This window comes from Pleurodeles waltl, chromosome 10 (genome assembly GCF_031143425.1).
Source record: "Pleurodeles waltl isolate 20211129_DDA chromosome 10, aPleWal1.hap1.20221129, whole genome shotgun sequence".
Classification (NCBI taxonomy): Eukaryota; Metazoa; Chordata; class Amphibia; order Caudata; family Salamandridae; genus Pleurodeles; species Pleurodeles waltl.
This window is the reverse complement of record NC_090449.1, coordinates 55,725,636-55,861,301: the sequence shown is the minus strand read 5'-3', so window position 1 is coordinate 55,861,301 and position 135,666 is coordinate 55,725,636. Positions and strand designations below refer to the sequence as shown.

General features: G+C 44.3%; 1 protein-coding gene across 2 annotated transcripts; it reads left to right on the top strand.

Annotated features, from left to right (window-relative positions):
• Positions 1-52,738: 52,738 nt before the first annotated feature.
• LOC138261028 (metalloproteinase inhibitor 1-like) lies at positions 52,739-129,230 on the top strand. 2 transcript variants are annotated; one of them, XM_069209643.1, is made up of 5 exons: positions 52,739-52,908; positions 55,021-55,118; positions 56,523-56,637; positions 65,185-65,300; positions 129,010-129,230. In XM_069209643.1, exons 1-5 carry the CDS (start codon positions 52,785-52,787, stop codon positions 129,115-129,117), a joined length of 561 nt encoding a protein of 186 aa, XP_069065744.1. In that variant the 5' UTR covers positions 52,739-52,784; the 3' UTR covers positions 129,118-129,230. The 2 variants fall into 2 exon arrangements, with proteins under 2 accessions (XP_069065744.1, XP_069065743.1); XM_069209642.1 differs by lacking the exon at positions 129,010-129,230 and adding an exon at positions 96,158-105,274.
• The last annotated feature ends 6,436 nt before the right edge of the window (positions 129,231-135,666 follow it).

The window sequence follows — 135,666 nt, the reverse complement described above, 5'->3', positions numbered from 1 at the left end:
AGTCGCAAATTGCGATCTACCTCATGAATATTGATGAGGTAGGTCATTTGCGATCCCATTGGAAATTGCAAACAGTGTGAGTTACACTGTTGCACATTGGGTTTTGCGACTCACAAATGAGTTGCAAATTGTGAGTTGTAAAACTCATGGCCATACATCTGGCCCAAAGTTTTTAATATAGATACCTTGTGTTTTTTACCTATTTTGAAATATCATAAAGTTTCCTACATATTGTATGCTTTTTTAATACTTAAGAGGTAGTGAAATGTGTAATGCTTATATTTGTAAGTGCTGATAATAAACAATACAAAAGGACTCAATTTGAGTAGAATTTGAAATGGCTCTAAACATATACTTTAGAAAATAAAGTATTTCAGATAGAAGGAAGAGAGATAAGTCATCACTCATTACTAGTATGATATTAAGCAGCAATGTCTAGAGTGAGATGCCTTGTTGTAAAAGACTCCCAATGTATTTGTAGTGCGCAACTGGTGGATACTGTAATGTTATTTTCGGTGCAGGTCAGTTCAGTACATGTCCAGTAGCAACAATGTCATCTTAAGGATTTTGGGGGTCCCGGGCAAAAAATGTTTTGGGGGCCTATGTTTGGTACAACATTGAATTTTATTACGCATTTTCTGCTATCTTAAGCCCTTTGTTGCCTATTAATATTGGATTATATGTTGACAATCATGATACATAAATACACAGAAGCGAGCTAGAGGAAAATTTCACTTTCCCAAGGGGCCTTTTGAAAGGTTGAACCCCCTCAGCAGATTCATCTCTTTTCCGAGCCTTAAAATGTTTATGAGAAGCAAGATTGCACTAAGTTATAGTTCCAGACGATGCAGAGTTGTCCACAACCAGAAATGTGTAGGACTTATATTTTTGCTGCATTCTATCAGAGCCAACCCACTGGTCCCTGGGAAACCAAAATCTCTTGCGCAGCGGCTGCAGCTGGCTCTTGATCCTCCTGCACATACACAGCAAGTGTGAGAAGCTGGGAATCCAGTGGTGTGTTCATGGGAGCTCATAGTTGCATTAACAGATCACAATGGGGCCAGGACAGCATTATGAACAGATATACTTAAGACACTGCACTGCCTAATGTGCATATGCTTAACTAGGTAATTTGGTTAGGTGCATGAGCTGCAGACAGCACAGCTCAGAAATGGAGGATTGCTTTGAAGGGTGTACTCAGGGTTGCTGTTGATGTGCAACAATTGGTGGAGCATTTCGAGAGTGATGTAAACTAGGTCAACAGATCTTCTCACCATAGCAAAGAGAAATTAAACATCACAAATCAATCGACATTTAAATTTACAGTATGACCAATTTGGCCACACCAGGAAGACCCAAGTCGGTAATAAAGTCAAAGGGTTTTATTACAAACATATACTCAGATTATTATAGATGATTCTCAACACCAAACCATAAAGATACAGTCTCACAGTAGGATTCCCAAATGACGAAAGACGTTTAGGCGCACTAACATCAAGATACAGAATAACAAAAGAAGAACTTGATGTTCAGAAAACAAACGCTGACCAATTAGCCCAAGCATAAGGACAAGCTAAAGTATCCTCTAAACTAGCTAGTCAAATAAGGGAAAATCTCTATAAATAACAAGTCACTAATCAACATGTGTTGGACTACAAAACATGGGGACAAAAGCTTAAAAGGAAACAAAGGACAAAAAGACTTCGGAAAAATGACATCTGGGGCAAAATGAAACTAAATAAGATTGGCAAAAAATAGGTAAAAAGAGAAGGTGCCAGCATTTCAGAAGCTTGGTCAAGAGTCTTCTCATGGGTCAGGGTGAATCTAGGTCTTCTCTCAGCAAGCATTGGGAAAGTGTAGGGCAAGGACAAAGAGGTCTATATTTCTTGAAGTCCAAGGGATCTCTCCTACAACAAATCTATCCCATCCTCTGACTGGAACTGCCTAGGAAATGGTAAATTAAAGGCCAAAGTGAATGATGATTTGTCCATTGGTAACACCATATGGCATGAATATTGTCATTGTCCAATCATAGGGCATCATGTGACATGCATCTGCAACATCTGGAAAAGTTCCTAAGTCCACCATGGGGAGAAAACCATCTTTCCTCTCCTGCACAACTTTTGAAAAAAATAACAAATTGTGTTTGTTCTCACAGTCTCTGTTTCTCGATGTACGTCCTCAAGGTTACTTTCTCAGGGTCTCTTAGAATAAAACAATAGTACAGCTATTTCCAAACTAATGCGAATGACATTTGGAAAGAAATGACACGTTAACAAAAAGAAAACAGCTTTCTCACATTCTGTGAAGTCTGAGGCCTAGCAAATCAATGTAGCTAACTTAATCAGAATAGAATTAAAATGGTACACTTTATTCGTGTCAAGCAAAACACATTTAACATTGAAATTGTAAAGTTATCATTAATAAATCGTGTCAAAATTCAAATTACAGTAAATTGCAAAAGTAAAGTAACTTGTTAATATATGTCAGTAGATCTGATGAGGAACTACAATTTTTCATCATTGGCAAACAACATGTGAAAACTATTCTTTAATATCATTAATAAATATGTGAAATCAAGATAAATGATTATACTTAGCCTACAATGACTATACTGCATACATTGAATCACTAGTCTACAGTGAATGCACTTTAATAAGGGTTTCAGTGCACTACTTTACAAATACCTTGTTAACAATTCACACAATATAATGTCAATATGGCCATGTATAGATCAAAATTGTGACGTCAAAAGTAGCAGCCAAATCTCAGCTGGAACACAATTGGAGAACAACTTTGGGCCTAATTCCTTGACATTAAGGGCTAAACTTCGAGAATTTTCAGGAAGGGGCATGTTTGCAGTAATCATGCGAAAGAGATTTTTAACAGTACACTATATGACTGTCGTAGAATGTCAAAAATTGGGGAAAAAAACTTTCACCTGTAACATGCTTTTTTCAGTTTTTTTCTTCCTTATCTTTTACAATTTCTTCTCTACATTAACTTAGTTTGCTTTTCAATTGTTATCTTTTCCTCTTTATTTTTCAGTTGCTATTTCATTATGGTGGTTGGGAAGGTTTTAATTCTGCTTTTGGAACTGAGTGGAGATTATGATTTTGCACTTCAAACAACGTTGATGTTTTTTTAACCCCTTCGCCAGTTGTGCCTCTGGCCCTGTTTTGCCCTCAGAATTTTGAATCCCAGGTTTTATTTTCAAAAAAATAATTTAAGGGAATTTTCTTTTTGCTGATGAATATGTAAGAAAAATTGTGATTTGCTGTGTCTTTCTCTCAGAATGTTTCCTAAAGCATTTCAATTTTAAATTTGCAATCTTCACAAACTTTTAAAGTTCATCACATAGCTCAAGGTAGTGTGTGAAAGTGAAGTCACTCAGTTTCGTACAGCCCTGGGGTATTATCATTTGTTTCCCCTTTTCTGCTCTATCCACACTCATTTTCTCTCAGTTTTGCCTTTTGTGCATTTATCTTGGTTGTTGCCCAAATCCCGCCCAGCCCTGTCCTCTTATCTATGATGCATGGCTATGGTGTGACTTGCTCTTGTGTGATCACTCTTGCATGGCGCCTTTAGTAAGGGCACAAATGCATCTGCCTGCCCAACATTGTGGCTTGAGAGAAGGAGGGAAGCCAAAAAGACTCAGAAGCTGCTGGTCGCCCAAAGAGAGGATTGTGTCCTAACAGGCAACCCTTTTCCAGAGAAGGTGCGTACGTATCTATCTATCTATCTATCTATCTATCTATCTATCTATCTATCTATCTATCTATCTATCTATCTATCTATCTAACAGAACACACCCATCAACTTGCAGTTAGGATGGAATGACAGAATGTTTCATGAATAAACAGTACTAGTTCAAGAAACAGTGTTTAAGCATTTGAACTCTCATTCCCTGATCCCTTGTTCTGACATTTGCGCATAGATTACCAGGAGGAGATGTCATCTAGTGGCTTAACTGCAGTCTTTAGACAATAGAGCACCTGGGCTAGAATACCAGTCTTTGCACCTGGTTTGTTTAGGGTTATATGTTATTGTACTCCTGAGCCAAACCTCTAGACACTAGGGCAGTGGTTCCCAACCTGTGGTCCGGGGACCCGTTGGGGTGCGCACAGCCTCCTCATGGGGTCCACAACTGCTTAGAAAAGGAATATTAACAGATTATTTAAAGTGTATAGAAGTCAAGAGGCTAAATGTATAATTGAAAATTTTAAAACGTACTGTAAATATCAAGAAATTTGAAATTGGAGCATAAAAATTAATTTAGTATCCTCTGACTAGTTTGTGGGAGCAGTGTAGGTGCATCAAACAGAGTATAGTACTGAATGATGCGTGGCTTCATTTGAATTTAGAAAAGCTTCAACCTTCATATTACATTTTTTTTATTTGTGTATTTGTTTGGTGAATGTTTGTTTCTGTATTTTGGTTGTGTATTGTTTTGCGGTTCAAATCAACCTCATTGTTTAGGCCAGGGCCCCCAGCTTCCAGCAATGACTCAGTGGGGGGTCTCTGGATTCTAATAATGATTCAGTGGGAGTGCCCGGGTTCTTGTATTGATAAAGTGGGGGTCCACAGAAGTCAAAAGGTTGAGAACCACTGGACTAGGGTTTAGTACATCTATACAGGGAAGTCCCACGGAAGTATAAAATTTGGATGGGAGAGCCAAATTTATCACAAACCTACTTGTATAGGAAAGACAAGTGTATGCATGATGTCCTTTGCTTAAAATACTGAATTACATAAAAGCATAGGCCAGAGAGACCTGAGCGGGTAGTAATCGTATGCTAGACACACTTAAGTAGCAGTGATGTATAGCCAGTGTGTCATGGGTCCTAGTGCAGAGGAGGAAATGGGCTCTCTGGCTGATGTTTGAATTGTAAAATACAGCAATAATTAGGATTTGGCGGACTCCTCGAGCCTATGGGCCCCGGTGCCACTGCACCTGTTGCACTTGTGGAAGCTGTGTCTCTGTTGAGTGGGACTAATGATCCATTTCAAGACATAGGTGTTCTTTATCACTGATAGCCAAGTGCAATGGAACATTCCTGTAAGCAAATGGAGCCAACGTGAAACATCAGGTATTCAACATCAATGCTGGGCTAAACATTGTTTATCTTTGCCTGGCAGCACCCACCAAACCTCCTAGGGAGGATCAAGAGATTAGATGGGATGAGCAAACCGTACACCTTCTAGGACGACCTTCTTCGGATTTTATTAAATGTATGGACATACTCTGAGTCTTGCAGGAAAATCTGTATTTTCAGCCATAAATGAACTGTTAATAGTTATAGTAACAGGTTAATACCCCACGTTCTTATTAGTAGCGTAGCAAGGATGCAATGTGCCCTGGTGCAAGCAAGAAAAAAGGTCCCTTTGACTGCGGTTATGGTAGTAAAATAAAACAATTATCAGGGCTTAATGTGCCCCTCAGGGCTATGGACCACGGTGTACTGCACCTGCTGAACCAATGGTTGCTGTGCACCTGGTTCTTATGGATTATTGGGCATCCTAATAAACCGGTGGTGTGGCTGCGCTATAACACAAGAGCAGCTAACATAACTTAGATGCTCACTGGGATTTGCAACCTCCAACTGCATCGCTGTTTGATTAGGAGTTGCAGTACAGGTAGTGAAATGTTTGGCGGCAAAATAAATGCCACACAAAATAAACGCTAACATCCCCTCCTACTATTTTCAGCAATAGTTGTTGCCCATCTTTGTTGTTCAAATGCTGAACTGGGAGATAGATTTCTTGACTGGCCCTCTATGAACTTCAACCACACATAAGTTAAAAGTTTGTGCAATCTCAAATCACCCCAAAACCTGGAAATGTTAGGTTTTTACAGGTTTGATATGACACGGATTTTTTAAAAGAAACATACGTACCGTCTCTTTCAATCGATGGATGTTTCTGGCAAGTTCCAAGAAGCAACATAGATTGTCTACGAGCTCCCACCAAAATCATACAAGGCTACTGAAAAATAACATCTCTATACTCAACTTCTGCATGGGACTTGCTTGTGGTGTTAACATCTCATGAAGGAAGGGAGTAAGAGAATGTTTGTGACTGGCTTCTCAGAAAGGAATGGCTTTGTAAAGCTATGGAGCCACCTAAAATGTTTAAAGTGGTTCTAAGTAGTAAAAGGTTAATTTGGGGTAGATAGCATTTACCCAAAAGTAGGCTTTATTGCAGCCCCTTGTAGTCACCAAAGGCACCCTTTGGGGAACCTTGAGGATTGGTTGGTATGGCCGGAAGCAGAAGTGCAGAAAAGATCTACTTGTCTTAGATACAAGGACTTCAGAAATATACGTGTTCTGTAAAGATTCTACTTGTCCCATTGGATGAAAAGCAGTGAGAAGGCAAATTATGGTACAATTTTCACTCTAACAGGGCCTTGATAAGACCAACACATATTATGGCATTGTTTGGATTTTAGTAAAGCTATATATGTCCCCTCTCTAAATATATCAGAATCTGAATATATGAGGGTCTACTTATGCCAGTTCCATGATTCTTTGCACTCTCTGCTTATACATACCCTATGTTTATATTCGTTCTATTTAGGCCAGCTTTCATAACACAGAATGGGTTTAAGCATGCCAGCACTAAAAGGTCTTGGTGATCACAGATTATACAAACTATCACAAGAAGAACAAAAAAAAAGATGGGGACTGAGTTGCTGGAGCTCAGATGACATGGTTTTCTGCACTTCACAAGTTGAAATATGTGAAATTCGAGGAGCCCACAACACACAAACTTGTAATAGAGAAGTAATGCTGCAATGGGAACAACAACAGAACTCAATGTTGTATAGTTAGCAGTCAACACAATTTACAAAAATGGATGTTGGTATTTAGACACAGCACACACCATATGTGTTCATTATAAAGGAGCAATTCAGGCTTGGGAGCAAAGACAATGCTGAAGACAAAGAATTGAACATGGCCCACCATGATAAATCAGCGACATACACACACAGAGCATAGCGTGAAAGCTAAGGCTCTACAGCATGCATGCCAATTGGAGACAGAAGATCACACTAAGAGACCAAAGTCATACCTGAAAACAAATTACTGTCTAGGACCAGGCCTAGCAATATCTACCCAGCCTGGGGAGCTCAGGTGTTGCAGAGAGCAGTGAATATAGGAAGACAGTCATACCATGGCAGCAAAGCCAGGGCTGAAGACTTGAGTTAATGTTCCCTCATTAGAACTCAGTAGCAATACCACAAAGTAAGGCTTGAGATTTTGCAGAGAGCATGCTGTAAAACTCACTGCAGTGGAGTAAATACAACTTCAAAGCAAAAGAAGAGAACACAAGTCATGAAGCAGTGTGCATGTGTACTTTTATGAGTACAAATAGATGGACATAAGGGTATTATCCTTTAAGAGAAAGTCCATTTGCATCCTCATAATATCACCACAACAAAGTCAGACATGGGAGTAAATCCCCCTGAAGCTGTTGGTGCATGGAAAGGACAAGGCATGATGAGCCTTGACAGTTTGTGAACCCACACAAACACATAGGTCTGTTGACATATGCATATGTCTCACTACCTTTCCCACCCTACATGTGGTCAGGGAATTACCCCAGGTAATGGATATAGTGACCCCTTTCCAGGTAGAAACATTATTTTGTCCACAGGGAAAACATTTTTACTTTGGAGAGAACAATTGAGGGATTAATCATTTATATCCAGAAACACTTTAGCTACTTGCAAATAAGCAAAGAGCTTTCTGCCTAATGGAAAAATATCCAATAATGTTGATATTACTAATATGTGCATGTTTTCATTTTGGAAACACTATTGGCTAGCAAGATTAGCTTGCAGCCTACTGTGTTGTCCTATAGACTTCACCCTAACACTAAAATCTATGCTTTAATTCATTATATACACAACTTGGTAGATGATGTATGTCTTGTGTTAACAACATAGCACTGTTCTTTCTCTTAACAGTTATGTGACATTGTCATGTCTTTATTGTACAGAGGCACTTGGAATAAGCCTACTTGTCTGGCTTACAAAATAGAAATGAAGACCTCTTGTTCTTGATCCCAAACAATGTGTTCTGGGTTTGGGCTTCAGGAATTCAATACTCATGCAGAAGGTGTGGCCAAAGTTACTTCTTACACATCAGCAAATGTTCTCCTGGAGTACCTACAAAGTATGTGAGTGCCTGCACTGATGTGGGATATTGAGTACTTCTTAACCCTATCAGTGCGTGTATCGGCCAATAGCTGACACACGCAAACACTCCATGGTGCGGGTCATGACCAGTGGCCGACACCATGAAGGGATTATTTATTTTTTATTCCATTCCCGAGAGACGGGGCAGACCCTACGTGTCTCCCCCGCCCCCTCCCACCTATCAGTGACATCAACATGCCGCAAGGCTCACTGACGTAACAGTTTTCCCCATCTGAGGTTCAGAGGAGCAGGTAAGCTTCCTCTTCCTACTCCAGTGGGGAAAAAAGGCCAAAATGGTCTCTTCAGATGCCAGGAAGGCATTAATGGAAAGGGGAGACTCTCCCCTTTCCATCAATGCCTTCCTGGCACCGTCTTCTGGCTGTGGATCGTGGCTGTGTGAGAAATGGCACTAGGCCCCAGGTATTGCTTTGGGGGTGGTTCGGCCCTTGTTTTAATGGGTCAGCGCCCCGTGGGGACAATATTAAGAATAAGAAAGTAGGATTTTCCCTCTGGGGATATAATAAAAAAATTGATTTAAAAAAAATAATAATAAAAGTGGCGGGTGGGCCCTCCTGATACGGGCCGACCCCTATGGGGGAATAATTTTTTCTTTTTAATATGTGTGGTTTCCCTGGGGCGACGATCGGCCCACAGGGAGACAACACGTATTAAAAAAAAAGAGAGAGACAGGGACTGACACTCTCTCTCTCTCTCTCTCTCTATATATATATATATATATATATATATATATATATATATATATATAGAGAGAGAGAGAGAGAATATATATATCAGTTTGTTATATAAATGTTTGGTTTTCCGGGGGGAAACGATCGGCCCACAGGGGAACCACACATATACAAAACAAGCATTTGCTATGCAATAGGTCTTACATATTTCGAACAAGTTATTGTCCTCTTTTGACAACAGGGCCCACGAGCCAAAACAAAAGAAAACAAGTGGAATCTGAGAAAAGACGACTTGGCAAAATAAAAGAAAATTAGCCTTAAAAAATAAAAATTTGCAATTTTGTTTGCTCTGCTGGGCACATTTTGACAGTCACAAGCTTTCTGTTTGCAGGGCACTAGGAGTTAAAAAGAACAAATAGTACTTCGATCATGTCGGAAGCAGTGGATGGGCACTAATTAGAATGAATTAATCAGTGCTTGATCCCTGCTCCACACAGAGGACCAGAAATGATGCCAGGCATGCCTTGACAAATTACCACATTGTAAAGAAGAGTGCCACGCAAACCAGCAAATGCTGAGCGACAGGCGGGTTCAGAGCCCTTTACTGAACACGACAGAGTCTCACAAGCGAGACTAATGTGCTAGCGCATGCACTTGCAGACCCGGCCCTAAAAAAAAAAAAAATATATATATATATATATATATATAGAGAGAGAGAGAGAGAGAGAGAGAGAGAGAGAGAGAGAGAGAGAGTCTCTCTATATATGCATATAATATAGAGAGGAGTATTTTTATGATATATATAGTTATAGATATAGATATAGATATAGATATAGATATCAGGCATACATAGCTTTCAGGCAGCACTAAAAATGTCCAGATAACTCTTGTTATTATGTTCCTGCTAGAGAAAGAGATCTGACTTTTGTCTAGGGGCAGTTTTCATGCCATAAAGTAGTGCAGAAAGTTTATATGCCTGCTGCACAGAACAGATTTGTATTATATAGGAGTAATTTGGTAGATTAGTAAAGTTAGCCATTACCTGCACTTTAAAACTAATGAAATGTATGTGTAAGGGGGCTATGGGGGGATGAAGGGCACTTTTGCTGGGTGGTAGTGAGGGAATACAAGGAGGAAGGTCATGGGACAGGAGCTCCAAAAATGATTGTTGCACTGTACGCTACTAGGACTAAAGACTGTGATGATGGGTATGTAGCAAGGTGAAGCAATAGTGTGCCTTTTTTCTTTTTTTAAATGTCTTCAGAGAATCTGCTGATTCAGAGAAGAAACCAGGGTAAGGTAACTGACATTTACTGTTGCACACATCACAGACACACACACGATCAATTTTGTGACCCTATCTGCCTTCTCCTTCTAGTGCTTTAGAGGAACAGTTTAGCCAGTAGCAGAGATGACGTCTCGTCGGAGGACTGCTGCTGCAGCCATAACTCAGGTTATGGTGGACAGCTCTGAGTTAGGATCATAGACTGAGAGAGCAGATGCTGAGACAGCATCTGAGGGAAAGGACAATGGAGCAGACTCTAGGGATGATTTTTCAGTTGGAGAAGTCCCATCCGACAACTCCTCTTCCAGTGATTCTGAGGGAGACGATGAGGACAGTTGTGCTGTCTCTCCGCAAGCACAGTCTGTGAAGTAAGACAACAGTGGCTTAGCCCAACCGGAGAACAGGTGCATGTGGTGGCAAGCACAGACAGAGTGCTCTCCTGGCAGCTCCCTAAATTAGTTAAAGCCCCAAATTCCACTTTTTAATGGTGACGCTGGATGTAAAGTTGATACGACCAACATTTTGCCAGTCAACTACGTCTATCTCTTTTTGGATGTTGACTTCCTTCAGAAAATTGTGCAGTAAACAAACTTGCATACAGAACAATATCTGAGGGAGAATGGAGGCACTCAGGGCCCTGTTCTAGGACACGCCAGTGGACTCCGACTTCATTGGCGGAGATGAAGATATTTTTGGGCCTTACATTCAAAATGGGGTTAGTGCAGAAATTCACCTTGCAGTCCTACTGAATGACTCGCACGGTTTGGGTAATCCCCACAGGGCCGTGACAGGGAAGGGACCGAATTGTATTGTGGACACGTCAAAATTATCTATCACAATACAAGCTTGTTTTGTAAGGTGGGCACCTGCATTTTTGGTCTTGGACTCGGCAGCCATATAGGGAAACCTACCAAACCCAGACATTTCTAAAAAATAGACAACCGGGGAAGTGCATGGAGGTGTGGCTTGTGTGGATTCCCCTAAGTTTTCTTAACCAGAATACCCTGCAAAGGTGAAATGTTGAATAAAAACTCTATTTTTCCTTGCATTTCTGTCACACAAACTACAGGAATATGCAGGGATCCATAAAAATCCTAAAACCCAGCATTTCTCCACTTGTCCTGATAAAAACGCTACCCCACTTGTGTGCCTGTGCCTAGTGCCTGCGTCAGGAACGGATCACCCCAGGGCCAACAGTGGCCCTCATGTAAGGACTACCATTGACCGTTGTGTGAGCCATTCCTGTCAAGGGCACTAAGCCTACCCACACAAGTGAGGTACCATTTTTATCGGGAGATTTGGGGGAATACTGGGTGGAAGGAAGTTTGTGGCTCCCCTCAGATTCCAAAACGTTGCATCGCTGAAATGTGAGGAAAATGTGTTTTTTTAGACAAATTTTGAGGTTTGCAAAGGTTTCTGGGTGACAGAACCTGGTGAGAGCCCCTCAGGTCACCCCATTCTGGATTCCCCTAGGTGTCTAGTTTTCACAAATGTATAGGTTTGCTAGATTGCCCTGGGTGCCGGGTGAGGGAGAGGCAAAAACTTGCAGCTAGGCACTTTGCCAAAATCAAGTCAGTTTTCAGTGGAAAAATGTAATGTGTCCATGTTTCGTTTTGGGATGTTCCCTGTCCCGTGCTCTAGGCCTACCCGCACAAGTGAGGTACCATTTTTATCGTGAGACTTGGGGAAAGTTGGGTGGAAGGAAGTTTGTAGTTCCCCATAGATTCTAGAACATTGCATTGCTGAAATGTGAGGAAAATGTGTTTTTTTAGCCAAATTAAAAGGTTTGCAGAGGATTCTGGGTGACAGAACCTGGTGAGAGCCCCACAAGTCACCCCATTCTGAATTTCCCTAAGTGTCTATTTTCATAAAATGTATAGGTTTGCTAGGTTTCCCTAGGTGCCGGCTGAGCTAGAAGCCAAAACCTTCAGCTAGGCACTTTGCAAAAAATACACCCGTTTTCACTGGAAAAACATGATGTCTGCACGTTGTGTATTGTGACGTTTCCTGTCGCGGGCACTAGGTCTACCCACACAAGTGAGGTACCATTTTTATCAGCAGTCATGGGGGAAAGCTGGGTAGAAGGAAGTTGGTGACTGCCCTCAGATTCCAGAACTTTGCATCACGGAAATGTGAGAAAAATGTGTTTTTTAAACAGAGATTGAGGTTTGCAAAGGATTGTGGGTGACAGAACATGGTGAAAGCCCCCCAAGTTACCCCATTCTGGATTTCTCTGGGTGTCAACTTAAAAAAAATATATATCTATAGGTTTGCTAGGTTGCCCTATGTGCCGGCCGAGCGAGCGGCCAAAATTCACAGCTGTGCACTTTGACAAAACCGAATCAGGTTTCAGTGGAAAAATTGAATGTGTCCATGTTGCGTTTTGGGGCGTTTCCTGTCATGGGCACTAGTCCTACCAACACAAGTGAGGTGCAATTTTTATCGAGACACTTGGATGAATACAGAATAGAAGAACATGTGTTATTGCCAATTGTCTTTCTCTACATTTGTGCCTTCCAAATGTAAGAAAGTGTGTAAGAAAGAAGTCATTTTGAGAAATGTCCTGTATTTCACCAGCTAGTATGGCGACCCCTTCTAAACTCCATCTCTTGTGCCTATTTCGGAAATACATAGGTTTCCTTGATATCTGTTTTTCACTCTTTATATTTTACTAAATGAATTGCTGCATACGCAGTATACAATGAAAACCTATTTCAAGGCACAGCTCTTTTATTGGCTCTGGGTACCTTGGGTTCTTGATGATCCTACAAGCCTTATACATCCCCACAACTAAAGGGTCCAGCAGATGTAATGGTATATTGATTTAAAAAATCTGCCATAGCTGGAAAAAGTTACAGAAGAAAACATAGACAGCAATGGTTGTTTTTTTCAACTCAATTTCAATATATTTTCATTTGAACTGTTGCTTTCTATAGGAAAACCTTGAAGGATCTACACAAGTGACCCCTTGCTGAATTCAGAATTAAGTCTACCTTTCAGAAATGCTTAGCTGTCTGGGATCCACCATTGGTTTCACACCCATTTCTGTAACTAACTGGAAGGAGGCTGAAAGCAGACAAAAATGTAAAAATGGGGTATGTTGTGGTAAAATGCCAAAACTGTGTTGAAATATTTGGTTTTCTGATTCAAGCCGGCCTATTCCTGAAAGCTGGGAAGGTAGTGATGCTTTCTGCTTCAGCACATTTTTGCCATTTTTCCCCAAAAACCAAAACACATTTTAGCTGTATTTTGTCTAATTTCTCAGTCTCCTCCAGGGGAACCCAACAACTCTGGGTACCTTTAGAATCCCAGGATGTTGGAAAAAAGGATGAAAATTAAGGTGGTCATTACAACCTCAGCGGTCTTTTTACAAGACCGCTGAGGGACCGCCGTGCTGAAGACCGCCAGTGCAGGCGGTTTTCCGCTCGGCGCATTATGACCTCTGGCAGCCCTCCTTCCTTTTCCAGACGGAGAGCTGCCAGCAGCCATACTGGCAGACGGTGGGGAAGTGGAGGTAGCTCCACCTCCACTGCCCCGTCAACAGAACAGAACGTCCTGTGATTCGGCATGGCGGTGTTCTGTTGACGAGGTGCTGGCGGCGGAGCTGCCCCCATGGATCCCGTCCCCTCCCGGAGGATCAACGGACCAGGTAAGTTGATCGTCCGTTAGGGGAGGGGGGTGGGGGGGTGTTGTGTGATGTGTGGGTGCATGGGGGTGTGCGTGTGTGTATGTGGAGGGGGTATGTGAGTGCGTGTATGCATGCGGGGGTGCTGTGTGTTTGGAAATGAGTGTGTGTCTGTATGGATGTTTGTATGGATGTGTGCGTGTATGTCTGAATGTGTGTGTGGCTGTTGGCATGTATGTTGGTGTGTGTGCGGGTATGTGTGTTGGTGGTGCCTGCGTGCGTGTTGGGTGTGAATGTGTAATGTAATGTTGGGGGTAGGGTTGGGGAGGGGGGTCCTGCCACCTTTGGGGGTGGCAGGGGTTGTGGGGGTGTAGGGGAAGGACTCGGGGTGGGCGAGTCCCCTATCAGTGCCAGGGAAGGAATTCCCTGGCACTGATAGTGCTCACCACCGTGGATTCATGGCGGTTCCAAACCCCATGAAATCCATGGCGGTCAGCCGGGTCATGATACGGCCGGCGGTATTGTGACGACTGCCGGGCTGGAGACCCAGGTCTCCAGCCCAGCCGTCGTCTCCGCCCTGGCGGTCGGTTCGGAGAAGTGGCAGATGACCATGGCGGTAAACGCCATGGTCACAATTCCAAAATCTTTACCGCCAGCCTGTTGGCGGTAAGACCGCCGCTTCTCCGCCGACCGCCAGGGTTGTAATGAGGGCCTAAGTGGACAAAAAGTTATGGGGGAGTAAGCGCGAACTACCCCAAATAGCCAAAAAAGGGCTCACCAGCTAAGGAGTTAAGTGTCAATGATGTGCATCTGCTTGTGTTTGCTAGGTAACTCACAGGTTTTGGCTAGACCTGAGAGATTGCTCTGCATGGGCAGGACATAGCTGCTAAATTGCCTGATGACAATGCAAGACTGGGAAGGGAAGAGAAGGGATAAGCCCTTCATTTGCCCAGTTTTCCTTTCCCTTTTCCGAGAGTTGTGATGTTGTGTAATGTGGTGTCGTACAGTAAAAGACAGATTTGCAACAGAGTACTTGCTCAGTTTCATATCTCTTTCCCCATTAGCTTTAAAGTCATAGGGACAATCTAGCATAAGGCAATCTGAAATTGAGTCTGGTCTCGACTGACCATGTTGTTGGATATTTGATCTCTGATGGAAAGTTGCTTTCTGAAATTTCATTGACTTTACAGAATAGCTGTGGTGTGAGGGTTGAGAAAAGATAACCATTAACATAATTGCTGCAGTATCAGTAAAGATAAGAATGGAGAGTCCAGCTAGTATTACTTGATAAATATGCACTCCTCCAATAACACCTTGAAGCATATACTCAGTGAAAGGGGAAGAGCCAGTGTAAATCATAGTGCAATAACACCAAGTCTCATGGAATACAAATAATTATCTCTGTGTACCCAAATTGCAATTAATGATGCAGTCTGTAATCATGAACTGATTACACTCACTGCAATATCTGTAAAAAGAAAATTGTTCAAAACAATAATGATTTGGTTCCTTTATTATAGGGAACAAAGCCCAATAATTTGAAAAATGACATCACCACTCATGCTTCTGCTAAAACTGACTTCCATTAGCTATTTGATGTCACCCAAGAGAAAATTTAAAAAAACGTTTACAAAACATGCACTGCAGTCCTTTTTCATAGCAACCAGTACTCTGAAGTTACCCCATGGAAGGGGTCTGAGCACATGGCCAGCCCTCCAGAACCTGGAGACCCTTCCTTTATTGTTTGTGGTCATTTGTATAATTATATTAAACATCATACAAACAAACTTTAGAAAACACTGACATGGCACTACCTTTGTGTAAATGAAGGTCTTCAGGGTCGGAATTTAAGAATTATTGCTTGTGATATCTGCCTTGTCAGATATCTTGTGGCTCCAACGGGCTGGTGACTCTAGGTCAATGAGTCCCCATACAGGAAAGATAGATCTTGTTGAACAAGGAGGTCCAATTGGCTTCTGACCATAGTGGGAAATTGGTATGTGAACCCACAAAGCAGATGGGCAAAACATGCATGTCTCAGTTACTATTCACATCAGTTGCACTTGTAGAGATGCTTTTTGGTCATCCATCCTCCCGTCTCTGGTGTGTGGTAGTTCAGGCTGGACTGGTCCCATGGCAAACAGGGTCAAGGCAGACTTGCATATGGCTGGGTCCAAACTGGGGTGGCATAACAAGCAAAATAACAATGGATTCAACCCAGGTCTGTGACTGGGGGTGAGTGTTTGAAAAGTTTCACCACCATCTTGTTGTGTTGCTATGTCTACAAGGGTATGCCCAGATGTGGGTCCCTTGCTCACTGCCACTGGATTCAAGCTAGCCTGGCTGAGGAGGGGTGATACCCCAAAACCCTTCCCCAGATGCTTTTTTCTGGTCCAGGGAGGACCTGGCCTGGCTGTTCGGGCTGGACTGTTGCCATAGGGAACAGGTTCAAGACTGATTTGCATATGGCTGGGTCCAAACTGGGTTGATGTGGTGAGCAAAAGAATGATGGATTCAATCCAGATCTGTGACTGGGGGTGAGTGTTTGAAAAGTTTCAGCACTCCATTCGTCATCATGTTGTCTTGATATGTCTGCCCTAAGTGGCTAAGGTATGCCCAGACGTGGGTTCCTTGCTCACTGTGCCACTGGATTCAAGCTAGCCTGACTGATGAGGGGTGATATCCCGAACCCGGTCCCAGGATGCTTGTTTCCAGTGCAGTGAGGACCTGGCCTGGCAGTTCCGATTGAACTGTTCCCATGGGGAAAGGGTCAAGACTGCTTTGCATGTGGCTGGGGTGACATGGTGAGCAAAAGAATGATGGATTCAACCCAGATCTGTGACTGGGGGGTGAGTGTTTGAAAAGTTTCAGCACTCTGTCCATCATCTTTTTGGTTTACCATGTGGCAGAAATGTGGTGCTTTGAAACAATGGCTTTGTTCTCTGTTGCAGGTACATAACTTCCATTCAGGAATGGACATCAGCAGTATCAGACCTTCAGTATAATGTCAAGCGTAATACCAGCCTAAAAGAAACATTAACCACTCAGCACCATGTTGTGAAATGCTCAATGGCGGAGTACATGCAGGTCAGAATGACATGAGTCATCAATGATTGGTTCGCCAACTCAGGCTTTTATGTTCCATGCTTGTTGGTTTTGCAGCAGTTCTCTGCTAATCACTGGAAGTGCACTCTTAAAACTCTAAACACTCTGAAAGTTTGAACTCCAAACACTCTGGTTCGACCAGGTTTTACCCTCATAGTGACAGAAGCATAATTGTTCTGCCTCCAGAATGTATTGCAATTTTTGTGCCCCAGTAAGAAACATTGCATTAAGGAGTTAATACAAAGGGTGCATGGGAAAGCCCCTTTGCACTAGGGGGTGGAGATGGCATTTTAGTATCTCAGCTTTTTTAAGGGTCAATAATGGTGACTTTGAGGATAACCAGATTTCGGTTTAGATAGGGTACCTTGTGCTAGGGGCAAGTAAAGGAAACGATTCTAAGGGAAAAGGGGAAACTTTGCGATTTTAGCACCTGGTTCTAGATAATTACATTAATGCATAACGTAAGCTTATTTTCATGTACATTTGTTTTTTTTAACTCCTATTCAAAACAATGTATTGTGTATCAGGATTCTCTATCAGTGCAAGAAAGGATACACATTTAGATTTTGGTTCCAAGAGGCCCGTATCGCATTTCACCCACTTTCCTGAACATGGACGTCAATTCACTGAAATAGCAGGGACATTGAAAATGACATCACACACCTTTTGATCCTTGCTGACATCATAGTTATGGCCACAAAACACCAAGGTGATGGAAGGGATGCTTGAATTAATTTCAGCCACTGTAAATTGTTCAGGCTGTATTCCACACCATTGTTTTTCACCCAATGTGCCATTCTATTCAGAGACCAGCCTTGTGTATGTCAGCCTTGGTCTTGCACTAGTAGGAATCGTCCAGCCACAAGTAGCTGTCCGGATCGCCGCAAGATCTGACCATAAACAACACCAGACTGGTTTTGACATCCTTGGTTCTTGTGAGTGAGGTCTAGCTTGAGTCCTATAACACAGTGTCATGGAAGTGGCCCCCTTTCCCACCCTTAATGTAAGAAAACTGGGCTCTTTGCAGATGTCCCCCCCCACTTTTTGGCCCATTTGAACCCCTTGATGCTGGTTATTCAACTCTGATTGCACTGGAACCTGCTAAGCAGGCCCCAGTGTATGTGTTCTCTCCCTATATCATTTGCCAAAATGGTCATTCTCTGATTGGCAAGACTTTAACACCTTGTAAGCCCCTAGTTAATGGTACAGAGGGTACCCAGGGCATAGGTGGTAAAGGGGTCCCCAGGGCTGCAGCATGAGATTATGCCACCCTAGGTGACCCATGCAAACTACAGATGGCAGGCCTGCCGCTGCAGACTGCCAGAGTGGTGCAAACTGCTCAAGTTCAACTGTGCCCTCACCATGAATGGCAGAGTCCCATTCACTGTCTTACATATATGTCAGATACCCCTAAGGAAGGCCTCTGCAGCCCAGGAGGCAGGGTGCATTATACTTAAGGTGTCAGCATATAAGCACAAGCTTATATGTCTCCATAGCATCCTTTCCATTAAGGTACACTATAAGTACAGGCCAGTTCATAGGATAACATGGGACTTGAGCCCAGGCAGACCTGGGCTACTAGCTCCATTATGATACCACCTAGATATCAACAAATCACCTGTGAGGTAGATGCTGGAGTTGTATGCTTCTGCATGGAGGTATGATCGTTCGAACATCCAGGTCTTTAGTTCTCTTCAGAATCACTGGAGTTATGATGCGGTCCTGAGGTGCTTTAGGAGGTGTGCAGTGATTCCTGCGTAAAGTGTGTTTCCGTAGTCCAGTCTAGTAGTGATGAGGGTCTGCATGATGGTCCTTCTGGTGTTTGCTGGAAGCCACCTGAAGATCTTGCAGAGCATGCAAAGGCTGTGGAAGTAGGCGGATGAGACTGCTTTGACTTATTTCTTCCTGGATAGCTTGCTATCCAGGATGATGGCAAGGTTGTAGGTGTGGTCTGTTGGGGCAGAGGGGTGCCGAGATAGATATGTCAAGTTTGGTGTCAAACAATGGTGGTCATTACAACCCTGGCGGACGGTGTTAAAGCGGCGGTAAGACCGCCAACAGGCCGGCAGTAAAATTTTTGCAATTACAACCGTGGCGGAAACCGCCAACAAAGACAGCCACTTTAACACTCAGACCGCCACGGCGGTACAAACAAGCAGCGCGGCGGTCACCGCCAACAGACAGGCGGGAGACAAGGTACCGCCCACACCATTATGACAGGCCAATCCACCACCTTTTCCAGGGCGGATTCACCGCGGATAAAAACACGGCGGAAACAGGCATTTCGAAGGGAAAATGCTCACCTCTACACGGAACTCCATATTCTTCCTGCACTAGTCTTCCTGCTCCTGTACCAGGAGCACCAACACCAGCGGCGAAGACCACAGTGAGTACTGCACCTATGACATAGAGGAGGGGGGAGGCAAAAAACAGAGGCACACACACGCAACACCCCCACCCTCACACACTACAACACACACACCAATGCATATCCAAACATTACAGTAACACCCCCCAACCCCCGTGGAAGAATGCAAAGACAAAAGGAAATGAGTGTAACCATTGTAATATATCAAAATAGAGTAAGCAAATATATACATATACAGTATTAACAAAATATATACCACAAATAGTAGTCCAGCTATTGCACCATCCATAGTCCGTGGACCACTGGGCCCAAAATGCATGGGCGAGGCCCACACAAGATACCCGAACATGAAGGGAAGGGGGGGCACCTCAGCCGGATGAGTGCACAACGCCAGATCCACGAGGGGGCTCCATGCCCATTGATGTATCCTGGGAAGTGCAAAGCCACAGTCTCTCAAGTCTCTACAGTGGGTGTTTTGCCCACTGCTGTATCCTGGGGAGTGCAAAGCCACAGTCTCTCAAGTCTCTACAGTGGGTGGTTTGCCCACTGCTGTATCCTGGGGTGTGCAAAGCCACAGTCTCTCAAGTCTCTCCAGTGGGTGGTTTGCCCACTGTACCATCCTGGGGAATGCGCAGCCACAGTCTCTCAAGTCTCTCCAGTGGGTGGTTTGCCCACTGTACCATCCTGGGGAGTGCAAAGCCACAGTCTCTCAAGTCTCTACAGTGGGTGGTTTGCCCACTGCTGTATCCTGGGGAGTGCAAAGCCACAGACTCTCAAGTCTCTCCAGTGGGTGGTTTGCCCACTGCTGCATCCTGGGGAGTGCAAAGCCACAGTCTCTCAAGTCTCTCCAGTGGGTGGTTTGCCCACTGCTGTATCCTGGGGAGTGCAAAGCCACAGTCTCTCAACTCTCTCCAGTGGGTGGTTTGCCCACTGTACCATCCTGGGGAGTGCAAAGCCACAGTCTCTCAAGTGGATAACAGTCTCCACTGGTTCTGGAGGGGGACTGGTGCCCAGAGTGCTTCATCCTGCCAAGGACAGATGGAGTGGATGCAGGTCTCCACTGGTTCTGGAGGGGGACTGGTGCCCATAGTGCTTCATCTTGTGCAGGACAGACGGAGTGGATGCAGGTCTCCACTGGTTCTGGAGGGGGACTGGTGCCCAGAGTGCTTCATCCTGTGAAGGACAGAGGTAGTGGATGCATGCCTCCACTGGTTCTGGAGGGGGACTGGTGCCCAGAGTGCTTCATCCTGTGCAGGACAGACAGAGTGGATGCAGGTCTCCACTGGTTCTGGAGGGGGACTGGTGCCCAGAGTGCATCACTCACCCCGTGACGGTCCATGTTGCGTCACTGCCCCTGCCGCTCATGGGCTAGCGGTGCTTGAGTTGGCGGTCCGTGCCCTGTTCAGCGGTGCTTGCCTTGGCGGTCCTTGCCCTGTTCAGCGGTGCTTGCCTTGGCAGTCCTTGCCCTGTTCAGCGATCCTTGCCCTGTTCAGCGGTGCTTGCCTTGGCGGTCCTTGCCCTGTTCAGCGATCCTTGCCCTGTTCAGCGGTGCTTGCCTTGGCGGTCCTTGCCCTGTTCAGCGGTGCATGCCTTGGCGGTCCTTGCCCTGTTCAGCGGTGCTTGCCTTAGCGGTCCTTGCCCTGTTCAGCGGTCCTTGCCCTGTTCAGCGGTGCTTGCCCTCTTCAGCGGTGCTTGCCTTGGCGGTCCTTGCCCTGTTCAGCGGTGCTTGCCCTGTTCAGTTGTGCTTGCCTTGGCGGTCCTTGCCCTGTTCAGCGGTGCTTGCCTTGGCGGTCCTTCATTGCCCAGCTTGGCTGGGGCTGGCGGTCCTTCATTGCCCAGCTGGGCTGTGGCTGGCGGGACCCTCCTGGGCAGCTGGGCTGTGGCTGGCGGGGCCCTCCTGGGTAGCGACGATGGGGCTGGCGGGGCCCTCCTGGGCTGCTGGGCTGTGGCTTGCGGGGCCCTCCTGGGCAGCGACGATGGGGCTAGCGGGGCCCTCCTGCCCAGTGGGGATGATGGCGGTCTTCTCCGCTGTGCTGCTCCTCCCAGACTTTGCAGGTTTCTTCTGCCCCTTACCCACCTTGGGAGGAGTCACAGCAGAGTCCACACTCCCCCCCGGGACCCCTGTGAGTGGCTTGAGTCTTCCTCCTCTCCCGCCGGGCACTGGTCAACTTCTGGTGCTTCACAGAGGGGGGACTGGCTGTGCTCTGGCTCTGTGATACACTGGCTGGCCTGGTGGCCGGTGCACTCCACATACGTGTGACAACAGGCACCACTGGTCCCGGTGATTTTGTGGCTGAGGTGCTAGTACGGGACCTATGAGTTGGACGGGGGGGTGGTGGGGTGAAGGGTGGACAGGAAAAGTTGTTTGGAGACACTGGGATGGGTAGCTGGAGGGGTTTTGGGAGTGGAGGAAGAAGAGGTGGTTGTAGAAGGTGCAACTTTTGTGGCTTTGGGTGCAGGTGCATGCGCTGGAGGCTGTCGTGAGGTGGATGGCTGTTGGGTGGGTGTGTGCCTGCGTTTGTATATCTTGGGAGGGGGCGTCACAGACACACTGGGAGAGGACACAGGCGACGTGTGGATGGTAGTGGGGGTGGTGACTGCACGTGAGCGGGGTGTGCTGGTGGGTGTGCTGGTGCGGGACGTAGTGGCTGTAGAGATAGTGCATGCAGGTGTGAGTGTAGACGAGACTGGGAGGGAGGAGGGAGATGAGGAGGAGGGTGACACAGTGGAGGCAGTGGATGTTTGTGTGTCTGTATGTGTGTGATGCTTGCATGAGTGCCTGTGGTATGTGTGGTGCTTATGTTTGCCAGAGTTTCCCTTGTGTGTTGAGGTGCGTGCAGGCTGGTCTGATGGTGTGCTTGGGATAGGCAGAGGTACAGGGGATTGGGTCTGGGTGGAGGAAGTTGGAGAGGGGAGGCTAGACACAGGGACAATGGCTGCCATCAGTGCTGAGGCCAGAGTTTGAACGGTTCGATGAAGGGCAGCCTGACCAGAATGAATGCCCTTCAGGAATGCATTTGTGTGTTGCAACTCCCTTTCTACACCCTGGATGGCATTCAAAATGGTAGACTGCCCAACAGTGAGGGACCTGAGGAGGTCAATGGCCTCCTCACTGAGGGCAGCAGAGGTGACAGGGGCAGGGGCTGAGGTGCCTGGGGCGAAGGTGATGCCCACCCTCCTGGGTGAGCGGGCACGGGGCGAAGGCTGAGGGGCTACTGGGAGGGCAGTGCTGGTAGGGGGGGGTGGTGGCTGTACCTTTTGAAGTGGGGGGCACAGATGTTGCCGCCACCACAAGGGAGCTCCCATCGGAGGACGAGTCCGTGTCGCTGGTTGTAGATCCTGTGACTGCCCTGGTGCTCCCTTCGCCCTCCGTCCCACTGGTGTATTCAGAGTCCGTAATGTGGGCCTCCATGCCCATGTGGGATGCAGCTCCCTCGTGCTCCGGTGCCACTGCACCGCCGCCTGATGATGCTAATGCACACAAGAACAGGGAGACTGCAAAAAAAGGGGGGGGAACAGAAGAAAGACATGTTGAGTGCATGCATTACCGCTACCGTTGGCGGACAAGACAGACACAGCAGCCCCCTGCACTACGTCGCGCTGTTGGGCTCTACAGTGCAATTCCTGGGAAATGGCCTACAAGGCTATGGACGACAACTGCACACATAGATGACACAGGTGCATGAATAGCTGTACTTGGCACTCTACAGAGGTGGGTTGGGGGGGCCATGCCTTACGAAGGGGCCTAGCCTATGGAACTCAACCTGGCCTAGGGAAACCCACAGCCCTCCTCCCCCACCCAGACCCCTCCACTGCGTGCAAAGTCAGCAGAATGAGAGTGTACTCACCCCCTTGTGTCTGCTGTGATGCCCTCAAGCACCCATCCAACTCAGGGTAGGCCACCGCCAGGATCTAGAACATCAGGGGGGTCATGGTTCGATGGGCACCCCTCCCACGTTGGGAGGCCATCCCCAGCTGAGCCTCCGCCGTCTTCTTGCTCCAGCGGCGAATGTCCTCCCATCTCTTCTGGCAGTGGGTGCTCCGTCTGTGGTGGACCCCCAGGGTCCGGACGTCCTTGGCGACGGCACGCCAAATATCCTTCTTCTGGTGGGCGCTGACCTACATGAAATGTACAGGGGAAGAAGAGAAGTCATTACCAACTGCACCGTCAAAGTGAGTGGCCCCCATCCCTACCCTTGCCATGTGGCACATGCACCCACCGTCTTTTCATGCACGCAGAACTCTGCCCCCTTCCTTCTTACAACCAGCCCTCTCCACACAGGCATAGCCCATACAGCATGCTCCCTGTGTACTTACCTGTTGGTCTGGAGGACAGTAGAGTAGCGTGTTCTGGGGGAGGACCCCGTCGATGAGCTTCTCCAACTCCTCCAATGTGAAGGCAGGGGCCCTTTCCCCAGACGCACGAGCCATTGTCTCTTCCAGACCGAGGTCACAGCAGCACTTGCAGTGTAGGTCCTCCCCTGTCGAAGATCAGGTATCGAGTGATTCAACAGCTAGAAAATGGCGGTCACGTCCGCGGCGGTGCGTACCATCACCACCAGCGTACTTCGTCAATGGCTCCTGGGACCCATAGGGTCCAATGTTAACCAATGCAGCATTGCGCCGCGGTCTTCGACCGCCTACCGCAACGGTGTACAACGCCAGCGATGTTACCTCACATCCCATTGTCTCGCTTTAGAGGTCAGGCAGCCGCCATTTCAGTGGCCCACATGGCCTAATTACCAACTGTGTCACACATACCTAGGCCTACTCTCAACACACATACAGGCCAGATTTTGTGTATGAATCATGTTCTGTCTAGACTGTGGGTACATACCTCTGAGTTGTTTGGCTCTGTGCTCGCTGTTGTCCTTCATAGGCACCGTCCGCTGGGACATGTGAGGAGATGGCAGAATCCTCCGGTGTACTGACCGCTGGTGGACCTGTCAACAATGGAGGAAAGAAATTTGATCATCACCTACAGGTTTGAACGTGCCACAATCCAGGAACTGTGTAGCCAGACCTGATGTCAGCAATCCGCCATCCCACAGGAATCCCCCCTCAAGTGCAGGTGCTATCAGTGCTCCATTTCCTTGCAAGTGGGTCTTTTCACACAACTGTGGCCATGGCATCCGAGATGTCCCAGCCAATGTTTTCCAACGTGTTGTCCAGAGTGTTATCTGCCCTGCTGAAACACATGCAGAGCTACATCGTTTTCCCTCAGGTAGAGGACTTGCCTACAGTGAAAGGTGACTTCTATGCCCTTGGACATATCCCCAACATCATAGGTGCCATTTATGGGACCCATGTGGCTTTGGTCCCCCCCCACAGGAGTGAACAGGTGTACAGGAACCGAAAGAGTTAGCATTCTATGAATGTACAGATGGTATGTTTGGCAGACCAGTACATCTCCCATGTGAATGCCATGTTCCCTGGCTCAGTGCATGACGCCTACATCATGCGGAATAGCAGCATCCCTTATGTGATGGGTCAACTACAGAGGCACCGGGTGTGGCTATTAGGTGACTCTGGTTACCCCAACCTGTCATGGCTACTGACCCCAGTGAGGAATCCCAGGACCAAGGCAGAGGAACGCTACAATGAGGCCCATGGGCGGGCTAGGAGGGTTATTGAATGCACCTTCGGCCTCCTGAAGGTCAGGTTTAGGTGCCTCGATATGACAGGTGGATCCCTATTCTACTCACCAAAGAAGGTGTGCCAGATCATCGTGTCCTGCTGTATGCTTCATAACTTGGCTTTGCGACGCCAGGTGCCTTTTCTGAGGAGGATGGTCCAGATGGCGGTGTTGTGGCAGCTGTGGAGCCTGTGGACAGTGATGAGGAAGAAGCAGAGGAAGAAGACATTGACAACAGGGACTCAGTCATCCAGCAATATTTCCAGTGAAACACAGGTGAGAATACATTCCTGCCTACTAAAAGTACTTTTACACTTCTACCTCTCTCCTGTCTGTCGATTTTACCCAGTGTATGGTCACTGAGTTGTCACTTTCCCTTACTGTTTCACAGGTGTGGGTCCCAACATGTGCTTAGATTCCTCATGGACTAGAGCTGTGTGACATCGGTATGTTGACATTACTATTTACTGGAAATTTTGTCACTATAATTGCAAATACACTATTTCGAAATCACAGACAGACTCCAGATCTTTTGGTGTTTTAGGTGTGTTTATTTACATAAAAAATATTGGAGGGGGAAGTTAAATGGTGAGGGGTGATGGCGGAGGAGTGTCCATGGCAGAGTCCAGTCTATTTGTCTCATAGGTGCATTTCCCATATGGGCATAGGAAGTGGAGCTGGGGCAGTTCCAATATGGACAGGGTGACAAAGTGGGACAGTGGGTTGACAATCAGGGTGGTCTCATTTCTTGGCAGGGGACTTGGCATCGTGCTCTGTCTTGTTCCTGGATCTCAGGGACCGCTTGCGGGGTGGTTCTCCATCTGCAGGGTGTGGGGTGCTGGTGTGGTGGTCCTGTGGCGGTGCCTCCTGTCCACTAGCACCGGCGGAGGTGGTGGGCAGTTCATCGTCCATGCTAGTGTCAGGGGCCCCTTGGAGTGCCACAGTGTCCCTCCTGGTGTTGAGTATTTCCTTCAGCACCCCTACAATGGTGCCCAGGGCGGAGCTGATGGTTCTGAGTTCCTCCCTGAACCCCAAATACTGTTCCTCCTGCATGCGCTGAGTCTCCTGAAACTTGGCCAGGACCGTTGCCATCGTCTCCTGGGAGTGGTCGTATGCTCCCATGATGGAGGAGAGGGCCTCGTGGAGAGTGGGTTCCCTTGGCCTGTCCGCCCCCTGTCACACAGCAGCCCTCCCAGTTCCCCTGTGTTCCTGGGCCTCCGTCCCCTGGACCGTGTGCCCATTACCACTGCCCCCAGGTCCCTACTGTTGTTGGGGTGGTGGGTTATCCTGGGTTCCCTGTAGTGGTGGACACACAGCTGATTGACGTGTCCTGGGGACGGAGGTATGGGCCCGCTGGGTGTGTGCTGTGCTGGTGTTACCAGAGGGTGGAAGGTCTGTGGTAGCCTGTGCCTGTGTGAGGGGAACCGACTGTCCCGAGGCCCACGATGGTCCGGGCTGGTCATCTAGATCCAGGTGGACAGAGCTGCTGTCATCACTGTGGGCCTCTTCTGTGGGTGGGGTGGAGATTGTAGGAGGCTGGACTGGCTTGTAGTGAGTACCTAGGGGTACTTACACCTTGCACCAGGCCCAGTTATCCCTTATTAGTGTATAGGGTGTCTAGCAGCTTAGGCTGATAGATAATGGTAGCTTAGCAGAGCAGCTTAGGCTGAACTAGGAGACGAGTGAAGCTCCTACAGTACCACTAGTGTCATATGCACAATATCATAAGAAAACACAATACACAGATATACTAAAAATAAAGGTACTTTATTTTTATGACAATATGCCAAAAGTATCTCAGTGAGTACCCTCAGTATGAGGATAGCAAATATACATAAGATATATGTACACAATACCAAAAATATGCAGTATAGTATTAGAAAACAGTGCAAACAATGTATAGTTACAATAGGATGCAATGGGGACACATAGGGATAGGGGCAACACAAACCATATACTCCAAAAGTGGAATGCGAACCACAAATGGACCCCAAACCTATGTGACCTTGTAGAGGGTCGCTGGGACTGTTAGAAAACAGTGAGAGTTAGAAAAATAGCCCACCCCAAGACCCAGAAAAGTGAGTGCAAAGTGCACTAAAGTGCCCCAAAGGACATAGAAGTCGTGCTAGGGGAATTCTGCAGGAAAGACACAAACCAGCAATGCAACAACGATGAATTTCCAGTCGAGGGTACCTGTGGAACAAGGGGACCAAGTCCAAAAGTCACAAGCAAGTCGGAGATGGGCAGATGCCCAGGAAATGCCAGCTGTGGGTGCAAAGAAGCTGCTACTGGACAGTAGAAGCTGTGGATTCTGCAAGAACGACAAAGGCTAGGAACTTCCCCTTTGGAGTACATATCTCTCACGCCGTGGAGAGTTGTGCAGAAGTGCTTTCCTGAAGAAAGACCGCAAACAAGCCTTGCTAGCTGCAAGTCGTGCGGTTAAGGTTTTTGGATGCTGCTGTGGCCCAGGAGGGACCAGGATGTTGCCAATTGCGTCTGGGGACAGAGGGGGCGTCGAGCAAGACAAGGAGCCCTCTCAGAAGCAGGCAGCACCTACAGAAGTGCCAGAACAGGCACTACAAAGAGGAGTGAAACGGTGCTCACCCGAAGTTGCACAAAGGAGTCCCACGCCGCCAGAGGACAACTTAGGAGGTCGTGCAATGCAGGTTAGAGTGCCGTGGACCCAGGCTTGGCTGTGCACAAAGGATTTCCGCCGGAAGTGCACAGAGGCCGGAGTAGCTGCAAAAGTCGCGGTTCCCAGCAATGCAGTCTGGCGTGGGGAGGCAAGGACTTACCTCCACCAAACTTGGACTGAAGAGTCACTGGACTGTGGGAGTCACTTGGACAGAGTTGCTGGATTCAAGGGACCTCGCTCGTCATGCTGAGAGGAGACCCAGGGTACCGGTGATGCAGTTCTTTGGTGCCTGCGGTAGCAGGGGGACGATTCCGTCGTCCCACGGGAGATTTCTTTGGAGATTCTAGTGCAGAGAGGAGGCAGACTACCCCCACAGCATGCACCACCAGGAAAACAGTCGAGAAGGCGGCAGGATCAGCGTTACAGAGTTGCAGTAGTCGTCTTCGCTACTTTGTTGTAGTTTTGCAGGCTTCCAGCGCGGTCAGCAGTCGATTCCTTGGCAGAAGGTGAAGAGAGAGATGCAGAGGAACTCGGATGAGCTCTTGCATTCGTTATCTAAGGAAATCCCCAAAGCAGAGACCCTAAATAGCCGGAAAAGAGGGTTTGGCTACTTAGGAGAGAAGATAGGCTAGCAACACCTGAAGGAGCCTATCAGAAGGAGTCTCTGACGTCACCTGCTGGCCCTGGCCACTCAGAGCAGTCCAGTGTGCCAGCAGCACCTCTGTTTCCAAGATGGCAGAGGTCTGGAGCACACTGGCGGAGCTCTGGGCACCTCCCAGGGGAGGTGCAGGTAAGGGGAGTGGTCACTCCCCTTCCCTTTGTCCAGTATCGCGCCAGAGCAGGGCTGAGGGGTCCCTGAACCGGTGTAGACTGGCTTATGCAGAAATGGACACCATGTGTGCCCATGAAAGCATTTCCAGAGGCTGGGGGAGGCTACTCCTCCCCTGCCTTCACACCATTTTCCAAAGGGAGAGGGTGTAACACCCTCTCTCTGAGGAAGTCCTTTGTTCTGCCATCCTGGGCCAAGCCTGGCTGGACCCCAGGAGGGCAGAAACCTGTCTGAGGGGTTGGCAGCAGCAGCAGCTGCAGTGAAACCCTGGGAAAGGCAGTTTGGCAGTACCAGGGTCTGTGCTAGAGACCCGTGGGATCATGGGATTGTGCCAACTATGCCAGGATGGCATAGAGGGGGCAATTCCATGATCATAGACATGTTACATGGCCATATTCGGAGTTACCATTGTGAAGCTACACATAGGTAGTGACCTATATGTAGTGCACGCGTGTAATGGTGTCCCCGCACTCACAAAGTCCGGGGAATTGGCCCTGAACAATGTGGGGGCACCTTGGCTAGTGCCAGGGTGCCCACACACTAAGTAACTTAGCACCCAACCTTTACCAGGTAAAGGTTAGACATATAGGTGACTTATAAGTTACTTAAGTGCAGTGTAAAATGGCTGTGAAATAACGTGGATGTTATTTCACTCAGGCTGCAGTGGCAGGCCTGTGTAAGAATTGTCAGAGTTCCCTATGGGTGGCAAAAGAAATGCTGCAGCCCATAGGGATCTCCTGGAAACCCAATACCCTGGGTACCTCAGTACCATATACTAGGGAATTATAAGGGTGTTCCAGTATGCCAATGTAAATTGGTAAAATTGGTCACTAGCCTGTTAGTGACAATTTGAAAGAAATGAGAGAGCATAACCACTGAGGTTCTGGATAGCAGAGCCTCAGTGAGACAGTTAGTCATAACACAGGTAACACATTCAGGCACACTTATGAGCACTGGGGCCCTGGCTGGCAGGGTCCCAGTGACACATACAACTAAAACAACATATATACAGTGAAAAATGGGGGTAACATGCCAGGCAAGATGGTACTTTCCTACACAACCCCCCCCCCCCAAACGAAGGACAATAAGACTAGCCATGACCTGATGAGTTTTCATTGTCTAAGTGGAAATATCTGGAGAGTCCATCTGCATTGGAGTGGGTACTCCCAGGTCCATGTTCCACTGTATAGTCCATTCCCTGTAGGGATATAGACCACCTCAACAATTTAAGATTTTCACCTTTCATTTGTTTTAGCCAAAGTAGAGGTTTGTGGTCTGTCTGAACAATGAAGTGAGTGCCAAACAGGTGTGGCCTCAACTTCTTCAGTGCCCAGACCACAGCAAAGGCCTCCCTCTCTATGGCAGACCAACACTTTTCTCTAGGGGTCAACCTCCTGCTAATAAAAGCAACAGGTTGATCCTGGCCCTCAGAATTAAGTTGTGAAAGGACTGCCCCTACCCCTAATTCAGATGCATCAGTTTGGACAATGAATTTCTTGGAGTAACAGGGGCTTTTCAGGACAGGTGCAGAGCACATGGCCTGCTTCAGCTCCTCAAAAGCTTTCTGACAGCTAGCTGTCCATAATACCTTCTTAGGCATTTTCTTTGAAGTGAGGTCATTAAGAGGGGCTGCAATGGAGCCATAGTTCTTTATGAACCTCCTATAGTACCCAGTGAGGCCTAAAAAGGTTCTCACCTGAGTCTGAGTAGTAGGGGGAACCCAATCTATAATAGTTTGGATTTTCCCCTGAAGTGGTGCACTCTGTTCCCCACCAACCAGGTGTCCCAGATAAACCACCTTCCCCTGTCCTATCTGGCACTTTAAAGCCTTGATAGTGAGGCCTGCCTTTTGCAGGGCCTCCAAAACTTTCCATAGGTGGACCAGGTGATCATCCCAACTGGAGCTAAAGACAGCTATATCGTCCAGATATGCTGCACTAAAAGCTTCCAGCCCTTGCAGGACTGTATTCACCAACCTCTGAAAAGTGGCAGGTGCATTTTTCAATCCAAAAGGCATTACTGTGAATTGGTAATGGCCTCCAATGGTTGAAAATGCAGTTTTTGCTTTTGCATCTTCTGATAATTTGATCTGCCAATACCCTGCAGTCAAGTCAAAAGTGCTTAGATACTTGGCAGATGCCAGTGTATCTATGAGCTCATCTGCCCTGGGTATAGGGTGAGCATCAGTTTTGGTTACCTGGTTGAGACCTCTGTAGTCTACACAAAACCGCATTTCCTTCTTTCCATCCTTGGAATGAGGTTTTGGTACAAGTACCACAGGAGAGGCCCATGGACTTTCAGAGTGCTCAACCACTCCCAGTTCTAACATTTTCTGCATCTCTTGCTTTATGCAGTCTCTCACATGGTCAGGCTGCCTATAGATTTTACTTTTGACAGGCAAGCTGTCTCCAGTATCTATAGTGTGCTCACACCAAGAAGTGGTACCTGGCACAGTAGAGAAGAGTTCAGAAAACTGACCCAGGAGATTTATGCAATGGTCTTTCTGCTCAGCAGTAAGACAATCAGCCAAAACGACACCTTCCACTAGAGCATCTTGTTCTGTGGAAGAGAAGAGATCAGGGAGAGGGTCACTCTCTTCTTCCTGTCCCTCATCAGTTGCCATGAGCAGGGTGAGATCAGCCCTGTCATAGTAGGGTTTCAGGCGATTGACATGGAGCACCCTAAGGGGACTCCTGGCAGTGCCTAAGTCAACTAAGTAGGTGACTTCACCCTTCTTTTCAACAATTATGTGGGGTCCACTCCATTTATCTTGGAGTGCTCTTGGGGCCACAGGCTTCAAGACCCACACTATCTGCCCTGGTTGGTACTGAACCAAAACAGCCTTCTGGTCATGCCATTGCTTTTGGAGCTCTTGGCTGGCCTGAAGGTTTTTACTGGCCTTTTTCATGTACTCAGCCATCCTTGATCTGAGGCCAAGTACATAGTCCACTATGTCTTGCTTTGGAGCTTTTAAAGGTTGTTCCCAACTCTCCTAACAAGTGTTAGAGGACCTCTCACAGGGTGTCCAAAGAGGAGTTCAAAGGGGCTGAAGCCCACTCCCTTCTGGGGTACCTCCCTGTAAGCAAAAAGGAGGCATGGTAAAAGGATATCCCATCTCCTGCGGAGTTTTTCAGGGAGTCCCATAATCATGCCTTTGAGAGTTTTGTTAAATCTCTCCACCAGTCCATTTGTTGGTGGATGATAGGGTGTAGTGAACTTGTATGTCACACCACACTCCTTCCACATGGCCTTTACGTAAGCAGACATGAAATTGCTTCCCCTGTCTGATACTACCTCTTTTGGGAAGCCCACCCTGGAAAAGATTCCCAGGAGGGCCTTTGCCACTGCAGGAGCTGTAGTGGTCCTTAGAGGAATTGCTTCAGGATATCTGGTGGCATGGGCCACTACCACCAAGATAAACCTATTGCCTGAAGCAGTAGGAGGGTCAAGGGGGCCAACTATGTCAACCTCTACCCTTTCAAAGGGAACCCCAACCACAGGCAGTGGAATAAGGGGTGCCTTTGGAGTGCCACCTGTCTTGCCACTGGCTTGACAGGTTTCACAGGACTTACAAAATTCCTTTGTGTCCTCTGACATTCTAGGCCAATGAAACAAGGGAACAAGCCTGTCCCAAGTTTTCATTTGCCCCAAATGTCCAGCTAAGGGAATGTCGTGGGCTAGAGTTAGGAGGAACTTTCTGTACTCCTGAGGAATCACTAACCTCCTGGCAGTTCCAGGTTTAGGATCCCTTGCTTCAGTGTACAAGAGGTTGTCCTCCCAGTAAACTCTGTGTGAGTCACTGACATCCCCATTTGCTTGTTTGACAGCTTGCTGTCTTAGACCCTCTAGTGTGGGACAGGTATGCTGTGCCACACTCAGCTCCTCCCTGGCAGGCCCCCCTTCACCCAAAAGCTCAGCAGTGTCTGCTTCCAGCTCCTCTGGTGTAGGTTCTGCACAGGGTGGAAATTCTTCTTCCTCAGAAGTAGAATCCACTGTAGAGGGAGGGATAGTAGGTAGTGCTTTACTTCTACTAGCCCTAGCTTTAGGGAGCACTTGGTCCATTGCTTTTTGGCCTGAGCCCTGGTTAAAGCAAAAATATGCCCTGGGATGCCCAGCATTGCTGCATGGGCCTCCAACTCTACATCTGACCAAGCTGATGTCTCTAAATCATTTCCAAGTAGACAGTCTACAGGTAAATCTGAGGCAACCACAACTTTCTTTGGACCAGTAACCCCCCCCCCAGTTGAGATTTACAACAGCCATGGGGTGGCTAAGTGTGTTGTTGTGAGCATCGGTTACTTGGTACTGGTTACCAAGTAGGTGTTGTTCAGGGTGGACCAGTTTCTCTATTACCATTGTAACAGTGGCACCTGTGTCCCTGTAGGCCTGAACCTCAACACCATTTATTAGGGGTAGTTGCTTGTACTTATCCATGTTAAGGGGACAAGCAACTAAGGTGGCTAAATCAATAGCCCCCTCAGAGACTAACACAGCCTCTGTGGTCTCCCTAACAAGACCAACCCCAACTAAGTTACCAAAAGTGAGCCTAGCTACTCCCTTGGATTGGCTATTAGTAGGTTTGCTCCCACCATCACTGCTATTACTAGGGGCACTAGGTGTAGCAGCAGGGGTTGTAGTGGTAGGAGGCTTGGTGCTTTTCTTTGGACAACTGGGATCTGTTGTCCAATGGCCTTTTATTTTACATAAATAGCACCATGGTTTCTTTTCTTTGTTTTGATTTGAAGAGGATTTGGGCCCACCACCCCCACCAGAGTGTTTTTGTGGGCCTGATGAAGACTCATTTTTAGATTTGTCCCCACCCTTGTCAGAAGACTTACCATCCTTCTTCTTCTTGCCATCTTTGTCACCCCCTGTATGAACTTTTCTGTTCACCCTTGTTCTGACCCATTTGTCTGCCTTCTTTCCCAATTCTTGGGGAGAGGTCAGATCAGAGTCCACCAAGTACTGGTGCAACAAATCAGACACACAATTATTAAGAATATGCTCTCTCAGGATCAAGTTATACAGGCTTTCATAATCAGTAACTTTACTGCCATGTAACCACCCCTCCAAGGCCTTCACTGAATGGTCAACAAAATCAACCCAGTCTTGTGAAGACTCCTTTTTGGTCTCTCTGAACTTCATCCTGTACTGTTCAGTGGTTAAGCCATAACCATCCAGGAGTGCATTCTTAAGAACTGTAAAATTCTTGGCATCACTTCCTTTCACAGTAAGGAGCCTATCCCTACCCTTTCCACTAAATGATAGCCATAGGATAGCAGCCCACTGCCTTTGAGGGACATCCTGTACAACACACGCCCTCTCAAGTGCAGCAAACCACTTGTTAATGTCATCCCCCTCCTTATAAGGGGGAACTATCTTGTGCAGATTCCTAGAATCATGCTCTTTTGCAGGATGACTATGGGGAATACTCCTGCTGCCACCATGGGTTTCTAAACCCAATTTCTGTCTTTCCCTTTCCACTTCTAAGGACTGTCTATCCAAATCCAGCTTTTGCTTCTTGAGCTTCAGTCTGGTTTGTTCCACTCTCAATCTATTGAGCTCCCTTTCTAACACTCTGTCATCAGGGTGGGTGGGTGGGACATTCCTAGAAACAGAAGTATGGTGAGAATGAACAGAAGGAGACCCATCCCTTACAGAAGGCATCCTAACAGCTTGGTTAACAGAAACATCACTTCTACTATGATGAGAAGGAATACTCTTGCTATGATGTGAGACAACACTATCAGTATGGTGTGACTCTACATCAGTACCAACTATGCTAGGCTGTCTGGTAATGGGCAGGCTAGGAAGTTTATTTCCTGAATCTTTTTCTAGGGGTGTCCCTGGATCAGATTGGGAACCATTAGCTACTTTTTCAACAGAAGGGGCACCTCTGGCCTTATCCTGTTCTATAAGCATGTTAACCAACAGTTCTCTGGGGGGATTCTTCCCTACACTTAAACCTCTTTCTATGCAGAGACTCCTTGCTCCTTTCCAGCTAAGGTGAGCATAAGCAAGTTTGGACAGATCAACAGTTTGGCCTGTGCCAGACATTTTAGAAAGTGTTTAAGTGATAGAAAAAGGAACCAAAAGTTTTTCAGAACTTTTAGAAAGACAGAAAAAAAACCTTTTAAACTTTTAAAGAACTTTTTGAAAGTTTAGAAGTACTTTTCAGCACTTTAGAAAAGAAATGAGAAAAGGAATGCAAAACTTTTTGGTTAGGTGTACATACACTGAACTTGTTTTGTATATTTTTCTCTTATGAAAAGTACAATGACAAAAGTGGTAAGTAGTTACAAAGCACTTATCCCACCACTGCACAACCAATGTAGGAGGCTGGACTGGCTTGTAGTGAGTACCTAGGGGTACTTACACCTTGCACCAGGCCCAGTTATCCCTTATTAGTGTATAGGGTGTCTAGCAGCTTAGGCTGATAGATAATGGTAGCTTAGCAGAGCAGCTTAGGCTGAACTAGGAGACGAGTGAAGCTCCTACAGTACCACTAGTGTCATATGCACAATATCATAAGAAAACACAATACACAGATATACTAAAAATAAAGGTACTTTATTTTTATGACAATATGCCAAAAGTATCTCAGTGAGTACCCTTAGTATGAGGATAGCAAATATACACAAGATATATGTACACAATACCAAAAATATGCAGTATAGTATTAGAAAACAGTGCAAACAATGTATAGTTACAATTGGATGCAATGGGGACACATAGGGATAGGGGCAACACAAACCATATACTCCAAAAGTGGAATGCGAACCACGAATGGACCCCAAACCTATGTGACCTTGTAGAGGGTCGCTGGGACTGTAAGAAAACAGTGAGGGTTAGAAAAATAGCCCACCCCAAGACCCTGAAAAGTGAGTGCAAAGTGCACTAAAGTTCCCCAAAGGACATAGAAGTCATGCTCGGGGAATTCTGCAGGAAAGACACAAACCAGCAATGCAACAATGATGGATTTCCAGTTGAGGGTACCTGTGGAACAAGGGGACCAAGTCCAAAAGTCACAAGCAAGTCGGAGATGGGCAGATGCCCAGGAAATGCCAGCTGTGGGTGCAAAGAAGCTGCTACTGGACAGTAGATGCTGAGGATTCTGCAAGAACGACAAGTGCTAGGAACTTCCCCTTTGGAGGACGGTTTCCTCACGCCGTGGAGAGTCGTGCAGAAGTGTTTTCCTGAAAAAAGACCGCAAACAAGCCTTGCTAGCTGCAAGTCGTGCGGATAATGTTTTTGGATTCTGCTGTGGCCCAGGAGGGACCAGGATGTCGCCAATTGCGTCTGGGGACAGAGGGGGCGTCGAGCAAGACAAGAAGCCCTCTCAGAAGCAGGCAGCACCCGCAGAAGTGCCAGAACAGGCACTACAAAGAGGAGTGAAACAGTGCTCACCCGAAGTTGCACAAAGGAGTCCCACGCCGCCGGAGGACAACTTAGGAGGTCGTGCAATGCAGGTTAGAGTGCCATGGACCCAGGCTTGGCTGTGCACAAAGGATTTCCGCCGGAAGTGCACAGAGGCCGGAGTAGCTGCAAAAGTCACGGTTCCCAGCAATGCAGTCTGGCGTGGGGAGGCAAGGACTTACCTCCACCAAACGTGGACTGAAGAGTCACTGGACTGTGGGAGTCACTTGGACAGAGTTGCTGGATTCAAGGGACCTCGCTCGTCATGCTGAGAGGAGACCCAGGGTACCGGTGATGCAGTTCTTTGGTGCCTGCGGTAGCAGGGGGATGATTCCGTCGACCCACGGGAGATTTCTTCGGAGCTTCTAGTGCAGAGAGGAGGCAGACTACCCCCACAGCATGCACCACCAGGAAAACAGTCGAGAAGGCGGCAGGACCAGCGTTACAGAGTTGCAGTAGTCATCTTCGCTACTTTGTTGCAGTTTTGCAGGCTTCCAGCGCGGTCAGCAGTCGATTCCTTGGCAGAAGGTGAAGAGAGAGATGCAGAGGAACTCGGATGAGCTCTTGCATTCGTTATCTAAGGAAATCCCCAAAGCAAAGACCCTAAATAGCCAGAAAAGAGGGTTTGGCTACTTAGGAGAGAAGATAGGCTAGCAACACCTGAAGGAGCCTATCAGAAGGAGTCTCTGATGTCACCTGCTGGCCCTGGCCACTCAGAGCAGTCCAGTGTGCCAGCAGCACCTCTGTTTCCAAGATGGCAGAGGTCTGGAGCACACTGGCGGAGCTCTGGGCACCTCCCAGGGGAGGTGCAGGTAAGGGGAGTGGTCACTCCCCTTCCCTTTGTCCAGTATCGCGCCAGAGCAGGGCTGAGGGGTCCCTGAACCGGTGTAGACTGGCTTATGCAGAAATGGGCACCATGTGTGCCCATGAAAGCATTTCCAGAGGCTGGGGGAGGCTACTCCTCCCCTGCCTTCACACCATTTTCCAAAGGGAGAGGGTGTAACACCCTCTCTCTGAGGAAGTCCTTTGTTCTGCCATCCTGGGCCAAGCCTGTCTGGACCCCAGGAGGGCAGAAACCTGTCTGAGGGGTTGGCAGCAGCAGCAGCTGCAGTGAAACCCTGGGAAAGGCAGTTTGGCAGTACCAGGGTCTGTGCTAGAGACCCGTGGGATCATGGGATTGTGCCAACTATGCCAGGATGGCATAGAGGGGGCAATTCCATGATCATAGACATGTTACATGGCCATATTCGGAGTTACCATTGTGAAGCTACACATAGGTAGTGACCTATATGTAGTGCACGCGTGTAATGGTGTCCCCGCACTCACAAAGTCCGGGGAATTGGCCCTGAACAATGTGGGGGCACCTTGGCTAGTGCCAGGGTGCCCACACACTAAGTAACTTAGCACCCAACCTTTACCAGGTAAAGGTTAGACATATAGGTGACTTATAAGTTACTTAAGTGCAGTGTAAAATGGCTGTGAAATAACGTGGATGGTTTTTCACTCAGGCTGCAGTGGCAGGCCTGTGTAAGAATTGTCAGAGTTCCCTATGGGTGGCAAAATAAATGCTGCAGCCCATAGGGATCTCCTGGAACCCCAATACCCTGGGTACCTCAGTACCATATACTAGGGAATTAGAAGGGTGTTCCAGTATGCCAATGTAAATTGGTAAAATTGGTCACTAGCCTGTTAGTGACAATTTGAAAGAAATGAGAGAGCATAACCACTGAGGTTCTGGATAGCAGAGCCTCAGTGAGACAGTCATAACACAGGTAACACATTCAGGCACACTTATGAGCACTGGGGCCCTGGCTGGCAGGGTCCCAGTGACACATACAACTAAAACAACATATATACAGTGAAAAATGGGGGTAATATGCCAGGCAAGATGGTACTTTCCTACAGAGATGCCTGGACCCTCCTGTCTGGTGACGTTGGGTAGTGGTCCTGCAGGGGTGGAAAAGCATGATTATTACTTCTGTGTGTGTCATGTTGTGCAATGGGTGGGTGACCGTGTACCCCAGTGATGGCATTCCTGTGTGGGGGCTTGTGTGATTATGGTTTATGGGGGTGTTATGGGTATGTGCAGTGGGCATGCTTTAGTGATGAGTGTCCATGCTTTGGTGTTGCATGCAGGGCTTGGTGTTGGGATGGGTGGTTTGTGATATTTGAACCTTTGTGAGGAGTTGGAGTGATGGGGGTGAGGGTGGGGGTATGTGATGGCATGCAGGTAGGGTGGGGGATGTAATAGTTAAGATTTGTCTTACCAGAGTCCATTCCTCCACCGACTCCTGCGAGGCCCTCAGGATGCAGAATCTCCAAGACCTGCTCCTCCCATGTTGTTAGTTGTGGGGGAGGAGGTGGGGGTCCGCCGCCAGTCTGCTGAACCGCCTGGTGGTGTCTTGAGACCACGGAACGCACCTTCCCCCGTAGGTCGTTCCACCTCTTCCTGATGTCGTCCCGATTTCTTGGGTGTTGTCCCACTGCGTTCACCCTGTCGACTATTCTTTGCCATAGCTCCATCTTCCTTGCAATGGAGGTGTGCTGCACCTGTGCTCCAAATAGCTGTGGCTCTACCCGGACGATTTCCTCCTCCATGACCCTGAGCTCCTCCTCAAGAACCTGGGGTGTCTTTACCGTGCCATGGGGTGGTGTAGGTGATGTGTGGGGTGGTGTGTGTGGTGATAAGTGTGGTGATATGTAGTGGTGTGTGGTGTTTGGTGCGTGGAAGTTGTGTGGGTGATGGTGTTGAGTGCCTGTGAATGCTAGTTTGTGGATGGTGGTGTCTCTCTCTGGTCTTCTCTCTGTAATAGTGGTCGTAAGGGTTTGTGGGTGATGTGGGTGTGTGTTTTATATTGTATTGGGTGTGTGGGAGTGGTGTGTGTATGTGTATCAGGCGTGTGTATTTCGAATTGTCCAATGTGGCGGTGTTTTGTAGAAATGTGTGTATTTTGAGCGCGGCGGTGTGTACCGCCAATGGAATACCGCGGTTGAAAGACCGCTGTGTGGATTCGTGTGTCGTGATAGTGTGGGCGTATTTCTGTTGGCGTGACGGTGGAGGTTTTGTTTTCGCCAGTTTATCACTGACCTTTGGTGTGGCTGACTTGTGTGGGTGTCTGAATTTTGTCAGATTTCAAGATGTGGGTCATAATAGCTGTGGCGGAATTCCGTGGTCACGGCGGTGTGTTGGCAGTCTTCTGCACGGCCGTAAGCGGCTTTTACCACCAATGTTGTAATGACCCCCAATGTGCTTTCTCTCCTGCCTACACATATCTGGTGTTGACGAACGGCTGGCACGCACCCAGGTTGCCCACCTGTTTGCTACCCATCTTTGTGCTCAAGCCGGTTGGCCTGTGCTTTTTCCCACACTTGCTGCCACCAAGACAGGTTTCTGACCTCCTGCTAGGCAGTGTGGGTGCTCCCAGTAATCAGGAACCAAGGCTAAGGCAGGAAGGAGGCCACATCTCCCGCTCCTCAGCTGGGGTAGAGAATAGAGCCATCAGGGCGAAGAGCTTCAAAGGCTACACCACTTCTGATAGCCATCTGTACTGTCCCCCAGTGAAGGAAACAGCCCTCCTCATGCCCCCATGTTCATTTGCTGAAGGACAAGGGGGTAATAGGTTTGGAGGACTGTGCACACCCCCAGCAGGCTGACCACACCTCTAGGGTGAGAAGCCCGGTCTGTGCACTAAATTATGATTTCTGCTATTTTAGGAGTGGCACAGTAGAGGGTTCTAGGTAGCTAATAGTGACCTGTTGCTCTGGATGTGGTCACCTCAGGGATGGATTAGCTGTAGTTGCTAGCTGCCCATTGGCCATCAGTCTCCACACCCCTAATTCTCCTAAATCCAGGATTTAAGGAACACCCATAGCACCAGAACCTCAGTTCTGATTGATTAACTTGAAAGAAGGACCAGGAGGAGCTCTGCATCACTGACAACCAGACTTTGCCCACTGCCCCAAGGCAAAAGAGGGATACTCTGCCCCTGATGCAATAGACTGGGAACTGCCTGAACAACCCTCATCCTTCGCTGAAACTCACCACTCCTGACCAGAGGGACCCCTGTGGAATCCAGACGCACCCTCGGATTCCCTTGGACTGGTGGCACCAGTCCCCAGCAAACTGCAGGTAAAAACACTTGCAGGATCCAAATTTTTGCCGGCCATTGTTTCTGCAATGGGATCATTAAAAAGACAGGTATTTGTAGTCGGGTCTGCCTCCACATTTCAGGCTGCTGCACCACTCCCTCATACCCCGGGAAGTTCCTAAAGGATTTCTGCACTTTACCGTTGCAAAGACTTGTTGGTTGCCAGTCGAGTAACTAACCCCCACACTCTATGCCTGCAGGTGCAGGGCACAGCGTGCAACCTGCATCTGACATCTGCAACCCAGCCCTGCTGAGGTTTTGCAATCCTTGGTCAGCACCATTATGTAAGCGGTAAAATCAGCACCAGTGTGATTCCCGTTCAGCACCATGGACAGCCAGGACAACTCGGCACCAGGACCCCACGGAGCAGGTAGAAGTGAATTGGCTGTGGTGGCATTGTCCAAGTACTCGCACAACCTTAACCCTGCAAGGGTTCCCCACAGCTCCACATCCAAGTGTCACCAGTGGCTCCCTGCAATTGACTTCAACACGAGTTTCGTTCAACACCGTGTACAGCCAGGACAACTTTGCACCTGGACACCATGGGCCAGGTAAAACTGCACTGACTGTCATGATCTGGTTAGGGACTGCACACCCTTAACCCCAAAAGGTTTCCACGCAACTCGCTTTTTAAATATGTTTTTGCAAACAGTGTTGTTTTCTCCATAGACTTCAATGCAACGTTTAAATGCTAGTTCTGCTGTGGTTCAATATTGCTTCTAAAATCTTTACCTTCAGTTATACTGACTCAATTCTGTTCATTTTGGTGTGTAATTTAAGATTAAAATAAGCTCTATTTTTATAAATTAATGTCGGATTTTTTTCAGGTTGTGTCAATTACTTATCATCCATGTTGGTGTGCTTAAATGCTTAACACATGTTCCTCTAAGTAAAGCCTGACTGCTCTTTGCCACACTACCAGAACTAAGCTAAGAATTTATTAGTGTGAAACCAAGGAACATCTCTGTGGTATTGTGAGAGTATTACATGGTGAGGACTAACCCCCACCCCACATAATACTCTACTATCATACACTTAGCCTCTCTGCAGCTATCTATTTGTGATAAGGAGCTGCAGTTACGATAAGGAAAGAAAACTATATAAAGATCTTGCCCCTTCCGTCAGAGTCCATGAGACAGGGAAAGCAAGCACAGCACCTGGGGGAAATAAAGAGCTTGCCAGAGGTAGAATCTATTGCCCCTGCTTACCCTTCATAAACATGTATGTGGCTGAAGTGTCTGCTTCCCAGGAGGTTGTACTCAAGAGGAATTAGGTGGGAGAAAAGTGTAAAAAGTTCGATAGATCATGTCTAATTTTTAGAGCTATCCAGTTTCTCAAAATACAGTCAATATGTACAAAATAGTACAAGGGCAAACCTCTGCGCTAAGCAGCAATAAACACACTGATTCCATGAGTTAGTCATTGGCAGCTGCCATCTGCCAATGGCCAGCAAATCATATGGTTCAGTCCTGTTGTGTCTGCCTCTGCCTCTCATCACTCTAAAGACGACAAATTAACCACCATGAAATCAGGGAATATTTATTATGAGGAGGGTGATAGCTCAGCAGCATGCAGAGGTTCACAGGCCATCCAAGTGAGTTGAGCTGTAGCTTAAGAGGATATAGGGACATATTCCTATCCGGACAGGGTGCAGCTGTTGAGCTGGAAGCAAAAATGTGTTTCGCCTAAGCAGCATGCAGAAAAAACAATGTAAAGTTCAATCATCTCCTGGATCTTTCCCAAGGTAAGCTTGGCAAAGTTCTGCGGGCATTGTCAGCAGGTGGTTATTCAAAGTAGTAGGGCGTGACACCTGCCCTGGATTTAAGTAAGTGAACCAAGAGTCTTACTTTTTGTAATAGAGAGTTCTCCATCCCAGTAATTCTGAAACGAAAATTGGCCAAATAGTGGATTTTATAGCACCTTTTCATATAAATATGATTTTAAAAAAATAGAGTCTCATTGGGCTCAATAAAGATTTTTTTACCCTAAGGGTGTGGCAGCTAAACTTGACCCTTCCCAGAAGTGCTTGCAAGAATTGTTTGGTATTGAATCATATTGTCGCAGGTGCACATGCCATTAGACAATGTTGAGTGAATGGTGGTGAAACGGTATATTGACAAGCTTCACAAGCACAAGACCTGTAAACAAATAGAAAATAAGTCTTAGCTGTCTGAGTTGGGTCACAAAATGCAGTTGCATGTAGCCTCCTATAAGATTAATCTACACTTCATTTCCTTTCCTTTTTCTATCTTAGCCTTTCGAAAAAGATTCTTATTTATGGAATGGATGTGAATCTCATTTAGAAGGCAGTGTTGAAAAAACGTACAAAATCTGGCAGTAAATAGTCAAGCTACACATATGCTTTATAGCTTTTGGTGGACCTGGCCCTCTTTGCATGGTTAACCCCAAACTGTTTGCCTTTCTCCTTCTATTTTTCTGACCTCTTTGTGTTGCCTCTAGGACTCTAGGCACTTTATCACTGCTGACCAGTGCTGAAGGGAACGTGCTCTCCCTTCTAAACTTGGTATGATTGGATTACACCTGATTAGCACGTTTAATTTACCTGTAAGTCCCTTGAACAGTGGTATCCCTAATACTCAGGGCTTGTAAATGAAATGCTACTAGTGGGCCTGCAGCGCAGTTGTGCCACCCACAGAAGTAGCCTCTTAAACCTGCCTCAGGCCTGCCACTGCATAGCCTGCATGCACAGTTTACTGCCACAGTGGGTTGACATCTAAATATACTTGCCAGGCCTGCAACTCCCCTTTTACTGCATGTAGGTCACCCCTAAGGTAGGCCCTAGGTAGACCTATGGGCAGGGTGCTCTGTAGGTAAGAGTTAGAACATCTGCCTTATTGTGTGGCCTGTCCTAGTGTTGACAAACATCCTATTTGGTTTCTCACTGCTGTGCGTGCTGTCTCTCACATTGGCTTGCATTGGGAATGCCCTTTCATATGTCTAAGTGTTATTTTCTGATCTATGAGGGATTGCGGGGGCATGTTTGGTAGAGTTGAAAGGGTAGTGAGAAATTCTGCTTATTCTACAAGTGTATTGGTTATTACCATTGCAGAAATACCACTTTTAGAAAGTGTGCTTATAACGTTGGTGCCTTTGCAGCTTGACTCCAATCCATATCTGGTGTAGAGTGACAGCTGGGCTTTGTGCATACTTTCCAGACAGCCATCACACAAGGAGGGTGTAGGTGTAAAGGAGTACATCTGCATACTGAGTGGTCTTACTGGGCTGGGAGAGGTAGAGGCGGGGTGCACTTACATTTGTATAGACTGTGTCCTGCCCTGACACAAAAGGCTTGTTTACCCCCTACAGATATCTGGAGCCAGTGTGGAGGGGAAGGGACATTCCTGGAACCTTCACACCACTTCTAGAAGCTGGGCAAAATGAGTATAACTATAGGTGCTGTTCCTCATTTTATTAGACAGACACTGGTGGACTGGTCACTAGATGCTGCTGGAAAGACTCAGGACTCTGTACTGCTCTGCCGTTGGACTAACTTGTGATCTGCTAGGTCACGAAGAGGGACTGCCACTGCTTTCTTTTGGACCCTTGTGCAGGCCTGCTTGCCTGGGCCCTCCAGCTATGTGCCCCCACAGCTGTCTCTCAGGGCTGGGTGGTGTGCCCCCCCTGCATTTCTATCCCTTTGGCGCTGCTCCCTTTGAGGGGCACAGGTGGAGTGCCCCCTTACCCTTGTAAGGGACATGAGGAGCACTTTATCTCCTTATAAGGGCACTTATTAGCAGCAGAGTGTGAAGAGTGCTTCATTCTTTAAACCGGTGCGTGAAGAGCACGTTATTTTGATTGTTGACCTACTCTGGTGCAAGAAAGTGCCCCCGTGTCACAGTGTATACTCCCCACTCCCTGACGTAGGAGAGATCATTGGGAGCCTTTTTGAGATGCAGCGCAGACAAGCATGCTCCCTCTAGTGCCCCCTGGGCACCGGCGGGCACTTCTTTGTGTGGTGTCACTGCTGCAGTCCAAGCCGCAAGGTAAAGGTAGCAAGGCCAAGGAAAGCTGAGATCCCTACCAGCCGGGCAGGTGAAGAGTCCTCCCGGCCCCAAGAGGACTTGAAGAGCTGGCTCCATGTTAGGCGAGGTCCCGAGCCAGGAGCTTGCCCACCAGGCTGCATTGTTAGTCCTGGAGACACGCGGTCTCCAGGGATGCGGGCAGCCAGGCATACCTCTCTGTCTTGCCAGGGAAACCTCAACGGAGGCCCTGTCCAGCTGAAGGTTGCTTGTTTGAGGCAGCCCCCATGTGAGGAGTGGGGTCACCTCCCACCCAGGTGAACTGTCTTCCTTGCTTGATTCCCCCAGCAGCAGAAGTACCGGAGCCCACAGGGGCCTTGTTTGTTGAACGTAAGCCCCTCGTTGTGTCTTTTGGCAGCATCATCATGTAGCTGGCAGAACAGGGAGGAAACCCTCGACAGAGGTCCCATGGCTGCGTAGCCTTCTTCTAAACCACTGCAAACCATATCAAAGAAGCACAGAGGTGTTGTAGCCTTCCTGTAGGAGATGATTTGTAGTTATTTCTGCCCTTTTGGTTACACAGTGGTTTCTCCAGGCTAGGACCTGTTTGTAGTTACATGTCATGCTAATCAGGTTGGAGGAACACGTATATTCCCACGGCTTATTTAGTGTGCATGGCAGAGTGTATTTAGGTTCTGCCATTTGGGGATGTTTCATTCTATGTGCATTTGTTTTAGTGACAATGATGACCTGACAACTGCTTGCTAAGCAGAGTACTAGTAACCTATGTAATGATCTGACAGCTGCTTATGAAGCATGGTTCTACCGATGTATGCCATTTTTGGTCTAATGATCTTTTGTGCAATACAGTTTATTTTTATATAACTTGTTGTGGAGTTTTCTTTGTGGTTTATTTATTGTGTCATTAGTGTTGTGTGTGTTGTGCAAACACTTTACACAGTCTCTGAGATAAGCCTGACTGTTCATGCCAAAGCTACCAAGGCGGTGAGCAGGTTTTTTTTGGGTGTGTAGCCCTCTTGCCCTGACTAGCCTGGTGGTTCCTGCCTGCACTAGGTGCCTCCCAGAAACCCCATTTCTAACAGCTTTATACAGCAGTGTTGTTTCTCAGGTTACAGAGACTTTACAAGTTTGGAAAGCAAACAGATTATGAATATTTTACAGATTAGGGATCATGGAGCTGTGCATCTAATGTGCATTTAGAAGTGCCACGATTTTGGCTGAAAGCATCGATGTGTCCCTTGACTACCCTGTAACAAAATATAATTTTACTGAGAACAAAAAGCATTTTTTGTCCTACCATATACGACCTTTGCATTTTTAGATAATATGGGGCTGGTTTTAGAATCTACAGGTTGGCAGCAACATTTTCGGCATCGGAGAAAAAGATTAACTTTTCTTCCACAGTGTGTGTGCCCATTATTTTTTTATTTCCCTTACCGCCATGTTTTGGCGATGATAGACAACAACAACAACAAATCCAACCATCCACTCTAAATAAGGGATTCCGTCGGGCCATCGAAGAAGTGTGTCAGACATGGAGCTGGAGTAAGCTTGTCATTGATACACTTTCAGTCTTTCCACCTCTAAGTGACGGGAAGAGAGCATTCATTCACTGATTCAACCGACTGTTCCCTCTGCAAAACTTTAAATCTTCCCCTACATCTTTTGTGGCCAAACATCAACTTATGATGTTCATGAATTACTTACATGTGCTACTGTCAAACATTGATAGGTTCTACAGTGCAGGTGCTGCCCTGGTAAACCTTCATCATCAATCCTGGGAATTGCTTGTTTGCCACATTTCGATATTTCAGTTGTACAGAATAGTGTCCACTTTGTTGCTCTGCAAATGCGGTAGCCCTGCCAAGATGGTAGTGTCCGACTTAAGTGATAGAACCAATTCTGTAAAGTAATGTTTATGTTCCATTCAACTGCCTGCGGCCTGCTAAGTAGTGTTGAAACCATCCCAGTAAAAGTATTGCAGCCCACCAGAGAAGAGCCTGTGGATGCCCTCCCATCTTAACAGGGAGAACTATAACGCAGTATTATAAGTAGCAGGGCTGGTATAACTTACATCATTTCTATCTCTTTCCATTGGGACTGTTATACTTCCATCATACTTTCAATGGTGCATTTCCCAGCTATAAGCAGCTGTACACTACAAAATCACTTCTGTGCTCTTAATAAGAAAATGCTGTGAATTTTGTGCATGGTTGCTACACTTCTAAAATGAATGTACCACAGCTTTCTGCAGAGGTCGAACATATGTTCACACACGACTCATAAATGTATGACATACATGTCCTAAAGTTTCAAAGACCAAGAAAATCATAGGGGAACTCCAATTCATCCAACCCTAATAATCTTCATCAACGATATTCCCAGCAAACATGTTTCTTCATTGGGTCCGACATTCCTACAACTTATTTTTATTGTTATTCCTAATACTAGCTGGACTTGAGCTCCTGTTTCAACATTGTTGTCCTCGATTGATGAGAATGTTTTTTAATAGGTGAGGTAGTGGCCATAGATACAGAGAATATATATATTCACAATTAAGCAACATTTCTATATTTTTAATAGCCCAGAGGAAGTCATGGGATTATCCAACCCAATGAGGAAACACAAGTTTGCTGAGAATGTCTTTTATTGAAATTTATTAAAGTTTGATTAATTATTAAGCCATACACATAAAGGAGGTGTGTGAAAATTTTATTTGATATTAGTTGGGTGTCTCCAACCCTGTTTGGCGTATCACTGACACAATACTGAGCTAAAAATATTGTTGACAAAAATATCATCACCACAATATTGTGCATATATATATATATTTTTACATATATATATATACATATATATATATATATATAAATTAATATAATATAAAGAACATATTTTTAATAGCTATGTTACACTATAAATATATATTATACTTCCATTTCTCCCATCCACGCCAAGAAAGGAAAACACCAACTTCAGTGTATATTTCTTAGTGCTTTATTCCATCAAATTCCAACTAGCATGGCAACTGCCATGAACTGACACGTTTCGGCTCATACAAACTGAGTCTTGCTCATGGATGGGCATGGCCAGACTTTCCACCATTTTAATGTAATAATGTGCAATATTTCAACAACAATAAACACAAGGCTCATTTCATATCCCATGGTCTTTCTTCATCCCTTGCTGAAGTTAATTCCATATCAATCTTACTTCTCATTCCACAGTTCAAATTCTGGAAAATTTCATGTCATATAATTAGAATTTGGAGAGTGCATAAAACCAAAAAGGCATCAAATCACTATCACCGACAAGAGCAAATGGGGAAGCATTGGTGTTGAGAAATTAACCAAGCTTTCACATGCATCCGAAACACCGAATAGGAATTGAGGCTCGCAATATGAGCAGGAAGCCTATTCCAAAACCTAGCCGCTGCATCTGAAAACACTCGTTCACCCCCCTCCAGCTTTCTGAAACCTAGGAACAATCAACTTCCTCTGTACAGCAGATCTTAACTGCCTATTTGGTAAGTGCCAGTTGAAGGCGTTTCTCAGGTAGCTGGAGCTATCAAAAATCAAACCCAGATTTCTTATGGAGGCCACCAGAACGAGTAACAGCCCATATGTCTCAGGCCACCAAAAGTAGGTCCAAACAGAATTGTCTGACTCAAAGACCACAATTTCCATCATCTCAGTGTTAATTTTAAGCCAGTTCACCCTAATCCAAGAGCTGACTTCAGCCATGTAGGACGTGAAGTTGTCACCACCCCTGCCAGTCATCGGATATGGAAAAAATAATTTGGGTGTCGTCTGTGTAGAACATCACCTAAAACCCATAGGATCACACCAGTTTGATTAAACATAGAGATTGAACAAGGTGGACTGAGGGAGGATCCTTGTGGAACTACACAAGGAAGCTGGAAAGATTTAGCCTTTAAGTCTCTTAAGCTCACCGTTTGGGTCCTATTCATCAAAAAGGATTCACAAAGGTTTAATGCCAAATCCCTCAGCCAAACTTGTTGAAATCTTTGCACTAGTGAAGATGGAGATATTGTGTCAAAGGCTGAGGATAAATCTAGCATAACCAGAATAGCCATGACACTCTGATCCACTTGGAGTTGAATAGTCTGCTGCCACAATCATTGCTGGTTCGGTGCTGTGGCATTTTCCTAAAGCCATTCTGAGAAAGTTCCAAAAGCTCATGATCAGTAAGAGACTGAGCTAATTCCTGATTGATGTGTTTCTCAATAATGTTTGCTGGGGTGGGCAACAGGGAAATAGGGAGAAGTTTTTTAAATCTCCAGGTTCCTCATTCAGCTTCTTTTAAGGAGGTTAGTAATAGCCTCTTTCCAGCGCTGGTGGAACACTCCTGACTCCAGGACCTTTTCCAAAAATGCAGCAATTAAATCTGCAGCAAGTTGCAACATCCTGGGCAGACACAGATCATCTGGGGAGCCAGATGTAGTTTGAGCCAGAAGAGTTTTAATTTTTGCAAAGGAAAGGGAAAGAACATGGACAATGTGTGTGGCAACCCTATTGCAAGAATCTTGGGAGTTTTCCAGCGAGTGTTAAACTGGCAGAGACATGAGATCTCTTACAACCTTGAACAATTACTTTGGAACACTAATAGAGGATCTTATTTTGTGGGACAAATACGTCGATTTAGCCTCCTTTACAACACTTTTCTATTTTCAAATTGCCTCTTTACGTTTATTCTTTTCTTCTAAACTACGCATCATTTTCCTCCTCCGTTCTTGCCTCCGAATTTGCCGTTGGGGGTTTTTAAGTCCCTCTGAGAACCATGGGTGTGAGGCTTTCTACCTAAAATTGGTTTTGCTTTTATTGGGAGCTACCAAATCAATAGCTGACAGCATCGATTTCTTGATGTCTTCTGCTGTCGGTCCCTGACAGCTTCAGCCTATTACCTGGTACTTAATATTGGCTCCTATCAGCTCATTGCTGTAGATTTTGCTCCAATTTCTGTAGATGGTGTAATTGTCCTGTATAGTCTTCTCCACCTTCTCCCTCTAAACTCTAAACACCACCACACGGTGATCAGTCCAGCTTCGAGAAAGATAGTTTTCCACTGATAGAGCCACATGATTGGTAAAAATATCATCCAGCATGTGCCCAGGTATGTGGGTCGTAGAGTTGATCCGTTGACAAAAGCCAAAGCTGTTCATCAAGTCTGAGAAGGCATAGCGTTGCTGCTGCCTTCCTCTTCTCAATTGAAATTAAAATCCCTTAAAACAGTAAAATTGGAATAGGAGATGAAAGGTTCCATCACCTGGATCCAGTTCTTAATGAACTGCATTCTTGGACCAGGAGGGCGGTTGACAGGGGGAGGCAATAGGAGACACCTCTTGGATGATAAGGGTTATTACAACCTACAATAGTGACTCTAGGAAGATCAGGGCTGTCCTTATGCACCATTGGAATATGGTGAAAAATGAAGCAACAATCATAGAGCACATAGGCCAAACACCTAAGATGACTTATAGGAAAGGTAGGAATCGCAGAGACATGCTGGTGCACAGTCATTATCAACAGTCCAGAGGGAAGACGTGGTTAAGTACAGAACCCATGGTTTTGTTCCCTACAAAGCCTGTAAGTCGTGCAAGTGAAGTCCACAGAGTACAACTTTCGAAGTCTGCTTCCAGAAAGAACCTTATAAGATGCATAAGTATAGAATTTGTAAGACTGAGTATGTAGTACTCTGTAGTATACTGCATAGAACGCCTCTCTGCCTGAAGATTTATAGAGGGTACCATATTTTCCATTCAGAATCATGTCTTGAAACACATAAGAGCCAATTTTATTCAAGATCAGCAGTATCCAGTGGCACATCATTTCCAGACAACCTATAAAAGTGATTGGTCTCAAATAAGGTTTTTCGGTCTTGAAATGGTAAGAAAACAGCAGAGAAGGGGAGACAGATGTATAATTTTGAGAAAATTGGAAACAAGGAATATCATCAGTTTGGAGACAAGGGAACCAAATGGGTTGAATATCAATGAAGAATTAGCTGTACATTTGAATACATAGCCAATGGGGGTCTAGAATATCTGTCTTCTGGATGTTATGTCTTGAGTTTCCTGTTTTCTTGCCCTTTGAGTGAACCATGCGGTATGTGTGGTTTAAAAAGAGGGGTTCATGTACGATTAGCTGGTTTTTACTCTTACTTCATTTATACTTATGAGAATGATGTGGAAGACGATTTATGCCACATAAACATTTATGGAAGGCACATGAATTATGAAGGGATAACATTCTGTCACCACGGATTGGAAAGATAGGTGGAAGCTTTCGTAAAGAACAACCTTCGTAAATAGGAAGCCCTGGCCTATTGAAGGCTCAATTGTTGAAACAAAAATCACCCTGTGGCTCCATTTTAGGAAGCCTTTGCCCACTGGGGATTCATTGTTGGGAGTGGAGCTGCCCCATGGGTCCGTTCTCCATAACAAGAGTAATGAAAATCTAAGAATATTAGAATATAAATGTATTATTTCTGTTTTGTTTGTTTTATGACATGAGATATGCAATTATCTTCAGCAAGGGTTGAAGAAAGATTATAGGACATGAAATGAGTCTTTTGTTTATTATTGTTGAAATATTGCACTTTATCACTTGAACTTGGTGGTGAAGCTGGCCACACCCATCCGTGAGCAAGGCTTGGTTTGTGTAAGCTGAAATACATTGGTTCATGACAGTGTGCCATGCTCGTTGGAATTTATTGGAATAAAGCACCAAGAAATACACACTCAAGTTGTGCGTAAGGCATTTCCTTTTTTTTGGCCTTGAAGGGAGAAATGGAAGTATTGTGTGGTGGGTGTCTGTTACCGTGCACCAAAGCTCTGCCCTGTGAGGGCCAGACATCTCCCATAATGGTCATGGAGTGTTTGTATATATATATATATATATATATATATATATATATATTCACTGAAGAAAACAAAGGTCACAGTGACGTTTTAGTTAGGAAATAGAATTAAAATACCCTTAGAAATTCATTGAAAAAAACAAATGTTACAGGAACGTTATAGTTAGGTTCTGCATTTACTCCTACAAAACCAGAGAAATTCAGCAGTTATAGTTAGAATTATTTCAAGTTACTATAACTTGCTCCCTAAGGTAACTATAACTCACACTCCCACCATGCACATTTTTTTCTTTTTTTAACTTGACTGCTAATGTTTCCTTTATATTTTTAATAATGTTGTAGAAGTTGTCATAAGTGCTGTTACGTCTGAGGTAATTAGCAGTGAATGGCGAGGGCTCAAGTTATAGTTATGTTAGGGTGCGAGTTATAGCAGGAAGGGGGCCCTATGAGCCCTTCTCCTTCTTTATCACATGCCCCAAGACCTGTCCGACCTGGGGGCTTTAAAAAAACAGGCACTGGAGCCTGTGCTTATTTTTCAAATATTTGTTTTGCGAATTTGCAGCCAAGAAAATAAAAATAAAATGCTTTTTTGCCCTGGCGCGGTCCCTGTGGGACCTCTAACACCAGAACTAAGAGGTCAGGATGTCTCTACGCTAGCCCCGTTTCTTTTTTTAATATTTTCCTTTGAGGGACTAAGTTGAAGCTGAATCCCTTGATGGCGAAGGATTCACGACCAGAGATATACAAATTCAGATTTTCCTAAATTTCTCAAAAACTACTAAACAGATTTACACCAAATAATTAAAAGCGTAATCTGCATACCGAAAGCTAGCTTTCTACCACACTTGGTGTAATTCTGTCTGGTGGTTAAGGTTGTAGCCTTGTACAAAAGTCCTACGCAAAACACAACTTTTTTTCTGTGCCCCCGCTTGACGAGTTATGCCAAAACATTTTGTGTGCAACAATAATCACTGTGGCACTTTTTTGGGAAAATTTCATGAAGATTCCTCAAACAGTGCCAAAGATATAGGCAAGTCAAATGTCAAGTCAAGTCAAAAAATGCTCTTTTGACAGAAACATGGTCCTAACTATAACCTATAACTAATAACTACCTCGTTAACTATAACCTATAAGTACCTCGTGGTGACTGCCACTAGGTTTTGTGTGTATATATATATATATATATGGTCACTGAAAAAAACAAAAGTTACAGGGAAGTTATAGTAAGGTTCTGAATTTACTCTTACAAAACCACTGAAATTCAGCAGTTATATTTAGAATTCTTTCGCTCCCTGAGGTAACTAAAAACTGCGCGCTTGCCATGCACAGTTTTCTTTCTTATTAATAATTTTATTGCAAAGGTTGCAGAGATAATATCAAGGATGCCATACAAGATCTTATCAATTATATAATATGTGGAGCGGTTAGCTGTGCATGGAGAAGGCGCAAGTTATACTTACCTTAGGGCGCGAGTTATAGTTACTTGAAAGAACTCTAACTTGAAACAATTTAAGTGATATCACATATCTAGAAATGTTGAAACTTTTGCCATTTCCACTTTTTGTGGGGTGGTTAGTTCACTGATGCTTCGCTTGTACTTTGAGGAAGGTAAAATAAATAATACTTTTACTTGGTGTAGTAGATACCGTAGCGTAAGAGGTATAGGACGGTTGAGAATGAAGGAGGCGATGTGAGGAACTCTCCATCTGTACCTTTTCATCCCTGGGTTGCATTTGCACTGAGAGGCTATTCAGTGCCTGGTTTGCCTGTCTTGGGTTTTAAGGCGTATGTGCTCTAATTGTATTTGATGGTATAGAATAAGAAGAGAAATCAGTGCATGTGAAAGGCATAACAACCTGGATCCAACATTTCAATTTAACAGACTTGAAATATAAAACATCAGTCTTTTTCCTTTGATGTGACAGGTTGATAGACACCAAGAAGGTTCTGCTACCACCCCATTATCACTATGGATGCCAAGATTCGATTGTGGCTCTTGGTGGCTTTGATGTCAATTTCAGCTTACCCCTACACAGACTGCTGCAGCTGCATTCATTACCATGCACAGATGGCCTTCTGCGATTCAGATGTTGGTAGGTATTGCTCAATCTGAATCAGTTAAAATGTTTTGTCCTGTAATATTTGTTATACAACAACCTGAGGGATGCTATGGAACAAACACAGTGGGCATTTGTCAGGGGGTGGAGAATAGGAATGGGCTCACAAAGGTTTTACATCCACTCAAACATTCTGTGTTGTTCTAGACGACTGAGTGTCAAGTGAGCAGTACCCTTAAAAATTGCCACCTTAGGTTTATCAGTGGTCAAAGTTTGGTCATATCCAAATTTGTGGAATTGTGTCATAGACAGTAGACAAAAGTCTAACTTGACTGGAGCTTTTGAAATATACATCACACACTGCAACTTGGTACTGACCCACAGGGACAGTAAGTGGATGGAGAGATTGTATTTGGAGCAGTTAAGGGCATTTCTCCATGGCCATTTAATGCTGTAACAAAGAACATCAAAAGTGCATTAATAAACGGATATATCCTGAGCACTTCTGACTTTGAGATTATTGTACCCTGCCAGGGAGTGTTAGATGCAACAAAGGAGAATGGGGACCTTCAAAGGTCCTCATCTACTTCTGCCCTGACAGTGTTCTGGAGAATAGAGCGATCCTGTTCGCTGGTGTTTGTGGTAGAGAAGTAGAACTTGTATCGAGAGGGAAAGTGTTTTTAATTTTCATCAATATCGCCGCTAGAAGGAAATTTTGTTCTCCGTTTAGTAGGAGACACAATGATAAACCTCTCATATGGGCCCTCTGTCCTTAATCGTGCGTCATGATCGGAGAGACGAGCAACCATGAGACAGCCTGTTCCTCTACTTGGACCACATGTCACTCCTCTGAACAGCGAGGTGTTGGTACACACCTTACAGGGTGGTAATATGGCCCAGATGGCGCACCATAAAGGCAGATGGCCCATGTGAGAGAAAGACCAGTGAAGGGATTGGTCAAAATGTGGTGATTCTAAACTAACAGGAGTCCAGGCTGCACACTTGCCATAAAGCTCTTCATAGTCAAGGCCACAAACTCATTTGCAAATATTTTGTTCTATCAGCCCTATCTCCAGTAGGTTCTTCTTTTTTCTAGTGCCTGGCCACCATAAGCAGTATTTTCACACGCTACAAAAACATTAAATAAATAACATGCAGAGAGACAAGAGAAATCACAGAGTGACCTATGAAAGAGTACAGTTCTTTATTACTCATCAGTTCAAAAAGTCAATCACTCCGGTCCCCGGGCCCTGAGCTACTCCTTGGACTCTCTAAGCCAAGTTACCTATTCTAGCTCACGGTCTGTAATAAACTATGTAGGGGGAGCAAGGGTCGCATGTAGTATCATCAACACATTATCAGGCGTAATTTACAAACTATTACACCTATTTGAATAAAAGTGTTATATATCATAGATATCTCAATCTCTCTCTTGACAGTTGTATTGACAGTCGTCATCACAATATGCAATCACACATTTATCAATCACATTCAACATTCGTTTGAGTCTATTTGTCAACAGTCCACGTGCCAGCATGTCTTTGGACTGTGTTATTAATGAGAAAAAAGATACAATTGTCAATCCAAACTTACATTCGAAGCTTGTGTCTGGATCAAAGAAGCCCAAAATAAAGATGAGAATGATATAGCAGAAGAGAAAACCGGAAATGGTTTGATAGTCTGTGTAAGTTTCCATAAGCGACCCTTGCTCCCCCTGAATTGATTTTTGCTAATGACGTTTGGTTTTATCTAATTTGAACAACACGTGTGCCTTGTTATGATGCAGCAGGCTTGAGCATAGGGAATGCCTGAAAGAAGCTTTTTAGGACAACATTACTCCCATGCACGATTGTAACTGGAGTAAATGCAGGTTGGCATGCAGATGTGGACACAGCTGTTGCATTGTTATCTTAAAGTTGCAAGAACTCACGAAGACTTCCACTGATGAGTTTGTGAACACTGCCCACAATCTAAAGAGATTTGTCTGATGCCGTACAGCTTACCAATGTGAGGTTGGCTTAGTGCCCCAGTGCCCTTCCTACTATGCTAGACTCCTAGTCCAATCTTGATAATGCTGTTCACTAGCAATAGTTGATGTGATTGAGTTTGAAAATCATGTTTTTTTCTATTTCTCTGTGTTTCTTTCAGCAGTTCGTGCCAGGTTCCTCGGTGCCACCGTCACCGATAAGTACAGCGAATTTACTGGAAAGTACAGTGTAATTACGTATGAAATTGAGACACTCCAGGTAAGAGCACTAGTCTGTATGTCCCTTTCTGCATTGTGACAATGGGGTGAACCGGTTGACTTGTCAATAGGAGTGCACTACCTACCTTTTCAGATAGAAGACCACAATTTACCTCACATTTTAGACCATGCGGCCATTCCTCTGGGACTAAGGGCCTCATTTCTGAGGAAATGGCGCAGCTCGGTGCCGCAAGCAATTTTGCTGGTCCAAGCTGCATCATTTCCAAAATGCAGGGATGCACCGTATTTACCAGAATACAGCGCAACTCTGTGGTTTACCCTGTGCCGGCGCTAAATCAGCTGCCTAGTGCCAACGCAGGCACCGTTGCACCATGGTGGAAGGATGCCTGCATTGTGGGGGTGATTGTTTTTATGAAGGAAGAGACACCTTCCTGCACAAAAACAATCATTAATGGTGTTTTTCTCCTATGTGTGCTGCAGAATGCAGCCCACATAGAAAGAGAAAAAAACACGGAGAAATAAAAGTATTTTTCCTCGTTGCGCCACTCTAATGCCACCCTTGGGGAGGTGTTAGTTTTTGGCACTGCCTCAGATTTACGTTTCCTTGTAAATCTGGGACAGTGTCAAAAAGCAATGGGTGTTGCGTAAGTATACCTGCAGCAACATGCATTACATGCCGCTTTCCCACAGAAAACTGCGTCAGGGAGGCCCTCATTTACAAGGCCCCATTAAGCCACAAAAAGTGGCTTAACGCTACCTTGCAAATATGGAGCAGGGCACAGGACCACCAGAGCATCGCAAAAAGTGATGCTCCAGTGGCGCAAGGGGCTTGTAAGACACTTGGAGCGCTGCATTGCCGGTAAGGGTGTGGGTAGCAACAGACATTCAGGAACATCGTGACATATCCAAACCCCCCACAATGAAACCCAACTATTTGATTTACAGTAGACAGTTCAAGCAAAGTGTTTATGACAGAGATGTAAGAGGACCAATGCAGCTGCTGCAAACGTTTTGTACAGCCTGATGATCACAAGTTCAAAGATTACTTTGGCCGACTTTGATTAAAGTTCTTCTGATGTTGTGTTGGTTAGTATAACACTATTTCAGAGCATACTGAATTTGTGGTGTGTGCTAAATGAACTCATAGTAGCTGTTAAAATATCAGGACTGTGGGCAATGATAGAATATGATGCCTTCAATGTGCCGGGCAATGAACACAGAAAACAGACTGATCACTAGGTTTATGTCCATCTAAGCCTCAACCATTGAACTACATTTAAGGAAACCCTAACACCAGCTGACTGCATTAGAATCTTCTTTCACTGTACCAAACCCTTCTGGCTGAAGTGGAGGGTAGCAAAAACGTCAGACGAAAGTTCACTGCAATGCTGATAGATAAGACAAAGTATTGGAATCCTGACTCTTTTTTAACAAACCTCTGCAGGTGTTGAAAGGTGGCGATACGATCAAGAACCTAAGTTTTATCTACACATCAACGGCATACTACTGTGGCTATCACATCGGTCAACAGGACTATAATAAGGACTACCTGATCACAGGTAAGACCTCTCCTACTCTATTGCTTGCATGCTTGGGCTGAGGGACGAAATATCCATTGCAAGTAGTAGAACACTTGGAGCTGAATAGACAAAACACAAAATGGTAGACAAATCACATGCAAAACATAAGGTCAGAGTAGGAATTGGAGTGCCTTTCAAATCATATTCTTATTACTTCTTCGTATCTTGTAAACAATGCTGAAGGCCATTTCTCAAGTGACTTCCGTTAAGTTCCTTGATGGCTGGTGGAGGACGCAGATGGTTCGGCGACATGCAGTCTGTTTTTTATGTATATGGATGAGGTTAACAAATCTCAACAGTTCTGCTCCGTACATGGTTGCTGTACCTGTCTTAGTTTTACACACCTGAATTACTGCACCTAGCAAATTGCTGCTCTTTCGCACTCACACCTCAGGACTGCCCCAAGCACCTTTTCAGGGTACACACTGATCTTAACTTCTGTGGTGTCCACAATAGTTGCTTGGACACCAGATATGTGAAATTAAGGACACGTTTCATCTAAAGCCTAGAGGTTTTTGTGGTATGAACAATTAATGTATTTTCGGGAAGTCTGCTTCAAAACTTTATAGGTCATCGCACATTAATGACTCAGAAAATGCTAACACATCCTCCGCAAATATTTTTTTTTTAATTTTGTCCAACCACAAACCTAGTTCTATCCAAGTTCACAACTTTTTGTATTCCTCTTTTATGTGTAAAGGATGAACCAAAACATACCCAATAATGCCATTACCTACCCATCAATATATACTAACTCGTTGGAACTTTGATAAGCTGGAACCTTACCCCTGTGACCTTACACTTACAACCAAAGTGAAATATGTTGAACTAGAGACGTATATTGTGCTATGGATTCTAGAAACTGAAGAGCTGCATGTGGCAACTACTTGCGTACCTATTCAATACTGGAACTGAATGGGCAGCATAAACATTCCCAAGAAAAAACTCAGACCCTGAGAAAATGGATGTAGCAAACTGAAACCAAGCTTGCTTCTGTTGTGGTTCATGGAGGACCTGACCTAGCAGTGATTGCTGGAATTGTCCAGTTGGAGCAGGGTCAGCACTGATTTGAATATGGCTGGGTCCAAACTGAGGTGGCATGATGAGAAAATAAACAATGGGATGAAATGCTACCCCTGTGCATTGCCAGTGGTTAGATAAATCGCAGGCATTCCTTCCATCACCTTCTTTCTTTCATGTAAATCCCCAAGTGGCCAAGAATAGCCCAGACGTGGGTCACTTGTCATTGGAACCAAGCTACACCCAAAGGAGGAGCTCAAATCAGGGTGAAACCAGCATTGGGGAGCTTATATGCTAGGTCAGGGAAGGCCTGGCAGTTTGGGTTGGACTGTTCCTTTTGGGCCAGGGTAAAAAATAATTTACATATGCTGGGTCTAACCCAATGTGGCATGGTGGGCAAAAGAATGATGGGTTGGAATGCTAACCAAAGCAATTGCCAGTGGTTAGAAAAATTACAAGCATTTCTCCCATCACCTTTTGGTTGTTTGATGGTTAATAAAAACATCAAGAGTAATATGTCTAGATGTCTGGACATATTTTATACTGTATTAAGGACAGATGTCTGGAAATGTTGCCATAATTTATTCTGGCTTAAAATATATGTTCAAAATGCAATACAAAGCATTGATGGCACACATTTACAACTTTGTCTGGATTGCACTCATTATGTTATAGTGCTAGAATCAGTCCACCAATTAACTATCAGAGAATGGCCTAGAGCCCATCCATAAATGCACTCATTGAATAGGAAGAACTTGGGTTGGCACAATGATCTGACTCAAGAAATCCTTGCTGCCAGAATGGTAGGCTGGGTGGGCAAAGCACCCAAACAATCATCTGGGGATTGTATGATCATACATTTTCAAAGGCCAACTTTGGTTAAATAATCTTTTACAACACTTGAATTGTTGTCAAAATCACCCAGAAGAATTGAAGCACTCCCCTCAAGATATTTGTTTAGGCCACTGTCCTATTCTCACAAGCCTTTGTGCCACCCCCTCTTCCTCCTCAGGGCTTTAATCTTGAGCTAGCAAATCCAGGATGGCAAATGACAACAGTCAAAATACATTTCAGCATCTTCAAAATCTACACAGGTTGACATTCCGCCCAGGACACTAGCTGTTTTTCCTAAAATGGCTAATTTTCAATCCTTGTTATTCTAAAAGTATTGCACTACCTATGCTAAAGTCTTGAATTTGCTTTCATGGAATCTAGCTGGCACCTGAACAAAATTATCAAACCCAGAAAGGGCGAATTTGATTTAAAAAACTGCAATATCATTTGTTGTCAAGGGGCATGGGTCACAAAGAACTTCTATGTTGATGGTTATCACACCTACTGCCACCCAGCTACTCCATCTGCTCTACGCAGGCATAAAGAGGGGTCTATTAATCCTTGTCCCCATTAAAATTGAATGTTTTACTGTTGTTACAGTGAACAGACCTGTCTGGTTTCAAGTTCTGTATTTTCATTTCTCTGGAACATATCTAAGATACTGCACACCATGGCAGTAGTTAGGAAACTAGCACCAACATTTTGGACGCTAGTTCAGAGCTTTGCAGGAATAGCGTAAAAAATGTTGATGTTAATCCTGTAAAGCCCATTGAGGCCAATAATAAACAATGGTGTGCCTCCTTTTAACGTCTACTCCATTTTTTCAGCCCCCCCTTTGCAAGCATTCATGCATGCATTGTGCCACTTTGTAAATTTGGCAGAGCGATTTTGGCCTCGTTGGGCCACATTAGCGTAAAAAAAATGATGCCAATATGGCACAATGAGGTGCTAGGGGCTCTTAAATCTGCCCCTCTGTTTTATCAGAAATTCTATATGGCTTTTAGCCAGCTATCAGTACCATTGAACAATCCCTTAATCACTCCTTAATAATAGCAAAGTATGTCAAGGCCAGGATAGGTTCACTACATATGGCCTTTATGAACCTCTCTTATGCCTTTGTCACCGTAAATCACTCCAGAGTCTGGGGACTTTTGCATGGATTGTCAACATGTGATGAGTCAGGTGACTTGGACATTTTAGTGGACACAGGCTTTGAAACTACACAAAACAGTAGCTATGATATTGCCACAAAGCTTCCCAGTTACTCTAGAGCAAGATGGTGTTGCAAATCCATGCCCTGTCTACTGTGCACTGTGACTTGATGAGGTTATGAGTGGTCCAAAAAGGGAAAATTGGAAGATGCTTGAAGACAGAGATAACAACTGGCCAATGTTTGAGGTGTTTATTAGCCTTGGACCCAACAAGGTGTTCAATTCACCGAATATACTTTGCTGAAGAGGTGAAGAAGATGGAGATGAAGACCCATTCTGAATGCCTCTACTTACTCCACAACCTTCCCAGATGCTTGAAAATACACAACTGTCCTCCCATTGCTGAAGAAGCCTTTGGGGACCCTTCACTACTCTCCAATTACAGACCAGTCCCCCTGCTCCCTGTCTGGATGAGGTCTTAGAGAAAATCAACAGACACCTCAATGAATACCTAAATGACTACCAGCTACTTGACAACATTCAGTCTGGTTTCAGGCCCAACCACAGCATGGAAACTGTCGTCATTGCTGCCACAGATGACATCCTCAGGACTCTGGATAGAGGAAACACTGTGGCCATCCTCCTCGTAGAGGTCTCCACAGCATTGGACACAGTCTCCCACCCCATCTTCATCCAACGCCTAAAAACACTGGCTCCCCATTCACAAACATACACAATTCAAACTCTTCACCCACACTTTCAAAGTACTAAAAGTACTATATACTGGCCCAGCATACCTCAACAATCAAATCTGTTTCCACAAACCTTCCCGACACATACGCTCATTTGGAATCCTGCTTGCATAATTCTCATACATACAGAAAGCCAGATCTGGCAGTCGAGCCTTCTCGGACATCACTCCTAAATCTTGGAATGACCTAAGTGTATACATGAGAGCCTCCTTCTCACTTTGAATTCGGAGAGAAGCTGAAGACCTGGCTTTTCTAGTGGTCCCACCAGACCCTAGATTTGCATAGATTTACACCTGCTCAGCACCAGGATACCCTACTAGGTTATAGGGCACTCTACAAATCTGCATAACATAACATACCTATGTTAGGGCGTCAGAGCCTTAATAAGTAAACTTACAAGGAGACGCAATTAGGTCGACAAACCTTTGGACCGCGTTTGGAGACTTCCCAGTACGAAATATTTTCTTAACATCATCAATCAATATATCAATAAACAATTAATAATGACAATCACTAATCAATAAACAATCAATAAGAATCAATAATTGAGCACATCATGACCTTTCAGTCATGAATAACCACACCAGTTTAATTAGAGGTTAGGATACTTATTTCCCTATTTGTAACAATCTAATATCATGTCGGTTAATCTCAATAGCAATAAAACACATTAGAAAGCACTATTATTTGGCAATCAGAACACAACTTCATCAATGCATGGATTATACTCATTCAGAATTTAAGCACATCATTAATATGAATCAGCTTAGCAGAGTCTCATTAGTACATGAATCATCAAAGCAAAGTCTCAGTCATTTGTCTATTTGCATTAGATACTATTGAACACCTTAACTAACTTCAAATTAGCATTAGCATGTTGGGCTTCATGCAAAACCTTTTAGTGAACACGAATTTAGAAAACAGCTAAACTAAGGCCTCTATCAAAATAGTAGTTGGTACCTAGAAAGGAAAGGCAAACAGACAATTACAATCAGCATCGGATAGTTACCAATACAATAGATCAGCAAGCAGTGTCAGTCTTCGTCCTCAGACACCAGTTCATCAGCATCGGGCAAAGTTAGAACGGGGCAAAGTCTTTAACATAACATAGCTATGGATGATTTACTTCCCTCAGATAGAGTAGAAGATTACATCAGGCAAAAAGGGGCAGAGGATGGTTTTAGGTGACAGAACATCTAATATCTCCTAAGTAATAGTAGCAGGAATCACAGAGTGAAATAAAAGCTAAAGTATAATGGCAGAAATTGACTTAGAATCATAGCATAAATAATGGCTGGAATGGGCTGGAAAGCTAGTATGAACTTGAAAAGCTGGAATGACTAGAAATTACCCCCTTCTTCTTGTGCAGAGTGATTAAGTTAAAACTGCCAAACTATTCCCTAATTCCCCATTGGTTAACTTTTGGTGCATTTGTATCTCTGTCCAATAATTTGCAAACACCTTACTAGAACTTTCGACAATTCACAGTTCCCATGTCACGGATTGGTCCATTAATTGACGTCGTCAACAGTTGGAATGTCAGGTAACAAAATGTTGCAGTTCGCACTCCAGTCAGTGTCTTCATTGTCTTCTCCTAGGAGAGTTAACCTTGCACCTGTTACGAATTACACTGTTGCATTTAGCAAGAACATCGCCTTGAGTAAGCCGGTTCACATGAGAAAGAATTTACTACGGTTACAGATAAATAGGGGGTCATTGCAACCCTGGCGGTCTTTGACCATCAGGGCTGTTTTGTCGGAAGCACCGCCAACAGGCTGGCGGTGCTTCCTTGGGAATTATGACGGCAGCGGAAGCGCCGCGGTCGCACCGCCGGGACCGGCGGTTTCCCGGCTGTTTAAATCCCCCTGGGGATTACGAGTCCCCCTCCCGCCAGCCTTTTCATGGCGGTTTGAACCGCCATGAAAAGGCTGGAGGAAAGGGGAGTTGCGGGGCCCTTGGTGGCCCCTGCACTGCCCATGCCACTGGCATGGGCAGTGCAGGGGCCCCCTGCTACAGCCCCATGCAGCTTTTCACTGTCTGCTTAGCAGACAGTGAAAAGCGTGACGAGTGCAACTGCACCCGTCGCACAGCCGCAACACCGCCGGCTCCATTTGGAGCCGGCTCCCGTGTTGCGGCCGAGATCCCCGCTGTGCCGGCGGGGATCTCCAAATAGGACCCGCGGGAGTGCGGCTGCATTGGCGGCGCCCAGCGGTTTCAACTTGGCGGGCGGCAACGGGCCATAATCTTCTGGAAAAGTACAGCTTTGTGTCCTTCAGGAAAGCAGCACATTCTACACCAGTGCTTCCCAACCTTTTGACGTCTGTGGACCCCCAGTTTATCATTACTGGAACCAGGGGACCCCCACTGAATAAATATTGGAATCTGGGGACCCCCACTGAGTCATTACTGAAAGCTAGAAATATAATCTGATAATATTATAGAATTTTCTAAGCAGTCGCGGACCCCCTAAGGAGGCTTCGCAGACCCCCAGGGGTCCCCGGACCACAGGTTGGGAACCACTGTTCTACACGTTAGAAAATACAATTCAAATATGAGGCCAGGCAGCTAGGCCAAAGCCCTTGCTAAGTTAAAGCTTTTATTAAATGAAGCAAACTTTTAGCATGTAACCTTAATTATGATATACTACTACAAATTTTAAACATATTGCATAATATTTCAGAATTAATAAGCCTTTTCATTAGTCTTCGTATACAATGGTAACCACTCCCCGTGGGCACATTTCAAGTGTGTGCATTATTTTTCTACGTTAACACATTTTCTATGCAGCTTCATCACACAATATATGCAATCTTTCGTATTAATATTTCTTGTTAAAACAAACGCGTCAACACCTATAAACAGCTGTAAGCAATTTTTTATTTGAAATGTAAAAAATGGATTCAGTAAAAGTGGACGCAATTTGAGCTCCAACTTTTACTGAATGCTTTGGAATTTTCCCAACCAACCTATCCACTAAATGGTCAGAAATGTACAGAAATGTAGTGAGTCGCAATTCAACCTACCTCATCAATATTCATGAGGTAGGTTAAAAATTGCAAACCACTATGACTGGCCAGAGTCACAAGGATTTTGGCCTGCTGGGGTCTGCAGATCACCATGTCTGTGATGGCTTTTAAATAAAAGCATTTTTTAATACAGACCATTTTCCTTAAAGGATAACAGGATGCATTTAAAAAAGGATGCATTTAAAAAATGAAAAGGTACTCAAACTTTTTTTAGTAGTAGGCGCTGTCGACAGTTATGCCCTAAACAGGCCCCTTCCAAATAGCGATTGCTAATGCTTTCCAAAATCCATTTAATGATTTCAAAGAGCTTTTCTGAATCTTTAGGTGGGTTTAGTACAATTAAAAAAGGGCTTTAGCTCCCACAAATGCTCCCATATACTGAATATGAGGGTTTTAGAAAGCTTTTGGTTTTTGTACTTCTGGCCCTAAGTTGTTTTTTGTTTTCGAAGAAGAATGATTATGATTTTTACAGACATTAACCAAGAAGAAGGCTTTTGGAAATGACTGCACAGGGAGGCTGGGTAAACATTATGCTTTTGTTTATGAAATAGTGGATAATGTCGTTTTTCAAAGTTTCCTTCCATGTTATATCTTCACTTGTTGCAACACCTCTTTATGTTTGGCTAATGACAATAACTTTAAGCTGCTTACACCAGCAATACTTGCAAGAGTAGCCCACTCAGCCATTTACTTGCTGATCAAGCCCAACTACTTGTTTTTTTCACTGTTATTCATGATATCTGTATTATTGCCAGTGCCTACACCAGGTCATTGATGCTATAGATGTGTGCATGCCTACGGATGGGTGCCCTCTCTATATGCTCTGTATTGTACAGCTACGGTGAGCACATGATTTTACTTCAAATGCCTTTTATTGAAGTGAAATGTATTGTCTATTAATCTGATAAAGGGGGCCTTCTGATTAATAATTTTGGTGAGTAGACTCTTTATCAGTTCTTTAATACAATAGGACTCTGAGTCTGCCCTGCAGCATGTTGAAATCCGCCCCCCCCGCATCTAGATGCTCCGATACTCAGGAATTAGGTGGCCTTCAGCATGGAAGGTACCATTGAAGCTGGAGCTCCCAGCAGTGATCATGGCTACCTTCTGGAAAAATTATTTTGCTGGTCCTTTACTTCTGCTCTGGAGATGGGCTGTGCTGCACTTTGGCAGCATGCTCTGCGGAACAAATAAGGCTACAATCTGGGAAAAGTCACAGAAGTAATTGAGTTCATATGTACTTAAATTGGATCAATAATTTATAGAAGCCAAATTCAAACTGCATGCCAGAAATTATGGAATCTGAGAAGACATGTTTTAGACTTCAGGATTGAGAAGCGTATTGTAAGTCCAGGATAATTCAGACAGAGTGGCTGTCAGGTATGTGATTTGATTCCATAAGGCCAATATTGCTCCACAAGAAGCAACGCAATTACAGACATTCCGGACAATCACACACTATATAAATGATTCACGTTTTGATTCATTATATGTCATTATCATGAAGGTATGGAATGATTCCTGACCATGTGGATCAACAGTGGCTCTCCTTTGAAAATTTAAGAAAACAGAAACTTTTAGGTAAAAAAAAAAAAGAAGTCAGACATTTGGTAAGAGAGGCTAAGAGGAAAATGGGGCAGTTCACCAATTGCCTGGTAATTCAGTGTTCAAAATTCATGAACGTAATATATTCTGATATAACAAGTGTTAATCAATGTATTTTCTTTCTCTTATCACTGATAGGTCCAATGAGGAATGGTCGTGTGGAGGTGATCCGCTGTAGCTACATTGTGGCTTGGAGCACATTGACTGAGGCCCAGATAGAGGGGGTTGAACGTGCCTACAGTTGCCACTGTAGAGTGAGTACCCTTGGAAAACTGATATTGTTAATCAAATTAGGCGTTGAACCAGAAAAAGAATAGAAGCTATACTCCCATTACCTAAATAATTCTACTGATCAGTTTTTAAAGTTTTGGAATAACAGCCCTTTTTGTATTGGGGTTGGTTGACCTTGTTGGTGGAATATAAAAATACACCCCCAATATCCCAAGGCTGTTAATCATGGGTAAAGAAAAACATTCTCATTCCTACTTCTGTGCTTACAATTTGATGCACTGTATATGTGAACAGGCATTAGATTTGCATGTATTTAGGTTCCATAATATATTTTGATTCAGATGTCTTACTAATAAAATGTGTTAACACCTTTGCGGGCTGAACAGTTCTAAGCACTGCCATCTGGTTGATGGAAAGGGCGAACAGTAGGACTGCAGATTCTGCTGTGCTATGTGACAAATGTCCTGTCTGTCTCTGAGTGCCACTTCAGAGAGGCTGTAAACAGTCAGATGCAGACCTTACACTTATCTTTGCCTCTGTTGAGGATGGTGCCGTATGTCATTGCTATCTAGTGTGAGAAGGATCAACCTTCACAAAGGCTGTGTCTGCAGAGCAGCCTGCGAATGGCACTTGAAGAGAGAACTACCACTAACAGGTTCTCAAGTTTGAGCCAGTGGACCCTCATCCCAGTCTCGATGTTTGTGGGTGCATGAAGGACCCAAACCACCTCATTTTGTTCGAGCTCATGACCAGGGAAGGGAGTACACTGCAGGGTTGTGTGATCAGAGCTGGTGTCTGCCTGACAGCTAGTCTTCCAGAGGCGAGGAGGGGACACTGGAAGTCTGCCTGGTCTGCTGGAGAAGCTGAAAACCTTCTTGAAATGCCTCAAAGGCTGCTTTACTACTGAGAGAGGGAAGGAGTCATTCTAGCCCTACAAGAGTGGAGGCTGTCTAAGAAGGGAGAAGCCCAGCAAACCCCAAGGACATCCAGCAAGAGCTGGCTATCTGAGAATAAGCTAGGAACAACCTGACCTACAGATGGTGCCCCCTCATCTCTTGCAACTGATTCCTGATGGGCACCCCATTAAGTATCTGTGCCTATCTACCCAATCAGATTAGCAAATGCCTATCAATGAGGACAGGCTGTGTCAGCTGTTGTTACAATGCTGGCCTAATCAGTCAGTAAAAATTTCTATATTCGGCGATTGCCATAAAATCACATTTAAAACCATTTAATACAAATAAATCCTAAAAACATATTTGAATTGGATTTATTCCTTAAATAACATTAAAATCACCAGTTTAAAATCCCCCGTCTGCACATCCAAACATTTGGCAGAGGGACCCCGAGTAACATCTTGCATCAGTACAATCACAAAGTTATAGGTACATCAAGCTGTTCATAGTGTTTTCTTATAACACAAGCAGATCTAATAAGACTTAATATTTGATAACAAGTTTAAATCGTCAAAAGGTTTTTTAAGATGAGTCATTGCTTCCCTATAATTACTGTTTTTTTCCGTATGCAGCAAGGGGAGAATAAAAGTTGACCTAGGATCAGAGTATAATGTTCAAAATAAGATAAAATGGCAAGTACTCTGCAGAGACTTATCATCGCATGGGCAAGGTGGCAGATCTCTGCACCAAGATAAGCGTTTTGATTTGTAAAGAGTCACAATCTGGGGCATGGGCTTATGGCCCAATTTCTGTGCAAAGCGGAAGATTGCCTCATTATTCCTTGCCAGTTGTTGGGTTTTGGCCTTCAGGTTGCAGGCCCATGATAAGGAAGAGCTTGCCCAGATAACAGAATTCCTTTACCTTATTAAGGACAAATCCACCCATGCAAAATTGTTTGGCCTTTGTATTCTGGGGTCCACTCGTCATTACATATGATTTGTTAAAATTTACCTTCAAGGTCAAGTCCTACATAAAAGAAAGAGAAGGTCTAACAGGTCTTGAAGGCCATTTGCAGTACGTGGGATTGGTACTGCATCATCTGAATATAATAGGACTGAGAGAAGTCTTTTGCCCATCTTGGCATAATCCTTCCCGTAAAAAGTAATGGAGCTCGTTTATATATAATAAGAATAACAGAGGAGCTAAAATACATACCTCACGCTATGGCTTGAAGCAATTGGACGTGTTCTCTCTCCATTTGGGCCATATCGTACTGATAACCTGTGGTCTGAGTGCAAACGCTAATTAAGTTCAGCAAATTTGGGTTGATGCCCAAGGCTTCCATTTTTAACCATAACATCTCCCTGTTCACCATGTCAAAAGCACTAGAAAGATTAATGAAAGCCACATGGATGGCACCTTTTTTTGCTATAACATATTTGCTGAGAATGAGCTGGAGATTTAAAACCTGGTCAACAGTACTTAGACCCAGCCTGAAGCCAACCGAATTGGCAACAGGATATTTCCCTCCATTACCCACTCTTCCAAAGCGAGAGGATTACTCTACCTAGAATTTTGTAGAGAGATGGATCTATAGCAAATTGGATCCTGCCTATTGCCTTCCTTAAAAATGGGTACGATTGTGGCCTGTTTCGAGGAGGGAGGAATGTAGCTCTCTACTACACTTCTCAAGATGTTTATGACAAGAGGAGCCCATAAGTGAGACAATAATTTGAAGAGGTCAGCTGGGACCCCATTAGGTCCAGGTGCTGTACCTACCTTGGTATGGTTTACTGCTGTAAAGACATCCTGTATATCAATAGGGGGATCTAATGACATTGGTTACAGACACTTTGAAACTGTACTTCCCTCCCCTACATAGGGTTGTTAATTTTCCACCTGGAAGACCCTCTCATTGTGACTTACCCAAGTGTCTTCTGTGATAAGGCAATTATCTAATTTAGTGACGTGCCCAGAGAAGTATGATAGATACCCCCCAGAACTTGATGGAGTCTTTCATTTGAGGAACTGCCATTAGGTCATCCCTTGCCTTTGATCTAATTTAAACTTTTCCCTCTTCTAATGTAGCCTTATACTGGCTCCTAGACGATTTGACTAATTCGCGGCAGCGCAGTGATTCTTTGAGAGCTTTCTTTAGGTTTAGGTGTGCAGACTTGCACGCGGAGTTGAAGCATCGATGTACCGCTGGGGTAGTTTCTATCCTATCTGTGCTCAAGGAAGCGGGAAATGGAACCACATACCTGCTCATATTCCTGCACTTTATGCTCCTGTGTTGCATGGTAGGATAGGCAAGTATGAATAGAGTCCAAGTTTTCCTTGATGATTTTATGATTAAACACCATTTGGTCCTCCTTGTCCCACTTGATGCGCATGCCCTTGTTTCTGTTAAAAAACAAGTTATCAGACCTCTCCCTTTCCTTTCTGCCTGTTTCAGAGTAATAGGCTAAGGTAATCTACAAGGGGTTATTATCACTGGAACAATGAGGAACAATCTGAAAATCACGTATTAAGTGGAAGTCCTCAGAACTAATAAGGATAAACTCTATGTGACTCCCTTTAGAGTTCCTTGTAAATGTGGGAATGCTATTAATATTCCGGGGCATAACCTCCCTGGAAAATAGGAGATCATATTTGGTTATAACAAATATTCAGCGCCTCCCCTATTTCTGAGTGCCTAAAATGGATTGCAGTTTCTCTGCATCAACCGAAAACCCACAGCTGTTCACATCATCATCTGGACATAGGGGGATAATAAAGTCGCCTACCCAGAGCAGGGTTACATCGTTACATTGTAGCCAGGAGGAGGAGTCAAGCAAGTCCATTACATCTTACCTCTTCAACCTGTTTCTTTAAAGAACCAGATGGAACATTATTATAGAAATGTACTATGAGTATACCTTTCCACCCCTCCCCTGGTACGAAGACGATCATAAAATAAGGAGAAGCCCAGAGTAATATTGCCCTGGGATTTACTAGATCCAAGGAGACAAGTATAGCAAGACCTACACTGGCCCTACCTGCAGTGGAGGGAATGGCGGATTGGTGTAAGGTAAGAAAGCCATCCAGGATAGAAAGTCTCAACCAACCAAGTCTCCTGGAGACAGATTACACTATATGAGGAAGTTTATCCAATCAGGATTTTGTATTTTGGGGCATAATCCTGCAGTTTTCCAACTGATCAGAGATAGGGGTTTCCAGACTGTTCCGGCCTCACATTCTTCCAATTGGAGGGATGGGGCAGGATCCTGTGCTGGGAGGCTCAGGGGGCTGTCTTCACTAACTCCTTCTGGGCCTGGAGGGACAGCCCCTACAATCGAAAGTTTCTTCACCAGTCAATCAACTCTGTCAGAAAGTTCAGTGGCTCAAAACCATTAGCGATTGGGATCTTTGGCCAGGATTACAGAGCTGGCGACCCCACCTAATTGATGATACATTTGAGCAAGCTGTAACTAAGACAGAAGGATCATGGAAGTGTCCTAACGTATAAGCTTTGATCCCACCCTTGTGCCCATCCTAATGCTCCAGAGTCTTCAGCAGTCCCCTCACCACCTGGGGCTCCTTGAAATTTATCACAATTCAATCTCCCTCCGCAGATTTTACTGAGGGGCCCACTCATTTCACTCTATGTGCAAAGATGATCTTATGGTTTAGGTCCACTGGGGAGTTTGTTTTCACCCTTAGCCAATGAGCGGACTTTCTCATCAGGGCTTTGGCGTCCTCCTTATTTCCCCCCATCAGAGGAGGCACGTTCTCCAGTACAAGGACATACAGGGAACAATCTGGAGCTAAATGCAAGCCCCCCTCAGGAATTGTATTTATATTTGAGTGTGGGGGATTTGAGCACCCAAAAGGAACCCGATTTCCTGAGAAGCAGTTTTGCTCAGATTGAGAATGGCCCAGTTAAACTTGGGTTAATGGGGGACTCAAAGACCTCAGGACTGGATTGGGATGGTCAATTTCCAGTCCAGCTGCAACTTCAGAACTGTGGGTTTCCCTTCGGGCAGATGACTCTGTTCTGATTGATTCTATAACCAGGCAAGTCACATTTGCCTGGAAAAGGGCCATCTTCTCAGCAATCAGCTTGGTAAGTTGCTCCTCCAGGGATGTACAAAATGACTTCAAGGTGGAGTCAATTTGGGAGATGAGGTCACCCATTATGTCATTTCCCCTTTGGCATTTCCTCAGCCTTTCTTCATTCCCGAAAGGGCCTTTCCGGTCCGTGGAGTGCATGTTTAGGCCTTTCTTGCCTGAAGTGGACAGTAGCTATTTTGGTCCTGCCTCTTTCTTCTTTAGTGGGAGGAAACACACCGGGGAGGAATCTATAATTAGTTCCTCTGTTTGACTCTCAGCTGACGTAGATGGGAATAAAGTGTATGGTTTGGGGCCTGAAGAGAAACGCTGTGCAGGGGCTTACTTAAGCGAAGCTCGGTTATAGGTGGCTTTATTATGATAGGAGATTCCAAGTGAGGCCTCTGGGACAGGTTCTGCACTGCCCAATCTAATACTCAACTTGCTCTAGTTCTGAATCTATGACCCCATGACGGAAGATAGATAATTTGAGATCGAAGGTTGGGCCATATGGATCGACCCACTTTTATCACTGAGGGTGCTGTTTTTCCTTTTCCCCATTTTAGAAAGAGTTACTCACGTGCCTTTGTGCATCTTGATCGGCCCATATGGATGTAATGTCTGGCCAGTAACAGCCTGGGAGTATCACACACCCTATATTTCCAGATTTCAGAGGGGTGGCCCAGCCTCCTTCAGGCTCTGACAGGAATGGACGGGCTTGACATTGGCCCAGGCATCCCCTGGGCTCAGCCCATGCTGCGGTGATCTCCCTGGCGCTATATAGCGCTCGTTTAAGGAGCAAGTGTGAGCATCTGGAGAATGGCCTCCTCCTGGGGCCAAGGGAAGTCTGGGATGTTTAGTCCCCCACATGATGTGTAGTGCATACCGCGCTGGCATGATCTCCCTGGAGCTACATAGCGCTCATTGATGGAGCAAGTGTGAGCAGCTGGAGAATGGCCGCCTCCTGGGGCTAAGGAGAATCTGGGATGTGTAGTCCCTCACACGATGTGTAGTGGTGGCCTAATCAACTTCCTATTGTCCTGGTTAGGGCTACATATGCATACTTACTGCACCAGCCCAGTTGGGGCTGCAACTGCCTGCATCAGCCCTGTGGGGCCAAAAAACGATCTGCTGTTGTACAGAGCTGCAGGCGCTAGGACCGGACCGGTGTTCAGGTGCAAGGGCTTTGTGTACAGGGATGCAGCCTGCCTCTGGCCTCCTAGTTAGCGCTGGGACTATCTTAGTTCTCCATGGTACACACCGACAGGAGTGCAGCAGGAATATTTGCTCTAATCTGGAAGAGCAAGGAAAAGATGATTGCATGTCCGCTACACAGTGAGGGGTAAGAAATAAACAAACTGTGAACTTGACTGAGTAGCATTTAGTACTGCTGTGTGAGAAAAACACTTTATCTTAAAATCCATTTGCTGGACATTGAGTTTATTGTGTCCATTGGTTAATTGTTGACTTCTGATTTAGGGTGCCTTTTAGAAACTGGGATTCTGGCTGGCAGAGGTATGCACCCTGGCCAAAAAGGAACCACAATTCTAGTCAGGGAAAGTCAGATATACACCATAAATTAACCTGTGCTCACCCTCTGGCAGCTTGGCACAGAGCAGGCAGGCGTAACTTAAGAGGCAAAGTGTAAAATATTTGTGCAACACGTCAAACAGTAACACAGTGAAAACACCACATAAAGAACTGAAAAATAGTTTAGATTTATATGAACAAAATAAGACCAAAATGACAAAATCTAATAAGTAGAAGACGAGATATGAATTTTTAAAGAATAAACTGAAATGCAGTGCTTAAAGCATAAAGCGCCAACAGGGGCTATTAGATCTCGCTAGACTGGGTTAAATTCAAAAGTTCACGCCAACTGCGAAGGAACACAGGTCAGATATAGTCACAGATAAGTCCCGCCAAAGTTTTACCTTCACAAGAAAGGATCCAAGTGCCCAGGTTGTCAGAAGAAATTCTCTGGGAGCAAGGAGAGCAACCCTGTGGTAGTCCGCGGACACGAAGAGTTGGCCAAGTGTCGCAGACAGGCGGACTCAAGTCGCCTGATCATGAGTGGAGATGCTTGCTGATACAGGAGACAAACTTGCAGCAGCTTGCGCTCAATTCTTCGGGAGATCAGTGTGGTACCAGAGCTTATGTGCTTGTTCGCGATCACGAAGAGCCCAAAAGATTGATTTCAAGAGCCAAAACCTACTTCCAAGGGCCCAGGACCTAAGAGGCACTGCCCTCTTGGAGTTAGTAGCTGGTTGAAGGCAGGTCTATGAGCCAGCAAGCGCTTGGAGTCACTCTAGGGTCTTGGGTTCAAGATGAAGTCGCAAGTCTAGTTTTTCATTCCCAGCAGGTCAGCACTGCATAAAAGCAGTTCTTCCAGAGCAGCAGTTCAGCAGAATAGCTTTCCTTGTAACAGAACAGCAGTCCTTTTTACTGGCAGAGTATCCACAGTTTCAGATGTGTACTGAGTTGGAAGGGTCTGAGGTCCCATTCTTATACCCAGTTGTGCCTTTGAAGTGAAGGTGGCTTCAAAGAAGGGTCGTTGAAGTGCACGGAGGTCCTTTCTTCCTGACATGGCTCCAGACTAACTACTGGGGAGCATACAGCCCTTAGTGTTGAAGCAGGACACTACCTATTCAGGTTAACTGTCAGTTTCTCCCTCCCATCCTGCCCAGGATGGCCCATCAGGATGTTGATGGCCCTTCATGTATGCCTAAGCTCCCTTTGTGTGTGGATTCTTGGAGGGAATGCACAAAGTCCAGCTGTCACCCAGACATGTTCTGGAGACAGGCTGCAGGCACACAGGGCTAAGAGCAGGAAAATGCAACTATCTAAAAGTAAACAAACACAAATCATGGACGGAATGCGGAACAAATCGAACATTCACCCCGAGTCACAGATCTGGGTTCAATCAATCAATTCTTCCGCTCACAATGCCACTCCGTTTTGGACTCAGACATATGCAAATCAGTCTTGACCCTTTTTCCCATTGGAACAGTCCTGCCAAAACTGCCACGCCAGGTTCTTCCTGGACCAGAAACAAGCCTCCTGGGAATGGTTTCAGGGTATCTCTCTTCATCAGCCAAGCTACCTTGAATCCAGTGGCATAGTGAGCCCGGGACCCACGTCTGGGCATACCTAGCCCACTTATGGCAACAAAAACAAACAAACACAATTGATTGATGGAATGTGGAACCACTCAAACATACACCCCAGTCACAAATCTGGGTTTAACCCATCAATTCTTTTACTCACCATGCCACCCCAGTTTGGACCCAGCCATATTTTGTTATCTGTGGTTGAACCATGCAAGAGTAATGGTTTAGCTACTATTTTTATTATTTCTTAAAAATCCAATTCAATGGTGAAGTTAGATAATCAAAATATTTAGGAAGACTTACTTTTAGAAAGATACTGCTTTCCGGCCAGGAACTCCAGGGGGCTTATTTCCCTTAGCCAGCTAGCAGTTGCCCCTGCCAGTGCCTTGCCAGTGTTTGACCTCAGGTGTGGAAAGTGCTTGTGATAGACAATGGTCTATCTTTTTATGAGCATAGTCTAAACACTCATAAAATTACTACTAAAATGCAGTTTTGTGAAAACTGAAAAGCCTAAATTTACAAAAAAGTATGTGTTTACCTTTGTGAACCAGACCCCAAGAATGCAAAATGGTGGATGTGAATAATGGCAATGGGAACCATACAAGTTAGAGAATGTGGGAGGTGACATTGCATTCCTACTGTTTCTTTTTATCCACCCCTGGAGCCACCAGCATAGTTTGTATTAACTCTCGTCTATTTGCTTCTGAAGCCAGTAGTGACCTGGAAGTTCTGCCTTCATCTCATTCCTAGCATCCACTGGTCCCTGACTTGCTTCTAGCCCTTCCACGTTTGTATTGATCGGAGGGTGCGTTTTCTCTGTGTGTAAAAAGGGAAAGGTAACATGGTCTGAGGTCTCAGTTGCCTGGTCTTCTTACACCCCCTAATACCATTGTTGATATTGACTCAGAAATATTCCGGATTAAGACTACCGAAAATGGTTCAAGGTGATTTCTGAAGCAATTATATGATTCATTCATGTATCTATCTGAACATAGAGCCACCCTCTCTTGCCATCATTAAACTGTGTTTCAAATGTATTCAATGCCCTTTCCTAATAACTTAAGGAACAATATGTAACATACATATATTACAATAATACTACCAAATATAATTCAACTGTATTGTAGATGGAATTGCTGTATACCTGGTCCAAGATGAAGGGGCAATGTGACCACCCCAGAATCCAAAGAGAAAATGCAGAGTATAGTACTAAGAGTTCTAATATAAGGATTCTGATCCAAGTTACTGCGTAGCAAAGGGAAAAACTCACAACAAAGCAAACTGGTGTAAACAACTGTGAAAAATGGAAAAACCCATCCGCCACCGTTGCCAGGCACCCATAATTTTTTTTAGACCTGGGCTTTCAGACTGTGCTGCCTGCACTACTCCATAAAGACTGCCTGTATAAGCTTCCTTTCCAGTGCATCCCAAAAATGATTTTATTTGTTTGTAGAGCTCTGCCCTATCATGTCATACCAGTCTCTGCAATGACCCACTCTTCAAGAATGCTCCCTGTACTGGACCAACCCTCCTGATGCAGCTTCTTTTCTTGGATTCCCCATTTTTATTCAAGTAGACAGTCTTTCATTGCCCATTTATGCTCATTAACTATACTTCTGACAGGTACTCATTGAATGAATTTGAAGATTTGTGCACACTGGCTGTGGGATTTAAAAATGGCCTCCAATGTGGCAGCAGTACATTTGTTGTTAGCACTGAAACAAAGCAATGAACTACTGGGAATGTTTTTAAAGCATTTGAAAACCTCACAATTGGTTAACACACAGCATTTTATTTGAACCAGGGAAGCCTAAGACCCTTCCTTCTGAATGCAGGTGGAAGGTGCCAGTAACTGGGTGAACGTGGGGTCTGGATATGGGTTTTCTGTAGTGCAGAACTTGCCCACCCACATACAAACATTTAAAATACTTTGACTCAGGGTATCAGAGGGCAAGATGTGCAAAGCACAACAAACATGCTTATGTGGCCATTATGTCATTTCCCTGAGGGCAGGAAGTCACTTGCCACTGCTGCTTCTCTGGCTTCTCAGTTTTTTCAGTACCTTGGTGTGGAATACCACGGACACCCAAGACAAGCACGAGATCCCCATTAAAGTGCTTTTAGACATATCTGATATAATTTCAAATTTGCTTTTAAATTCCAATTTGCACTACTTTTAACTGAAAAAACTCCATTCCATTATACTGGATGAAATACTATGGTGCTGTTCTACATCAAACACATTTTTGAGAGCCAATTTATTTCCATCTGAACTCACTTCTGATGTCTCTAGAGGTTGCAGCATATCAACCACTGAAAACATTTAACTGGGCACAATGGAGATTTTGGAAATACCTCCAATTAGTGAGCTGAGAAGGACAATGTGACTGCTGAGCACAAAATGATCTTGCTAATTCCTGTCTAGGTGATGTTTTGGACATGTTTGTTAAAGAAGCCTCAGAAGTAACTACAAAGTAATTGAGATCAGGATTCAACAGACCAACAACAAGATCTACAACACTGAACTGCCCAGTTTACTGACTAGGGGCGGGATTGCTAAGCAAAGTAAGGTAAATCACAAAGGCTATATGGGTTTCTCCCAGATGGGAAAACAGAGATATTTGCAATCTATACTAGCCATGTTCAAGAAATGACTGATATGTTCAGTACAAATGCGGAGGCTATTGCTCGATAGCTGAAAAAATGACAATACAGGTAAATTTTTTAGAACAAATCACGATTTACAATGAAGGACATTCACAAAAAGATAGATTGAATGAAGGTTTCGGTATTTGAAATCATATCAACAGATATTATTTAACAACACTGAGTCCTGATGATGGTCTGACGGACCTCTGACGGCCACTAAAGGACAAAACATCGACATTACCTTCTCATTTGACAACCTAAATTGAAAGTCCATGATATTGCTTGAACTGGGCCTGAAAACCAGGCAATTATTGTGCAGAACTGTGTCATGAGGAGGGTTGTAACCCCTTCCTGGATCTGCAGTTGGGATTCAATCTTATGATCTAGAGGGGTTATATACAGTGTTGTTGTTTATGAAATGGACATTTGTTGGAATTGTATATTTTTTTGAACTTCCCGAATCCTATTGAGTACTATATTGGATTTTAACAGTACGGAGTTGTCTTATTCAATAATTGAAGACTGGAACATATGTACGCATACTATATCTAAATAATTCCTCTAGGAGCATTTCTAAGTGAGACATTGTCTGTACCCAGTTCCTAGGGGAATACTGGGTTGCCCCGAAGTGTGTTCACTTTTAGAAAGCTGGCATTTTCATCTTTTAACCATTCTGTGCTCTGCCTGTCTCTGAATACACGTTTAGGTAGACTAGAGCTGGGCGTTGTGCATTCCTTCTAGACAGTCAGGCACAAAGGGAGCTTGGGTGTTACATTTGCATCCTGATTACCCATCACCCCTCCCCTTCAAAGGCACATTTGGGTATAAGTGCTGGACCCCAAACCCCACCAAATCAGAACTCTACTGGAACCAAGGACATTTTGCCAGGAAGAAGGACTGCTGTGCTGCCAGGAGGGGCTGCCACTCCGCTAACTGCATTGCTATGTTGGCCTACTGCTTGTTGTGTGCTGTGCTGTAGGAGACTGCTACTTTGCTACTTGCTCTGTTGTGTTGGCCTGCTGCTTGTTGCTTGGAACAAAAAGGACTGGACCTGCTCTCTACATCCAGGAACCCAAGTTCTACCAACAGCTTGTTGGATTGCGCCCTGTGTTTGCAGTCTCAGGGACATCAAAGACTGCCTGCAACTTTGCTCCTGCTTCTGGACTCTGCCATCTGTGAGTCCTAGTGTTGCTTGAGGTGCCCCCCTCCAGTTCTGGGCCTCAGAAGTGGGTTCTGCAGCGTTTTTCTGCGTGAGAAAAATCAGTGCATCACTCCGGATGACAATGCAGCGCCGATCCTTCAACACCCTCTGGGAAGCTCGATGACGAGGCAGCGCCACTGCTTCAATACTGCCTGTGAGGCTCATCTCAAACGCATAGACCCGACTGTGTGGAAAATATCGACACATTGTGCTCTCGATGATGATGCTTTCCTCCATCACATTGACGGTCAGACCGCCACAGTCTGGGCGCTCCGACCGCCCAATTACAACCCTAGCGGACAGACCACACTAAAGACTGCCGTCCCTGCCAGGAACATGGTTCCTGACAGCATGACAGTAGTCAGAGTTATACTCAACCAGGGAAGCATTGAAAAGCTGGTGGTGAGGGTGTGCTAGGGGCAACAGGGGGGGTCCCTGCACTGCCCATGCTCATGGTATGGGCAGTACAGGGTCCCTCCTGCCCAGCACCATCAGAATGCTCATTGTCTGCTTTGGAGTCTTTCTGTGGTGTTTTTACTGTGTTAATGTAATTTAAGTGTTGCATAAATGATTTACACATTGCCTATTAGGTTTAGCCTCTTTGCTCTGTGCTAAGTTACCAGAAGGTAAGCACAGGTTAATTTAGATTGTGTATCAGACTTACCCTGACTAAGTTTGTGGTCCCTACTTGTACAGGGCGCATACCTCTGCCAACCAGAGACCCAATTTCTAACAACAATACTGCCCTCAGATAGTAAAACTATGTAGGCCCTGATAACTTTGAAGTCTTCAATGAAGGGTCCCATGTGTGCCAGTATATTCTAAAGCATCAAAGAACCCTGGCCAAACTGATCACTCCCAGGATATAATGGGATCATAATACAGTGGATGGGATATCCGTCACGCTTGTTACGGAGTAACCCCATGTGGCAAACTCTAAAGAAAAAGTGCTATTGAATGCCTCAGAAGGACCAATCAAAAACAAAATGTTATTCATTGGTGTACTACGAAAGGAAAACACCTAGGACATGTTAGATTGCCATAAAAATAACAATACTTGGAAGGAACTTAATAAGATAACATAATAAAAGCTTGTATGGCTCTGAAGGAGAGGAAATGTTCTAATACTTGTTTGGATGAACGGAATAAAGTGACAAATTAACTTTGTAGACAAATTAAATGTCAGCATAATCATGAGGGACACCAAGTCTAAAGGAGATCAAATAGCCCTCTTAAAAATGGACCTAATTTTGGGTGGCTGAATTTCAACCACCAGGAATCCAAATGATTAGTAGGAAATTAATGGTGCCCCTCTGGAAGAGGATTGGGTAAGCTTTGTAGAATTTAACACCTAAGTGTGTTAATTAATCCTCAGAACAAGGTATTCACAAGGGAAATATTAAATGACTGAAGTGACACCGCCATGAAAAGGCTGGCAGAGAACAGGTGCAGGGGAGTCCCTGCACTGCCCATACACTCGGCATGGGCAGTACAGGGGCCCCCCTGCAAAGCACCATCACAACGTTCACTGTCTGCTTTGCAGACAGTGAACATTGTGAAGGTGCTGGTGCACCCTGCAGGCTACAGCATTGCTGCCGGCTCGATTTCGAGCTGGTGACAATGATGAAGCCTGTTTCCTGCTAGGCTGGTGGGCAGAAACATTGGTTTCCGCCTGCCAGTTTAGTGGGAAACTCTCAAGGGGGCAGGTGGGGAGGAAGCCTATGTGGTGGCAACCTCCCCGTCGGAAGTTCGGCGGATGGTGAAAACCATCCACCTAACTCGTAATGACCCCCATAGTGGGGAGTGGATTTACTGTTCTAACTCCAATGTTACAATCAATGGATAACGACCATATAAGTGGCGGTTCACCACACAGAAACAATACACATTCCACTTATATACTTTGCTTACTTCTTGTGCCTTGAGTCATTTCCCATGCTATATCAAGAAGAAAGGAGTTGTAAAGAAATATGACTCTGGTGAGATGAGAAGCAGTGGTTCTGTAAAAGTTATTGTGTTGAAAACTGAAAGAAATGAAAACTGCTGCACTTTGGGACCCTGGCTTTAAAAGACATTCCTGGTGAGAAGTGAACTATATGGTCTTTTTGAGCAAATTTCATCTTGCTAATGGTATTTCCTCATAGTTGCACAGTCAGCTGAAGCAGTATCCCCTTGAGGGCAGTTAGTGGTATGGTGAAATATCACCAACAAAAGTTCAAAAATATTGAAAACTAAAATTTAGAAGACCACAACAAAATAGGTATCTATATTGAATTTGAAGTATTTTAGACTATATGACCTTTAAAACATATATTAACTTTAAAAATAATCTTGCACCTTAAAAATATACTTAGAATAATAAAAATGATAACTGGCAAATAAATAAAAAATATGTATAACCATAATAACTAAAAAATAAAATTATAAAGCAACATAAATAATAAATACTAGTACAATTGCGTATCTTTACAATCTCCAGACAAAAAAAAATAAAAGAAATAATACAATTGCAACATGAAAATATACTATATATATATATATATATATATATATATATATATATTAAAGAAATAAATATTCAGCCATGATACTTAGACATGGGAGTGTCAAATTCACTACTCCCACTCCAACCTGAGTAGAGAATGTTTTAGACTTTGGAGGGGTCAGATTTGATATTCTCACTCCATTGTTAAGATGGATTTTTTTTGGGGGGGTTAGGTTTCCATTCCCACTCAGACTTAAACAGCAGTAGAGAGAGTGTTGGACTTTGAAGAGGTCAGAATTAATATATTCACAGATCAAAGTAAGCATGAGTAGAGGAAGCGTTGAACTTTGTAGGTGTCAGATTTACTGTTCAAACTTCAGCATAAGCAATAGTAGGGACAGTCCTGGACTTTGGAGGGGTCAAATTTACTTTTACCTCTCCCAAACTAATACAAGGTAAATTACATATATGTAAACTAAACATAATAGTTAAATAAATATTAATTATATTAACATTATATAAAAGATATGTACATTATTGAAAACCAAAAAACATGAAATTAACATATACAATTTACATAAAATACACAATAGATTTCAAATGCTGCCCACCCCGTAGCCCTAATATTCCCACAACTACAAAAACAAATAAATTGTTAACACATATAAAAATACACATATAATAACAACTAAAATTATAATATAACAGATTGTAAACACAATACCATGAATTCATATCCAAATTATAAAATGTAAATTAAACAATCAATGATTTACTTAATCAAAAAAATAACAAATAAGAAATATATATATTTTTTTAAGTTGTCTATTAAATAGGCAGAAAGATATAGTTATCTATTTAACAAATTTAAACTTATAAAAACCCATAAAGTCTATTAAAAATAAATGGTTAAAAAAGTCCTACCTTTAACTCAACAATTTGCCCAAAATATAAAAAGTAACATTAAAAAACAACGAAAACCTTAAGCTATATTATCAAATAAATAAACGTAAAAATATTTAACATACATAATATAAAGTAATAACCTGCAATCAAATTATAACACAAAACACGAATAAAACTCAACTAAATAATAAGAAAGGATATTATGTACTGTAAGAAGAAGAAGAACCACGGCACATCACAAATGCGTAGAAAGTTCAATTTATTCCTCTGTAGTACGTCAGGAAATTCATCACCCAACCCCGTGGTGTACAATGGGTGTGGAGTCAAACGACCAATAGCAATCACATATTCGGAGAAAAACAACAGCCGACACGTGTTTCGTCAGAATTGACTTTTTCAAGGCTGTGAACATATACAGATGGAAAGACATGAGTCATAGAAATTGCCAGTATGATCAAATTCTACAATGATTTGGGTGAGCTTAAACGGATGCGACCTATTGTGAATAGAAAGAGAGACCCAATACCACAGATCGATGGTGTGCCTTGTTTAAACCACATAATAGAGACATGTACCCTTTTGTATCACCAATGGAAAAGTGATCGCAAGCAGAGAACAGTGACAAGTGCAAAGTGAAAGAGGAAGAAAAAATATAAAAACCTCGATTTGTGCACTGTGTTAAAAAATTTCAACCATGTTGTGTTAGAAGTATTGGTAATAAAACAAGGAGTTATGCCAACAGAATTGGTTCATGCGCAAATGTACAAAAAACAGACATACCTCCAATGTATGGAAGTACCACGTTGTATTGTAATACTCCCATAGCTAATGGTGATTTGGATGTTACATAGCATGAGCTATAAAGAGTATTTGAAGACCATGATAAGCCTGGAATGTATAAAAGAAAAAAAGTGGAATACACAACCATGTAGATAGGGAATTCTTTTACTCATGAGCTGAGCTCTAAAGGACAGGTTGTTGGAATTTACAACCAAATAAGTAGACTTAAAAAATGTGTATATTCATTAAGGAGGGGTGACAAGTATGTCTGTCTCCATAATAGAGTGTTGCTTATCTATCATCAGTTCTGGAGGTGGTGATGGGAAGAGGTAAGTAGTAATGAGAAAGTGGACCGAATATGAAAGGTCCCCTTATTCTATTCAGGGCTATTAGACCCAAAATAGTGTGCATAGAGTAATATAGTGATATGGGTGACCAAATTGTATGCCTGTTGGTCCTTTTACTATTTAGAGTTAGAGAGACATAAGGTGGGCGTGTATTACAATTAGACAAACAAACGGCCCGTGCACAGTGGCGTAGGTCGTAGTGCGAAGTAAAGTATCACTCTGATGTAGTATCATGAATACTTCCATATACTGATGGAAGTATATATACCTCCATCCGGGTTAACATGCTTGAATGTAAAGCTACATAGTTTGCGGGAGTGAGCCCCGGCCCGCTAAAAACTGCGTAGGTCACTAACATATATATCAATGATGAGCGAGAGAATATGCTCGCACGTAACCGGTAGGAATAACAAACGGCAAAAAATAAAAATGAAAACACGGCCACTCATAGGCGCGTGTGCCGTATTACCGCATATGATGAACTTGCTGCATACTAACAAAGTATCCTCGTAAGGATTCAAGTGTAATCAAGATAGGTGCATCTTACCTTGGTACAAACGCAGCAAAAGTGAGTTCACGCTGTGGGCTGCGTCGCAACTGAATTGCGCGCCGGAAAGCAGCTGTTATTAGTGCTCAGTTGAGAATAAAAATAGAAAGCGGACTCGGCCAAAGTCAAATGACACTGTCCGCCATCTTAAGAGAACAGGCCCGGGTGAGAGGCATGCAGGAGAAGAGTGGTGTGTATGCCCAGAGTGGACAAAAAGTATGTCATATGCCAAGACATATATATGAATACAACATCACATCTTAGAGGGTGTATACCAAATAAGTGTAAACGCATAAATTAAAATACATATTTTAGTGATCATTATATGTGGTCAATAAAGAAAATATAATGCAAACAAGACATATATGTATATAATACATGTAGGATGGTCACATATGTAAAATAAAACATGGTTGTAGCATCAACCGTATCTTTTAAGAGCCACAGAGGTTATAATGCAGCAATGTGGCAATTTCTAACAGGAAAAGTCTCAAATTGTCATGTGTAAAAAGCATGTCACGATGGTGTTAACAACTCTACACAGGTTATGTAGTTGGATAAGAGTAAGTTAAAGAAAGACATGTAGGTCTTTATCTGAATTGAGACCCTCCTCAACTGCCCGTAGTCTAATTATCCACCTGCTCTCAAGTTGTCTGAGCCTGAGAGACTTGTTGCCACCCCTTGGGCAGCTGCCCACGATGGCAATGCCGTGTGTGTGTGTATACCCAATCTTTCTTGCAATGGATGTTCCAAGTTGTAGTGCACTGTAAAGGGGTAAAATGTTTTACAGGTGCAAATAATACAGCACTGTTTGTGACTTTGTTCTGGACAAAACAAAAGAATTCTGCTATAACACAAGTATGACACATACTGTTAGACAATTTATGAACTGTAACACCAAGTTTGTTGTATACTGTATTATTTGCACCTGTAAAAAGAATCTAGTTTGGAAGCACCATCAGGCCATTCAAAGAAAGATTGCAGGAACATATCAGGGCAATTAGGAATGAGAACACCAATTACCCCTTTGCAGTGCACTACAACTTGGAACATCCGGGGGGGGGCACTTGGCATGGGCAGGGCAGGGGACCCCTTGCCCAGCACAATCGCAATGTCCACTGTCTGCGTTGCAGACAGTGAACATTGGGAAGGGTGCTGGTGCACCCTGCGGGTTACAGCATTGCTGCCAGATGGATTACAAGCCAAAGACAATGTTGTAGCCTGTTTCTCGCTAGGCCGGCAGGCAGAAACCAAGGTTTCCGCCTGCTGACTTAGCGGGAAACTCCTAAAAGGTCTGGCAGCGTCATCCCCACGAAGGCGCCGGCCACCCTGTTGGGAGTTTGTCAGATGGGCTTTCGCGTCCATCAAACTCATAATGAGGCCCTAACAGTCCATATTTATCATAAAGCATATTGTCTGGTTTCACATCCCGATGTATTAGTCCCATGGAGTTGATGGCATCAAGAACAAGTACAACTTCTGCAGTGTAGAATTTAGCCCACTTTTCAGGCACTTCATAATTGCTCATGAGATTTATGAAGTCTCTGCACGGCATGCACTCCATCTTCATGTAGAATTATCTTTCATCTTGAAAGGCACAGAAAAGTTGAACTACCCACGGACTCTTGGTGAAGACTATTAAATCTCTTTCTTCCTAGAAGAACGCAGAGACAGACCTTTTAATCATTTCAAATTTACTTAGTTGCATTGCATACACCTTCTGGGAGGTTATATGTTGGACCAGCTGCACTTCTCCAAAAGCACCTCTTCCATTAACTTTAATAATGTTGCAGTCTTCTGCTTTCATCTGCGATTCTCAGACTTTCCCCACAACTTTCTCATTTCTGTCTAGGAAATTATCAATGTTCTTATTTTTTGTAACAAAGAGAAATCCATGTCGAGAACCAATGAATTGAGGCTATCCAGCATGCTCTTCACATTGTTGGGGGACTTGAGGTCGCTGAGGATGGCCTCCAGTTTCCTCAGCTGGTTTACCATACAATCTCAGGTAGTGACGGACATCTTCCCTGTCTGGGAGGGAGGGGCGCACCCAGGTACATGGGAGGTGCCCACTCTGTCCTAGGGGGCACAGTGGTGAGAGCTGCTCTCCTGCCTCCTAGGGTCTTGAAAGGAGTCTAAGAAACATCTGAGGTGTGGAAGTCCCTTAGCTGCTGTGCTTAGGCTCTGTGGGGGAGCCCCGGCTGCATAGCAAAGCCCACCTCAAGTTTCCCCCAGGGGCCTCCCTAGTCGCGCTGGAAGCTCTGCTTCCAGCGCGATTGAAAAAGAAATGCAAAAGCATTTCTTTTTCAATCACTGGGAGGCCCGGAGGGGCTTCAAAGGGAAGGAAAAGTATTTCCTTCCCTTTGAAGTCCCTCCGAGGGTTTCAAAAGCCGGATTGCTTGCAATCCGGCTTTTGAAACCCCACTAGACACCAGGGATTTTTTTTTTTTTATTGAAAGTGACAAAAGGGAGCGACCCCTTGGGCAAGGGTCGCTCCCAGGGGGGGCATTTTTTTGAGAAGGCCTTTTCTGCCCCCCCTGGGGGCAGAAACCTCTAGGCACCAGGGACCATTTTTTTTATTTTTTTCATTTTTTTTTTTTTTGGTGGGGAGCGACCCCTTAGGCAAGAATCGCTCCCCTTGGGGGAAAATTATATTTTGGCCATTTCTGCCCCCCTTGGGGGCAGATTGGCCTATTTTGATGAGGCCAATCTGCCCCCAAGGGGAGTAGAAACCACTAGACACCAGGGATTTTTATTTTTTTTATTGTTATTGACAAAAGGGAGCGACCCCTTGGGCATGGGTCGCTCCCAGGGGGGGCATATTTTCGGGAAGGCCTTTTCTGCCCCCCCGGGGGCAGATCGGCATACTATTAGGCCGATCTGCCCCCAGGGGGGGCAGAAACCTCTAGGCACCAGGGACCTTTTTTTTTGTTTTTTGTTTTTTGTGTTATATATTTTTTTTTTTTTGGTGGGGAGCGACCCCTTAGGCAAGGGTCGCTCCCCTTGGGGGAAAATTATATTTTGGCCATTTCTGCCCCCCTTGGGGGCAGATTGGCCTATTTTGATGAGGCCAATCTGCCCCCAAGGGGGGTAGAAACCACTAGACACCAGGGAGTTTTTTCTTTGTGTGAATTTCACGCAAAGGGAGCGACCCCTTAGGCAAGGGTCGCTCCCTGGGGGGGAGGGCAATTTAATTTGGGCCATTTCTGCCCCCCAATTTTTTTTTTGTGTTTTTTTTTTTTGTTGTTTCATTTTTTTAGAGATGGGGAGCGACCCATCAGGCAAGGGTCGCTCCCCTGGGGGGCAAATTGTATTTAGACCATTTCTGCCCCCCTGGGGGCAGATTGGCCGATTTTAGGTCAATCTGCCCCCAAGGGGGCAGAAACCACTAGGCACCAGGGATTTGTTTTTTGGCGCCAATGTCACGCAGGGGGAGCGACCCCGTAGGCAAGGGTCGCTCCCGGGGGGACGTGGGGGTTGGGGGGTCAAATTTATTTTAGGCCATTTCTGCCCCCACCGGGGGACAGATCGGCCTATTATTAGGCCGAACTGCCCCCGGGGGGGGGCAGAACCCTCTAGGCGCCAGGGCAATTTTTTTGTGTTTTTTTTTTTTTGTTGTTTTTTTTTTTTAGAGATGGGGAGCGACCCATCAGGCAAGGGTCGCTCCCCTGGGGGGGGGCAAATTGTATTTAGACCATTTCTGCCCCCCTGGGGGCAGATTGGCCAATTTTAGGTCAATCTGCCCCCAAGGGGGCAGAAACCACTAGGCACCGGGGATTTGTTTTTTGGCGCCAATGTCACGCAGGGGGAGCGACCCCGTAGGCAAGGGTCGCTCCCGGGGGGGGGCAAATTTATTTTAGGCCATTTCTGCCCCCCCCGGGGGACAGATCGGCCTATTATTCGCCGAACTGCCCCCAGGGGGGGGCAGAACCCTCTAGGCGCCAGGGCAATATTTTTTTTTTGTGTTTTTTTTTTTGTTGTTTCTTTTTTTAGAGATGGGGAGCGACCCATCAGGCAAGGGTCGCTCCCCTGGGGGGGGGGGCAAATTGTATTTAGACCATTTCTGCCCCCCGGGGGACAGATCGGCCTATTATTAGGCCGAACTGCCCCCAGGGGGGGGCAGAACCCTCTAGGCGCCAGGGCAATTTTTTTTTTTCTGTTTTTTTTTGTTGTTGTTTCTTTTTTTAGAGATGGGGAGCGACCCATCAGGCAAGGGTCGCTCCCGGGGAGGGTGGGGGTTGGGGGGGTAAATTTATTTTAGGGCATTTCTGCCCCCCCCCTGGGGCCGGCTGAGCTACAGGCCAAACACCACTTGTAGGCACCTTGCAAAAAACACCTCTGTTTTCTGTGAAAAAATATGTTGTGTCCACGTTGTGTTTTGGTCCATTTCCTTTTGTGGGCGCTAGGCCTACCCACAGAAGTGAGGTACCATTTTTATCGAGAGACTTAGGGGAACGCTGGGTGGAAGGAAATTTGTGGCTCCTCTCAGATTCCAGAACTTTCTGTCACCAAAATGAGAGGAAAAAGTGTTTTTTTGGCCAAATTTTGGTGTTTGCAAAGGATTCTGGGTAACATAACCTGGTCAGAGCCCCGCAAGTCACCCCTCCTTGGATTCCCCTAGGTCTCTAGTTTTCAGAAATGCACAGGTTTGGTAGGTTTCCCTAGGTGCCGGCTGAGCTAGAGGCCAAAATCTGCAGGTAGGCACTTCGCAAAAAACACCTCAGTTTTTTTCCAAAATTTAGGATGTGTCCACGTTGCGCTTTGAGGTGTTTCCTGTCGCCAGCGCTAGGCCTACCCACGCAAGTGAGGTATCATTTTTATCGGGAGACTTGGGGGAACGCTGGGTGGAAGGAAATTTGTAGCTCCTCTCAGATTCCAGAACTTTCTGCCACAGAAATGTGAGGGACATGTGTTTTTTTAGCCAAATTTTGAGGTTTGCAAAGGATTCTGGGTAACAGAACCTGGTCCGAGCCCCGCAAGTCACCCCTCCTTGGATTCCCCTAGGTCTCTAGTTTTCTGAAATGCACAGGTTTGGTAGGTTTCCCTAGGTGCCGGCTGAGCTAGAGGCCAAAATCTACAGGTAGGCACTTCGCAAAAAACACCTCTGTTTTTTTCCAAAATTTAGGATGTGTCCACGTTGCGCTTTGGGGTGTTTCCTGTCGCCGGCGCTAGGCCTACCCACGCAAGTGAGGTATCATTTTTATCGGGAGACTTGGGGGAACGCTGGGTGGAAGGAAATTTGTAGCTCCTCTCAGATTCCAGAACTTTCTGCCACAGAAATGTGAGGGACATGTGTTTTTGTAGCCAAATTTTGAGGTTTGCAAAGGATTCTGGGTAACAGAACCTGGTCCGAGCCCCGCAAGTCACCCCTCCTTGGATTCCCCTAGGTCTCTAGTTTTCAGAAATGCACAGGTTTGGTAGGCTTCCCTAGGTGCCGGCTGAGCTACAGGACAAAATCTACAGGTAGGCACTTCGCAAAAAACACCTCTGTTTTTTTCCAAAATTTAGGATGTGTCCACGTTGTGCTTTGGGGTGTTTCCTGTCGCCGGCGCTAGGCCTACCCACGCAAGTGAGGTATCATTTTTATCGGGAGACTTGGGGGAACGCTGGGTGGAAGGAAATTTGTAGCTCCTCTCAGATTCCAGAACTTTCTGCCACAGAAATGTGAGGGACATGTGTTTTTTTAGCCAAATTTTGAGGTTTGCAAAGGATTCTGGGTAACAGAACCTGGTCCGAGCCCCGCAAGTCACCCCTCCTTGGATTCCCCTAGGTCTCTAGTTTTCAGAAATGCACAGGTTTGGTAGGCTTTCCTAGGTGCCGGCTGAGCTACAGGACAAAATCTACAGGTAGGCACTTCGCAAAAAACACCTCTGTTTTTTTCCAAAATTTAGGATGTGTCCACGTTGCGCTTTGGGGTGTTTCCTGTCGCCGGCGCTAGGCCTACCCACGCAAGTGAGGTATCATTTTTATCGGGAGACTTGGGGGAACGCTGGGTGGAAGGAAATTTGTAGCTCCTCTCAGATTCCAGAACTTTCTGCCACAGAAATGTGAGGGACATGTGTTTTTTTAGCCAAATTTTGAGGTTTGCAAAGGATTCTGGGTAACAGAACCTGGTCCGAGACCCGCAAGTCACCCCTCCTTGGATTCCCCTAGGTCTCTAGTTTTCAGAAATGCACAGGTTTGGTAGGTTTCCCTAGGTGCCGGCTGAGCTAGAGGCCAAAATCTACAGGTAGGCACTTCGCAAAAAACACCTCTGTTTTTTTCCAAAATTTAGGATGTGTCCACGTTGCGCTTTGGGGTGTTTCCTGTCGCCGGCGCTAGGCCTACCCACGCAAGTGAGGTATCATTTTTATCGGGAGACTTGGGGGAACGCTGGGTGGAAGGAAATTTGTAGCTCCTCTCAGATTCCAGAACTTTCTGCCACAGAAATGTGAGGGACATGTGTTTTTTTAGCCAAATTTTGAGGTTTGCAAAGGATTCTGGGTAACAGAACCTGGTCCGAGCCCCGCAAGTCACCCCTCCTTGGATTCCCCTAGGTCTCTAGTTTTCAGAAATGCACAGGTTTGGTAGGCTTCCCTAGGTGCCGGCTGAGCTACAGGACAAAATCTACAGGTAGGCACTTCGCAAAAAACACCTCTGTTTTTTTCCAAAATTTAGGATGTGTCCACGTTGCGCTTTGGGGTGTTTCCTGTCGCCGGCGCTAGGCCTACCCACGCAAGTGAGGTATCATTTTTATCGGGAGACTTGGGGGAACGCTGGGTGGAAGGAAATTTGTAGCTCCTCTCAGATTCCAGAACTTTCTGCCACAGAAATGTGAGGGACATGTGTTTTTTTAGCCAAATTTTGAGGTTTGCAAAGGATTCTGGGTAACAGAACCTGGTCCGAGCCCCGCAAGTCACCCCTCCTTGGATTCCCCTAGGTCTCTAGTTTTCAGAAATGCACAGGTTTGGTAGGCTTTCCTAGGTGCCGGCTGAGCTACAGGACAAAATCTACAGGTAGGCACTTCGCAAAAAACACCTCTGTTTTTTTCCAAAATTTAGGATGTGTCCACGTTGCGCTTTGGGGTGTTTCCTGTCGCCGGCGCTAGGCCTACCCACGCAAGTGAGGTATCATTTTTATCGGGAGACTTGGGGGAACGCTGGGTGGAAGGAAATTTGTAGCTCCTCTCAGATTCCAGAACTTTCTGCCACAGAAATGTGAGGGACATGTGTTTTTTTAGCCAAATTTTGAGGTTTGCAAAGGATTCTGGGTAACAGAACCTGGTCCGAGACCCGCAAGTCACCCCTCCTTGGATTCCCCTAGGTCTCTAGTTTTCAGAAATGCACAGGTTTGGTAGGTTTCCCTAGGTGCCGGCTGAGCTAGAGGCCAAAATCTACAGGTAGGCACTTCGCAAAAAACACCTCTGTTTTTTTCCAAAATTTAGGATGTGTCCACGTTGCGCTTTGGGGTGTTTCCTGTCGCCGGCGCTAGGCCTACCCACGCAAGTGAGGTATCATTTTTATCGGGAGACTTGGGGGAACGCTGGGTGGAAGGAAATTTGTAGCTCCTCTCAGATTCCAGAACTTTCTGCCACAGAAATGTGAGGGACATGTGTTTTTTTAGCCAAATTTTGAGGTTTGCAAAGGATTCTGGGTAACAGAACCTGGTCCGAGCCCCGCAAGTCACCCCTCCTTGGATTCCCCTAGGTCTCTAGTTTTCAGAAATGCACAGGTTTGGTAGGCTTTCCTAGGTGCCGGCTGAGCTACAGGACAAAATCTACAGGTAGGCACTTCGCAAAAAACACCTCTGTTTTTTTCCAAAATTTAGGATGTGTCCACGTTGCGCTTTGGGGTGTTTCCTGTCGCCGGCGCTAGGCCTACCCACGCAAGTGAGGTATCATTTTTATCGGGAGACTTGGGGGAACGCTGGGTGGAAGGAAATTTGTAGCTCCTCTCAGATTCCAGAACTTTCTGCCACAGAAATGTGAGGGACATGTGTTTTTTTAGCCAAATTTTGAGGTTTGCAAAGGATTCTGGGTAACAGAACCTGGTCCGAGACCCGCAAGTCACCCCTCCTTGGATTCCCCTAGGTCTCTAGTTTTCAGAAATGCACAGGTTTGGTAGGTTTCCCTAGGTGCCGGCTGAGCTAGAGGCCAAAATCTACAGGTAGGCACTTCGCAAAAAACACCTCTGTTTTTTTCCAAAATTTAGGATGTGTCCACGTTGCGCTTTGGGGTGTTTCTTGTCGCCGGCGCTAGGCCTACCCACGCAAGTGAGGTATCATTTTAATCGGGAGACTTGGGGGAACGCTGGGTGGAAGGAAATTTGTAGCTCCTCTCAGATTCCAGAACTTTCTGCCACAGAAATGTGAGGGACATGTGTTTTTTTAGCCAAATTTTGAGGTTTGCAAAGGATTCTGGGTAACAGAACCTGGTCCGAGCCCCGCAAGTCACCCCTCCTTGGATTCCCCTAGGTCTCTAGTTTTCAGAAATGCACAGGTTTGGTAGGTTTCCCTAGGTGCCGGCTGAGCTAGAGGCCAAAATCTACAGGTAGGCACTTCGCAAAAAACACCTCTGTTTTCTCCCAAAATTTGTGATGTGTCCACGTTGCGCTTTGGGGCATTTCCTGTCGCGGGCGCTAGGCCTACCCACGCAAGTGAGGTATCATTTTTATCGGGAGACTTGGGGGAACATAGATTAGCAAAACAAGTGCTATTGCCCCTTGTCTTTCTCTACATTCTTTCCTTCCAAATATAGGAGAGTGTGTAAAAAAGAGATCTATTTGAGAAATTCCCTATAATTCACATGCTTGTATGGTCACCCCGGAATTCAGAGATGTGCAAATAACCACTGCTCCTCAGCACCTTATCTTGTGCCCTTTTTGGAAATGCAAAGGTTTTCTTGATAGCAATTTTTTACTCTTTATATTTCAGCAAATGAATTGCTGTATACCCGGTATAGAATGAAAACGCACTGCAGGGTGCAGCTCATTTATTGGCTCTGGGTTCCTCGGGTTCTTGATGAACCTACAAGCCCTATATATCCCCGCAACCAGAGGAGTCCAGCAGACGTAACGGTATATTGCTTTCCATAATCTGACATTGCAGGGAAAAGTTACAGAGTGAAACGTAGAGAAAAATTGATGTTTTTTTCACCTCAATTTCAATATTTTTCTTTTTCAGCTGTTATTTTCTGTAGGAAACCCTTGTAGGATCTACACAAATGACCCCTTGCTGAATTCAGAATTTTGTCTACTTTTCAGAAATGGTTAGGTTTCTGGGATCCAGCATTGGTTTCATGCCCATTCCTGTCACTGACTGGAAGGAGGCTGAAAGCACAAAAAATTGCAAAAATGGGGTATGCCCCAGTAAAATGCCAAAATTGTGTTGAAAAATTGGGTTTTCTGATTCAAGTCTGCCTGTTCCTGAAAGCTAGGAAGCTGCTGAGTTTAGCACTACAAACCCTTTGTTGATGCCATTTTCAGGGGGAAATCCACAAGCCTTCTTCTGCAGCCACTTTTTCCATTTTTTTATTTAAAAACGAAATTTTCACTGTATTTTGGCCAATTTCTTGGCCTCCTTCAAGGGAACCCACAAAGTCTGGGTACCTCTAGAATCCCTAGGATGTTGGAAAAAAAGGACGCAAATTTGGCTTGGTTAGCTTATGTGGACAAAAAGTTATGAGGGCCTAAGCGCGAACTGCCCCAAATAGGCAAAAAAAGGCCTGGCACAGGAGGGGGAAAAGGCCTGGCAGCGAAGGGGTTAAAAGGTAAGTAAGCAGCACGAGGATTATGCTAAATTCATTCGCGAAGTTCAAAATACCTTTAGCCTAGTGATACCCTGCGCGCTCGCTTCATCAAGCCTGTTGGACTTTTGCTTATGCAGGGTCATCCTGAATCTTTTTGCCTCCTGCCTCCTATTTTTTTCTGACCTGTTGCTGTTGGCTTTTCAACTCTGAGCACTTTACCACTGCTAACCAGCGCTAAAGTGCCTATGCTCTCCGTGTAAAATGTGTACGTAATTGGTTCTCCATGATTGGCATATTTGTTTTACTGTTAAGTCCCTAGTAAAGTGCACTAGAGGTGCCCAGGGCCTGTAAATCAAATGTTACTAGTGGGCCTGCAGCACTGGTTGTGCCACCCACACAAGTAACCCTGTAATCATGTCTCAGACCTGCCACTGCAGTGTCTGTAAGTGTATTTTTACACTGTAAATTCGACTTGGCAAGTGTACCCACTTGCCAGGCCTAAACCTTCCCTTTTCTTACATGTAAGGCACCCCTAAGGTAGGCCCTAGGTAGCCCAAAGGGCAGGGTGCAGTCTATGGATAAGGTGGGACATATAGTAATGTAGTTTATATGTCCTGACAGTGAAATACTGCCAATTTCGTTTTTCAATGTTGCAAGGCCTGTCTCTCTCATAGGATAACATGGGGGCTACCTTTAAATATGATTAAAGTGTAGATTCCCCTAGAGAGTAGATGGACATGTGGAGTTTTGGGTCCCTGAACTCACAATTTAAAAATACATCTTTTAGTAAAGTTGATTTTAAGATTGTGAGTTTGAAAATGCCACTTTTAGAAAGTGAGCATTTTCTTGCTTAAACCATTCTGTGACTCTGTCTTGTTTGTGGATTGCCTGTCTGGGTCAGTTTGACAGTTGGGTTGTTTTTCACCTCGCACTAGACAGTGACACAAAGGGGGGGGCTGGGGTGTAACCTGCATTTCCTGATTAGCCATCTCTGCTAGGATGGAGGGGTGGAGTGGTCACTCTCATCTGAAAGGACTGTGCCTGCCTCTGACAATGCCGGCTCCAACCCCCTGCTGTGTATCTGATGCCTTGCCTGTGCAAGGCAGGATTTCACAAGTAGGTGTGAGTCCCCTTTGAAGAAAGGTGACTTCAAAGACTAAAATGGGTATAAGAAGGGCACCCAAATCTACAGACTTTAGAAACACTTCTGGAACCAAGAGGAACCTCTGCCTGGAGAAGAGCTGATAGCTGAGGAAGAAGTGCTGCCCTGCCTGTGACTGTGCTTTGTGGAGCTTTCCTGCAGTGCTGCTTCTGCCAGAGTAAGAGGGCAAAGACTGGACTTTGTGTGCCTTCCATCTTGTGAAGAAATCTCCAAGGGCTTGAGTTAGAGCTTGCCTCCTGTTGTTTGAAGTCTCAGGGACAGCAAAGACTTCTCTCTGCCAGCACCTGGAGTCTCTGGAGAGACTCCTGCCCGACAAGTGGTGCCCTATCCAGTCCCTGGGCCCTTGAAAGGAAAGCTGGTGGAATCCAAGGAAATCGACTTCGGACGACTTCGGACCGACGCCGCTGCTGAATCCGGTAACGCCGCCTGCACCTGATGCCGTGACCTTCGCTGGAACGCGACGCTCTTCGCAGGCCCGACGCCGCAGCAGCCCCGCTGAAGTTCGCGACTCCGTGGAAGTCGCCGCACCACGTTGTGACCGACGCCGCTTGAAGGGCACGGATTCAATGTTTCGCACAGACGCCGCGATTCCCGACTTCGCGTCTCGGCTTGTTTTCACTCTTCACCAAAGTCTGGCGCAGCTGGTGTCGGCTTGTTGGGAACGAGTCCGTCACGACGCCGTGTTAACATCTCATCAAAGCATTTTTTGTTTCTAAGCGCTATTTTTGAGTTTAATCTTTAAAAATTCATAACTTAACTTGTGTATGTCAGATTTTTGTCGTTTTGGTCTTGTTTTGTTTAGATAAATATTTCCTATTTTTCTAAACCGGTGTTGTGTCATTTTGTAGTGTTTACATGAAGTTACTGTGTGTGTTGGTACAAATACTTTACACCTAGCGCTCTGAAGTTAAGCCTACTGCTCTGCCAAGCTACCAAGCGGGTAAGCAGGGGTTAGCTGAGGGTGATTCTCTTTTACCCTGACTAGAGTGAGGGTCCTTGCTTGAACAGGGGGTAACCTGACTGTCAACCAAAGACCCCATTTCTAACAAAGCCCTTTATAGTGGGCCGAAGCTGCAGGCAAGAAAGACCAGACCCCCTCCTAAAATGGCGGCTCTAGTTAGAACAAGCAGGAGGGTGGAAATTGGCCATTTCAGTGAGGAGAGTAGTGTCAAAATGCCACTGAACACGGGCATGTAAAAACAGGTTAAAATATCAGTAAAACAATCTCAGTAGTAAAAGGTAAATAAGCAGCACCAGGGTTATACAAAATTCGTTAGTGAAGGTCAAAATACCTTTAGCCTAGTGATCCCTCATTTGTCCCTGCATAGTGATCTTCATGTGTTTTTTGATCCAATAAAACTGGCTGAGCATGCTATTTCCTATTTCAGGCAAAACAACTCGCAATAGCTGTATTTAGCTTCCAAATGTGAATTCTAGCCACTTGCTATGCCCACACCTAAGCAACCTTGCTGGTGCAGCACTGTCTACTCTGATCCATATATGAGGACAAAAATTAAAATGTTAAAAAGAAAGGAATACATAAAAAATGTAGGGCCGGTCCTCATGACATCTTGGTGGTCAGACCGCCAGGGTACCACCGTCTCCACCTATCGGTCATTTGACGGGTTGATGGCGTGTGCAGGTAGCAATCAGCCAGAGTGGCGCTGCGTACTGACTACCACCTGGTTCTCCGCCAGCCTCTAAATGGCAGTTTTAGTGCCATGAAAAGGTTGTCGGAGAACAGGTGCAGGGGGCCACAAGGGGGACCCTGCAGTGCCCATGCACTTGGCATGGGCAATGCAGTGGGCAAACTGCCCAGCACCCTCGCAATGCTCACTGTCTGCTGTGCAGGCAGTGAGCATTGCATGGGTGCTGGTGCCCCCTGTGGGCGGCAGCATTGCCGCCAGCTTGATTACAAGCAGGCAACAATGCTACCGCCACTTTCCCGCTGGGCTGAAGGCAGAGACCTTGGTCTCTACCCGTCAGCCCAGGGGAAAGTCATAATTCTCCTGATAGGGAGGTAGACAGTAAAGCGGAAACCTCCCTGTTGGAAGTTAGGCGGACGGGTCTTCCTGTCCGCCTAAATCATAATCAGGCCCTTAATTTTATATTAGGACTAAACAGTTCATCACAAATTATCTTTTTTGTGCAGTATAGGTCCCACAGACAACTGGCAGTGAAACAAAATGAGCGGCCAGATATTGTAAGCTGATTAGCAGACACAAACCCTGTGATTTACTAAATCACAGAATTTTTGACCACCAAATGGCCTTTTACCATGTTCTAAGCCCATGTTGCTGTTCAGTAAGTGCTTGCAGAATTGCAAAATGAGGTTAGAAATGCATACCAAATTGCAACATGTAAGGATCGTGTTTAGGACATCCCTTCCAAATTGCAATTTGGAGTGCTGTATATGAATGGTGTGTGACCACATTTGTCATTGCAAACCATTGATGGGGTTTGGACTCCCTTGGTAAGTGTAAAAAAAAGTATTTCAAAAATAATATTATATATACTTTTTTGTTAATTCAGCCTGTGTCCTACGAGCAAAATGGGCTGCATTTAAAAAATAAAAAACTATTTTCAAAAAGAAGTCACAGACACGGCCCAACAGGCCACCATCCCTGTAACGGCCTTTAATCGTAGTGAGTCACAATTTGTCTACCTCATTATTATTCATGCTGTTGGACAGACCGCCACCGACTCTGGATGATGATTTTGTTATGCAAGCTAATAGTATGAAAGTTGGTTTGCAAAATCTCAGTGGGTTTACAAAAACTCAGAGCGTAATTTGTGACCACTTTTTGCAAATCCAATATTAGTATGTTTGGCCCAGATTCTTTGAGTCATATAAAACCTTTTAAAATGTTGTTTTAAAATAATTGTAATCAGAAGAGTTATTTTGCTAAGTTTTACTCAAAATTGCACATGTAGTTAACTCAGTTTCTTCTTAATGAAGGTGGTTTCCGTTTTCATTCTTTTAGATCTGCTTTCAATGGGATTGCTATGGTGAATCAAGAAATTACTGCATATTAGATGGAACCAATCCATGGGATATCCACCCAGATGCAGAGGAAATTGGCACAGAACTATATGATCAAATGTGTGAACACAATGTGAATGGTGAATGCACTTGGCAGCCAGTTTACGCCTAGCTCTCAACCTCATCCACATCATAGAGTAAAGGAAACAGAGTAGCATAGCTCACTTGCATGTCATGGAAGTTAATAATCTAATCAGGAAGCAATTCAAATACCCGCAAACTACCTTAGTCAAATACCACCAAAGCCTCCTCAAGCTTGCACATCAAATTTGTATTTGGATCGATCAGTTCTCTAGAGAGGCCTGGGTAGAGAAACAGCAGTGTGTGCAAAGAAAAAGGTGAGCTTGTTAGAATATATAATATGGTGAATTGCAGTGAGTTCTCAGTGAGTAAAGAACTCACTGTAATGTTCTTTAAGCTGCTCCAAGATGAAAGAAAGATGCCACAGACGTAATCCAATATGAGTTTATTCCAATGACAGAGGTCCCATCCAAACAGCATCCAACTGCCAGCTCAACTCACAGCCTCCTCTCCTACCTCACAGTTCTATGACCTCACCCAGTTCTACACTACTCCTCAAGGTTCTCTTACTATCCTCTCATGCATACTACACACCTCCCCCTTTTATCAACTAACAATAATAACTAAAAATAAAAAACCAAACATTAATAACTAAAAATTAAACAAAAATTACTATATACATTTGTTCAATAATAAGCATGAAGAAAATAACATTGCTACAACATATGTTCTAATTAACAAAATTGACCAAACTATCATTAATAGTGTTCCTAAACCTATTACATCTGAGAACCACCACCCGATTAAGATTCCACATCTTAGAATCTTCTGTTCTTACCGCATTGTTGAACACTTTAACTACTCTTATAGGCTTAGACTTATTCATGCCTCTCCCTTTGTTCAAAGGTCCCCGAATAAGTACCCAATCACCTACTTTAACTTTAGTTGTTTGTGTTGACTTTCTTGAATCAAAATACTTTTTCCGAGCTTCTATTTTCTTTTGCTCCCCCTCTCTCCAACATCCATCTGACAAAATCACACCTGTCCTTGACTCCATATCATTCACCCACCTGGGAGACAACAAGGTATTAGGGTGTCTGGCTCTGAGTAATTCAAATGGTGTTTTACCTGTAGTGGAGTGAGGTGAGACCCTGTAAGCCTCAACCCTTTTCGTCACTTCTTTCCTCCAATTCAATCCACTACCCTTGGCCAGCGCTATAGTCTCCTTCAATACCCTATTGAAACGCTCTACCATACCGTTGGTTTCGGGATGATAAAACGCACACTTCTTGTGCCGTATGGAACAGTCCGCTAAAAATTGTTCCATCTCCCTCGACACCAACTGCACACCATTGTCAGTGAGGATAACTTTGGGAAAACCCTCTCTGCCAAACACTTCTTTCAAAAAACCAATGACATGCTTTGTCTCAATGCCCCTGGTAAATTTAATCTCCGGCCACCTTGAGAAAACATCCACCAGCACGAGGAGATATACATCACAACCCTCTCCACGAATAGGTCCTAAAATATCAAGCGCAACTTCCTCCCACGGTTGAGTGGGACGATCTCTAATCTCCATGGGTTGGACCCTGGGTTTGATAGATTTCTCGCTCATAACACACTGCATACACTCTCTAATGATCCTCTCTACCTGACTGTCCATTCCTGGCCACCAGTATGTCAAACGCAATCTTCCTTTGGTTTTTGAAACACCTTGATGACCCGAGTGGGCAAGAGAAATAAGCTCCTGTCTCAACGTGATGGGAGGAATTAGTCTTGTACCCCTAAACAACAGACCATCTCTACTTGACAATTCCCCTCTCACATGCCAAAACTTCTGCGTCTCCAAACTCCCTTCATTTCTGTTTTTCCAACCTCTCTCTACCAAGGAAAGTATTTCAACCATTGTGCAATCTAATTCACATTCTCTCCTCCATCTCTCCTTAGTCACAACACTGTCATCAAACCCACTTCCTTCAATTTCACATACCATCTCATCATCCAAATCCTCTTCACTCCCTTCTGCCAACTGGTTATCTTTTGTCAAGCGTACCAGCCTTGATAATGTGTCAGCCACCCTATTTTGCGCTCCAGGAATGTATCTAATCTCAAAATCAAAGTCCTGTAATGATACTACCCACTTCGTGATCCTACTTGATATCGCATCAATTCCTTTCCTTTTAAAGATCTCACAAAGGGGTTTATGATCTGTTCTAACCTCAAACTTGGTGCCCCACAGCAAGTTCTTGAGCTTTTTCACAGCCCAGTGTACTGCTAAAGCTTCCTTCTCTATTACTGAGTAGTTCAACTCAGCATTTCTTAGAGCTCGCGACAAAAACAAAACCACTTGCTCAGACTTATGATCACCTTGTTGCAGAACAGCTCCAAGACCTTTCGCACTGGCATCAGTGATCAAAACTGATGAAAGATTAGGATTAAAATTCTTCAATTTGGGAGCCTTAACTAACTCCTCTTTAATTCCTTTAAATTCACTTTCACACTCCTCACTCCATACAAACTCTACTCCTTTCCGTAATAATCTCCTCATATTCACACACAATTCCGCAAAATTCTTGATAAATTTCCCATAATACTCAGCCATCCCAATGAACTTCATCAGTTCCTCTTTATTAAGTGGTGACTGTAACTTCTTAATGGTATCTACCAGTTCTTTCTTTGGTGATATACCTGCTCCAGTGATCGTATGTCCCAAATACTCAATGGAGTCCCTTTGAAATTTACACTTCTCCATTTTAACGGTCAAACCACACTCTCCCAGCCTCTCCAAGACTCCCAATACTCTTCTTTCATGCTCAGAACTATTTTTCCCAAATACCAAGACATCGTCTTGGTAAATTCTAACACCCTCCAAATCCTTCAAAACTTTCTCCAACATCCTTTGAAAGACCGAGGCTGCAGATATCAACCCAAATGGTAACCTGGTGTTCCTAAATGTTCCAAATGGAGTGATAAAAGCAGTGAGATCTTTAGATTGTTCAGTTAATCTAATCTGATGATATGCCGACGTCAGATCTATTGTAGAAAACACTTTTGCTCCTTGCAATAACATCAACATATCTGAAATGTTTGGCAAAGGATATCTATCTACAATCACTTGTTTGTTTAACTCTCTCAAGTCCACACATAAGCGAAGACTCCCATTTGGTTTCCTGGCTGCAACCACTGGTGCCAACCATTCAGTTCCCTCGACTTCTTCGATGATCCCTTCCTTCTGAAGTCTCCCGAGTTCCAATTTCATTTCTTCCCGCAAAGCTACTGGTACACCACGAACTTTGCTGCATACTGGTTTTGCTCCTTCTTTGAGGCGAATATGATGCACATAGTGTCGAAGACACCCCAGTTTATTTTGAAAAATCACAGGAACTCTCAATTTGAGTTTTTCCACAAAATCAACATTACCTGTGGTTTGTTGAGCAGTAGCCCCTCCAGATTCCACAATCTCATTCACCCCCACTTGATCTCTAATTTTCACAGGGGGGTCATTATTTGGATCAAGTATCACGTCCAAATCTTTCTGATGGAACCAACTCAGAACACAGTCCCCCTTTTTGGATACATAAATCTTCGCATTAGTATATTTGTGTTTATATTGAAGTATACCCCAAAAATACCCATGCAGCTTAATAGGTTGTCCACCATATGCATGAGGCGTTATATCTGGTTTACATAACTTTACTTTGTCTTTGAGTTTTCCCAAATACAACTCTTTTGAAATGATGGTTATCTTTGCTCCAGAATCGAACAGAACCTTAGTTCTTTCACCATCCACCAAAACTTCATCAACAGGTCCTTTTCTTCTCTCTCCTCCAATCTGAAGGACAATCTGGCCACATTCGAATTCGTCCCCATCATTGGTGTCTGAATCATTATTGACACCATATACACTATTTTTTGATTTGCACACACTAGCAAAATGCCCTTTCTTTTTACACAAGTTGCAAACCACCTTAATTGCCGTGCAGTTCTTATCATTCGCCATGTGACCCTGCTTGCCACAACGAAAACACTTCCCTTGAAAAATAGTTCTCTTTTCCTTCCTATAATTCTGCTTTGCTGGAATCTCTCGTTTGTCCTTTACCAGTTGTACCTCTTCCCTCTTGTCCTCTTCCTTCTTTATTGTTTTAACACACATCAGTGAGTGTTCAATTTTCTTGGCTAACACTAAGACTTCATCCAATGATGGATCATCCTTTTGCCAAATTTCCTCCCTAACTCTTTCTATGTTACAGCCCAACATAAACTGATCTCTTATCCTCTCCTCTGACAAAGGTCCAAACTTGCAAGATGAAGCCAATTTTCTAAGGGCTGTAACATACCCTTCCACAGTTTCACACTCTTCTTGATTCCTCCTGCCAAAATGATATCTTTCTAGTATAGTACTAATTTTTGGAATGTAATGTCTATCAAGTTTTTCTAGGCAAATCTCATATTCATTTAGGTTCTCATCAAAAATGTCCGGAAGATTATCAAACACTTCCTGACCCTCTGAACCTAAACTATGTAAAAGTAGCGCAGTCTTCCTTTCAATGCTTAAAGATGCGGCACACACCTTTGCATATCTCTCAAAAACCTTCTTCCACTTTTGCCATTTAATAGGTGGTTCTCCTGGCATGGCCAAAAAAAAAGAAGGTGCAGTGACATTCTGCATCATGAAGAACTTCCTGTTTGAAAGAAACTGCAGCTTCCAAAGCAGCCTCCAAAAGTCTTTTACTGGGACAACACGGTTGAAAAACAAAGACTCACAAATTAGGAATGTATTCCTAATTTGTTTACTAATTCACAGAGTAAATCGTGAATTATTATCCCTTTCCGACTACTATCTGCTTTGTTTGTGGTATTCACTGCACTCTGGAATTTCATGTCAGGTTACTCCTTAGATCCTTGTAGAACCCAGTAGACACTCCGCTTATAGCTACAGCTATAAAAAAATACAGACGATGCAGCTGGCGCACAGTTCAGTTGAAGTCAATATCTTGTTTCGGCTTCTGTTTTATGCACATCGAGAAAGCGGAGTGGCACGCGTATTACATCTCCCTGGAAACGCACGCAGCACAGCTGACGCGCGGCATGCTCCAAATATTCATGGAATGCACGCGGCTCAGCTGACACGCGCCTGGAGCTAAACAGTTTCCATGGCGATGGACGCGAGACAGCCGGCACGCATCCAACTGCCGGCTCCAGCCAAAAAACGTCAAAAATTGTTTTAAATGGACGCGCTTACAGAAAAAAACATGTAAAACTTCCTTGAAAGCGGAAAGACGCTCACCGTTCTTTGTTCCTTGTTGCTTGTTCCTTGTTGAGACCTCTGTTCCCCTTTTTACGATGGAATGATGGAGGCACAGGGTTAAAAAATCTCTGATCCCACCTCGTCGCCAGTGTAATGTTCTTTAAGCTGCTCCAAGATGAAAGAAAGATGCCACAGACGTAATCCAATATGAGTTTATTCCAATGACAGAGGTCCCATCCAAACAGCATCCAACTGCCAGCTCAACTCACAGCCTCCTCTCCTACCTCACAGTTCTATGACCTCACCCAGTTCTACACTACTCCTCAAGGTTCTCTTACTATCCTCTCATGCATACTACACTCACCCATTTACTTTTCTCCATTATTTCAACTTTCTACATTTGCAATCCCAGTCTGAAGCTCATCATAGTAAGGTCTAGTTCCTGAAATGGAAATACAGATATGTGAGTACTTACCAAACCTTGGGTACACTGAAGCCCTGGTACTCCTCAATGAAAAGCACTACACCCCTATCGAGAAGTGCCAGTATCCTCCATATTAAATTAAAGATGTGCTCAGTACCTGATAAATCTTGCCCACATAAAACACTTGTAATGTCACTAAGTTCACTGACATTCTAAGGGCCTCATTATGAGTGTGGTGGCCTTCAGACAGTCCCACCTTCAGGCAGTCCCACCTCCATTACAACCTTGTCGGACTGCCTAAAGACCCCTGTCACCACCTGGACAATTGTTCCCAACTGGCTGACAGTGGTCTGAGTTGTACTCAGCCACGGCGGCGCTGTGCTGATCACAACTAAGCTTTCCGCCAGCCTTTTCATGGGAGTCACCCTTCCATGGAAAGGCTGGTTTAAAGCTAGTGCTGGGGACCAAAGGGGGGCCCTGCACTTCCCATACCCATGCCATGAGCAGTGCAAGGGCCCCCATGCCCAGCTTTGCAGACAATGTGCATTTCGAAGGAGCTGTTGTGCGTTGGTATTGGCCTCCACTTCCTTAAGGGAGCCAAGACAAATACCATAGCATTGTTCCCGCCGGTCAGCCCAGAGGGAGCGTCGATTTACAATGTTCCCACCGGTCAGGCCAGAGGGAACATTGTAATATGAAAAGGGGGGACGCCACTGGCATTGCAGTGGCATCCTCCTCGTGGCACTGGCGTCCCATTACACATATTAGGTGAGATAAGGAAAAGATCATAGATCTGTATGGACTGGATGAGCAGATTTGAGGACAGATTATTAGCAGATTATTTGATCATAAATTGTGATCAATTTAGTTCATAAAAAAATGGCATAAATCGAAATGATAATAAATACATTGAAGACAGATCCTTATAACAAGTGGTGAGATTAGACTCCGACAGCATAACAATTTCAACTCTTTTTTCATAGGTATAACTGTTCACATTCAATGTAAGAAAATTAACATTAATCATCTACATACATATATTGATTCTTCTCCTTCCTTTCCAACTGTTAAATGGAGATTTATCACAATTCTTTTCACTTTTCTTTTTTCTGTATCCAACTTCCACCATGCTCCGCAGTCTTCCTTTTAGTGAATCACTGCTCTCAGAAAAGCAGGGAGTCACATCCTGGTCCCTTCTCTGTCTCTATGAAATTCCTATTGAAGATCTTGATCATGCAATAGAACGTCTGTCAAAATGACTAAGACCCTCAGCCCTGTAGTAAATCCCAAAACACATGATATACCACATATCCTTGTTCACCACTCCCCCACGTTTTTAACCTTTCTGTTGACCACTGAAATTCGCACATTTTTTAAGATGGCCTGTACATTTTAATCTCTACAAGTACTTGAGTCTCTGCTCTACAATCTAGAAATCTGAATGGTGTATGCTGCATGCACTTTAATGGAACTAGCTCCCAAAGCTTTATCTGACACCATGTTTGACTTTTTGTTCTTTATTCAGTGTACAGAGTATAAACATAAAAGATACAATAGACATAAAAACATATTAAAACAATATGAATAAAAAGAAGAAAAAAAATTATCATTAAATGGCAAGGCAAGATACAGATGCTAAGCATGACATTATGCAAGGAATATTTTATTTCTCACCACCCAACCAGTCCAAAACCCATAAGTATTATTACCCAGAGGAAAGAAGCATTCATGTAAAATATAAAATATTTAATAAACAGTCCTGCTAAAATATTGAGCTATCCGAAGTCCCTATCCCCCATGATAAAGTGAGTTGTACAAGTATAGGCGCAAATAGTTTGAGGGTATCCGGTAGGTTCTAATGGATGATTCTTGCGCAAAAATATTATATTTGTAACCAAAGTGTTACGGGGTCGCATTTTATTTCCCAAACTTTTTTCTCAAACAAACAACAGTAAATAAATACTTATATACCATCAAACAAATATATTCTGTTTGAAGGAGCTGCACATAAAATCCTGATGTCCTGACAGTCTGACCATCGTCTCCACTGGGAAAATAGTTCCTGACGGTCCGCGCTGCCTGGCTGATTACAACTCAGCTTTCCGCCAGCCTTCTAATGGTGGGGTCCCTGCCAGGAAAAGGCTGGCAGAAAGCCAGTGTCAAGGGCCCCAGGGAGGCCCCTGCACTGCCCGTGCCCATGGGAAGTGCAGGGATTTCTTACCCAGCACCGTTAGAATGCACATTCCAAGGGGGCTGTGTGCTATGTTATTGGCCTTGGCTCTCTTATATTTTAGCACTTATCCCACTGGGCAGCCTGGCGGGAACTGCATACTACAATCTTCCCGGCAGAAACCCCAGTGGCACAATGTAATACGCTCTGGGGGGGTACTCCGCCATGGTGGTGGCATCCTCCCCGCGAGCTTGGGAGACCTGCGCTATTGTGGCGGTCCGACCACCCTGTCCTTGGTGGTCCGACTGCCTGATTCTGAGCAAAGCGGTCAGACCTCTGGCACCACCAGCCCTGGAAATGCCACGGCTGTGGAGTCTGCTGTGGTCATTTTTGGCGGTGTCGGCATTGGGACCGCTGTGGGTTTTACGACCTGCCTGATTGCTGACCTGCCCATGGTAGGGACTCTGTCATGAACAAGTTCGCAGAAAAGCAGGTAATCGGCCCAGAACAAGTGCCACAGGGAGAATGCCCACATATAGGGTGAAGTAGGGGCCCATGTGGGGCCCCTCCTATGCCTGTGACATCTGTAGGTGTACTGCCCCATGCACGATGTGGTGCATGGGAACAGTGCGCCCAACATGCTGGCAGCCGGGTAGTATGGCCAGCTTCAGCTGTAGGCTTGCTCCCGTAGCAAATCCAAACCACCACTGTGCCTCCCCCTGCAAACCCATCGCCAGCCCCATGAGGAACTCGTAATCTGGCAGTCGGGGACTATCAGCCTGTTGACTTTCAGGAGACCGCCACCTTGGCAGTCTGGTGCTCCCACCGCCAAACTCGTAATCAGGCCCTAAGAGAGGTCTCACTGCTCTAAATCTGACTTCTTAGTAGAGTGTACTTCAAAGTCTGAGTCTTAGGCTAAGGTGGTAGACACTGAAATACACTTCAACCACCTCACTTTTGCTTTACTCCTAGGGTTCTCTTCTAAGGAAGAGGAGATCTTTTGATTGACGGATCTAATTTTTCTTCCTCTGTTGAGACTGGGTATCCATCTTAAGATTCTCTCCCCATGTGGCTTTTAGTCTGCAGGAATTAAGGCCCAGATGTACAAAGCATTTTTCTAGTCGCAAACGGGCCAATTCACAGAATCGGCCCGTTTGCGACTAGGAAAATGCTTTTTGGCATGTACAAAGCCCAAACTGCGATTCAGTAACTGAATTACAATTTCAGTTTTGCGATTCAGTATTAGGAAGGGGCGTGTCCAGGGCGTTCCTTCCTATACTGAATCTAAATGGTATGTATGATTGTTTTGTGACCCTGAATTCGGTTGCAAAACAATCACAGTTAGCACCAATTTCAAATTGGTGCTAACCCATTCACAAAGGGGAAGAGGTCCCTAAGGGACCTCTTCCCCTTTGTGAATGCATATGAAAATGTTTTTTAAGAGCAGGCAATTTTTTTCTTTTTAAACGCAGCCTGTTTTCCTTTAAGGAAAGCGGGATGCGCTTAAGAAAAAAAAGATTGCTTTATTTAAAAGCAATCATAGACAAGGCACCCTGCTGACACCAGCAGGCCACCATCCCTGTGATTTTTGCGATTCCCGGTGTGTCCCAAATTGAGACCTCCCTTATTAATATGAATATGGCAGGTCTAATTGCGACCCACCGGGAATCGCAATTCCAAATATTCATACATGTCGCCCTTACTCTCTGAGCAGGAATAACGGGAGACTGCAATGTTAAGGTGATGCTTGTTAGATCCCACGTCATAAATGGTGTTACTTTTTATTGCTTTCTCCATATACAGGTTATTCCACTGGTGCTTCTAGAAATTAGTTGGGTGCTCTGAATTATCAGGATTGAAAACGCTGTGCCCCAGGTTTGTTTGCCTATTAATAGTTTTCCCACTTTAACAACCTCCTCTTTAGCCAAAGCTGAGTCAGTTACAAGAGTGTCCCACCATACTAGCAAAGTTTTATTATCGACCTGCGCTTCACTCATCTACACATTAAACAACATATGATAAAGGTAAGTAGATGCTAAGTAGAGAATAGTAAAGGAATAAGCAATAAAGTCTACCTCTGGGCTTTGATACTCCTTTTCAGCCTCTTTTTTACCTCAGTAACTCCAAAACTTCACCTTTTGCCTCACCATCCAAGGCAGGACAGTTTCTACAGTTTCTCTGTCAAAAGCAGGGACATAGCTAAGTCAGTAGGATTCAGGGGAGGCGTCTCAATCTCAAATTTTCCAATAAGAAAAGAAGGGGGCCGCAGGTAGGAGAAGTAAGATGACTGAGGTTTGGGATGAACATTTGCATGAGGAACAGGATCAGTACTAATTTGCTTTAGGTAAGCCTCTAACTAGAGTGGCACAATAAAAATACTACCATGAGCAATTGCCAATGGTTACATTATTTGAATGCATTCATCCCATCACTTTTTGAGCATTTGAATGCCAGTAGTATGTCTGGAAATTTGAGATTGGTGCAGCTTTTCAAGCCTATTACTGCAAATGGTTGTGAATTCCAAAAAGTAGTACTTTTGCACCTATTGAAGGAGTACTTCTATGGCCACAGATTTACTACTTTTTTGGTAAACAGGTCACTATATATATTTATTATCCCAATCCACAAAATGAACAAGTTAAAACCACTTAGTGAAATGAGAACCGCCCGAAAAACTGACACAGACATCTTAGACCCAACTCAGGGCTCCCACACCCAATTATCAATCCAAGAATGCATTTAAAGGGTTTCAAACCCCATCAACCCCCACTGAAGCCTCGCCTGTGCCTATCCAACATGGGTTTGTTAGTGCATCTTGGGAACTTATGACTATGGTCAGATAAAAGACTATGGGCCTGATTCTAACTTTGGAGGACGGTGTTAAACCGTCCCAAAAGTGGCGGATATACCACCTACCGTATTACGAGTCCATTATATCCTATGGAACTCGTAATACGGTTGGTGGTATATCCGCCACTTTTGGGACGGTTTAACACCGTCCTCCAAAGTTAGAATCAGGCCCTATGACCTTAGTTTTTTACTGCACGCAGTCTTCTTCGTCTCTGCTACCAGAAGCCTTGATTTTAGAGTTGGCAAATAAGTGCACATGGGTAAGGCTCTATGTTTTGATGTACTAAGCCTGAGTTGCAAAGAGAGGAAAGCGTGTATGCAAATTAACAGAGCAAACCAAACAAGAGCCAAGTCATGGAACTGGCTTGGCTTTAAGAGTACTTACAGGAAGAGAGCCATGAAAATGTTTGCCATGTAAATCGTGCAACAAACAATATATTAAAATATAACATAATCTATTCAAAATTAAAAAAAAGTGGATTCCTTCAAAATGCAGAAGCACTTCACCTTAGTACATCAGATTATAGTGCTGCATTAAAAGTGATAGTTTTTAGCAATATTAATGGCTCGCCCCTAACAAAAATGTTAATAGTGAACTCAAGTATTTAAAATTGTGCATATATGTAATAAATAAGAAGCAGACTCTGTGAAATAAAAATATTTGCTTAGGATCACATAATCTGGACAAGCAGGGAAACCGGTATGTATTCCAGGTTATCTTGTTTCATATTTTGAACCAGATACCAGATCGCTATCTGTCTTTCTCTCTGTCTGTTGGTTACATCAAAGGTCTTTCACTCTTGGCCCACAACCACAAAAACCAACACAGAAATAGCAAACCCAACTTGGTGCCCCAGACCCAACTATTAGGCCAAGAATGCATATATTAGGAGGGTGTCACACCCCATACATCCCATATCAAACTATGCCCCACCCCCACAACAGTTTCTTTGTTAGATTATTTTGCCTTTCTCGACCTTTAACAGGATGCACCTTTAGACCTGATGCTAAGAAATGACTGCACATCTATCTATCTATCTATCTAGCTTGACAAATGAAAATGCTACACTCCCAGAGGTTTTAGTATTTCCAAGTTTGTAATGACAAGGTGTTTTTTCGAGATGCAGCTGCTTTGTCATTCAAATTGTGGAAATACTAAAACCTCAAGGAGTGCAGCGTTTTTGTCAAGATAATTGTTTGGGAGAGTGGTTTATCTCTGACGCTTCCACTGACAGCAAGTGCAAGGCGCCAACTGACAGCATTGGTGGACAAATTATATATATATATATATATATATATATATATTGAAACACTATGGTGGGTTCTGTTTGTCATTATAGCTTCCTTCTTTTTTAATCATTGATGAACATTTTCATAATTAGCTGTTCATTATGGATTGTGATGATTTCTAGTAGTACTTAAAGCACTTCAATAAAAATCTTTAATAAACAATTGCCATGGTTCTCATATTTTCCTCATTGTCATGAACTGGGATTTGCTGTCAATATGTGATGGGAGGATTTGCACACACCTTAGAAATGCGAGGCTCAACATTTTAGATGATCTAATGGAAGAGAGTGACCTCTGAAGTTGTGTCATTTTGTCTAATTTCCGCTGTTTTTGTGAACTGCGGTATTTAAAAAAAAAGTCACACCTATCTAGCAGGTACAGAAAGTAGCTAAGGATCGTGTACTAGCAAGTCAGCCTTATTTTTAAATAGCACCTCTTTTTAAGATCAAATTGCGTTGTGTATGCTGTGTACAGTTAGTGCACAGTAAACCGTTTCAGCAGCAGAGATGCTAGGGGGTAACCAAGAGATACTACCAATAAATACTTCCAAAGCCAGTAGCTAGGTTTTAGTCCTGGGAAGAGTGCAGAAATCTCAAGAAAAGCACTGGACAACAAGACTGTGGCAGCCTGCAAAGGGGCCTGCTCTACTGATGACTGCGGTGACTGTGTGCAGTGCATTGTGTGGTGATGGAGGCATGTGATCTCAAAGTCAATGGGTTGTAGCCATGATGCATTGCTATAAAAGATTATAAGGCTGTGAGTCTTTTGAAATTGTATTTTTGGTCTTCATTAAGGCTGGTCTTCATATTTTTGCTGGTTGTAGAACTCTTGCAGTTTAACCTGCTAACCAGAAGTAGCCTGCTCCCCACTTTAAACATGGTTGAATTCACTTTTTCATGATTGGCAAATTTCCTTTGTCTGTACGTCCCTATCTATGGTGTTGAAAGCGCACCCAGGACCTAGAAGTTAAACACCACTTTTGGACTGGTGCATGTACAGTACTGGCCACTACAGTGGTAATAAGTACTAACATGGCTACATGCCTACCCTTTGTAACCTGACAGCTGCATTGTACAACCTGCATGGTGACCTGCTAAAATAATCCTTTTTTGACAGGTAAAAACCTCCCTTTTAAATATTAGTATGTCATTCCTATGTGATCTTTGTATTCCACAAAGCTGGATGCATGGTAATTGACAGTGAAAAATGTAGAATATTAATTTTACCACGTTGCTACAAGAGCAAGGACCAAACTTTTATTTTCACTGTGGCAGGCCTAGTTGCCCTTTGTAGAAACCTGGAGTACAGATTAAAATTATAATACTCCATTTCAGGAACGGGACTAAAACAAAAATAATTTAAAACTATTTTAGTAGTTATTACAAATCCAATTTAGTGGCATGGGAGCAGCAACCGTTCCCCAATATTCAGGACCTCCCAAAATTAAGAACACTCCAAAATTTAACTCAAGAAGTTCTGCTTCACAGGTTGATCTTGCTTTAAATGCACGCTCACTGGCATTAACACAGCAGAGTATAAATTAATTGGGACCACTAAATAACTGTGTTCTATATAGGGGAAAAGATAAATGGCTTTATTAAGACAGTCTCTATGTCAAGCAGTACAGAATAAAAGCCATAAAAGTCTTAATGCAAAATTATACAAGGAAGTTAAAACAGAAATAATTCTAAGTCTCAAATGAGAAGCGAAATCAATAAGAAATTGGGCAGCATTTCACACAGAAAAGGCAAAAGGTCTGGCTTACCCCCAGAATCATGGAATTTTTATACATAATTCTTGCATAGGAAATGAGAAGAAATGTAGTCTCATTGTGGTGTGATTAGAATTAACAACGTATTTGTCAAATCAGAAATGATATCAATGAAAGGGATATTAGCACTAGTCTCTTCTAGGAAAAATATTGGGCTTCATTCGTGTCACTTCCATCTGGAAATGTCCTAACTAGAATGCAACATTTCAACAATGTAATTATACACCATTAAATAGAAACGAGAATGACAGAAAGCCGACAGCGAAAGGGGCCTTCAAATGTTGCTAGCATAAGAACACTAGAAAGTTCATTAACAATACAAGCACAAAGTAAAATTCTGTTACATCAGATTGTTTTTCAAACTGGATTTTAGTAGTAAATGTGGGAGGACACTGATGATTTTCCTAAGGAACACCCACAAACATGCCAAGTCCTCAACGCTGAGCCACATTTAGTGTGACAGAAAAATTTCAACATCTTGAAAATGCCCTGACACGTGGCATTTTGGACCTGTTTGCAGTAAGGTGGATATGAACTAATGAAAAAGTGGGTCAATTGAATAGAAAGTGCCTTTTTGGAATATCCAGGTATTGCGAGACACTAGCCTCAGCTTCATCATATGGTGCAAGCTGTGTGGAGTTCCTTAATGCAAATCAAGGGTGTGAAGTGATAAAGCTGGTCCTCCATTCCTCCTTAATGTTTAATAAACTACCTGATAATTAAGTAGCAATGGGATTTGACCAGGAAATATATTAGACAATCCTTAAATAATGAGATGGAAAGGCTATAAACCTTACCATCCCTGCGTTATTGCTACACTAAAGAATGAACAGATTATAAATGTATGGCAATAGTAGCAATGGTTCATAGAGAGTCAAAGTAGAAAGGTTATGTTTTGGAACATTTAACAATGTAAGGGAAGGTTGAGAGCAGAAAAGTTGGCTAGTGGATCATAATGCCACTCCAAATCAAGATACGTATGAAATGATGGACTTAAGTGATGTTGATTAGGGGGGTGTGTCCTCTCTTTGCTCAACCTTAAACTAGTAAGTCAGAACACTCCTGACTTAAAAAGGTTATAAAGATAAGGAAAATTAAATGCACTTTTGCCAGATAATGATTCAACGTGTATTCAATATTCCTGGCTGTGTGGGGGAGGCGAAGACATTTTAAGAGTTTTCACAAATAAACATTCAAGGGCATCCATCAGGAGGTTTGGTAAAATTAGTATACATTACAATAGCAAGGTATATAAAACCCCTTCTCTCAAGATGTAATTGGATCCAAATATGCAAAAAATATGTATGTCAGAATTCAGCTAACTTGTAATGCCTTGTCGTCATGAATGTGTATGAACACATGTGTGGAAGATCGTACAACAAGAATCAAGTCTTTCACTTTTTAGAAGATCTGCAGAACTATATGAAGGTCAACTCCAAAGAATGGATTTTGTTAGGTATTGATTTCAATGTGAAGATTAATCCAATTTATATTCTATACAATGAGATACTTGATGTCTCTAATATTGCAAAGGTGACTTTCCTGTTCAATAGTTATTCCAAGATGGACAAGAACCGGTGAGAGGTGATACAAAATCTAGTATTTGCTTGCTTGGCCAGGTGCTTTCCATGTGATGTGTCAGCAGCCCAAACCTTCCAAGTAGGCTCACAAAAATGTCCAGCTGATTACATATTTGTTCCTATATGATATTTTAACGTATTTGATGAATTTCTTGTACTTTCAGTAGATGAAAGCAACCATTAGCCAATAAAAGCATGTTTCCAGTTGGGGATCATAAGGGATAGGGATAAGGTGTTGAAAGCTGAGGTCAGTTGTCCTAGAAGGGTACTAACTAGGATTGAGGATAGAGAATTGGAAATGGTTCCAACTCTCCAAGTACAGTAGAAAGTGGAAAAACTGAAGTTACAGAATTCTGAGCTAATGAAATGGTATAATGGGATAAATGCAAAAGTTGTGAATTGTATAAGAGCTGAATGTAAGAAAATTCGTAATTGATCCATAAAAAATTCAGATGGGCAGTGGGCAAAAGATGGTTCACCCGAGAATATAAAAAATGAAAGAGTATGTTAAAAAACATTCAAGTGTCAGAGGAGAGTACATGAGGGTTTGATAGAAAGTGAGGTCCATCAGCTCATGTTAAGAGTATGAAAAATTACTAGTGGAGAACAAATGTTTATAGGTGAGACTGGGAGGATTTCCTTCAACCTATCTCCTCAAACGACATAACGAAAGTTTGGAAATTGGTGCATGATGGGATGGGTAATAATGTTTCTTTAAAAGACTGTGTGATAGCGGAAGCATTTTGGACAAAAGATTAAGATGATACCTATTCTAAGGATTATATATTGCTTACTTTAGATGCCTACCAGGTGGATAGATTGCACTTAAGCAGCATTAGTGTGAAATCCATCGTAAAAGGAAGAAAGCATCTCTTTCTGACAACAGTGCATTCTAGTTCATCTACCAGCTATTATGCTAAAGACAAATATGGACTGGTGGTGTGTGATCCCTTTCAGGGTATTTAGAGTAATAACATTAAGGTGCTCAATACCAGTAAACTGTAAAGGTGCAATCATTAAACTTGTATTTTAAAAAAGGGGCTGGCCTCTGACACCAATAATTTTAGACTGATTAGTTTGATGGATGTGTGGATGAAAGTTTAACTGGAAATTGTTTCTTAGAAGGTTGAAGAAATGGGCTGATGAGAAGTCACTGATCCCAATTGAGCAGGGAGGTTTTAAGAAAGGGCACTCTACGACGGACCATCGTTTTAGTGTATCATCAATTTCCAGTAAGGAAATTTTTGTGATGGAAAGTTTGTTTGTAGTTTTGTAGATTTCCAGGTGGGTTTTGACCTCTCAAACCAAAAGATATTTTGGGTCAACTCAGAAATGCTCAAAATCCAAAGAGGGTTCCTATGTATCCTAAAGGAACTACTTAAAAGGAGCTGGACAGCAATGTAACTGGACAAGGACAGCAGTCTTTCAGAAAAGAAGGAAATACGGAACTGTCTGTAGCAGGGCTGTGTATTAGCCCTGACATTATTGGCACTTTATTTATAGGATTTGCCAAATGTCTTGTTGGGGTCTGTGTCCTGTTCTCCTAAATGGGAGACACACATGTGTCTTGTCTGCTGTATGCTGATGATCTCGTAATTATGGACATAACTTGAATAGGCCTTCAAAGAAACTTGGTGTATTTTGTGGTTACTGTGCAGATAACACAACCTGTACTGGTATTTGGGCACAAGACAAAAGAATTCAAATGATATCTGGGAATGTCAAAGATTGATTGAGTGAATATGTATCGTTTCCGGGGCATGCATTTTTCATTTAACATGAGCTGGAAATGTCATTGTGAAATGGTGAGGGCAGATGCCATTCCAATATTAAAGTGCTTATGTAAGTTCAGGAGAGAGTATGTTGGGCCAGGTCTTGGACCGGTGTTAACATCATTCAAAGCTATGGTCCAAACCAAACTCCTATATGGCACCATGTTTTGAGTGGGATGAAGAACTGAGAAAGAGTAGAAAGGCAATGTTTAAATCAGTTTTGAATTTTCCTATTTCGGAGATAAGGTTGGAGGTTGGCCTGACTTCTTGGTTCTGTCTTTCGAAAAGGCTTACATTACGATTCTGGAATAGGCTTCCAGTATCAGGTGAACATAGGACATCATTGTATTGGAAAGAGGATATTGTAAGAAATGAATTTAAGTGGGCTGTGAAGCTGAGAGCATTTGATAGGTGTAAAACATAATTTTGCTCTGAACTCTCTCTTTGTCACAGTACTGGTAAAAACTCTCAAAAAGTGAAATGCACTTTATAATGGACACAAATTCTAGGTAAAGGGACTTTGGGCCTGATTCTAACTTTGGAGGACGGTGTTAAACCGTCCCAAAAGTGGCGGATATACCACCTACCGTATTACGAGTCCATTATATCCTATGGAACTCGTAATACGGTAGGTGGTATATCCGCCACTTTTGGGACGGTTTAACACCGTCCTCCAAAGTTAGAATCAGGCCCTTTGTGTATATCTTGATGAAGAAGTCCACCAGTCAGATATTGGACTCATGAAAAAATAACATAATATTTGCCTAGTTATCATCCTTTGCCAATTCTGAAAAGTGGCATGACCTTTTTAGATTCAGAATCAGACTTTATCCCTTTTACTCCCATATTGAGATGCAAAGGGGCTAATAGAGAATAGATGTGCTTGCAACAGTGGGTTGGAAAGAAAATGGCTGAATCCTCATATTTTATTGGGTTGATTATATTTAATAAAGGAAAAGAAGTGTTAGATCCCCATTTTAAGAAAATATGCCATAAAAATGTGATTTCATTTGGAATTCTTAGATGTGGTTTGTGCAATAGGGTGGTTTTTATTGAAAAGTAAGAGAAAACTCTACTTCAAGGCTTACTGTCCAGGCTGGTATTTATTTTTTGATAGACCAAGGTCTAAACAAACATATTTCCTGAACTGATAAAAACCTAAAACTAATGAAAAAGAGTAGGGTTGACCTCTGGAACTTTTTACACATTGATTAGGGAGTGCCCACGAGTCATTCCCATTCACAAGCTAGTGCCAGGCATAAATGTTGCACCAACACACCACTTACTGGATCTTCAGAAGATCAGAAGATGACTGGACCTGCAGTCTTTCACTGAGAGGAGTACTGAAAGCCCTTCTCACTCTTTTTCACAGGACAAAGAAGTAGACTCCAAGGGGCCGTTTAATAACTTCCTGTGTGGCTACAGGAAGACAACGAGCTGGAAGAGGTCTTCTTCTGGAAGTACTCAGCTGACCAGTGGCAACTGGATTGAACCCTGTGGTTGGCCTGTGCCTAGCACCTTTATAGTCTTTAAGTGCCTCCCCTGAGGTCCCGGGAGCTTCATAAGTGTACTGCTGTGGTTGAGTGGGACATTATTTGATGCATTGCTATGCAGCAAGGCCCCTTCCGGCACAAAAACATTGCTTAGGTGTGTTTAAGTGTGCTAAGTGTACACAGTGCAGCACACAAGGAAAATAATGGGGAGAAATACAATTATTTCTTCTCTCTGCACCTCTATTTGGATGGAATAGCATTTTGATGCATTCCCAGATTCTCTTGCCTTGGTAAATCTGAGAATGTGCCAAAATACCTGGGTGATTGCGTTGAAGCACACACTCTCCACCCATGTAACGCCTTCTTGGTGCAGAATACCCAGACCCGCCAACTCACACGGTGCCACTATGTTTTACAAGATATTGGCTCCCCTGGTGAGGAGCCAATGTCACACAATGGCAGGGAAAACAAGCTGGAAAGCACTGTAATAAGGCCTTCAACTGCTGACCTCCATTAAGGGGTGTGAAAACATCCCAGGAATTGGCAAAAACCCCAGCAAACTTTTGTTTTGTTTTTTAGGGGCGGGGACTTGGGGTCAGGTTGGGGGCAAAAGTGTCTGTTAGGTACGTCTCAGTATGAGGCTCCGTCCCCTCTTCTCAGTTGACAGGTCTGGAGTAACATAAGACAGGGACTTGTTCTGCTCTGCATTACTCCAGAGGTTGTCTTGTGTGGCTAGGTCAATCAAACTTAAGGATTGCGCTGCCCTTACGCCACACTGCATGACATAAGGGGAATGAATTTCTATGATAATTCTGGCCTTAAGTACGAAGATTAAATCTTTCGCTGGGAAGAACCTGGTTGGTGTGTCCAGCCCAGGTTCAATACAGTTTGCATGAAATTGCACCCATGTCCCAGTATACAATGAACATTGACTATTATTCATGTCTGGAGCTTTTCTGTGCTACTTCTACTTACCATTTATTTACCATTTATTTAATTGTTATTAGCCTATCCGGCCTTAACAATAATCACACAATAGATATCAATCCCTCGAACTCAATAAAAATCACATTAAATAAAACATCTCAATAAAAGGAACAATGCTTGAATTTTTGGTTTAACATGTGCCAAAATGTATCCAATTTACCATGCATTATCGTAAAACCTGATTTGACCATAATTTACATAAAAACTTAACTTATTCTAGAAAAACATTATGAGTCTAATATTTAAAATGTCTTATTATGGGACGAGTCATTTGGGGCCTTGCATTGCCTTCCAGCCATTTAATAAAAGCCCGAGGCCTAACCCAGTTTACACTACCCTGCACCGATTTCCCAAGCTAAATAGGTACGGGATAACATAGGCTATTGTGCCTGTGCTACTTCTACTTAAAACTTTCAAAATGAATATCCAGTTGCTCTTATTGAATTTTTGTCATTTTGGTGTCATTTGGTTTGATACATTTTTCTCTAATTTTCTTGTTTGGTTTGGAAGTTTGGCATTTTGACTTGCTCATGGTGTTTGGTTCTGCATAAAAGCTGTGGGTGTGCTGCCACCTGCAAAATCCTCACAACAAAGGCAGGCCCAGGTTGCGGGGATCAGGAAAGATGTTAACCTCAAATTCTATGAGGTAATGTGTCCCAAAAGCAAGATTCAAAACAGCAGTTTAAAATATATTGAACAAAATACTGATTCAGAAGGGAGGTTGAGATCAGGAATTTTACAAAATGTGACAGTTTATTACAATTAAAAGTATAATAAAGAAATTAGAAACATGTAGATGCAGCATTTAATAAATCAAAGCACGCAGATGGCAATTGCCATGAAGGCTCTCAGTTAAGGAAAAATACAATAATGAACAAAATCAGTCCCAAATATGCAACAAATCAATAGAAAAGTGGGGAACATCCCTTGTAGAAACCACAAAGGTCATCAAAGAATTTTGCTCACGCCCAGATTTGAGGGATTACAGATCCAATTTCAGAACAGAAAATTCTGAAAACAGCAAAGTCAGCATGGTGTGAACATTGTTATAACAAATCACAACTTGTATTCTTGAAACATCACAAAACAATCACCTTAACACTAACCCACTATATGAATATTGATTTGTCCCTTCTATCCTAAAGGTGTCAGAACAAACTAGTTACAAAAGAACAGAAAGCAGAACTAATGAATTAATTCAATACAGTGAGCAAATAGGAAGAGCCTTGGAATGCAACAAAAAGGCTTCCTCCTGTGAATTCTTCAAGAACACTATGGGCCTGATTACGACCTTGGTGGAGGGGATTACTCCATCACAAACGTATATCCTGCCTGCCGTATTGCAAGTTCTATTATATCCAATGGAACTTGTAAGACGGTGGATGGGATATCCATCACTTTTGTGATGGAAGAATCCCCTCCGCCAGGGTCGTAATCAGGCCCTATGTCGTAAAAATAAATAGTGCACATTTTACTGCATGTAGTCTCAGACAGAGAAATATAAACAGAGAATGAACATCGTGATGCATCATCCATTTAAACAAGATGGCATTGAGGCCTAACTGAGGCCTAGTTCCAGTCTAAGCTAGAAAAAAACATTAAAATATATCATAATTAGTTTGTTTAAATCACAATAGCTCTATGCCGCAGCAGGTGTGATTTAAAATGCAGAACAACTGCCACTAATGCACATTTTAGTCAAAAAACAAAAGGCTAGTTTGAAATGTTACTCATTGCCCTAAATTAAGCCTGTCCACTTTGTGCCTTAGCTACCAAGAGGTTGAGCTCAGATTAATTTAGTGTCTTTAATTGTTCACTCTGACAAGAGTTGTGATTCCTGCTTGAGAGGGGCAGTGGCCCGTCCAAAAACTATTTTAATTTCTCACACATGGCATTTTATGATTTGCATTGATCAGCAGGTCTGGACTTCAGATGAACCCCTTTGAAGAAGACTGAAGGCATCAGAACATGGTCCTAATTGGAATCCTTGCTCATCTGGTTTTACAAAGTTGAAGCGTAATTAACGCTTATATAATCTGCTGACACGGGATAGTAACAAAATCTTGATGCCCAAGGGCTAGTGTGCATGTTCCAGAAGTGCAGCATAGCAGGAATGAGTCATGTGCAAAACCATTGTTTTAAGCTCAGCAGTAAAGGCACAGGGACAGTACACACCATGCCTGAACAGCATGATGCAATGTGAACAGACCTGGAAAAGAACATGAAGAATGGCAGGACCAGGCATCATGTTTTACTTTTCATTTTCAGTTCATGTGGCAAGAAAAGTCCGGTTATGAATTTACAACGCTAATACGCTAATTACTTTAACTCGATCAAACGCGAAACCCATTGCATTGTAAATGCTTATTTAAGGATGTTAACATTGGGTTATTGGACTTTGCCTTCCAGTTTTATTTGCATTTGTGTCTGTACTGGCCCATTTTCCTTCTTGCTCATCTCACCAACATTAGCCCTGCTTAATTTATTTCCCTTACTTAAAAAAGTAAGCTCAAATATTTAACTAATAAACAATCACGCTTAACAACGAAGGCGTCAAAATATACTTTTAATGCAAAAATGTAGGCTCTACTATGCTGCCTCAAATCTTGCTTTATTTTACCAGCAGCCACAGAAAACAAAGCACATTTAGCATCCTCCACAGCAGGAACAGAGGGGACAAGTAACCCATCAGCCTGAGCGCTGGTCCTTAAAAGACGGTGCATAGCTGCTCAGTAGCCCACAAGTAAGGTAATAGCTGGGGAAGGCGTTATTGCTTATTTAGTGATTGCTTCTGGGTACCTGCTACATGCATTGAAGAAGGTGGTGGTGGGGGGGGGGTCCTGCCAGATGCGCTGATATCCGTGGAGGTTGGGTGGCGTGGGGCATGTTGCTGCCTAGAAGGGCACTGTGCCGCTTGGGCTCTCTTCCTTCGGCGCTTGTGAAGGTTGCTACTTTTTACAGGGCATCCTGCTCCAGTAATCCTTTCTGCCTCGGGCGTCCCTCCAGGCGGCTACAGAAAGTCTTGCTCAATTTGTTCCTTTTGTGTTTTTGTTTGTTGTGTCTTGGTGCGGGCAACAGCATATGACTGTGATTGAAGACGAAGTGTGTTTGTGACCTCGTAAACACTGACATTGATTTTTTGTTTCTCTGAATGCAGCGTTTCTTTGGCTCTGCCTCTTAATTTTTTTCAGCGTGTCAGCGAATTGTAAGCGCTGAATTATTCAATTAAACATGAACACTAATACTGATTTAAGAGAAAACGATCGTAGACTTGATATGCAGGAAGGAGAGTTTGTTAAACGGAATCTATATATTTCCTTTATAATCCTATATTTCAACCTCTATATCAATCTGTTAATAGAGCTATTTCTTCCTCATTTCAATCTGTTACACCAGGTATTGGCTCCTGAGTGGTGAAAGCAATTTCCAAAAATATTACCTTGCATAATAGTGGTAGGTGGCAATTCTAATGCCTGTTACTGCGAGGCTTTAGGCGAGTTTTTAGGTCTGGCGTTATAGATATGTATGAGGTTCCGGTCAGCCCTCTTCATCCGTTTGTATGTTGTTGTGTCATTCACTATTTAGTTCCTCCTACCACGTCCTATAGGCGCAAGGAGTTGCCCCCTTCGGCCACTGGCTTTCTTCACAGTGAGTGATGGCATTTAGCCTGTGAATTTATGGATATCCGCCTACCAAGTAGTGCACTTCATCTTACTTCTGTTGTGAATTTCATTTTCAGTTATATCAGCTGCGGGTGGGGTTGGGAATGTGCCCGTCCCCTCAGTCCTCAACAGCAGTGTTGTCCAACCTTTTTATCGCCGCGGACCGGTAAATGTTTGATAATTTTTCCGTGGCCCGCTTGTCCCATTGTGTGACAAGCGGGCCAAGGAAAAATGATCAAACATTTACCGCCTGCCACAGTGGGGAGGCCCGGTGCCGATTGATCCACGGACCGGCACCGGTCCGCAGCCCGGGGGTTGGGGAACACTGCTCAACAGCACCTGGAGGTGGTGTACTTCAAGCACGGATTTATAGACAGGCACTGGTTTCTCACTTCTGTGTCTGTCCCCAGTGTTGCCATCTTGCCCCTATTTTACTAAAACCCAGTGCTTAATTTGAGTTGATGAGTGCCGGCGGGGGCCAGCAGCACTTCTTTTAAGGGGACGGCACTTATGTTTTCCTCATCAGATATTTGTCAAGTGCAAGAAAGGGAGAACACAAATCGGAAAGACGAGAAGTCGAAAGAAGGAAAAATCTTCGCAAAGGAAGAAAGCAAGGGCCATATGTACGAACACTTTTTCCCATAGACACAGAATGGGGAACAACCTTTGCTACATCTGGCCCCAAGAAACTGCAAGACTGAGATAAAGGGATATGAAGTGTCTGGTTGCAGATTAAAGAAGCCTGAGGTGGATATAGGACTACTAACTTTGGTATTTGGTGGGCCAACATGTGTTTTTTCACCAGCTGCAGGCTTCTGAGCAGAGCTTCGGGCCCCAGTACTCCTACTCTAACAAATTAAGCACTGCTGGAACCAGGGCTAAATTTAATTTCAAGCGGGATCCCTACAACTCATTGCCGAGGATGTTTTTGTTTGCCTTTTCTTGGCTTTCCTGAGTTCCTTTGGAAGTTCCTACCTTTCTCTATCTATCGTCCAATTGTGCTGAACCATATCTTTCAAGCATGTAGCAAACCAGCAACAGCTTAGATTGAGGCACACTGCTGCTGGCCCCAGCTGATTAATAGTCACTTTTTAGTTGCTGCTCTCAGGCTTCTGCAATAAAAAAAAAAAAAAAAATCAGTCTCTCGAGATGATACCTCTAAACAGTCAGACAGAAGTTGTGAGCCAGTAACTTTATTGTGACGTCAGTCTCGGGCAAGGCAATCAGTTTGTACGACTCTAAGGTAAACAAGTGTGGACCCTAGCTCGTGTTTTGTGCATATTGTGGCCTTATTGTCAGGGCTGCCGACTTTGAGATTAGGGAACCAGGCTGGAGTCCTCGTGTAAGCTCAACAGCCTGTGAATCTTGGCACATCAATTGATCTCCTGCTGCTCAAAAATGATTGTGACTTTGAATAGTGTAACTGGTGCTCATGTAGAGTGCTCCAATACCCCTGGGTCGAGTCCCCAATATATTAAACTTGAAAAAAAACAGAAATATGGGACACTCCAAACAAGGCGTGTGCAGCAACACACTAGTAAGCGTCTTAATATTAAACGTGCATGGAGTCATTGCCCAATGTGTCCAACTGTGGCTTGCAAATGTATGTCATTTTTATATGAAGCCTGTTTCATCTTGCATCTTGCTAAATATCTGTATACTCCCCAATTATGGGCCTCATAATGATGGCGACAGCCCAACCACCTTCGGTCTGGCAGTTGGACCGCCGTATTACAATTTTTGGCAGTCATACCAACAAAAGACTGCCAGCGGTCCACCGGCTCCGCCAGGCAGCACAGACCGCCATGGTTATGGGTAAGCACAAACAGGCTGGTAGAGCCTGTGTTTCTGCTGGACCCATTATGACCGCCAATGTGACTGTGGCAGTCCAACCACTATGTACAGGTTGGCAGAAATGGGCAGAATAAAGGGAGACACTCTCCTGCAGGAAGCCTCACACGTCCGGTACCGCAATGGAGCCATTCGCAAACGTCATGCCACTGCTGATGATTATTGGAAGCCAACAAAATCAAGGCCACCGTGGGTGCCAACAACCGTGAGCACACACACACACACACCTATCTGTATCATTAACCTCAAAACACAGCTTGTAGTGCCTGCATGCATATCATGTGGGGCATGCCTCGGGCAGCACGTACACGTCTCAACCCATACACACTCACAAACATACATTAACACAGACATGCACACAGTCACAAAACACCCCCTTTGGGCAGCACACTCACACTGCACTGCAACACTACACAAATACACATGGCCACATGGCCACACAGCTCAGCCACTGTGACAGTGAAGGTCACACAACATTGTCACAAACATCAACACCAACACACCTACAGCACATATACAATTACAACTCACACACTCACATTCCACACTGGCTGAGGATTGTTCTCACATATAACACAGACATTTGTAGCAATGTGGCATGGGACACAAACAACACCACCATTAATACCCTGCAAAGGACAACACATCATACACACAGCACAATATCATGCACAAAGCAAAAAGATCAGCAGAATGACCCCGGCACACAGAATGGTATAATCACAGTTCAAATTAAGGACAAGTGTCCCTGGTATTCAGGTTCCGGACGTGGGTAATAAATCTGAAGAATCCTCAGTTGGTGATGCAAGTGTCTTTATTTGTAGGCCCAATTTGCCACAGATTTACGTAGTCATCCAAGAACAGCCATTTCAAAAAGACACAAAAGACAAACAATAACATGCCAACTATACCTGCATAATTAGGATGGGGCCACCTGGGACACCCAGGGATGGAGATTGCACTGGGACGTGTGTCACTCTAAGCAGGACCCTCAAACAACATGTGTACAGGAAATGGCCCTACATGGGTCTCTGGTACAAACAATACTAAACCGAAATGTAATGCACATATGCACAATGGGGAAGGGAAAGTCATCAAAGCATGTACAACTCCTACTGCATGGGACATACCTCTACAGGAACTAGCTGCAAGGGACACACACCTAAATGGATACAGGCACAGGCAAATGCAGACACACCTAGCACAATTTTACACACCCCATGACTACACAAGCTAAACTCAAGATGACACACATCACATTAATACATAAGCTATATTGGGGGGCAACGCTAATAACATACATGCCCACATTGGTCCACACAAAAAGAAATACGTACCATATCAAACAGTAAACAATTCCATTACACCACCATTTTATTTACACACACATACATATATACACAACATATACTATTCTCTTAGGGGACACCAGCACTGCCCACAAACTCACATACTGCAACAACAGCACATGGAGCAGCAAACAGGCTCAAACACACACAACTGCAGGCACACAATCAAAGTCACTCAGGAACAACATAAAGCTAGAAAAGGAATTACAGGACAAAGGTGTACCCTAAAAAGGACTGTTTGGGTTTATTATAATGACATTTTAGGAAGTCCAATCGGTCCATCGCAGGCACATCACTGTGCTAAGACTTGACATCTTAACTGCTGGGACCTCCACAGGAAGGGACATCATGGGGGCAGGCAGGCACCTCAGGGATTATATGGGGTGGGGGGATTGGATTTATGAGGGGGGGTTGGGTTTAGGTTTAGGAGGGGTGGGCTTCTTCTTCGGGGGGAGCTATGGCTACTTGCAGGGTGGGCAGGGGAGGCATTGGAGGTGGAATGCATGGCCTGGGAGCTGGGTGGGGTCCTTTTGGGTCTGGAAAGGGTGTGGGGAGTAACAGGGAAAAGGTGAAGTTCACAGAAAAACTGTTTTTTGGATACACCGGGTCGATCATCAGATGGGGGTCAGGATTTGGAGGTAGAAGGAGCTGTTGCAGGCTGTGTTGGTATGGATGTCGTGGGTGAGTGCTTTTGGGAGGTATGCTTGTGTGTGGTGAGTGTCTGTTGGGTGGGTGTGTTGGTGTTTGTGTGTCTTGGGGGATGGGAGATAGAGGTGCTTGGGGATGTGTGTGTTTCTGTTGGGGTGGTGAGTGCGAGTTGGCTGGATGTGGTGTATGATTGTGTGTAGTTGTGGTGTCTGCAGGTGTGGTTCATGTAGTGGATGTCTGCAGGTCTGCTGGGGTGGTGTCAGCGGGTTTGATGGGAGTACTGGATGTGTCTGTGACTGTTGGTGTTGTGCCTGTGGCAAGCTTGATGTTGTATCTGTGATGCTGGAGGTGGTGGGAGACTCCAGGGAAGCAGTGAGTGGTGTTGTGTCTGTAGGTGGCTATTGTTTATGTGTGCAAGTGTGTTTTGTGGTGCTTGTGTTTGTGTGAGCTACTCTTGGGCGTTGGGGTGGATGTCTGCAGATCTGTCTGTTTGCCTTGGGTAGGTAATGGGAGGGGGATTTGGATTGGGAAAAGGGAGGTGGAGGGGTACGGAAGCTGGGGAGGTGACTGGCTGCCATCAGTGAGGAGGCCAGATCCTGAAAAGATCTCTGTAGGCCAGTCATTGCACAATGAATGCCTTCCAGGAATGTATTTGTCAGGTCTAGCTGACTTTCCAATCCCTGGATGGCATTCACAATGGCTGACCCACAGAGATACTTCTCAGGAGGTCCATAGCTTCCTCAGGGGCTTGGGCAGAGGTGCCTGAGGTAAAGGAGATATCCAACCTCTTAGGTTAGCGGGCACGGCCAACTGGGTGGGGAGCAACAGGGATGACAGTGATAGAACAGGGGGTGGTGGACAAAAATGGTAGAGGGGGATGCCCAATGGGTCCGCCACCACTAGGGAGTGGACACTGGAGGAGGAATCTGATGAGGATGAAGATGTTCCAGTCTCCTCCATGGCACTACCCTCACCCTCCAGACCACTGGGTCCCTCTTTGTCAGTGGTGTCTTCACCTGTGGTCCGGTGGCCAGATGCTTCCCCACTTGGCTCACCCTGTCTCTCCCGCTGGCTGGTGCTGATGCTGCAAGGACAAGGAGGAATAGGGTCATCACATGTCCATGATAACACTTGAACCACAACTCTGATCCACAAACATTACTATTATGTCACGTAGGCCCCAGAAATAACTTGCACCTAATTGGCACATACATGTTCCATAACATATACATGCATGCCATCTGGACTTACAAAAGTTGCCCACTGGAAAATCAGGATCTCAGACAATAGCATGGCTGAAGCCTTGGAACCACAATAACCATAGTAGAACTAGGTGACCTCTTCATCCTCAAAGCTGTCCCACATGCTTCAGACCTCAGTTGACTAATGACAAACTATATCATCTCATTGCAAAGTCCTTCCCACACATCCCACACAAGGTCATGAACACAGCTATTTGGCACACACATGATGAACTATCAATGAGAAATGATGCCCTGAAATCCTGCTCTGTTGCCTACAAAAAGATCTATATCCTGGATTAGGTGACATGAAAATACCCATGTCACAATGGAAACATATGAACTATGTACAGTTCACCAAGGGATATGCATCACATGTAGCACTGAAAGGAACACTGCGGACGTCAGGTTCAATATGTCAAGGAGAGATGTCCCCAGAATACACAAAACAATAAATCAGCAAAACCCAGGATAGTCTCCACTAATGTCTGACACCCAGTATAAAGACATACTCTTAGTGTTTCTGTAGAAACCATCTGTCCTTTGCATGTTGGAGAGAAACACAGGACTTTTAAGGACTAATAGAAGGCCGTCATCCTGTTGGCCAATGAGAAGCAACATCACTATCCACATCTTGGGCATGGCAACCCTAGTGTCTGTCAGTGGATGAATGCCTGCACCCAAACACCATGTCAACATCACTGCAAGTCACTCCATCATACATGCCAACAGTCAGGGCACAATCCTTAACCAATACACATGCAGTGCAGTTTTCAAAATGATTCAGCATCAAGGACATAGATGAACACAAAGTGGTTCCACACTCTGGGCTTACCTGTCATGTCCCTCATTGCTAATGCAGTTCTCAATCCCAAACAACATGCTTTGATGCATGATGATATCTGTCAGACAATATACTATGGTGACACACTCCTATCTGTGGCACAACATGAATTGTACCCCCATTGTTAATGTACAATTCCACATACTGTTTGCCACAAATGATAGGAAATACAGATATCATCCCATCAACATAGGTAAAACATGCATGAAACTGCAGCTTACTAGTGTTTCTTAAATAAAAAGGGGTACTTACTGACATGTAGGCACAAGGAATGTTGGCAACGGTGATGACATATCAGTCATGTCAATAGACATTCCTCACTTACCAAGGGAAAGTAGTTTGCTACATCTGCAAACATTTAGCCATGGAAGCCATATCACATGTATGAGGGACACCTACACATCACAGACTACAGTGAGGCACCAGCACCCATCATACACTGAAGAAAACTAGCTTCTGGGTGGCAGATGTCTACATACACATCTACCCAGTCACATAGCAGAGTACACTGATCCATAATCTACTTACCTTTGGCCTGTAACATTTATGGGCAGCGATCTGTTGGACATATATTACACCCACTACAACAACAAACAGTACATGAATGATCACTGTACACAACCATTTGTGCTCCCTGCAGAGCAAGTGGTTTGAGGATTCCCCCAGTTTTGCCAAAGGGCAAGGCACACCACTTTGATATACATGCCATGTCAACAGAAACAATCTCCCACCTACTGTGTGTACCTCACTCAATCACCTGGCAATGGGATAGGCAGGAATTTGCTGTGTACTCATCCCCTTGTGTATGCTATGCTGCCCTCAAACGCCCATCAAGCTGGGCCACCACCAGAATGCAGGCTATTAGCGAGTCATGGTCCGATAAGCACCCAGCCCACATCGAGAGGGCATCTCAGCTGGGCCTTTGCGATCTTCCGGGCCCAGTGTGTCAGGTCCTAACACCTCTTGCAACAGGGAGCGCTCTGCTGGCTGTGGACCTACGTTGAGAGGACAGCCTCAGCTGGACCTCCGTAATCTTCCATACCCAGTATCTCAGGTCTTAACACCTTTTGCAACAGGGGGCACTCACCCGGCTGTAGACCTCCAGGGTTCGCACTTTCTTGGTGATGGTTCACCATATCCCTTTCTTCTGAAGGGCGTTGACCTTCATGGATGAAATAGACAAGACAATAAATTATTTTCACACGTATCATCCAAAATGGCCGATTCACATACGTCTCAGCACACCAAGCTAAGAACATTCTGTTTTGCCCATACTGCCCACGTGTGACACATAATAGCATTTGAGGTCAGGCACATGACTAAAAGCAGTTCCCAATCTGCAGACCAACCATCCACCCTGGACAGGCCCTGCACTAACTAGGTAGCTCAACTGACATCTTGTAGGACATGATTTAGCAACCTGACCGAAATCTGAGAAACTAAGACACATCATACCTCTGTGCTTTCTGAAAGGTAGACTCATCAAATGCATCAAAACACTCACACCCTGTGAGAATGATACTCTGCACACAGTCCCTACAGGCTACTGCCAGAGTGCAAATGCTAATATTACCCATGGGTAACAATGAGGGAACTGGCATGGTGAGTACAGAAAGACATCTGCAAATACAAATGCAGACTTGTACCACTTCAGGGGGTGGGGTTCTGTGTGTCTTGTCATCAACACAGAACACACTTTTGGACATATGTGTCAATATTACATAGCTTGCATTCAGAACATGGACATGAGTTGTCCATTTAATGCAATGTGAGTAGGCACCTGAGTCACATATCATGTTTTCCAAGAAAACAATACACTGTTTGCACCTTCGAAATGTCAGAGATGCAATGAGCCTGTACAGGAGATATGTGACCTGTATGAAGCTGACAAGAGAGCTATGAGATTAAGGGACTGGCCAGGGGTCAGAGACACACATTGACAATGATGCCAAATACACATTAGTCACAGATCTTTAACTCTCCCTTAAAAGCAATTACGTTGGTATCAGAGGAAAGAGCCTCAATAAGCTGCATATAAGCACAGAGGCAAGATTTGGCCTCATAGCAGGATCAGCTGGGATACAGGGAGTGAGCACAGTACCACAGCTGCATACTAAAAGTGATTCTACACCAGCCTAGACTTAGACTCATACTGTGACATACATTTGGCAGGCCCTGGTTTCTGCAGGCTAAACAGACAGAACATGCATGAAACTCCATTTCCATCACTTCCATGCAAGACAGTAAATCATGTAGCTGGCAGCAATTTGGCATGTGGTGTGTGTGTGTGTGCCGAGCTAAAGGGCAGAGTGAGCCAGGATCCGGCTTCCAATCAGCAGTTTAGCAAGGGCAGATGTGGTTTGAAATATCTGTGGCAACATACACATGCCTCACTTTATACAGAACTGACACATACAACAGGGCATACACAACTCATGTTATCATGCAAATACATGTTGTCTCACATTGACAACATCCACAAGGTAAGAGATGTCTGGGGATGGCAGTAATGTCACCTCACCTAGTTATGTGCATCCAACACAAGTTGGATCAGAGAACACTCAAAACACACACAGCCACAATGTTTTAGAACACAACATCTAGCACTGAACACAAATAGCTGCACACTGACTCTCCCATTGATGCAGATTGACAGCACCTACAGGGCCTTGAGTTTACATATTGGCACACATGGGCAAACTCTAGCCTGTGTGGAGGCAATATATGGTGAAGTACAGAGAAAATATGTGTACATGAGGTACTTACCTGTTTCTCTGGTGCACCGTAGAGCTGCCCATACAGACACCAGCATCTCCAACTCCCCTGATGAGTACACTGGGGCCCTACCACCTATTGGACGTGACATGATTGCTCACAGAGGCAGTAAAACAGCAGCTCAGGTAGTGGAGGTCTTGCTGGCAGCAGTGTCAGGAGCCAAGTGAGGGATTTTTCAGAAGATGGCAATCACATCCGCCATGTACGTGGCCGTCACCTCCGGTGGACACAGATATTGGCCTGCAACCGCCACTGGCAACAACGTTAGCCTATGGCTGTGTCCCCTGCGGTTGAAACCTCCATGATGACTTCTGCCGGCGGTCTTGAGCGGCCCCTAATGTCCAGTACAGTAGGTCAGGCATCCGCCATGTAAGAGGCCTGAAATGCATTATATGGCTCTGAAAAATGCTTCACACCTCCGAAAATGTTGTTTTTTGCTGCAAAAAGTGCATGTCTTGTCCTGTCATATAGGTCCAACTACTCAAACACCATTGTAGGACATTGCTAGGCACATATGGCAATTTGCATTGGGGCACCACCCCCCTGACAAAGGTCATCTTAAATATTGGGACATCAAGTACAGTCCGAGTGGCATTTATAATGCACAAATTGGTGATTATCAGATACATGATGTGTACACATGTGTGAAAAAACAAGGGTGTGACATGCGACTTCTATGTGGTTATAGTTGTGATTTGTATTGTGTATCATGTCCACACCTTAATACATATCTTGTTGCATTTTAACATTGACATGCATCCTGTATATTGCAAGGCACACATTGAATAAGGCAATACTCATTTATTTTTATAACTAGGTACCCAGGGAGGGGGAGGATCAAACACGCTCCTGTCTATCCTCCACTGCCAGAGCTTCAGACCATGGAAGAACGTCACATCATCAAGATCTAGCATATGAATCGTAAACAATTGTGGATGTGTGTCATCAGTTGGAGCCAGATCTAATGCCTGCCATTCGTCATCCAAATAACATATCACCCATTGCAAAAGTTATGGCACTTTTGCACTTCCTGCCCACAGGGTCCTTTCAAAATACAGTGACCCTATCTGCTGGGATGTCCCAGCCTATGTTCAGTCTCGTCTTGAAGGATGTACTCTCAGCAACGTTGAAGCACCTGGACAGCTATATCCAGTTTCCTCAACGTGAGGATTTTGCCCATGTGAAGGGTGACTTTTATGGTTTGGCACACATCCCTCATGTGGTGGGAACCACTGATGGCACACATGTTGCCTTGGTCCCCCCGCATGGCAATGAACAAGTGTACTACAACAGCGAGGGCTTCCATTCCTTCAATGTCCAAGTTGTTTGAGGGATCTCTACATTTCACGTCTGTGCCTGTTTTCCGAGTTCAGTTCATGATGCCTTCATTATGCGGAACTGTGCAATACCCCAGCCGATGTCACGACTGTACCCAGAGAGGGCCTGGTTGGTTGGTAAGTCACATATGTCCTGTTTGTGTCTGTACTATGTCTGCTGCAACAACTCAGATGAGAGGGACTCATAGTTGCACATAAGTCCCAATTCATAACAGGGGACTCTGCATTACCAAAACCGTCCATGGTTGTTGACGCTGGTGAAGAATCCAACTATGCAAGGGGAAGTCCAATTCAACGATGCCCATGGAAGAACACAGTGTGTTGTGGCCTGGGCTTTTGGGCTCCTGAAGGGCAGATTTAGGTGTCTGGAAACCGCCTCTACTCACCCAAAAAAGTGTGTAAGATCATTGTGGCTTCCTGCATGCTCCACAACATAGCCCTGCGGAGGAATATCCCATACATCCCAGATGAGGGGGAGCTAGCTGTGCAACTGGGTGAGAATCCTGAATTGCCAAATGAGGATGACAGTGATGAAGAGGAAAGTGAAGACTTGTGTGCAGATCTCATCAATCACTGCTTTACCTGAGTGCAAGTCTGTAATGTGATATAATTACTGTGACTGTATGCAGAACTGTAGTTGTCAGGATGTGTGGAGTATTTTGTTTTTCCTACTTTGCAGTATCCAGCTAAGAGTTACTAGCTAAGTTGGACTTGATCATTTCACTACCTTGATTATCTGCTGGGTTTGTGTTAGTCTCAGTTCAATGTAAGTGTATCTACTGAGTTTGATATGCAGTTTTGGTCATAGGTATACATTTCCAACCTAACCTCCTTGTATTGTTTTTATCCAGGTACCTTCACCCTGACATTTCCATGTGGGCATTTCAGAGTTGTGATATGGGCATGTATCTGATGCTATTATGACAGAGGAAGTGCATGTGAATTGATCCAGGTAATCTTGGTCACAGATTTAGGGTGTATGAGCCCTGTGCCAAAGCAGCCTGGACAGTGTGTGGGTGAAAGTCTGAAGTGCACAATTCACTGGTTTGATGTGGTGTGCTGAGTCAATTGTCTCAAGTGAGTGATCAAATGGCCTTGAGATCTGTTGTCATCAAGTGCAAACCATGCATTCTCTCTTCACATTGTGTTGACGAGGATCTTGTATGACCTGTTTGTAGCTGTAGATGTGTTTCCTCATTGCATGCCACAGTGCATGTGCCACAACACTGACATAGGTTTGTGCCATACCACCAGATCCAAGGAAATTGTCATAGGACAGACCCTTGATCAGGGAATATTGTACTGCCCTCTGTCTGTGCCATAGCTTATGTTATGTTGGCAGACCTGGTTTTGGTATGTGACAAGGCTCAAGCTGGTGACAACATCCACTAATCTGTTAGCCTATTCTACAGGACGAGGTCTGACAAAGCCTTTACTTCTGTGGTCTGGGGGACTGTACCTTGGTATATCCATCCTAAATCATCATGGTTCAGCTATTGTTGGCTATGACAGCCCAGACATTTTGACAGCCTATGTGCCGCACAGCGCAATAAAATATTTGATGTGACCTTCACTTGTATCAGTTTGTTGCTATTTAATCCTCAGCATGACACTGCCTGTGACATACCCCTCCTTACATTACCATCTTGTATCTTCCTCATGTGCATCACATGGGCTTACATCTCAACATTTCAAAATGTGGAACAGAAACAAGCAGGAAATGATTTTCAGTTCGGTGAGTTTATTGACATAGGTGCAAACAATAATATTGTTATACAACCCAAAAGTAAAGTGAAGGGATCAGTCATGGAGGATGTAATCATTGTAGTAGAAGCCACAACATTTGAGGTCCAAAGCCCAGTGTTCTACTACCATAGAAAATGGAAGGTGGTTGACAAAAGTCAACAGAGTAAATATGTGGTACACAAAGGAGCTCCTTCAGGAAGGGGTCACTTGCTGGCAGTGGTTGGTGTCTTACCATCCGATGCTCCTGGATTCTTGGGTGGACATCCCCGCTTGTGGGGGGTTCTTCTGCTTCAGAGCCAAGGGTGTCTGTGGCAGGTCCTTCTGCTGACAGGGCCTCCGTTCCAATGGCTGCCACAGATGTAGAAGGGCCTGGGGTTGCTTGGCCAAAGGAAGGGGTGTGGTATTGCCCATAGTTCCTGATCAGGGTACTGCTTATCTCTCTGAACACCTCTTATAGGGAGGCCAGGATGGTGTTGGTGGTCTCCCACTTCTCTAGTGACTCACTATGGAAGACACTCTGCAGCTGCTCAGTTTCCCTGAGTTCAGCAAGTACCTGGCCCATCACACCTTGGAATTCTTACTAGTCTTGGCCAAGGCATTCCCCATAGGCCTCATGCCGCTGGCCCACAACATTCCTTCCATGCACCCTACCTCCTCGTGCCTGTGCCCCTGCTACAGAATGCCCCCTACTACTAGTTCTAGGACCATTATTGTTGGAGTGTGTTGCTGTGACTCAGGATCCTGGACTGGGGGACATGAGATGGTTTTCACTGTCCTAGGTTAGGGGGCAGGTTGTGGGGCAAATAGCTGCCTGGGATGCTGATGTAACCAGATTCGGTGTAGTCACGGTGAGACTCACTAGCATTGTCTGACCTGGTTGCCCTGCTGGGCTACAACCATCCTAAACATCCAAAACGTCCAGGAGTGTTGTCCTCAATGAGGGTTTCATCCATGGGGGTAGTGGCAGTCTCTTCAGTGGTCTCGGTGTTCCCAGTGACAGCTCAACCTGTTGGTGTGAGGGATACAATGTTACAGGTTGTATAGTGACATCTACCTCCAGTAGCTAACAGTGACATTTATCAATGTCTGTGTACACATTAGATTGGCAGGTTTTCCTTATGTGACCGGTACACATGCTATAATTGTATTTGCCTGACATTTGTGAAACATACCAATTCCATTTCAGTCAACCAGCTTCTGAATGCAGGAGTTCATTAACACTCGGGAAGATGGGCAGAGACTTACATCTTGCTACCGGTGCAGGCAAATAGTGCCTGGGCAGGGTGTGCCTTTGCTTTTAAGGCCTAGTTGATTGTTATGCAGGCAGACCATGTACTTTGTTGTATGTGTGACTATAGTCATCATGTGCTGAATGCATGGTGAATGTGTCTGCTGCCAATACCATTCAGGTGATGTATATTGAGGCCTTGATTTTTTTTTTAAGTTCACACAGTTTGGGTTGTCCTTCCTGTCCCCAATATTTACATCTTGGATTAGCTGTTCAAGATAGTTGTGGATGGTTGGCCATATCACAGAGTGTACCATGAACTGTCTCTTGCTCCCTCCCATGCGAGTAAACTTCATGTGTGAATTCACAGACAGATGCATTATGGCGTATGGACATTGGAGTTACAGGGACTGGTCCTCCTTTGAATTACAATCATTTTGCTCCATGAACTACACATAGTATACATAAGTTGGCCTTCCAGGTGAGTACACTGACATTGCGAGTAAATTAAAAAGGATATTTGGCCAGATGCACACTGGGATTGTGTTTGGATTAGGTGAGTCTCCTGGCCTTGGCAGTCATGTCATTCCCTGTATGTCATGCACTTGGTTTATGTCATCCCCCCAGGTGAGTACACTTTATGTGTGGATTCCCAAAGAAGGGTGTGTTTGCAAGTGAACACTGGACTGGTGGTTGGAGTGATGCTAAGGGAGCCTCCTGGGGAGTTGCAGCCATGTTACTCCCTGTAGTACACACAGTATACTAATGGTTTCCTCCCAGGTAAGTGCATTTCAATGCTGACTTGGTACACAGGGGTATTTTGTGGAAGAACACTCTTTTAGTGTTTGGGTTTGGGGGAACAGTGCCTGCTGTAAGTTGCAGTCCTGTCACTCTCACTGTTCTCCAATACCTGACAGATGCATACACCCCCAGTGAGTACACATCATATGAGATTTTGAAGTACTGTGTACTTCAAGGAAGAGGACACTGTTCTGGTCTGTAGTGACAGTAGCAGTGCCTCCTGGCCTTAGCAGTCCTGTCAGTGCCCGTACTACACACGCTCTATACAGATATCATCCTCCCAGGTGCGTACATTTCAATTGGCAGGGACAATGGTCATTTGATCAGAGGACACTTTTGTGGCTGAGTGGAGTGACAGTAGCAGTGACTCCTGGCCTTAGCAGTCCTGTCATTACCTGTACTACATACATTATACAAAGGTCATCCTCTCAAGTGGGTAAACTTCAGTTGGGAGTTGACAAACATGGTAATTTTGAGCAGGATACACTTTTCTGTTTTTTGGATTTGTTGGACAGTGCCTGCTAGGAATTGTAGAGCTGTAAATCCCTGTATTATACACACAATACAGAGATGTTGTTCCCCCAGGTGAGTTTACTTCACTTGTGAGATACCAGACAGGGCGCTATGGACATGTGGACACCGGGCTGGTGAGTGTGGTGACAGTGAAAGTGGCAAACGGTGAGCAGTGAGCATGCATGACAATACATTTTGGTGACATATTTTTGTGTTGTGACTTACCAGACTCCACTGCCACAGGTATTCCTGTCAAGCCCTGAGGATGCAGGATGGCCAAGGCCTTCTCCTCCCAGGATGTGAGTTGTAAGGGGGGGGCACCACCAGTATTGTGGACCTGCAGCTTGTGCCTGGATGCCATGGAACGGACCTTCCCTCTGAGTTCGTTTCACCTCTTCCTGATGTCCTTTGTGCGGTGGGTGGAATCTACAGAATTCACTCTGTTGAATTTACATTTTCCAGATGATATGGTGGTTTTGACTTGTGCGTCAAACAATTGTGCCTATACTCTTATGATTTAATCCACTATGACTCTTAACTCTTCATGTGTGAAATGGAGATTTTTCTGGGGTGACATGGTGGTGTTAAATGAAAAGGAAGAGATTAACAGATTATGGTAAGTTTATGGAATTGGGTAATGCAAATGGTTGTGATTGGAAAGGGACCTGTGTTGAGGGTGTGGGATATGTGCTTAGAGAAATTTGGAGGGGTGCCTATTCTATAGCTTAGAAGTGTTTGGATGCGCTCTGGCTTTTGTGTTTGGTGTTGGAGAAGCAAAGGATTGTGTTGTGTGAAGAGGTGTGTTTTATAGTATACTTTGCAAGTGTGTTGAGTGTGGCAATGTGTGTCAGATATGGTATTTTCAAATCCATTCAATGTGGTGTAGTGTATTACTTTGGTGACTGCGAACCACTGGATTTTGGTGGGCCTGCCTGTGTAACTAGTAATGCGGCTGTCTGTTTGACCGCTAATGTGGTGGTCTTTTGGCGGCCGCCACTATGGCAGTCTGGCAATCACACCACCAAACACGTAATCAGGACCTATGACTTAAGACCACTTTGTTAATAAATAGGAATTTGGACGGAGGTAAATGGCATTTATTTCTGTTTGTTCCTTTATTAACTTTATAATTTTAAAATCTGGTTCTGCAAGTGAGTATAGAGCCCTTTACAGAAACTATAACTACAAAGTAACAGATGTTATCTTTTTTATTAAATAAGGAAAGGCTGTTTTGTAACTGTGAGAAAACACACATTGTGACACACAACCACATGTAGGTATATATAGTTAGTATTTTTTTTAATGAAGACCAATTATTTCTTTCAGAAGTAACACTTACTGCTTAGATATTATCCACTCCTTATGGAAGTGGCTTGCCCATTCTTAGTTGAGGAATAAGGAGGCACCCTGGTTTGTCCATTTGTGATTTGATTCCTTTCATTAATTTAGAAGCTGTTTTGTAAGGTTCAATGCACCAAGGCCGTGGACTGGAATAATATATATGCATCATTATTGTTTCCATTCCATCCTGGAGATGTTATGCAGCTAAAAACTTTCATGCAAATACATTTGTCAGAAGGTGAGGGTATGTGGGGCGCAATTCACCATGTATTCATTCATTACTTTACTAGTGTCAAGTTACACTTCTACTAGTATCAATAAATAGAAAGAAGTGAGTTTTTAGGGTACCCCACAACAAATCTTACACCTTTCGATAAATAGGTTTCCCATTGATGTTATTATAAATTGATTGCTCCCATAAGGTATGCAGAGTACACAAGAAACTGATTCAAGATAGTATCACCCTACATGCAGCGTTATAGCACCATGTTAGAAATGGGGTCTTTGG

Coding starts and splice junctions, on each gene's coding strand:
- LOC138261028 (XM_069209642.1), top strand. CDS start 52,785: ATGGATGCCAAGATTCGATTGTGGCTCTTGGTGGCTTTGATGTCAATT. Junction 56,638..65,184: donor TAAGGACTACCTGATCACAG/GTAAGACCTCTC, acceptor TATCACTGATAG/GTCCAATGAGGAATGGTCGT. Junction 65,301..96,157: donor CCTACAGTTGCCACTGTAGA/GTGAGTACCCTT, acceptor TCATTCTTTTAG/ATCTGCTTTCAATGGGATTG.